Raw genomic sequence first — 144,179 nt, forward strand, 5'->3', positions numbered from 1 at the left:
CATCCTGTGTTGGGTGTAGAAATTACTTAAAAATAAAATCTTAGGAAAAAAAAAAGAAAACATACAGAATTGTTGTTTTTGTAGGTGAAAGTAGTCAATGGGCAATTTTATATATTCAATAACACCCAACTCTTAGCCTTGAGCTCTGCTAAAAGCCTGATGATCATTGTTCACATCAAATGAGGAGTTTTGGCTTTGCACAATTAATACCCATAATGACCATGAGGAGTAGCAAAGACCCTCAGGGAGCTGAGAGCTACACCACCTGAAGGGATGCAACAGGTGGTGTGACCTATAGAGTTGGAGTAAATTTCCTGAATCATTCAGAGCTGAGGTCAGCACAGTTTTTCCTGGAAAGAGCCAGATAGGCCATAGTTTTGGCTTTGCAGGCCCTACGGCCTCTGTGGCATTCCCCAGCCCTGCAGCGATGGGGTGAAAGCAGCCATAACCCACAATGAATGAGGCTCTGTTCCAATTAAACCTCCCTTACAAATACAAGCTGCATAGTTTGCCAACCCATGATCTAGAAGAACGATTTCCCAAGTTTTCTTAAGGGATTTGAGTAGGAGAAACATCCCTTGAGCTAAGAGAGAAACCTGAGTGGATTTGGAGAGCTTTAGTAGACCAAGATCAAGACAGCACAGCCACTGATAGTCCTGACTCTGGTCAGACTGCCAATCTTTGACTGTCAGCTCAGACACTGGTTCGCCATGTAACTTTGAGTGAGAACTTTCACTAAGCCTCAATGCTCTCATCTGCACAACAGAATCATAGTAGTACCTACTTAATAAGCCTTGGGAAGTAAATGAATGAACCTAGGTAGTATCTTAGAGAAATGCCTGGCTTATTGTAAGCATTTGATAAGTGTTAGTTGGGTGTTCAAGGATACTTACCCAGGCATCTTGGCATTTTTTTGCTAAATCCTTGCAGCTAAGGACACTAGTGATAAGTTCCTCTGTTCCTGGAGGAGATCCACTCTTTACAACTTCCATGTGGGTTATTCAAAGAGCGCAAACCCGGTACTGAGACTATCACCCTATCTCAGCTTTATTAGAACAAACTCAGCCTTCAAATGGAGGGCTGCAGAAACGGGAATTCATGGAGGGAAAGTGAGAGTCCTCATCTCTCTGCCTAAGCCGTTTAAGGGAAGAATTCTAGGATGGTTATTAGAGGAAAAGAAGGGCCCCTCACTGCTAGTCACCAAACTATAGAAATACAAGTGTGGAGCTTCTATGAGAATAGAGAAAACATCCCAACATAGTTGATGGGGAGTGTGGGGGTGACATAAATCCCCTTGAATTTAAGGATTACAAGATTACAAGGCCTGTTTTCCACATGGCAAATGTTGAAAGGCAGAAGAAATGCTGGTGTCTTAGAGGAGAGGAGACCTGGTGTTTTAAAGGGTCAGCCATTGGGCAAGTTACATTCTCACCATTTAGTGATGTAGGGTGCATGAATTTCCCATGGGTCAAATGATGACACAGAAAACAGTCAAGCGTGAGCTGCTGTAACATGTACCCATTTCAAATTCCCAATAGTGGAACGTGTGAGGCATACTAGGGGGCCAGAGGCTTAAACTGGGGGTCACCATAGTCATCTGGGCATCCATTGCCTGCATAAGGGAGCCACAGAAAATACCAACAATCCTATCTCTGCAACTACAGGCAGATATGACTTTGTTCATCTTGTAACTTCCCCTTCCTCTGTGCTAACCCTGAAGAAGATGGAAGCAGGAAATTGTATAGGAAATAAAGAATGAGAAAACAGACCATGTCCCCCTTCCCACAGAAATCCCAGAACCAAAGGTCAATACTTAATTACTAGGGGGAGGGAGGATGTTCTTAATTGCTTATGAGGTTGAAATTGTGATTGTACTGCATTTTTCAAGGCCCAAAGTCAGAGTTCCTCAAAATGGCCGTTTCTCAAGAATTGAAACCATGTGAAAATATGTGAGAGTTCCTAAAATATCATCTAAGTATGGAAGGGAGGTCAGAAATCAGAATGTTTGAGGGAAGCAGTGGGAGAAAACTAAAGCCATTGTCTGTGGGCCCAGTGACTCCAGCCGGCCTCATAAACTGATTGCAAATGCTATTATGATTCAGCTTGGACATGTGCATGTACATGAAAGCAGAGAATAAAATTTGTAGAAAAAGTAATGGGATATTTTAGCCAAAGGGTGTCCAGGGTGTGGGACAGATATGAGGTGAAGAGGAAGAGTGGGACCTTGGGCAAGGGACATATTTACTCATTTAAGAGCTGAGAAGACAGAAGCACCTGGGTGGCTCTGATGGCTAAGCATCTGCCGTCTGCCTTAGGCTCAGGTCGTGATCTCCAGGTCTTGGGTTTGAGCCCCATGTCAGGCTCCCTACTAAGCAGGGAGTCTGCTTCTCCCTCTCCCTCTGCCCCCCCCCACACTCATGCACACCCACACGCACACACACATACACTCTCTCTCAAATGAATAAATAAAATGTTAAAAAAAAGAGAGAGAGAGAGAGTGGAGAAGATGGAGTGAATCTGCAGAGAGGCATGGGAAGCACCAGGCACACCGGGAGAGACTATTTTCTCCATTATCCTCAGGCAAATGTCTATCATCTCAGAAAGAGGAGGATGGGCAGACCACAGAGGTCTACCACAAGGAACAAACTCTTTGGCTGTGGTTTTACCCATGTTAAATTAACCAAGAGGGCTACTGAATGTTTAAGCGGTGGTGGAGGCAAGAGGATGCCAGGCTTGGCTAACAAGGCCTGTGAGTGTTTAACCTGTAAAGCCAGATCAGGGGCATGAAATTTGTATCACCAGGACCAAGCTAAAAAAGACGTGTAGACTCCAGGAAGGGCATCTTTCCTGTGTTAATGGAAGATAACGAATAATGAGAATCCTCACTGGGGAAGAGCTAAAGGCTGCCAGTTCAGCTCATTAAGAAATATAGTCCCTTCTTGGTCAGGCAGTCTTTGCAATTATTCACCAGTAAGATTTGGTATTTTCTATGAACCAGAGATGGACCTTCATTTGCCGCTGTCCTATCTTTCTATATGAAAGTTCTTTTTCCATCATGGTAATTGTGTATGTTAAAGATGGATAATGTATCATTTCAGTTATGAGCCCCTAGAGCATGACCTACATTCAGGCCTGAGGGAGAGGACAGCATATCACACAAGGGTCCTGAACTTTAGGCCGGATGTGGTAATTGGACGAGACTCTGCGGTGCTCTCCTCGGGGAGAGGGTGTTCACTGATGAGGAAGGAGGCCCTTTGTGGATGTTAGTTAGCCAAAGAAAAGGGAAAATATTTTGGATTACCTAGCTGAAGACTTTTCACCATGCCCTTCCTCTTGACCTCCTGTACCACTGAGGCTGGAAAGCTGGCATACCCACTTTCTCAGACATGCTTGCAGCTTGGGGTAACCAAGCAACCCAGAGCTGGTCAGTAAGGTGTAAGTGGAAGTTACTTGTGAGACACCTATGACATGTGATTAGGTTTTTTTTGTTTGTTTTGTTTTTTCAAGGAATAGACGTGGCTGCCAGTTTCTTTAGCCCTTCTTTCTTTTTGCTGATGCCTTCTTTTTTCTTCTTGCTTAGACTACATGTACAATGCCTGGAGCTGTAGCAGCCCTTTTACAACATGAAGATGAAATGCAAGAAGGATGAAATGGGGAGAAAGAGGAAGCCCCTATGATATTAAGCTGCTGCTCCAAATAAATTCTTCTCATTATATGAGAAAAATAAACTCTTATTTGGTGAAACTAATTTGATTGAATTTTCTGCCATTTGGATCCAAGTTAATTCGTAACTGGTATAATGTATTGAAATGCTCTACAGCCATAAAGCACATGTTGTAGAAAGGTTATTTATCAAAGTATGTTAATATATTTTAATTTTTAAAAAGTCCTATGGTCAAAGGGTTTAGGAAACAAGTTAAATCAGATTAAACTGCTTTGTTTATAAACATATGGCTTATACTAAATTTAACCACAAGAGTACATTTCACTGTCCATCTCAATGCACTAGGTTTACTAGCATAAACTTTGGGAAATTCAGTTGTATAAAATATCAATAATCCAAGGAATAGTTAATAACATTACTAAGTGGAAAAAAAACAGGTTATAGACAGAATGCATTTCCGTTCATAAGTTTATGTTTAGTGAATAATTTCATCTATCTATCTACTTATTTTTCTTTTCCAAACCCTCTAAATAAGTTTCAACTACTAGACATTATTTACCTAATGAGAAAAACACAACTAATACTTTTTTTCCAAGTGAGATTGTTTACTTGGGTGGAGTGGGTGGGAATGTGTTATGCTCCTGTGCATCGTACTAAGTGACAGAGCTGCATTCCGCCAGTTTACCCACCTGGATAGCCTGACTACTCTTAAGATTGCCTCACAGTTCAGTGAAATACTGTTTGCTTAAAACACTGCTGGCAGGGCATGTGACCGGCTGGGGAGATGGGCAGGTGAGGGCATAAGGGGTGGGGCCTGGAGTCCTCTGCTCTCAAGTGAGAAGCCCCAGATGGGATTAGTCTGCAGCATTAGCAGAAGTGTTCTTTTTATTTTTTTTCCTTTTTTAAAGATTTTATTTCTTTATTTGAGAAAGAGTGCACGTAAACAGAGCAGAAAGGCAGAAGGAGAAGTAGACTCCTCACTGAGACGGGAGCCTGATGCAGGGCTGAATCCCAGGACCCTGAGATCATGACCCGAGCCAAAGGCAGATGCTTAACTGACTGAGCCACCCAGGTGCCCCAGCAGAAGTGTTCTGAAGAGAAGAAAGAAACTTCAGTTTAAAGATAATCTGAAGAAGGTTCTCACATGAGTTCCAAACGGATAAGCTCCTAGTGAGTATGGACTCTCAGTTTGTGAAAACAGTAAAAATATAATAAGGAATTAATTAAAGAATAGTAAAAGGACTAGATATGACTCCATGTATTTAAGGAACTATATAAAGTGGCAAAGAGGTCAAAATTAATTTTCTATGGAAACAGTGATTATTTGTAACTTAATTGGACAATGGTTGCTTTTCTAGGACATTTGACAAATGCAAAAAGAAATACAAATATAGATTATCAAATCATTTTGCTCTGGGGGACATTACAAAGTGGAATGGGATCTGAGAATTAGATGGAAACAATGTATGGATATCAGTGCCTCATTTCAATAGTCGTGGTTATATGGGAAATATCCTTGTTTGTTGGAACAACACACTAACATATTTGGGGATGCTGGGAAATCAGTTTGGAAACTCCCTCTAAATGGTTCAAGGGGAAAAGTTCTCTTTTTTCCCTACAAGCATTTTCCTACAAGCATTTTTCTTGCAACTTTTCTATAGGTTTGTGATGATTTCAAAATACTATATATATATATTTTTTTTCAAATGATTATCAGGGAAATAAATACCCTAAATTTCATTCTTTACTCTTGTGCTTTTCTCTAAGTTGCATTGCTGAGGAAAGACATTCTGTCAATATAATTCTTTCTAATGAGCACCTTGACAGCATCTGAATTCTACTCAGAGGCTGAAAACACTTTGTTATTTAATACCTATTCCCACCATTGAAAATAAAGTATACTCAAAAAATTATGAATATTACTACCTCATAATCCTCTGTATTTTACAAGGCAATTTCATGTACCTTACACCACTGGGTTCTCATCAGATTGGGAGGCCATTTGGAGGAACTGAAAGAGAACAGGTCCCTGGCTAAGGATGATGAGGCTGTGACTCCAGCTCCACAAATCCTCCACAAATCTTATGTGACTTTGAGAATATTAACTAAACTCTCTGAGCCTCTGCTTAATTACCAGAACCACCTGAGGAGTAGATTTACTATTTATGAAAATTATGCTTTCTATTTTGAAGATGTAATGAGGTCTAAATCAAAGTATAAATCATAATCAAAGATCATTCATTTATTCAGCTGACAGTTACAGTATACCTAATAAGTGCCAGGCACTGTTCCAGGCACAGGAGGTATAGATGTGACCTATAGATTTGGTCTTGTTATTCAGAGTTCATGGTCTAGTGAGAACAGAGAGAGGGGCCACAATTAAATGTGATGACAGAGAGTAATTGAGTGTAACCTGGAGTGACTTTCCATAAAAGTAACCTCAGGGGGTTTCAAGAAGAGTTAAAACTTCAGTAATGTGAAGCATCCATCCTAAGATTTGGACAAGCAGATCTTCCATTGTTGTCTATCAAAGGTTGCCCTCAGAGGGGAAAGATTGCTTTGTGGAAATACAGGAGTGCTTCCAAGGGGAACAGCTTCCTATCGGCACCCCATGATCTCAGTGATAGACTTCAGAGTTTGTGAACCATAATCTGCTTGTATTGATCAGGGTTCTCAAGAGTAGCAGGATAGATAGATGATAGATAGATAGATAGATAGATGGATGATAGAGACTTGTTAGATGGATGATAAGAAACTTGTTATAAGGAAATGGATCACACAGTTACGGAGGTAAAGGATACCCACAATCTGCCATCTACAAACTAAAGACCCAGGAAAGCCAGGAGCTATTTCAGTCTGAATCCAAAGGTCTGAAAACCAAGGGAACTGATGATCCAAATCCCAGCCCAAGCACAAGGAAGATGAGATGAGATGTCCCAGATCAAGTAGCCAGTCAGGAAAAAATGAGGAAAATTCTTCTTTCCTCCTTGTCTTGTGTTCAAGCCCTTAGCTGGGTAGACAATGCCCACCTACAGACAGTAGAGAAGACAAGCTACTTGACTGAATCCACCAGTTCAAACGTTAAATCTCATCTGAAAACACCCTCACAGACACACTCAGAAACAATGCTGAATGTAGGCACCTCATGGCCCACTCAAGTTAGCACATAAGTAGCCGTCCTATACCTTGATGCCGTACTTGAAGCACATTCATGGAGGAACCGTATCAGAGTGAGCGAAAGTACTCCGGTTTAAGTACCCCACACTCTAACTCAAACAGAAGAGATTCTGTGGAAGCATGCCCCTAGGCTTCTTGGGAGTATTTTTTAAAGTTGGTTTATAGTGCTATGGTGGGTGGATGGGTGGGGGATGTATTACCGGGTTTTTTCTTAATAGGGTAACATTTTATGAGAACGTTACTTCTGAAATCAGTTCTTTCCTAGTCTCTTAACTCAATAATTACACTTCCACATGAAGATTATATTAGATCAATTATTTCCAAGTGTGATTAAGAAGCTAAGAGAAGGGGCACCTGGGTGGCTCAGTGGGTTAAGCCTCTGCCTTCGGCTCAGGTCATAATCCCAGGGTCCTGGGATCGAGCTCCTCATCAGGCTCTCTGCTCAGCAGGGAGCTTGCTTCCCCCTTTCTCTGCCTGATTCTCTGCCTACTTGTGATCTCTCTGTCAAATAATAAAATCTTAAAGAAAAAGAAAAAGAAGCTAAGAGAAAATAAAGTTCTCATGGCAACATCTAGGTAGGCTGAATTACATTTGAATTGTCATGACCCACATAAGAAACATGAAAGAAAAGAAAAGAGCAGTTATTGCAACCCTAAAACCTCCAACTGTCTATCCTAACTGTCATGGATTGTCTACAAATGTAGACTATTGGTTATTGCCATTGATTTTGACCATTCACACCAGGAAAAGTTTCATCACTTGATTAATGCTTCAATATCGTTTAATTGAAAAGTTTTTGTGACTCAAAAATGGAAAACTCCCAATTTAGAAACCCTCGTTTGCTTTTATGTGTCTGTCTATTGGTGCTGTAAATGATTTCTCAAGTTGACATTCACATTCCAAGCTAGGATTGCTCTCAAAGAATCTTGAAATGTTTTCTATATTTGGTAGAACCGTATCAGAAACTAAAATATTCAATTGCAATATTCAATATTCAATTGCACATTCAATTTTAAAAGAACATACCATGCTTTACATGTAAGCATAGCTCCCAATTCCCTTTACATTTTCTCCCCGGGGGGCGGGGAAATGCCTTCCAACTATAGTTGACACAGGCTACTTGGCCTCAGACCAAAAAACTCCCAAAGTCCTGTGATTTCCTAGGAAAATGAGGTGTCAGTCACAGATGGCCTAGTTCAGTGGGCTAAGTGTGCCAAGCACCCCCATGACAAAAGGAGTTGGAGGGGAGATTCTTATCCTCTCCCTCCCCATCTAAATCCCCATTCCTAAGAAGCACTCAAGCACACAGAGCAGGTGTTGAGTAAATATTCTAGAACTAACAAAACATCCAGAGCCTACTAATTGTCTCCCAATATCATTTCCTTCTTCCTTTTCATTCTTATTAGCTGAGCAAATGACTGTCCATCTACAGACTGCTTCTCCCATCTAGGTAGGGTCATGCATCCAAGGGTTGGCAAATGGAGTAGGAATAGAAGTTGTTCCTCAAAGGAAGCTGCATACCCTCTACTACTCTTTTCTTCTTCCTTTGGATTAGACAACTTTGACCATGCAGGTGAAGACAAATTCTGAGGGGGTTGTAAAGCTGCAAGATAAGGGATTTTGGTGACTTGAATGATATCATGGAGCAAAGCCACCCGCTTCTGTGGTGTTATAGGAGACAAAAATAAGCCTCACTTTATTTGAGCCACTGTATTTTAGAGTTTCTTCATGACATAAGTTCAATTTGTGCCCCTACTTATAATCCAAAGCAATAAATTTGACCTATATTCAATCATCTGTGTTCTTTGTGCCACTGTGTTATGCTCAGTGGGGGAATTAAAAAGATTAAAAAAAGTTTAATTCTTGCCCCCAAATAGCATAAAAACTGTAGAAAAAGATATATACAGGAGGAACTAGAAAGCAAGGGAGGACACAGTAGTGCTTCAAGAAGGAAAGAAGCACAGTGTCCTGCCAACCTCTCAAAGTGTCACCAAACTCTTTGGTTTGGGTACAACCCTTAAGCACTGAAAACGTGGAATGGTAAGCCATCCTTCCCCAAAATAGGAACAGTGAAGCTTATTCTCACCTCTCTTTCCTGCCTGTTGCATATTTTTTCTTCCCTCACTGAGAACCCAGAAGCCTCATGCTAATATAAGCCTCACCTGAGGAGTCCTTCAGTTTTGGATGGTACCCTATGTCCATAGTTCCAACTAAACATGTATGTCCAGTGTCCTTGTTCCTTAGAGTCTTACTACCCGGATGACTTTTAAGTAGGCTCCCCACCCAGCATGGAGCCCAATGTGGGACTTGAACACACAACCAAGAGATGGAGATCTGAGCTGAGATGAAGAGTCAGATGCTTAACTGACTAAGCCACCCAGGGACCCCATAGATGATTTCTTTATGGGCCTGGGTATTAAAGGTAAAGAGGGTTGCTTCTTCTCTAATAATAATAGCTAACATTTTTTGAAATGTATTCCTGTATTTCAGTTACTACTCGAAATTCTTTATATGTAACTCACTTAAGATGCATTGCTACCCCCCGAAGAAAATTCTTTTAGTAAGGAAACCAGGGCTCTGAGAGTTTCAGCCACTTACCTAAACTTACACAGCAAATAAGTGGTAAGTATTTGAGCCCAGGTAGTGTGTTTCCTGAGCTTCTAGACTCTGTGTTCTTAACCACCACATTATACAACTTTTAGTATTTCATCTGTCGTCTTTGGAAAATAAGCATCTTTGAATGCTAAGTGGTGTGATAATAAAAATGAAAGTTGCCTTGGAAGGACCATCAGGAAGGAGAATTTGATGTAATAATGTCCCCATAGCTGCCCTTGTACATAAGAACTTACCAATTATCTGTCAACCAAGCCCACTGTCCTCTTCATAAGGTTAAAGGAAGCCTCTAAAGGAGACAAAAGACTATTTACCTCATTTCAAGGACTTACTATGTGAAAGACACCTGCAGCATGTCTATTCTACGATGGTCTGATGATTCTTTAAAGAAAGAATGGGCTCCTATAAATAAGAAGATAATACATTTAGATACCATTCTATAGGGTGATAATACTTCCCAGAGTGAAGGGTGTTTTGGTCAGCTCTTTACTCCACTGGTGAGAAAAGAAGTTCCTCTCAGGGATTATCAGGATAGTCAAACACAAGACACCTGACACTGGATTGATGAGCGCCCAGCAGTTTTCAGGCCTATACCCACAACCTGGGGGAGGAGGACACTGCATGCCATTCTGGTGGGTTTCACTCTGGAACAAAATGAACAAGTGGAGATTGTGAAAGGCAGGCTTTGCAGTAGCAAGAGTGTGCAGTGACCCTGGGTTCCTATGGAAGGATGCAATTGGCTGGTTATATCTTATAGACAGTCAAGGATCTAGAATCTGAGATTGAGGGATGAGCAGACACTGTGCCTGATCACCGTGATAAGGAGGGTTGTTTGGTCAGGGGACTTTGTCCACAAGGTAGAGCAAAGGAGGGAAGCTTGTGGGTAGGCTATTCAAGGTCCTCCAGTTTCAGATGTCAAAGCAGCAGGTAACATAAAACCTCAGTTTCAGGCCTGAGACCACAAGAAGGGAGCAGAGACCTGCGGGTAGTAAGATGTGTTCAGGCAGCTCACATACATGCCCATAATCACACTGAATCTCCTGGAGGTGAGAGTTACTTCCTTCTCAGGTCTCATTCGGTCCTCCAGTTTTGTCAAGGAGGATGTCTGAGATTAAGGCCAGTGTGACTTACCAGCTCTCTAACCCTTTCTAATCTTCCTTTTTTTTTCCTTTTCTTTTTAAAAAATTTTTTTTTCACCATGATTTTTTTCACCTTCATCTCATCACCTATTTCCCCCATCCCCCCAGCCACCTCCTTCTCTATAGTTAAGAGTCTGTTCCTTGGTTTGTCTCACTCTCTTTTTCTTTTGTTCATTTGTTTTGTTTCTTAAATTTAACACACAATACTACATAATGTAGTATTTTCTAATCTTCCCTTCTGACAATAACACAGCAAGCCAGGTACCTGCTTCTTAGGCGACTCTATAACTAAAATTCAGAAATAGTTTCCTTCCCATTGTGTTCATATTTCTAGTGGGTGATACTGATTTTCCAATTATGTGATAGAGTTGCCTTTTAAAGTAAATAGAAATTGAAGTTGCAAGTATTAAAGGAATACTGCATATATGATGCCAATTGACAATAATTTAGACACAGAAGTAGAACTATTGAACGGAGCCACAACATGTGGGAAAGATTCTGTGAGGGACATGAATTTCCTGGTTCCATCTGCTCTGGGCGCCGTGCTAATGACTCTTAATATTAACTGACTCCATCATTTTGGATATTAACACTATCTGAGGAAGTTTGGGGATTTTTTTGTTTTGTTTTATTTAATTCAAGACACTTAAGCACAAAAGAACACACAAAAAAGTTTATTTGCAAAGACTAGAACCCATGCAATGGGATCAGTTATATACAGTTTACCAAATGGCAAATACACACACACACACACACACACACACACACACTGCTAGTATAAGTAATAATGTCAACCATCCAGGAGAGAAACAAAGACTGATTTGGAGTGACAGAGGTTGAGTCTATGTCCTAGCTCTAGTCCCATTGTCCTTTGGGCTACATTTTTTTTTTACTTTTTTTGTCATAGATTTTAGGTATTCTCTTTCTAGTTTCAGAAACACTGTTGCACAATACACAGAAAAGAAATGGAACTCTGTAGCTACAAAGACCAGGGTTCATAGTCTCACTCTGCTACCTACTTCCTCGATAACTTTTGGCAAATGACTTAGCCTCTCTACATCTGATTTTCCTCTTCTGTAAAGCAAGGCATACATCTCATTTGAAGAGGTGCTGTAAATCCTAGAACTAATTCTGGAAAAGGGCATCAGGGTACCTAAGCACACGTAAGTTCTCGAGAGTTAACAAATGCAGCCAGTTGTTCCAAATTTGGGATTTAAAGGATAGTGCTTCTCTGCCTGGATTTTAGCTGACATCAGGTGCTTTACTACTCTCTGTATTTCTCTTATTTGCTGCTTCAGAAATGTGACACCCAAGGACCCTGTAGAATGTTGTCTCTTCTTTTGCCATTGCTTCCTAACAAAATGTCTCTTAGAAAAATATGTGCTCTGGTTACAGTGACTAAGAGAGGATTTCTATCAACCGATTTGGCTGTAGACAGGGAGAAAGTCTCTCTCCTGGACTTTTATCCAGTATGAGCAAGGTGCCCAAGGCTAGAAGCCTCTGGAGGGACCCCAAAAAGGCTTGAGACTAGAAAATTTACAATGATACCAACACACAAACATAAATATCTTACTAAATTAAAATTGCTAAAATGCTTAGCTAAAGAGCTACAAAATACAATATTATGTTGGAGTGGAGTGAATGGTGGCCACAAAGACTTCAGAATCTCTGGAAGCCTTTAAATGTTACCTTATCTAGAGAAAGGATCTTGGCAGGTAGAATTCAGTTAAGGATTTGGAGATGAGGTAGTCCTGGCTTATCTAGGCAGGACTTAACTGCCATCACTAGTGTCCTTATTAGAGAGAGACAGAAGGAAATTACACACCCAAGAAGAGAGTGAAAATGGTGACGTGGCCACAAGCCAAAGAGTGCTGGAAGCCTACAGTTGCAGAAAGAGGCAAAGAAAGGATTCTTCTCTAGAGTCTCCAAAGGGAGCTTGACCCTGCCAACACCTAGATCTTAAACCAGTGAAACAGATTTTGGACATCAGTCCTCAACAATTATGAAAGAATGCATTTCTGTTGTTTCACGCTGGCCGGTGTGTCATGGCAGCTGTAGGAAATGAATGCTTATGCCAACTTATCGTCTGCAGCTCAACTCATATAAATAATGGCAAAGCTTACATCTAGAGACCATGCATCCTTAACAGCACTCAACTTTATAAAAGACCTTTTATGAATGTTACAGCCCCAAATAATTTATAATATGCACAGTGAGTGTTTTTTAATATATATGATATAGTGAAGAATGGAGCCTTTGGAATAAAAAAAAACATTACTGGATTTGTGGGTCCCTAATTCCTCAGGACCTCTCTGTGGCATCTCCCTGAGTAATGGGGATCAAAAGCTATTTTATTATTTAACTGCAGATCCATCACCCTCCCTCAAGAATACCAAATTCGAGAGATCAAGTACACAGCTGGAGAAAAAATACCTGTACTTTGTAGGTGAATAACTGGGTTTTTTTGTTTGTTTGTTTGTTTGTTTGTTTTTGTCCAGCTTCACAATTAACTTTTTTATAAAGACTCTGTCAAAACTATAAAATGCATTTAGGTAATCCCGGTTAGACAGCTCAGGCTTTGACCATAACTCCGAATAGAAGTTTGCTTTCTGCTAAGCTACTGTTTTCTCGAGGATTGGAAGTTTTAATGGATGGGAAATCTTGAGGATTGCAAGATTTAATGTTCTCCCTGAAACACTTAGAAGATAAAATAATTGAACATGAGAGGCAGCGTGGTGCTGGGGAGAACATCCTGGATGAGCAGTCCGTGAGTGTGGGTGCACTTGGCTGAGTGAGCTTAGCCCTGGCTAACCCCCTTGAATACGGTCCTCATCTATAAACCCAGGGGCTGGCAACCCGACTTTTAAAGATACATTTCCCTTCTAAAAGTCTGTCTCTGGTGCATCCGGAAAATGTCCAGATCAGCTTGACATCACCTCTGGCTGGTGATAATGGATGATGTTTCCCTTATACGTTTTTGTACATCTTGGGATTTTCAACAATAAGAGATAGTCCCCTTAAAAATTAGAAAATAATAGGAATAAAGGGATGCCTTGAGTTGCATTCAATTTGTGTCTCTACTCTAAAACAGAAGACTGAGCTCTGGTTTCCTTGCCTTGGTGTTTACTTGCCATCGAAGTATGGCGTGGTCTGAGTCCCGGACCTGGTCCAACGGTCATTTGAAGATGAACCTGGCCACATGAGATGACTCTGCATGTCTCCTCTAGAGATTCACTGGGGCCGCGAAGCGCACCTTACAGGATGGCTTATGGAGGTCTCCATCATGGTGAAATGGAGTTAGCCAGCACTGAAACACACTTTCTAATAAAACCTGCCATTTATACAGCAACGTCTTTTTACCTGAGACCAATTCTCACTCTCCATTTGACTGGTGAGATGGCCCCAGGAAACTTGTTTATACTCCAGATGAATTCTAAATAACTACAAACCCTTCTTACTCTTATCGAGTCCTTGCATGTGGTTCAGGCAGAGACGAGTCCACGAGGTTTGGCAGCTTACCTATGGAAGAGGTAATTTACCTTTCTAAAGACTTTCAGTTTTACCATTATGAGGACCTTTTAAGTTCACCTCCGAATAGAATGAAGTTAAGACTCCCCCAGCTCATAATTCAAAATCCACATGTTCAGCTTCTCCTGCTTTCTATTCCTTTTCCTCTCACCAAGGTAGTCATGAAAAACAAACCTCAAACGTCTTCAAAAGCTGTCACAGATCACTGTTGTAGCATAAACTACTCCTAAAAGCCCTGTTGCCATGGGGATAGATTCCTATCATGTCTTTCTTTTCAACTAAAGCCTGACTAGAATATTTTTAGCAGTGAGCAGTAAAGTCTGTTTATTAAAAGTTGGTATTAATTTGTGCAAACAAATGTCTGTAGGTTTAAAGCAACTGTGAATCACACATACCCAAGTTGGCTAGAAATTTTTTTTTTTTAATCTGAGTTTCTAGATCATTTTCATCATGTGAGTGATTTCTTTCCAAAACTAATTGCTAAAGGAAGTAGGGCAGGGTGAGAAGGGAAACCGCCAAGCAGAGTGAGGAAAAAAAGAAAAAAAAAAAGGTTAAGCATTTTTCTGGGGATCAGAGAAATCCCGATCATATAACAATGTTTTTTCACCCCGCTCTGAGAAAAACCAATTCCCTGACTCAGATGCTTGAGGAAAGAACTGGGTTTGTGAGCCAGTAAATCATTACTGCCTCCGGCACTCGGTTCCCACAGCTGTGAATGTGGCCTCGGAGCAGCTCTGTGTTTTCTAGGCTGTACTTGGAGGAGTCTGGAGGGCTCTGAGCATGTGCTTCAGGGCAGCCTGGAGTCTCCATCCTACAAAATTTATCTAGTGGGTACACCAACCCAGATAAAACTTTGCTAGAAAGAAGTAAGATCTGGGGTGGTATTATCTGCTGAAGAATTGAAAAATGGGACTGGTTGATCGCAGATCTAATGGTAGCTATAACAATAAAATGTGTTGTTTTTATATTTTACGATGCCTGGGCCTATCAATTCTTTACATCAACATCCATCACTTCTAGTCCTCATGACAACATTTCAGGACAAACAGTATTATTTCCTTTATACAGATGAAATCAATGACCTCACATGCGTGCCGTTCCTTCCCTCTTTTTTTCCTATTCAGAATATACAAGCTATAAGAGGTGAATTACAAGAAACAGGTTCCCATGATCAACACCTCTATTTTCCCACATAATTTAATATTTTTTTCTCAATTCCAAACCCCTTACATATTTTACTACTTTCTCCTTCTCAAGTAACCTAGGACACATTCTCCCAGGACTTATTCAGGAAACCATTCCCTAGTTTAATGCCCTTCACTAAATAGGAATCAGTGACCTAAACCAGACCCTACATACACAAATTCTCCTGTTGGTTCAATGCCCATTCATTCCAAAAAGATGTCTGTTGAGCCTTCTCTGTGGCAGGCACAGAGACAGGCCCCACCCCCACGGGTTTCTCATCTGTGCCCCTGGAAGTACTACCAGTCTTCTGGTCATCATGTCAGGAGCCTTAATGCTGACTTCCAGGAGCCAAACAATCAAGTCCAAAGCTGCCCTTTATACCTCCCCAGCAGGCCCTTGTGTTCTCCTCACAGAGTTAAACTAGTGGGATGCCTATTGAGCCATTGATCTTGTAAGTCAGTCACCAAGCAGCATTGCCGTCCAAAACAGCATCCAGAAGCAAAAAGGAATTTTGAAGTAATTGGATTTCACAAATCATGGGGAGGGAATACTGAACCATGTTTCTTTCTTCCTTTGTTTCTTTCTTTTTAAAAGATTTATTTATTTATTTGACAGACAGAGATCACAAGTAGGCGGGCGGGGGGGGGGGGGAAGCAGGCTCCCTGCTCAGGGGCTCAATCCCAGGACCCCAGAATCATGATCTGAGCCAAAGGCAGAGGCTTAACCCTCTGAGCCACCCAGGCGCCCCGACCATGTTTCTTAGTGCACCTTTTCTTGGAGCCGCATCTGTCCTCTGTTCTCTCTGCTGTGCCTCTCTTACCCAAGCTCCCTGGAAAATTCCTTCCATGGCTTAATCCCATCCCACCCTCCTTCTCCTACCTCACATTCTCTCTGTTCTTCACCACAAAGACCAAACAACCCAGAGATGCCAGGAGGGAGAGAAGACCCAGGTGAAGAGGAGAACAAAGGCAAAAGAAATGTAGACAAAATTACATTCCTAACAGCTCACAGCCCATAGACAAATATTAGAGACAGGCAGAGTAGGACATTCCTTAAAGAACTCACAGCTGCCTTAACATTAACGCTTTGCTAGCAAATTTCTTTGACAATAGCCAGACCTCCAGGATCCTATTGGTCTTCTTTAACATACAAAAATCCTTTTGGAAACTTCCTTTATCTATAGCCTCCCCAACCCCAACCAGCTTAGAAGTTTATAACCAATGCTCTTCACAGTCCCAGTGCATGCAGGTTTCCTGCCCAGGGGTCCTGTCCCTGTGCTTTAATAAAAACACTTTTTGCATGGAAAACGTCTCAAGAATTCTTTTTTTTTTTTTTTTTGGCTATTTAAAAATTGTTTATTCTACCTCTTTCCCATCCAATCTGATTTCTCATTATGTATACAGGTACAAGCATTTTCTTTTCTTTTTTTTCTTTTTATTCACATATTTTTTAAATTTTTTATTTCTTTTCAGCATAACAGTATTCATTGTTTTTGCACCACACCCAGTGCTCCATGCAATCCATGCCCTCCCTAATACCCACCACCTGGTTCCCCCAACCTCCCGCCCCCTGCCCCTTCTTGACCATTGGCCGCTGGCCCACCTCTCATTGTAGAAAACAGCAATGAGTTAATCACATCACCACATCATGAAAATACAGATTTTTGCCCACCTTCTTGTATGGCACATTCTGAAGAGGGACATTCCCATCTGTTTGATTTATATTTTTCTCTTCCTGGGATATAGCTATCTAGCTAGATAGATGATAGAGGGATAGATAGATCTACTGATATGGATCGATCCCAGGAGGAGAAATATATGTTGATATTTAATATACTTACTATTAAATAGATTAATGGTAATATAATTATTATCTATAAACATGTGTATAATTATATTTAAACATACAAAATAAATATTTCTGTACCTATTCCTTATATCTTTATATAGACCTCTCTGTAGAGATGGAAATATATAGAATAGATAGAAATAGATATGTAGGGGCTCCTGGGTGGCTCAGGGGGTTAAGCCTCTGCTTTCAGCTAGGGTCATGGTCTCAGGGTTCTGGGATCGAGCCCCACATCGGGCTCTCTGCTCAGCAGGGAGCCTGCTTCTCCCTCTCTCTCTCTCTCTCTCTGCCTGCCTCTCTGCCTACTTGGGATCTCGCTCTTTCTGTCAAAAAAAAAAAAAAAAGAAAAGAAAAAAAGAAATAGATATGTATACATACATAGAAGTATAAATATAGATACAGAGAGGATCTGCTTCCAAATTCTATTTAACAACCTCTTCTCTCTCTCTCTCTCATACACACATACACACACACAGCCCTCTGGTATGTGGTCATGACAGGAAATAACACCTCTTGAGACGCCATCTCTTTTCCAGCTTACAGGAACAAGCCAGCTCTGAGGTCCTGAGCACTCCATTTATGAAATGGCCTTCGGTAGATCATCAAATAAGTCACAAATGTGAATAGAGAATGACCTGAAACTCCTTCCTAGTTCAAATAACTAAGTATTCTGTGGGACGTCTGGGTGGCTCAGTCTGTTAAGCTTCTTCCTTTCGTGTCAGGTGGTGATTCCAGGGTCCTGGGATCAAGCCACACATCTGGCTCCCTGCTCAGTTCTGAAGTCTACTTCTTCCTCTCCCCCTGCCTCTTCCCTGGTTTGTGCTCTCTCTTTCTTTTATTCACTCCTTCTCTCAAATAAATAAATAAAATCTTAAAAAAACAAAAATTAAAAAAAAAAAACCTAAGTATTCTGAAATCTATACACCTTTTATCACAAACAGTGGGTATATATGTCCAAATAGTATGACAAGCCACCAGGAAAAAAAAAAGCATATATCAGAATAGCTATCTGCCCTCAGGCTCACTGCTTTTCAAAGCAAAGCCCTCAAAGAACTCCATTATTATTTCCTGGGGGTACCTGTTAACACACAGAATCCTAACCTACACCTTCCTTTACCTAGAACAATCAAACTGTTGGCTGGCCATTTAACAAGCTCTCCAGTTTATTCTTTTCCACACTAACATTTGAGAACCACTGGCTAGCTAGGCTCCAAGGAGAATTAATTTACCTTCAAATAGCAAAATTTGAGATCATATATTCTTTCCTGTTTTCAGATCATAATGAATAAAGAAATAAAAAAGAGAAGGGAGAGGAAAAGAGAGGGAGGGAGGCAAAGATAGGGATAGGGACAGAAACACAAAATTTGTCTTCCAAAAACTTAAGAACAGACGAAGACCCCACAATGATGGAAATATGTTAAAGGGACACAAGCGTCAACTGAAAGAGCTCCCATGGCCAGAGTGGAGACAATATAAGCAATAAATAATTAGCATTGGACTAGAACACAAAGCATAAAATATATATTCATGAATCCATATTAACATAAATAAATGGTAAAAGGAAGGAAGGAAGGAAGGAAGGAAGGAAGGAAGGAAGGAAGGAAGGAAAAGAAAGAAAGGAGAAAAAAATCTCCCATGCAGAAGAATTTCAAACAATTTGACATTCTACCTCCAGTTGATGGAGCATAATTTCCCAGCCTTTATGTGTGGAATACACATAGTAACTTCCTTCTACAAAATACATTATGAAAAAGGTAGGAAAAAAAAAAGAGTCCCTTTACTGTGGAGAAAGGTGACAAACACTACCTTGGCCAGATGATCAAGGTCAACATCAAGACTGATAATTCAGGTTGACAGTATGTATCCTTAACACGATATAATAAAAATGTCAGTATACTTCCATGGTTGTCCTCCTAATAACCCACAATCACAGTCTTATCAAGAGAAAAACAATGGACATATCCCAACAGAGGGACATTTCACAAAATACTCCTTGAAGTATTCCAGGTCAACAACAAGGAAAGGCTGAAAAACTGTCCCAAACAAGAGGAGCCTAAGAAACTGTGAGGACAAAATATAGTGTGGTATCCTGGATGGGAACTTGGCAAAAACTAAGGAAATCTGAATAAAGTATGGTCTTCGGTTAATAAGAACATTTTAATATTGGTTCATTAATTTTAACAACTGTACCATGCTAACATAAGACATTAATAATAAAAGAAACTGAGTGTGAGTGCATGAGAATTCTCTGGACGATCTTTGCAATTTCCCTATGAATCTGTTCTGTTCTAAGAAATAAAGTTTATTTAAAAAAGTGCTTTAAATGAATCAGACTCTAAATGTGAAGACATTTTAAGAATAGTTTAATTAATTAATTTTTGCCTTATTCTTAAAGAGCTCCTTCAGTAGGAACAAAGTAAGAATTTTATATTAGAAGGCAAGAAAGAAGCTTCTGAACAACAATAATGCCTCCTCAACCTAAAAAGCAGGAAAGGATAATAAATTGAAAAAAATCAGATAAAAGTACGTCCTTTATATTAGACACCATATTGCAAGTGCATTTAAAATTAGCAATGCATAACATTTATTCCCTTGACATTTGTCTTCCAAAGAGTTCACAGTGTTTGAGTGTCAATTAAAAAATGATTCATGTGAAATTTTTATTAAACCAAATTTACTGTGAAATTACTGCCCAGATAATACTTTATTCCGATTTTATTGAGTTCCTTCTTAATCACTGAGCCTTTTAGTTAGAGCTCTCAAGTAGAGCAAATGCCTTAGAAAGCCGAGTTTTAAGTTGCGATTACAATACCCTAATGGAATCACAGATCATTTTCCTTCGCTCAGATATGGCACACAGTAGGCACCTGGTGAAAGACTGAATGGACGAAATTGCTTTCATCATTTCATTTGGCAATTTCATTCTTCTCTTTGTCCATTTCATGCACTGATGTTTATCAACATCGACCCAAGGAAGTTAGGGATGGATTAATTTATTAAATATTTGATGCACTCCAAGTGTGTACAAGGTGTTAGGAATGCCATTCCAGCCAGACATAGAGGCAGCCCCTGTCCTTTCTGGTGGGAGAGACAGAAACTTTGTGTCAAATAGCCACATAAAGACACCTGAACAAGATTATGGTCACCACCACAAAGGGTAACACACAGCTTATTACAAGTCCATATACAAGAAAGCTCAGCCTACGGGGGGCCTCAGGGAAGACGACCAGAAGAAGCAAGACTGATGTTGAGGCTTAGAGAAAGGAGAAGGTAAGTGGTGGAAGGAGAGTGTTATGAGGGGAAGGAACGTTTCTCCCTGGGAATGGTAGGGCTTTGGGCAAGTCCATTGGGCTTAAGCTCTGTATCTACTTCCTTCTCTGCCCAATGGGGATAGTAGTAGTGCCTGTGTCATAGACGTCGAATGAGCAATGAGCACTTTATTTATGAAGTGCTTAGCCCAGTATCTAGGACATTAGTAAGTACTTAATAAATATTTTCTAGTGACCGTAACAGCCCAGAGCCACACTTCCCAAGTTTGAATCCTGGCTTGGCCACTTACCTAGCTGTGTGACCTTGGACAAGACCTTCCCTTCCTGTCCTTCCGTTTGCTTATCATGATACTACTACATACCTGCCTGTAGGGTTGTTGGAGGATCCCATGAGTTCTTATGTGAAGCATGACACAATTCTTGGTACATAATATGGTACATGTACTAAGCTACATGAATGTTAGCTTCTATTAGGAATAAAGAAATCTCACAACAGTCCAATGAGGCATTTAAGAAATTATTTTATGGCTTTTAGAGAGATTGAGACTCTAAAAAAGGTAAGTACAGGCCGAGGTTTACTTAGCTAACCAATTCCACAAACTCATGCACACAATTTCTGATTTTAACCCCATGAGGGTTTAACTCCATGAGGCCTCCCCAAGCCTGAGCAAAAATTGCCTTCTTGGAATCTCAAGGAAGAACACTTGACATAATAATATGACTATTGGTAATTATGTCCCTTGGTTCTTTCCAAATCCATAAAGATGCATTTCCTGACAAGTGTCTGAGCTGTGAAGAAATTGATGGGATTTCTTGTCCCTCTGAATGACTTGTGTCGGAATATTTTAACTATAGCACTAATGAAAGTATCCTTATTAACAGAAAATACAGTCTCAGATTTGAATCCGAGCAGTAAGATGCACTAAGGAAAACACTTTGACTCCCTCTTCACCTCTTAAAGACAGACGAGAGCTTTTCTAGTCACAAAATAAGCTGTCACGATCGCCCTATGGAATATGAGTCTCCAGGGTTGAAATGCTGCTGGGGAAACACCAGTGCCCAGAGGGAACGCGCACACCCGGTCTGTCTGATTCCAAATCCCCTGGCCTGTCAGTCACGCCACTCCCGCCAAAACGTGCGGCCACCAGAGGTCATTTGCCATTGCTCTTTGATGAGAAAGGGGGCAAAGAGGTATAGGAGTGACTGGTGGAAGACGCTAAAATCTCAGGAACTTATTGGGGACGCCTTTAGTATTCATTTAGTCTATCTCAGACAGGGACCTGTGTGGTTTATGTTTTTCATAGATCGAACAATTTCAGATCTGGGGGAGAAAAAGTCACTGAGGCCAAACAAATCCTTAATACTCAGCCTCATCTTTCTATTCTCTTTTGGCTCGGTTTCCATGACAACTTATATTTATTGGGCAATTCTGTGTGTATTTGCTGAAGGCAGGTGATTGCTTTTGCTCAGCCCAGGGGTTGGGGAAGGCAATCTGGAGAGAGGTCTTTTAGGAGAATGTATCTTGTTTTATTTTGTGGGAACTCTCAGGCTAAATTCTTTAACAATGACTTGAATTAATTTCTTAAAACTTTGTGGTAGATTATCTGAAAGATGAATTAAACTAAAATCAAATCAGTTATAAGAGGAGGAGGAGGAGGAAAAGGAGGGAGAGAGATGAGAGGGGTGGGGAAGGGAAGGAGGAAGGGAATAAACGCAAGCATGGTGTGTAGACTTCCTCTAATAACACCAGCTCAATTCTTTTTTATTGTTTTTATTTTATTTATTGAGAGAGAGAGAGAGAGAGAAAGCACGAGCAGGGGGAGAAATGGGAAGTGGCAAGGGGAGAGGCAGGCTCCCTGCTGAGCAGAAAGTCCCATGTGGGACTTGATCCCAGGATCCTGGGATCATGACCTGAGCCGAAGGCAAATGCTTAACCTGACTGAGCCACCGAGGTGCCCCAACCCCAGGTCCATTCTGGCCAGTTTCATGCTTGCCTTCATACTCCCTGGGCATTTTGCCAACATCCATACCTCTCTCATCTTTCTGCATTCGGATTTCTGCTCTTGTCGCAGCAGCAAAGCAGAAGAGAGAGGCTGGATGACTTAACAGGGAAGCCAGAGCTGACATGGCCACGGCCACTGGACAGCAGGGCCACAGATTTAGAAACACTACCTTCCCCTTTCTTGGGGCTTCCAAATCTCTGCTTCTTGGCCTGAGGGCTTTCTCTATCCTAAGGGAGGATTTCTCTACCTGTGAGCAGGACAGCCCAAAAGTACAGAGGATGTAACGCCGTTTCCAGAGGGGACCCTCTGTCAGTGGAGGACCACTGACTGTGGATAAGAGATTCCATCTTGACCCAAATCCTGGTGGAACCCTTCCGAGGGGCATTCTATGGCATTCCTCAAATGGACACAAGGAGGGTTAAGCTCAGCTGTCTACAGCAATAATTCCCTCACTGACATGCCCTTCTGGAGCTTCTCTCAATTCCTGCCTCAGCTGCCTCACTTCTGCACTTGTGTATCCTGAAGCTAGTTCCCAAGTAGACAGGTGCTGCCAAGCACTCCTGTCAAAGTCTGCTTTTAGGTGAATTGGACCTAAGGTGCTCAGGTATCCCCTTCTTGGCATCAATGTATCTGGGAAGTAATAGTAATAATTTAAATTATTATTAGTATTCATAATTAAAGCCAAAGGAAGTTGAAGCTGTCTTTCTCTGGTTCCATCAGAGAAATAGAACCTCCCCCGGGGTTTCCACACAGAGAGTTTCACTGTAGGGAATTAGAGGCCTACACAGCCATCGGAAGAGTCTGGGGAGTCAGAGGTCAGGAAAGCTATGACTAGAAGCATGTGATTCTCAAGAATACACCTGAAAAACTCTGCAAAGCTTATATCTGTCATCTAGCCAGACATTGGCTTACAACTGCCACCAGAGAAAGGCAGCTTTTCTTTTCTTTCACCTTGCAAATCTTGTGCGGGTCGGAAGAGTCTCATCTGGAACTGTAAGAGGAGAGAGCTCCTGGAAAACAGGATCCCGGGTCTCTGGCCTGCAATGTAGAGGGGAGTGTAGAAAAGGAGGTGGGAAAGCTGAGATTACAGCAGAAAATCCAGCACACACAGGTAGAATACCCCGCAAGCCCCACCTCGGGTAGGGCCAGATAAACGCTGACCAATTTTTGCTCTTCATTTTTCCTTTCCCAGACTCCATGAGCTCACCACATCTCATATCATTTGATAACATCTAATCATGCAGAGAGGTGCCATGTCAACCAGTTACATCAGAGGCTTCTGTAACAAGAAGCCTGTACTAAACTTACATACCCCATTGCCTTGACTTATCTGATGCCCCAAGCTGGGCTTTCAGCCAAGTATTGATAAAGCATCTTAGCCTTTACAAAGCCTCTTCTGGAATCAGCAATCATGTTACCACCTTACGCCACAATGGCCTCCACGACCACTAATACCTGAACCCAGCTCATATTCCCAGATTCTTTATTTGAGTCCAATCGTTGTGTTGAGTACGCAGTTGGACGAAGACCTTCAGTCATCTACTAAGAGCTGACTCTTACAAACGTTACTCTGAATGGGTTCCCTGCATGTGGGTTGGAAAGGCAACTTCCTATATCCTGTAGAGTAGAGATCATTGCTCTGACTGCTTGAAACCTGACTTTTTCTTAGCTTTATCCCAGTGGCAAATGCTGCCACCGGTCACCCACTCCTGATTATTCCCTTTCTCTTTCCCCTTGGGTTTCTTTACAATGCACTTTCTTTGTTCTCCCCCAATCTCTGGTCACCTGCCTCAGAGTTCAGACTCTGAGACCAGCAGAACACAGAGGACAGGAGGATTCCCCCCAGACAACATGGGCCACCTTCCAGAACAATCCAAGGACCCACATGAGACTGAAATCCTGTTCCTCACCACCTGCCCATCACCTAAGTGAGAGAAACAGGAGGAGATAGAGGGTCTCTGAGAGCCTGAGCTTTGTATTCCGAGGGGCTCAGGAAATTTCTGGATGGAGCTCCTTACCTTATTCATCTGGACTAAATTTAAACCAGACTGGACATTTAATTAGTTTGTTTTCTCACTTACTAGCATATAAGCATTCAGGAGAGAAAAACTAATTAGTAATGAACCAAATTAATTTATTGGATTTTTTTTTTCCCTGCACAACCAATCTGGAACATGAGTAGCATTTTTTTCTACTAAAACACTCAAATTTGCATTTCTTTTCAAGGATTTCACAGCACCTTGGAGAGCTAAGACTGCCACTCCACATTCATACCTTCAGAAATACCAATCACTTGTGATTTTACATCTTGGCAAAATCTGTAAGTTCAACCCTTGTGTATAATTTATGTATTGCACCCACTAGCAAGACACCTTAGCTGAGATGTCCGGTAAGCAATCTGAAACTCAGTGAATGCATGGCAGAGTCTGTCTTCTCTCCCTAACCTCAGCACCAGTCTCACTTTGCCCTTGCTATCATGAGAAGGGCATTTCCACAACCCAATCTCCCTTGCTCACAGAATCAAAGGCACCTCTGTCTCCTCTCTCACTCATCAGTCCCCAACTGCTTCTAAGGCCAGATCTAATGCCAAGTAGATCTCTCCATTCCCTTGTTTACATTATTACTGCACCCCAAGCTACTGTACATCAACATGCAGGATTCTCTTCATGACCCCAGTATCTGTCCTCTTTGGTCCATCTCCAGCACTCTTGGACGATATTTCCTGAACCTATTATTTCATGATGGTTTTCTCCTGCTTCAGGCTCGTCTTTTTCTTGACCTGGACTTGCTTTGAATTTCGGGTCTACTTTATTTGCTAGCTCCTCTACAAAGATGCTCCCAGAGTCCTCAAACTATTTTTTTTTAAATGGAAGCTGCCATCTCAACTGCTTTCCCCCAAGCCTCCACCCATGCCCACTCCTCCTCCTCGATCCAGATTTCAACTAATCACATCAAGAGCCACCCCATCATTGTTGTGGAGCTCTCAGTCCTCTCTGCCTCTTCCTACTCTCACATCCCCCAATTCAACAGATCACGAGAACATGTTGATTCTCTTACCAAAGTGCCCTCAGTGTATCACAGCCTTAATATTTATACCTCCGCAATCCAGCTCCTGTCATATCTCCTGTCCTTCAGTTCTCAACTTTCCAGTGTACCTTTCACAATGCCTGCAGAATCATCTTCCCAAATGATATATCTTACCTTGTCACTTGCTTGCCCAGAATGCGTTGTCCTTCCTGTCCAGTAAAGTCCACGAATTCTTAGCATGTCATGGAAGTTGCAGTATTATCTTGTACTGTCGCTACCCGACAGCCTCCTCTTAGGTGTACTCCCCTCAACACTCCATGCTTCACTTTCCCATGCTAGGGTTGTCAGACTTAGCAAGTAAATACAAAATGCCCACATTGATAGCATGTTCGGACATCCTTACACAAAAATGTTATTTTTTTGGTTACCTGAAATTCAAATTTGACGGGGTGTCTTTCACTTAAATCTCAACATTGTCCCATACAGCCTTCTCCAAATGTGCCCCCACTCACAAACCCATGGGATCTTGTCAATAATGGTTGTTCTCCTCAAGTGGAATTATTTGCTCAACTCTCTCACTTACTGAACTCCCATCCAATCTATAGCTCTCTTACCCATAGAGGACATCCAGCTCCTCTCCTTCCTGGGGCATAGACCTCATCTGCAGTGAGTTAAACCCAAGACCTCCCTCTCATTTCCCCTAAGGTGCTTATTTTTTAAAAGATTTATTTATTTATTTGAGAGAAAGAGAGAGTGTGTGTGCATATGCATGCAGAGTAGAGGGGGATGGGCAGAGGGAGAGAGAATCTTAAGCAGAACCCTTGCTGAGCACAGATTCTGACTCTGGGCTCGATCTCACCACCCTGAGATCACCATAAAGTGCTCTCTTTATTAAAGCAAGAAAGCTTTGTGATGTAACTCGAGCAATACATGTGGAAGACAGAAGGTCTTGTCTAGCATAATAATGCCAAGTTGTTCATTTTCAAAAATAGCGTAAAAATTTCATATTAAAAGGAACTCATTTCTTTGGGAGGGGCATGATAGAGAACAAATTCTTCTAGTGGCAAGGTTTGTTTATTTAGATACTTAATAAGGAAATATTGGAAATCCTCCCTCTTTCTCCACCTTGCCTAAGGAGAGGGTAGGAAAGAAGCCAGCCAACCCTGAGACAAAGTCTATCCTTTCTTATGAAAAAACGCAGACATTTTATGGCTAAGCTTCTAAGCTTGTGAGACCCCAGAAGGACCCAAGGAGACTGAGATCTGATCAAGGAGGAACAGAATCCAGGGGAAGTAGAAAAGAAGCCCTTAAGTACTGGAAAACATCTGTAGTCCTGGGATGGCCCTGAATGAGGCCAACTTCCTCCCTACCAGTTCTTAGCTTGAACAGTCTGAGGACAATTGCCGAAACATCTTCAGCGATGGAATGGGTCTGCAATATAGTACACATTTGCTTTCAGGCAAAATAGGCAAGTGTCCCACTCTCCTGGTCACAGGCTGGCCAGCCACCTCTTCAAGGTGGGCTGCTGAACTTACTCAGAGCATCTCCACACAGACAGTGACCCAGCCAGAAAACGGTTAGTTTGGTCTCAGCTTGAACCTCCCTTTAGAAATGTCTTCTTGCCTACACTTGCTACCACATCCCACTCATCCTTGCAGGCCGAGATAAAGGTCACCTTTCCTGAGTCTTCCCTAACCACTATAATCCCTAGTACAAACTACAAAGATATTCTTTGTACATGTAAAATTCTCATCCTCTCTATTAGAGAACAAAATTCATGGGGACATGGACTAAGTCTAGTCCATTCACCCTTTACCCTGAGCACTTGTCACTATGCTATGCATAGAGTCAATGCTGACTATTCCAAATGAATGAATTTATTCTGATTTTTCTTATAGCTACTTGTGTGTATGTCTTTTGTCCCACTTGAAAAATATGCTGTCTTTTGTTTTCCTCTCCACCCTCCCTGCACTTAGGACACTTCTGTGTGTGTGCCCATCATCAGCTTTTGGTAATATTTAATTAATTGAATTAGGATCTGAAGGTTAGTTTACAAAAATGATGAGTTTGATTTAAAACACATAACTGATGTCACAGGAGGTGATAATATTACCATGAAAAAAAATACAAGATGCTGCTGTACAAGTATAATGTTCAATGTACTGGAAAAGCTTATAACACTGAAACCTCCTCTATGGTTTCTACAAAATGCTATTTCTTAGTTCTCATGAAGGTAAACATCTGCCTAGCCTATGCCTGAATGGTCCCAAATTTTGGATTGGTGAGGTTTAAACTGATGAAGTCCCATTGAATTCAAGAGACTTAGGCAATGTGGAATTAATTTTAGTTATCAAAAAAATTCTTAAATTTACATCAGTTTATACAAACTTTACTAATTATAAAAGCTTTAGAAACAGCCAAATACTTCCCAGGCTGTTTACCTCTTCATATTTTTTGTGGTTTGAAAGATTATTTTGGCCCCACCAAATTAAATACTCTCCACTAAGATGACGATATGCCTATGTTAAGTTTGTGTGCATGCCATATCGCTCAATCTACATGTGTTTTACTCAAAGTCCTTTTCTCCATTTTCAGATATTTTAACTTAAGGAAAAATAACTAAGGCTGGTAAACTTGGCTGAAAGTCTGAATTTTAAAAACAAACAAACAAAAAACAAATCAGCTAGTTGTTACAGAATCTTCCGGTTCAGTTGTTTACTTTTTAAAATTTTTCAAAGATTTGTCAACCATAGTCTTAGTAATCATTTATTTAGCCAATGGGTAGAGTCTAGAACAACATGTTTCTGTCTCTTTCCATTTGAAATAGATAATTTCATTGTACATTTCTTTCAAGATCTGAGATACCAAGGTTAAGAGGCAGGTGACAAGGATTTACCAGTAGTATGATTTGGCAGGAAACTCTAGCTTCCTGAGCCTTAGGTTTATCATCAAGGAAATGGGTATAATAATTATTACTGTGCAAACACACTGTGAACAGCAGTCCTGAGAGGCTACACCCAGTCCCCGACCCAAGTTATTTTTATAACTTCCAGTGATGGCAGTGTGTGAGGAATGAAGTCCAACTCCATCTCCAAAAATAACAGACTTATCTCAGCACCATTTAAAAGTATTAGACCTTGAAGTATTTTCACCAGCATTGTAATAATTCTTCTTTAATTTTTCTCATTGGGTACTTTCAAGGAGGGAGAGAGAAAGAATCTAGGGAAAGAAACAAGGCAGTTTCATAGGGCCATTCCCTGAGTTGGAATTCTTCACCCTAACGACTCATGGCTCATTCAGACAAGAGTAGAAAGATACACCTTTCCAGAGGGATTGTGAATCCTGAAAAATATAGAAGACTTCAGTGTATCAAGGCAGTGACTTAACTTCAGAAAAAGTCTTCCTTGCCTTCCATAACAGTATTTTGAGAACATCATCACCATAGTCACTACTATTATTGATCATACTAATAATAACTAACATTAAGTGGGCCCAGGCCCAGAGAGTGTTTAAAATATTCTAGGTGCTGAGCTAAGTATTTTGCATGTGTTGTCTCATCGAATCCTTACAGTCCACTCTATTTATTGTTTATTTTCTTCGTACTGATGAGAACATTCGTAGGGTGAAGCAACTGGCAAGGGCCTCACTATAAGTGAGATACCGAAGAGTGAGGCCCAGATTTGTCTGAAAACTGTCTTTTAACAGTTTGGAAGCAAGTTTCCCCCATCCCTGTGCTGTTGAGAGAATGATCAGGAGTATTGGTTTGGTTAAGAGTTCAGACATTTTGAAGTTCAGAGTTAGGAAGCACAGGGGTAGAGATCCAATACCCAAGACTAGATTCTCTTTAAGAGTAAAATAAACAAAACATGGGTGCCTGGGTGGCTCAGTGGGTTAAAGCCTCTGCCTTCCGCTCAGGTCATGATCTCAGGGTCCTGGGATCGAGCCCCGTATTGGGCTCTCTGTTCAGCAGGGAGCCTTCTTCTCCCTGCCCCTGCCTGCCTCTCTGCCAACTTGTAATCTCCGTCTGTCAAATAAATAAAATCTTAAAAAAAAAAAGTAAAATAAACAAAACCAACCAACAAACAAAAAAACACTGTGTACATGATTTTTTTTAAAGAATTGATAGTTCTGGTTCATTAAGTAAACAAATGTTTTTAGGTGTTAAAAAAGAATAATGCTAGAAACAGGTTTATCAAAATTAGTTTACACATTGCAGTATTTCAAAAATCATTTTACAGGGTAAGTCAAAGAAAGGTTCTTTCTCACTTATTACTAAAACCCAGCACATTAAAAATCGTCAGCCCCAGCTTGGCTCATAGAGTTTTGGAATATTTTATTATTCTGCACACATCTTACAAAAAATAATTACACTTGCCGCAGTGAGTGATATTAAGGAGATCTGTGTTTGTGAAGAATTTTGTTTGTATGACTTCTTTTAAATAGACCAAAGGAGAAGAAAAAAGAAGACTGCTCTTGAGGTACCTCTGTTGCACATTTACTTTTGTGTAACTTAAGCTTGAGAAAGTGAAGTAAAACACGGAGAAAGTCTTTAAAAAATGTCTGGTTACCATTGTTTTTATAATACAAGTTCTGACTGGAACTGTTGACTAAACATACCTGGAGATCCACGCTGAAATTTCCAATAGCAGAAACATTCCTCCTAATTTAGCTCCCCAAAATAATTGCTGACATAGTTTTTGAAGTTATACAGTTTATTTAGTTTCCTAATACAGAATTTCAGACGACCTCAAACACCAATAGCTAAAAGGCCCTGGGGGAGAATTGGTTTACAGAAGTGCCAACTAGATGTTATTATAAGATACACATTCCCAGGACTTAGTAACGTTAGCAAACAGGCAAGAATAAAGTACTTTCACGTTATGTTCGGCATTAACGCTCAGCTTGCCAAAGATGATCACATGGGAACAGGTTCTTTTTCAGGAAGATTATTTGAAGCATAGATGATTCTTTGAAGAAGAACAGATGCCCAGATGTAGCACCCTATTCATTAACCATGACCAAAAAAAAAAAAAAAAAAAAAGCATAAAGCAAGATTCTTATACCAAAGAAACAGGGTTATACTTTTTTTGCTCTTAATAGTCACTACTAAAATAGGTAAATTATTTGGAGATCAAGGGAAATCTGCTAATCCTTCCAAAGAATGACTTCTTCTGTGAGTCCTCCTCTTGAGTTTCATGCTCCAAGCCTGTGGCATAGATTAAAATTCTAATTAATGGTAACATCCTCTGGATATCATAACTTCTTGGGTATGCCTTGTTTTAAACTCCATGCTGTGAAAGATTATACTCACTGGAATATAAGCTCCATGAGGTCACAGATTGTTTTAACCATATTCTTCACTGATGTAAGCCCAGCACTAAGGCACTTAGTAGGCACTTACTAAATTTTTTTGAATGAATGACAGCAATGCCCCCATGTGTTTAGGCTCTCATAACAAAATATATGCAGAATATACTCAAATGAAGGTCTCATTGAGGCATCAGCTTGGTTTTAAATCCATGACACTGAAATGTGTCCTGGACTTCCTTCACAAAATTTTGCACTAACCAGAGCCTTGTCCAAATAGCAGGATATATGTGACCCAGAGCATTTTACCCCATTCTCTGTGTAACTCGCCTACTCCATAGGCAATGATATGAAGTGGGAAATGTGAGAGACCCACATAATCCACTTCAGGAAGGAAATCCCATTCACTTAATAATATAATATCATTGGAACCAGGAACATTTCACCTGTCAGCTCATATGTTCATGTACTTCATCATATCGTCCCCTGAGCATTCTGGAATGAAGCAGATTTGTTGATTTGTTCGTTGATTTGTTCTTTTCTCTCAGTCCTTGTTCCTCCACTGCTAGAGCTTCCCAAGAAGTCCTATAGAATTTAACAAGGATCCAAGAACTATCCAGCCTGCCCCAGGGGCAGAGACCTTTATTTCTCAGGAACAGTCATCAGTTCAGATGTAATAAATATCCTTCAGGAGCCTTCTGCAATGCCTTCTAAGCTGAGTCATCCTCTTCTCATATCTCATTTACCTGCAACCTCTCCCAGAGCATCAAATTGAACTGAAATGATCAGTGAGTAGCTGCTTTTCCCACTAAACTGCAAGCTTCCTTGGGGCCATGTCTCATTCCTGCCTAGCATTTGTCATGGTGGGTGGCACAACCTAGAACAGTAGGTATGCAGACAATGCTTGCTGAATTCCATGTTCCCTGCAACCATCCTTTAGAATGGCCGTATGGTGAAGATGGAATACAGTTGGTAGAAGTGTTCCTCTCCTACAATGGTAGACACTATTTGAAAAACATAACTTGACATTCTGTTTCATAGAGGATGTCATTCCTGATTTTAAAAACTCCAAGGATACCTGGGTGGCTCAGTCTGTTGAGCATCTGCCTTCAGCTCAGCTCATGAGTCCAGGGTCCTGGGATCGAACCCCACATCAGGATCCCTCCTTAGTGGGGAACCTGCCTCTGCCTATCCCTCTGCCCCTCCCCCTTCCTGCTCCCTGCTTATGCTCTCTCTCTCTCTCTCTCTCTCTCAAATAAATAAATAAAATCTTTTAAAAAAAGAGAGAGAGAGAAGAAACTTCTCCACAATCTCATGATGCACCAGAGTTGATCAGGACCTTTGTTCCAGGTTCCAGAAAATCAGAATAGAACTAGCTTAAGCCAGATAAAGTATTTAATGTAATGATAATATGTCTCATAGAGCCCAAAGACAGGAATAGAATGAGGCTAGTTTTAGAATTACACATAACGGGGACTCAGACTGTCAGAAAACTTGAGTCTTGTCTCTGTTCTCCTCTGACCAGCTTCTTTTGTTTCTCTGGGACATGTGAAGCAAAACATGGCCACAATAGCTTCAAAATCCACATTTTTATGTCCTAAGAACCCAGAAAGATTAACTTCTGTTCAGGTTCACAGTCCCCTTGGGAATGATTCCAATTCACCTAACTTCATGAAGTATTCACCTTAGACCAACCAAATGCAGCTATAGGTGGGGGTTCAAAAATATGGCCATACTCTTGGACAATCTTTTTTTTTTAATTTTTTATTAACATAAAATGTATTATTTGCTGCAGGGGTTTGCTGTGAGTTGTCAGGCTTACACACTTCACAGCACTCACAATAGCACATACCCTCCCCAGCTGGACAGACAATCTTACAGGTGTCCACCACACTTCCAAATTCATTAGTTTCTAAGAAAAACCTATAACCAAAATAAATTATTTCAAATGCATGAATTGTAATCTCTATAAAATATAAAAATTTTTAAAACAATAATCTGCAAATTTCTTTCTCTTAATAATTCATGGTACTGATAAAAAAAAACTTCCAAATAAATATGCTCACTTTGTTTTAAAAATAAATTCACTTTATTATATGATAATGTTGACAGTTTACATAAACAACATCATTTAGACTATACAAAACAATTATAAAATACATTTTTAAAAGATATGAAAATCTTTGAAGTTCTTTCTTCATATCAGACCTACCAAATTTTAAGAGACGCCATTTACATTTTAGGATCAAAACAAAATTCCCAAGCCTGACTTGGTTTGAGAGTTTCCACTGGTCAACCAACATCCGTTCAGGGAAGAAGAACCATTTTCAGCATTCTGTTTTGTTTTTAAATGCTGTAACAACCGTTTGTTTCAAGCACTTTGGTAGCAAAGTACACCGAGAAAAAGCAAGGGCATAGATTAGCCCAGAAGACTTTTGAAAACAAAGCATGTGCAGCAGGAATCCAACGGATATAGTCCTGTTTCAAGGATGGTTATTAAGTCAGAAGGAAAAACAGATTCAGAAGATAACTAGTTGTTTGGCTTAGCTCTTCATATATTTGAGCTATTTCTGTGAAGACAACCTCATTCTCACTCAAAACACGATATGTGCTAGAAAGTGACATCCAACTTCATCTTCAGTCTGAATTCTCCTCTTCATTTTGTGTATGAAGTCTATACTGCAGAGTAAAATCTGCTAGGATTCTGGAATAAAACCTGCTTAGCTAGCTTCATAACAGCAGAAGTACAGCAAGTGGGGGACACCTTCCATCAGTTTTCATAAATCACCCACCCAGTCAGTGTAGATATTTTCATATTCTGTGGAATACTGGCTAAATATAGATTTAGCTTTTTCAGTTTTAAGAGTCTTTATTAAATATACTATGGAGTTGAAGGAACATTTGGCAAGACGGTCCCAAGTAACAGATGCTCACGGTCATGATTTCATTGCATCAACAGCCACTTGAGAGCAATCACAGGTACTGATTTTTGGAAGAACAAAAATGAGGCTATGGTCACAGACAGTGTGTACCTGGGCTCTGCTGTGGTGTCACTGACCATTGCCCAGGAATAAACAGCCTCTTCTTCCAGTGCTATAATTTATCCCTTAGTTAGCGTGAACACTTACCTGGGCTTAAAGATGCTCAAGCATTTACTTTCCATTTTTATTAATTACCCTAGCTATGGGGGCAAATCTGTTTGCTTTACTAATGCAAGAATTTATTCATGCCGCAGAAAATTTATAAAGGAGCAAAGGAATATAAAAGAAGTCAGTGCTGCAGAAAACATGATGGTAATATTAACATATACAGCCAGGACTCTCCAACCTGAGTTTCTCCAGGAAAATATCCCTAGCATCTCAGAGTCATGGCAAAACATAATGTAGTATGAAGTCTTGGGTTATATTAGTGAGTTGGGTTGTACCCACTCTGATCAACAAAAATCATAGTTAAGAACCCAAACTGAAGTTGGGTATATCTTGGTTCCAATTTCAGCTCCACCAATTCCTACCTCTGTAAATCCGGGTTGTGATATTTAACTTCTTTGTGTCTGTTCCCATATATGGGAAATGAGGTTCATAGGAGATATTCATAGGTTCTTAAAAGGATTAAAGGAAATGATATACTTTAAACTCTTGGTCCACAGTATGTGCTGGATAAATGGCAGCTTTATTTTTAATGCAGTTCCTAAAATCTAAACTCCTTCTCACTCTCTTTTTTTGTTTGACTGGTAATACTGGTAACAAAACTTTAAGTGGACGTTTATTAAAATTTCTTAACTGAGTGCTTTTTCCCAATTACTGAACAATAATAAAATTACTTATTATTATAAAAATAGTAAAAAACACAGACTAACATTACAGACAAAAAGTAAATACATCATTTAAAATTCATTTCTCCTGGCTCTTTTCCTGAGACACATTCTGTCCATTTCCTAATGAGCAAGGCATCTTGAAGCTTGCCACCGGCCTGGAGGTAACTTCATAGCCTGCAGGAATGAGGGAAAAGACAGCAAGCTGGTTAAGAGAAATGTACTATGGAAATTAAAAAAGAAAAATCTAGAGCCAGCATTTTTGTCTTCAGTTCATTAACAATTACTGTCATCCTGTAATAAGCTAGGAGAACATTATGATTTCTCGACAAGCAGTTGCTGTAACCCATGCATCTGCTGGGTGTTTCTGGAAAAAGAGATTCTTTCTACTGCTACCTGAGCTATGGAGAGTCACTGCTCTCTCTTGCTGGAGGTGACCAAGGAAGCACGTGGCTCACTGCTACCACTATGACTTAAGAGGAACTAGCCAAGGATGAAGCCAACTCTTTGATATGTGAGAATAAAAAGAGAAATAATGTTTCCTGGTGTGAGAGCCTCTTGTTCACCCACGTGTGCAGACTATCTTCCCTCTGGACTGCCAGTTCATGTGAGCCAAAACATGTCCTTCATTTTATTTTTTTTTTTTTTTATTTTTTCAGCATAACAATATTCATTATTTTTGCACCACACCCAGTGCTCCATGCAATCCGTGCCCTCTACAATACCCACCACCTGGTGCCCCCAACCTCCCACCCCCCACCCCTTCAAAATTCTCAGATCGTTTTTCAGAGTCCATAGTCTCTCATGGTTCACCTCCCCTTCCAATTTCCCTCAACTCCCTTCTCCTCTCCATCTCCCCTTGTCCTCCATGCTATTTGTTATGCTCCACAAATAAGTGAAACCATATGATAATTATGTCCTTCATTTTAAATCAGTCAGATTGAATTTGCCTCTATCACAGCCAAACTATCCCAGGTCACCAATGGTATTAGCCCTCCTCCTTTTGTACCCTAGGAACCTTTCTCTGCCCACCTCCCTCCCCAACTCTGCACTCCAAGGGGAGGGGCCTGACACATCACAAGGGCTTCCTTGCCTCCTGGGTGCTGCTTGGGTTTGGCTAATGGGAAGCACTTTAGGGAGACCTAAAGGCAGGAGATGAGAAAGTTGGGGGTGTTTTTTTCTGCCTTTCCTCCTCTTCCTTGTTTTGGTTCCAGCAGTGGCTATTTCCATCCTCAGATATAGCTCCTACAGAGTATAGGCCCTCTGGTGGCCAGCCTCTGAGTGCCAAGTAACCTTCCCCAGCCCTTCCAGGCATGGGAGGGAGCAGCCTCCTGCCAGTGTTAAAATTCCAGGAGCCTTGAATTTCCTGTGGTTTTCCCAACCCTGCCCTCCCAGTCCCTCATCAAAATCTCCTTCTTGGATCCAGGTGGGATCCTAATTGATGTAACATTTAAAGAGCTTAGAACAGTGTCCGGCATAGCATAAATGCTCAGTAAATGTGGTTATTATTAAAACATGGTTATTAGTTTTTAATGTGAGATTATTAAACTAAAATACCTCTTCCTCGCACCCAAAAATGAGGAAGAAAAAGTGTAAACTAACTGCTACAACCATGCAGAATTAGAAAAGAGGATGATCTCAGAACACCAGAAAAAGTGTAGGAAAGTCCTCATTCCACATGTCTCTCAATGCGGTAACATGCAAAAGAGAGAAATGAGAAAGTCTTTTATTCGGCTTCAGATTCTATGAAAAAAATCAATTTACTTTTAGCTGTTTCTAAGCACAATCAAATTCCAATCATTGATTTATTAGACAAATTAAGCCCCATTTCACCAGGTAACAGTTACCTGAAAAGCATCCCATCTACCAAATTCATCACACTTACCATTAAGCAATACTAGTCTCTTGAATATCTTCATTTATTGGAGTTATATCTTTACCCAGAGTTTCCATTTCTTCTTCCTTCTTCCTTCTTTTACGACGCTTCTGAAGAGGACTTGGAAAACAAAGTGTCAGACATTAGCACAAGCCTGTTAATTCATGGGAACATATAATCAACCATCAAGGTTCCTTTTTTTCTTAAATATGTTAGGTTCTCTCTCAACCTATCTCTCTCCAGGCCCAAATGATAGCCACAGATGGCCAACATCTGAATAGAGTAGAGTTACCTAAATACAAATACTATGGTACCTAGTTGTTGATGAAGCTTGGTTAGCACAAGCAAAATTTCCAGGACCAGTTATTTTACTAATAAGCACTATTTAGTGCATGAGTAAGAAATAGTACAAATTGGAAAGAGACATAAGAAAACCAAGAGAGTGAGAGTGGCCTCTGGATATGTTAATTACACTTACCGATACATTAAAAAAAAAGTGTTAGATACTCTGGACTGCAGTCCAGTTTCTTAAAGCATAATTCCAAATCGATGTGCTAAAATAGGCCATTTCTCAGCTCTGCCCCAAAACTGGTGTTATAAAAACTCCTTTTTGCCATTAGGCAAATAAAAGAAATTTTTAAATAACTTTCCATTTTATAGCTAAAATGAGTCATACAGATTATCTGGTTTAATCATCCTGTTTTACAGAAAATAAAATGCCAGATTAAATATGTTAAGAAGGGGTTCCTGGGTAGCTCAGTCTGTTGAATGTCTGCCTTACATTCACAATGGAGTATTGTTAACTACAGTTGCTATACCATACTGACATCCCAGGGACTTACTTATCTTACAACCAGAAGTGTATACCTTTGATCACCTTCACACTTTTGGTCCACTTTTTTTTTTTTTTCAATCAAGAGATTTAAACACACTTTATTTTTAATTATAATACTCATGCTCAGTAAAATGACAAAAACTATGCATTGTGTGTTTTATCATAAGTAGATACTTCAACAAAAATTATGGTAAACCTCAAAATGTGATTTATTTAAATCATAGCAAAATGGAAAGAAGAAGGAGGAAGGAAAGAAGAAGACACAGCAACATACAATTTCTCAGATTTACTTAAAAGTAAAGTTAAAAAATACTTACTGACAGCATGCGCAGACACCGACCACCAAAATGATAAAAATGACCATAACTGCTATCAAACAAATCACCAAAATCTGCCCTCTATCTCCTCTGAGGTAAAACAAGTCAACTCTCTCACATCTTGCCCCAGTGTAGCCTTCATCACAGCTGGAAAAACAAAACAACAAGGTAAATAGTGCAAGACTTTGAAGAATCTCTACCATTTCTTGTTTGAAGAAACTAACACTGTTGTCATTAACTGGAATTAATAAAGGGTGCAGTTCCTTTAATTTTTTTTTTTTTAAATTAAGCTGTATCTCGCTGTGTTCACAAGTAATTTCACTTTCTTTGCTTGGTTGAAAACCTGTCAGCACTTGAACATTAACAATATGGCTAATATAAATAAACAGAGATGACAGCAATTACTAAAACTTAGTTTAAAGTTTTAGATTCCGAGCTTGAAAGAGAGGGGATGGTAAAATTCCCTTCGCAGCCTTCCCAAGCACTTAAATAATACTATGACAAGGAATTCAAAATCCCCAGGACTTCCCATCCCATTGTAGGGCCCTCAAAATGCCCCAATCCTCTTGCAAATTATTTAAAAATTACACTATTTAATATGATCCAACATGGTAATGGGTGTGAAAGTTCATAGACCAATGCCTAACACGTAGAAGGCTAGATAAATGTGATTCAACAGGATTCCTCTCTCTCTCTCTCTAACTTCCACCCACCAGTTCTGATTCTGCTACTCAACGTGGCCACAGATGAGTTGAGGCTCCTTTATTCATCACCTCTCCAACCACATCCTTCCAAAACACAGTGAGTCTTATCCTTTCTGGCTCCTTTATCTGATGCTCGAGGGACGCCATGTCCTCCACTGTCCTGTAAGTGGCCCCTTTCTCTGTGGTTGTCATAAAGTGCAGTGACCAGACAGCAACAAATCTCCTAGGGGGATGTTCACTTTCCTCAGTCTGTCAACTCTTTATCAACATAGACTTAGGATATACCCCTATAGAGCAGGTTCCCTTTGACCAACCCAAGACTTGTCTGAGCAACGCTCAAGAAGATAAAGGCTCGGTGACTTAGGGACTATCCAAAGTATTCTCTGAATCACGTTAGATGCTTCAAATGTGCATAAGAAGTTTGTTGGAGGACACTTCCAAACTGAAAATATATGTTGTGAAATTTAGTCCCTTAGCATTAATAATGCAAATTCAACCCTTCAGACTCATTTAAAACAAAAGAGATGGTGGTGGCATATATAATCATATAAATCTCAAAAAGATGAAATTCTGCTTCTTAAACAGATTTCTCTGTAACCTTGGTTGGTTTTCTTGGCTTTGTTTATTTTGTTCTGTTTTTATCTTTAAACAAAGGATCTATTTGCCAGGCCATTCTATAGGTTATGTTTGACAGGAGCAAGGTAGTTAATTCCCACAAAGCCTATATTGCACAAGTAAGGAGATCCTTTAATGCCAACATTATAACTGATATAATGCTTGAAACAACTACAACAAAAACTAGCTCAGCCACAGCCATCAATTGACAGGTAAGGCTCAAGGCAAGCAAAAGAGAAAAGATATCTAATGGCATCTATTGCAAAAGGACCCCAAGGATGTATGAGGGAAAATTGCTTCCTGCAAGATAGCCAGGCATCTTTGTCACAAGGTCAAAATCACAGGAAGAGACCTTAGAAAGATCTTGAAATATCAAAAGTCTCTTACACATAGGAAAGGAACTGGAGGGGGAAGTCGCATTTAATTGCATGAGTGAGAGGGATATTTTTTAAAGAGTTTTTTTTTAAGGTCATAATTAAGATCTTACAAATATAGTCTCTTCCAATTAGCTTGTTTCTCTAACAAATTTACTGAATATGGCATTTTTAAACAATAACTTGCCCATAAAATACACAGCAATTACTTGCTGCTCTTTCAGAATGTTTTTCTAATGATAAGTTCTGGGTTCAGTGGCTTAACCAAGCTTTAATTGAATTTCTCAGTAAGCAGTACTTCCTGCAAGCTACAACCTGATAAGGTCATGCAAGAAGGTCAAACATGTCCATAGCCAAGTTATATAGTGGCTCTTATGCTAGTTCCCTTCTCAGCAAACCAGTAACATATTAGCTAATGGTCATTTTAGTGGAAGAGAAAGAGATCAAGAGGGCCAGATCCTAGTAGACGTTTATTAAATGCTGAATAACTGAATACATGAGTTTTTATTTAATAAGCATCTTACATAATGTAAAATAATTTTTAAAGATGCCCATGGCCCTTCAGGATTCTGGCAAACCAGATTTAGGATCACTGTTCTGAAATAATCAGCAGACACTATTGTAAGAGACTTGTAACTATTATATCAGTTGATCCTTATAACATCTTTTGAGATAGCTGCCATTTATTAATAACAGAGATATAGAGAAATTACGTGAGTGGGGCTGGGATTCAAACTCAAGAAGTTTGACTCTCGAGGTTCTGCCCCAAGCACATGCAACCCTGCTTAAATGAACTGTGCTGCATAAATAAATAAAAAGTATGTGTCTGGAAACAAATCATCCCCATTCTAAGAAAATACTGAGAAGACTCAAGGGATTTGAGTTATTGGAAACATACCATTTTTTTAAAATGTAAAAACAGGAGTCCACGATTCCTGTAATTCCAAGCACAAGGGGGTACCTCTGGTTTTTCAGGATAGCAGAGTCCCCCATGGCAAGAGGGTTTTGTCTAAATCTATGCTATGCCAAGTCACTCAAAAGGTCAAGTCACGTCAAATATGTCCCACTCATCTCAGTGGTACAATTTATGGAACGTCTACTCTGTGCTGGGTACTATAATAAGGATTTTTTTTTTTAACAGATTGCTTTATTTTCAACACTTGAGAAGGGAATATTACTACCTCCTTTTTTTTTAAAGATTTTTATTTATTTATTTGACAGAGAGAGATCACAAGTAGACGGAGAGGAAGGCAGAGAGAGAGAGAGGGAAGCAGGCTTCCCGCTGAGCAGAGACCCGATGTGGGACTTGATCCCAGGACCCCGAGATCATGACCCGAGCCGAAGGCAGCGGCTCAACCCACTGAGCCACCCAGGCGCCCCTACTACCTCCTTTTGTAGTAGATAAACTGAGACCCAGGAAAGGTAACAGAACCACTATTAACAGTGCTTATAATTGGTGCAGACAAAATCTTAATTTAGGTCTACCTGACTCCAAAAATCCGTGTTCTGACTCCTATGTTCTTCAGCTTCCCATTGATTCTATAGCTTTTACCACTAAGAAGCTGTTCTTGGACCAGAGGAAGTTGTTCTTAGTTTTGACAGCATAACTTTAGATGGACCATGCTAAAGGAACTTATTTATTTATTCACTGGTCATTTCCTGAACACCTATTAAATTCTGGCCCTGCGCTTGGCCCTGGAACACAAAAAATGAATAAGCCACAAGACCCACCTTTAGGTGCTCACAGACTCAGAAGAGACCCTCAAGGAAACCAACAGCCATGCTCCAGAGGAAAAGAGTTTTCATAGGAGGGTGATTGGATCTCAGAGAAAGGACAACTAACACACCTGAGTATGTGTCTGAGAAAGGAAAGTCAATGCCAAAGCTGGGGTCCAGGAGGAGCTGATGTCCGAGTTATACCTAAAACATCAGTAATGATAAGCTCTCCAGACTGTGGGAGCTTGTGTGAAAAAGCATGAAAAGGAATGTAGGATTTCAGAGGAACATCTGGGCATACAGTGAGAGATATGGCTAGGAAGGTAAGCCAGGATCAGAGGAGCTTGCAGAGGCCATGGAAATGAGTTTTAACCTCACACTGAAGGATATGAGCTGCGTTTTGATCTTGGGCAGGTAGATTACACATTGTGGTTTTCATTTTAGAACGTAGGAATATTAAAGAACAATAAGTCTGCAGACCTAGGGATAAGTTGGAAAAATGTACTGGGTTAAAGAGCATTAATATATTTTTTAAATTTTTTATTTATTTTCAGCGTAACAGTATTCATTGTTTTTTGCACCACACCCAGTGCTCCATGCAGTCCGTGCCCTCTCCAATACCCACCACCTGGTTCCCCCAACCTCCCACCCCCCTCCCCTTCAAAACCTTCAGATTGTTTTTCAGAGTCCATAGTCTCTCATGGTTCACCTCCCCTTCCAATTTCCCTCAACTCCCTTCTCCTCTCCATCTCCCCTTGTCCTCCATGCTATTTGTTCATTAATATTTTTAAAACTTGGAACACCTGTGTGGCTCGGTCATTTAAGTGTCCAACTCTTGATTACCGCTTAGGTCGCGATCTCAGGATTTTGAGATCAAGCCCCAGGTAGGGTTCTGCACTGGGTGTGGAGCCTGCTTAAGATTCTCAACTCTACCCTCCCCCCCACCAAGAGCCATGCTTGTGTGAGCATGCATACCCTCTCTCTCTAAAAGAAATAAAATAAAAAATAAAAATAAGTATTTTTTAAAACTCAATATAGTCTCTTAAGCCAGTGAGCAATTAGAGGAAAATTAGAAAGAAATTAGAAAGAAATTAGAAAGCAATTAGAAAGAAAGCAGCTCTCTTCTTTCCCAACACACACACAAACACACACATTTTTTTTAATTTCCTTACATTAGCAGTTCTTATCCCCCTGTCAGTATCAACCAGTGTATTTATTTTTTAATTAAATTTAATTTTAATTAAATTTTGTTGGAGTCCATGACCTTTAAATGTTTCACTAAATTAGGGTTTGGAATCTCTGTTCTGAGACACTTATGAAAAAAAAAACATATACTGTAGGAAATCCACATAAAAACATAAACATTCAATGAACTTACATCAATATTATACTTAAAAAATCACCTTGCTCATCCATCAGGAGAGGTCTCAAAAAACACTTAGAGGGACATCTCTTTACAATAAAATAATTTTTTTTTCAAAAAAGCTGTTTGTGCCTGAATAAAATTAAACTTGGCCTCAATCTCCTAAGAGGTGGAGAGAGCACTTTCCTTCCAGTCCCCTTCCTAAGGATCAGGCTTTGCAAATCTCTGCTTACAAACAGGCTCATTTCCTGGCACTGAATGGACACCTACAAAAGTAGCTTTTCAGCTGGCGGAAAATCCTTCATATTTACGTTAACTACGAACTATCTCAGACACGCCAGAAGAATTCGCATCCATCCCGACCACCTGGGAGAGTAATGGAGGCTAAAAGCACGTTCACACTGGGCAGAGGGTTCCGCTTGGACACGGACTGGGAGCCGATCCGGGCTCTGTTTCAGGAGGAAAGTGCCCGCCAGGTCCTCCCTGAGAAGCCGCCCAAAGGGGCCCAAAGCACGTGGCGGGGGTTGGGGTGACGGCCAGGACCGGGGAAAGGGGTCCCGACCGAGGGCTTGGGGGCTCAGCCTTCCCTGTCCCCGCACGCCCCGGGCCCGCACGGTGGCGCAGCCTCTGCCTGCCGGCAGGTGCGCTCCACTTACACGCACGACGGCGTCTGCTCGGCCACCACGAAGCGACATCGCCCTTTGATGCAGTAGTGCTTGTACTGCTTGGGGCACCGCGCGAAGTGGCCTCTCCGCTTCGACTGCGTGGTGGTAGCTGCCAAGTGAGAAAAAGCCGCGTCAGTCAACTCGCTTCCCAGGCACGTCTGCGTCGAGAATCCCATTCCCCTCTTTGCGGAGGTTTTTCTCTTGAATGGACTCCAACTTCTTGGTTCTCCTTCTCCCCACATTGGGATACAAGCCAGACTTTTGTGGTCCCCAAATAGCTCTAGAGATAGGGTCTTGGGGATCTTGGTGGGAATGTTGCATATTTTAATTAAGATTTATGTCCAGCCTACCTCTCAGAAACCTTGGCGTTGCTTAAAGGGTAAAGCATAGTTGCCATGAGAGAAGGCTACTCTTTCTGTGAAGGCTATCAGAGACATTTTTTTTTTCATTTAAAAAAAAAATGACCTTTTTTTTTTTTAATCTCCTCTCTCCTCCTCTCCTCTCCCCTCTTCACCCTTCCCTTTCCTTCCCTTCCCTTCCCTTTCCTTTCCTTTTTTTCCTTAAACATGCACATAGCACTTACCAAGCTGGTTATATATATAACCAGTATCCAGCTTGGTAAGTATAATATAATAATAATAATTTTATATATATATATATATATATATATATATATATATATATATATATATACACATATATATATGTATGTGTGTGTTAACAATGCATATAACAATATAAATTATATAATTATATATATATATGTTAACTTAATGCTTATAACAGCCTTGTGAGGTGTCATTCTAATCTCGCGTTAACAAATGAACAAAGAACAACACATGAAGGCTAAGTCACCTTCTAAGATAACACACAAGTTAAGTGGCAGAAGCGAGACCCAGATGCAGTGGGTCTTGCCCCAGAGTCCATGACCGCCCGACTGGCGCTCAGCCAAGCCAGCTGTTCAGCAGGTAGCTGTCATGTGCTCTCAGCCTGATGCACCCAGAAGTCACGCTTGTCTAAATGAGAGATTCTCCCTCATTTAACCCCTGAATGATTTCTCTTGCTCTGAAGAAAGAGGAAAACACTAGAAGCTTCATTTGCAGGATTTGATCCTGCTCCAAATTCCTTGTCTTACCTTTTAGAGTTTTCCTTGCCTAATTTTTTAAACAGGGACAGTAATATGTAATAGTTTCTCCCTTGCTTACATGTAGAAGGTTTTAATAGATAAGGATTGACGAGAGAAATAGTACAGAGATAGTGACTTGTGGCCCATGAGCTGATCCACACCAGACATGTGCCCACACCCAGAGACTACAGCCAACAAGCCAGCTCTGACCCAGGGTTGGACTGGTCATGGTGTGACCAGCAGCATACAGGACTCAGACACCTGTGGAGCCAGAAAGACCACGATGTTCACTTCAGAAGGTCATTTCACACAAGGTTTGGTATGGCACCTGGCATCCCGATGACATTCATAGTAACGACTCCTAAAACTTCTTAATTAATATGATAAAATGAGTACATAAAATTGCCCAGGGCCACCAGGAAGAGGAATTGCCAAGAACTTAGAATGATCTATAACCAGCAAATTCCTGTGATGCCAGGTCACAAAGTTTCAGGGGGTGGCAGAATGTTCCTGAGGAACTGGCTGACCTGGTTTTGGTTGGTGACTTGGTTACCAGCTATGCTGACAGCTTGTGCATGCCAGACATTTGCTCCCACGCATGCCAGTCAATGGGACTCTTACTGAAATTTCTTCCAGAAATAACTGCAAAGTGTCTCAAAAACAAAGATCTGTATGTTTTGGCAAATAAACATATCAGTCAACTTCCATTCGTACTTTCTATTTCCAGAGCCCTGTAGTAAGACCTGGAAAACATCAAAAGAGTAAAGCCTATCTCGTCTCTGGGTAAGCTTATGAAGCTGTCTGAGCCTCAGTTTCCCCACCTGGACACTGAAGATGATAACATCTACCGTGGAGGACTGTTGTGGATCTCGAAAAAGAACTCATGCAGAACTTCCTAGTAGAGGACCCCAGACGATCAAGTCCTCTGTAACTGAGTTGATTCTAGAATCTTGAAAATCTTGGCAATTCTAAGAGAACTTGTATCATTACAAAGAGTGTTTATCTAATAAAAGAAAAAATTCTGGAAAATATGGATTGCTTTTTTAGGAGGAGGTAAGCAAGCTGTGCACTTGTGGAGAATGTTGGAAACAAAAGCTCAGAGTCAGGAATACGTAAGCCTGATAAGGCATCAGGGAGGAGGCAGATTTAATGGAGATGTAGGGGACCTGGTGGGGAACAGCTGAGGACAGCTGTGAATGGAAGTTAGAGACCTCAAACGTCAGTAGGCTGAGGTGTTTACACTTTAAATACAAGACAGGGGAGAGCTGAAGAAAGTTCTTATGGATTAAATTAAATGGTATATGTAAGATCTACGCTTTTTGAGTTTAGCATTGTATCAGTGTATTAGTAGGAAGCTGAAGATTGGATTAGAGTAGGAACAGGCTGGGAGCAAGGAGAAAACCACTGCCTGAGCCATGCAAACATGTGACGTGGGCCTGCAGCAGGGGCATGGGGGTCTAGGAGATGAATTTAAGAAGCAGTAAGACTTAGTGATAGATCTGCTGTGGTCCAGAAACGTCCTTCCTTCTTTGCAACGCAAACCTGACATTAAGCTTAAGCTATGTGGCTCTGTATCCTGAGCTTTACTTCTTACTCTAGTTGTTATGCTCCTTTAAATGCAGCCAGCCTTTTAATAAACCCCATACACAGCAAGATACCAAAAAGTGCCTTGACCAGCAGCTGCTGGGTGCAGTGACCTGACTGGCCTCAGCCCATCCAAGCAGCACAGACCCAGGCCAGGGAAATGGTTGCCAGGCCCTGTCTGAATTATTCACAGAGCTCTCTCCTTTGCCAAATAAACACGATCTTAAATATCCCAGCATTATTCGGATTTAAAAACCCTTCCATGCCACCAAGCAGAAAATGTCCAGTAATTTCTCTATGGAACTTTAAAAACTGGAGAAAACTACATCGCACATACGGCATGGCCCTCCCCCCACCTCCCCAAACAGATGGGATCATCGTTTCTCTCTGATGGAAATGAGAAGTCTTATCAGCATACCCCTTTCAAAGGGCCCCCTCAATTCCAGGTGCCTTCATCTGTTACTCATCAAGGTCACATTATCTGAAAATTGAACAACTGTGAAATCTAACATTTTCTGCCAAGCGTGAGACCTGATGACATTGAGCAAGGGATGGCAAGGCCTACCCTTCCATTGCAGAGATGTTTATCAAGAAGTTAATCCTATGACAAAAGAATGATTCCTCCCATGTATTGTGTTTCTTTGTTGAGAAGCAAATGACCTGGTCTTGAAAACCTAATGTGAAAACTCCCCTCATACTGGAGGTGGTAGAAACCAATTGATCTTTCTTCCCTCCCACCTTATTCTTTTCCAACCCACGTTTCCAAAACCAAAACATTCTATGGGAGTAAGTCGGTCCCACATACTGAAAAATGTCAGCACAAACTCTCAAGCGGCGGGGCGCCGCAGGTAACATACCTCGGTCTCTTCTTGGGATGCCAAATTCCAAAGACTCTAAAGCCAATTAGGTAAGAAACTCTGAGGGTTCCTGCAGGTAGGTGTATGACAATACCTAATTCTACGTAAGAACATCTTTTTTTCCATCATATGGGCAGATAGACAAGAAGTGGTTGCCTTCCTTGGGTCATATGAACACTTAGATGAGATGTGATAGATTCGTCTTGGGTCAAACTTCAGTGGAGGAATAGCGCACACAATCAAATGACGTAGTTTAGGGATGGAATCTTTCTCATTTTGATGGATACTTTGATTAAACCACACAGTTCCCTGATCTTCCTTGGAGACGATTCTTATTCTCAAACCCAATCAGGCCTTGTGATGCTTTATGTTTGAAACTCCTCAGAATTGATACATTAGCTTTACTTTTCATAAAACGTTCACTTAGTTCTTCCAGGTGTGCTCATTATAAATCTATTTAATGATTTTATAAATTATATCAATATCATCAGCTTTTCTAAAATCAGCTTCAAGGGTAATATATTTTATGTAATTCTCATTACAGTGTGATAACCGCATAGTATCTCTAATCCCCTAGGTAAATATGCAGTTAAATCTCTGTGCAAGAGCTTTAAAAGGAGGGCCTAAATTTTGAGATAAAATTCCCATCAGTGTTAACAATGAGAAAAAGGGGGTAAAAAAATACCTATAAATTTTTCTTCCCCCCACCCCAGTAGATATTCGACCTTAAAAAAGGAGCAGCTAGTGGACAGAAAAGTTTAAGTTCGCAGAGACATATCTTCCTAGTCTATGAAGTAGAGGCTAAGCTTTTAATCTTCTAGTCCTTGACTTCCTGGCAACTTCCCAATAGGGGTTTCCTCCCTTTACAACCTTCTTAAGCCGGGAGGTGAGGAAGAAAATTTTATATTTTCTAAGTCAATTTTCCTTCTTATCTTGACAACTATCTCCTGGAGACAGGGGAATATAAATCATTCTGCTCTTGAAGAAGTGCAAAATTTGAAAATCTCTCTTATCTGAGGACTCCTATTTGTGTTACATCCAATGCCGTTTTCCACAGAAATGCAAGAGTTGGTGACTCCAGGTAAAGAAAAAAAAGTCTCACAGATGTATTTGTTAACCTTCCAGATACTAGAATATGCTTAGAAGGGGGTTAATCAGAACAGATCGGCATGTCTTTTAACCAGGAGGGCTGGGCCAAGGATTTCTCAGCTTCCAGGGGAGGGCCTTCGCTTAGAGCTGCCCTTTCTCATTCTATCCCTTTAAAGGAAGAAAAAAAATAACTTAGTGTTGGTGTGTGAGTGTATTTGCACATTTAAAATTATTCAGCTAGGGGGCACATAAAGAAAACTGGACAGGAAGAAAACTTGCATTTCTTTTGTTTTTTTTGAGAGTGCGTGTTATGGGATTCTGGTGTATATAACGCCTCCTTTGCTTGGTCTCCTTTGCTGGTTCTCCCATATCCCCCAGAATCTAAATTTTACAATGCTTTGGGACTCAGTGCTTTCTCATCTCTTCTCTTTACACTCCCTTTCTGAGCATTTCCTGGCTTTGAATGCCTTTATGGTAACAATCTCAAATTTATGTTTCCATCCCAGATGTCTTCCTTCAGTGTCCAACAGCACAACGAATATCTCCACCTGGTTGTCTAACTGACATTTGAAATTGACACTACCCAAATGGAACACCTGATTTCCCCCCTCATATCTGGTCTTTCCTCATCTTAATAAATGAAACCTACTTTCTTTCTATGATTCAGGCCACATATCTTAGAGTCACTTCGATGTCTTTCTCTTTTACTCTACATCCAATTCGTCAGAAAATTCCATTGGTTGTACTTAAAATATATTCACTTTTCCTTCCATCTCTACTCCCTTGGTCTAAGCGTGACATTTATCTCTAGACCAGAAGTAGTCTCCATGGCAACAATTTCGAACTAGTCTCCCTGCTTCGGTCTGTCCCCGCTTAACTGTCTCATCTGCTCACAGATACTGAGTAATGTTATTAAAACTCAGAGCTGAAGGTTTTATAATCCCCAGCAAGGCTCTCCATGACATTACCCTTTACCTCTCTTTCCCCATTACCTCTACGACCTCATCCTTGACCATGTTGTTCCTTATTGCATCTAGGGTACCTAGAAAAGTGTCTGCTGCTTTGCTGGTACACAAAAGCTTTGGTAGGAATGAATACTTTCCTTCCTCAAGACAGAAAAGGACAAAATAAAAATGAAATGCTTAGAGATTGGGGCTATTTGTAAATAAAATTATAAAATCATTTAGAAACGAGAACAACTCCTAAAGATCATCTGATTCATTTCTTAATTTTCCAGGTTGCAAACAGATGTCTCAAAGCTTAAGTGACTTGCCCAAGGTCACACAGACAATAAAGACACTATGCTCCTGCTCCACATTAATTCCTTTTCAAGAACGGTTTTTCCCTTTCGGACTTTACTTTCAGGGATTATTTTCCAGAATTTTCTTTACATATTCAGCATTGTGATCTTCCCACATGATTCCAGCAGTTTAGCATGGTGATTAACAATTATACATTCTAGACCCGATCTCTCCAAATTTGTGGTAGGCTACCCCACTTGCTGTGTGACTTTAAACAAGCCAACAATCTTCTGCATGGCAAAGAAACAATTAATAGACCGAAAAGGCAACCTATAGCTGCTATGGGAAATACTACAGAGCTTTTCTGAGAGAAAAAAAAATACTGATAAACAGAACTACCATATGATCCAGCATTCCAACCTCTGGGTTTTTAACCAAAAATTTTGAAATTAGAATCTCAAAGAGATACTCATACTCCCATATTTATTGCAGCACTATACACAACAGTCAAGATGTGGAAACAACCTAAATATCCATCAAAATATGAATGAATGTGGTTTATGCAAACAGTGGAATATTATTCAGCCTTAAAAAAGCAGAAATTCTTGACATCTGCAACAACACAGATGGACTTTGGGAGCATTATGCTAAGGTAAGTAAGCCAGTTATAGAAAAACAAACACATGATTCTACTTATAAAAGGTATTTAAATAGCCAAATCCACAGAAGCTGAGAGCAGAATGGTGGTTTCCAGGGGCTGGGGGGTGGAGGGTGGAGGTGTGAGGGGAATGAGGAGTTGCTGTTTAATGGGTACAAAGTTTGGGTTATGCAAGATGAATAATTTCAAGAGATATACTGTACAACATCCTGCCTATAGTTAACAATCTTATACTGTACACTTCAAATTTTGTTAAAAATGTAGATCTCATATTTAAATATTCTTACTAAAATTTAAAAAAAAATAGGCAGCACATGTAAGATAATGATGAGGCAGGTTTTTTAATACTCTCAATCACTGGATGACAGAATAATCTCCCAAAAGAAATGTGAAAATGCCATCATTGAAGCTATTTAAAACTCAACTAAAGATAAAATTGGCCTTGTTCTTCTCTCTACATGAGTGACAAGACCCACACAAGCATGACCTAAGATGCCAATGGATTCCACAGCATGTGGGCACTTTCCAGACCACCTACTAGTATGAGGAAAGAAAGAGGAAGATTGGGCTGGAACTGATGACTCACAACAGGACAACTTGCTCAGTATGTTCCTGGCTCAGTTATGACTTCTCCAGGGTGCTAGGAAAGGAGCACTTAACACCAAGTCACTACCCTCCCAGCTCCAAAAAGTTTCCAGGCAATACAGGAGGCTCTCTCCAACCTACTTTTAGAATTGGCCTACGTTTTATTTTAAAACAGAAACAACCCCAGAAGACCAGACCATTCAGTCTATAAAAAGGACGGACTAAGGGTCATCAAACTACGGTCCAATGGCCAAATTTGGCCCACAGCCTATTTCTCTAAATAAAGTTTTATTAAAATAGACCTAAAGTTGTTCATTTGCAGTGTGTCCACGGCTGCTTTCACAATACAATGGCCAAGCTGAGTAGCTGTAAAAAGGCTGCATGGCCCACAAGACCTAAAATACTTATTATTTGATCTCTTACCAAGGCTCATTCTTTCTTTGGACTAATAGCTTTGAGAATACTGAATCAAGCATCTCTAAGGTAAAAAATGTGTAAAAGTCATTGCCTTTTCCCCTTCTTTTAAGTTGTGGAATAGGAAAAAAAATAATTAGAATAGAATATGCCAACTTTTTATGAATCTATTCCAAGATATTCCATGTAGAGTCTGGAGGACACACCTGCAACACCTAAAATAGTGTAATTATTAAAAATGGAAGCTCTGGAATCAGAAAGACCTGAGTGTGAATCCCAGATTTGCAATTTACCTGCTCTGTGACTTATGGCAAGTTACTTAATCTTTCTGGGCTTCACTTTGAAATAAGGTCAAAAATACTGTCTAGCTCAGAGGACCCCCATGAGGAATGAAGGCATTACTATACATACAGCACTTGGCAGAGAGCCTGAGACATTCGTATGTGCTCAAAAAACTACCTAGTTTTATGATTACATGAGTATTAAAAATTAAAATTAGGGAAATCAGCTTTCCAAGATTGAACATGAGGCTGATAAAATACAAATGCATCACTTGTTAAGCGTTACCTGCGCAGTTTTCCCCAGGATCTCGACAGAGAAGGCCATCCTTTTCAGGACTCCTGGTTGAATTCCCATCTGCCACAACACAGTGGAGGATCACTAGACCTTCAAGTTCAAAACAGAACCAAAACAAGCATGAAAACTTGAAAATTTCCTTAATGCAAAGTACTCTACCAAAGTCATGACCCATTTATGAAAATAACAAGCCTGTGACTTTAATTTCCAAGGGATTCTCCCACAGCAAGGGGCCCGGGGTGGGAGTGGGTACACAGACCAGCAAGTCTAATTTTTTTACCCTCACGGACAAGGACAGAATTTTCAAGCCAACATCACTTACATGTAACTATGCATCTCGAGTGAAGAAACTTGGCCTTAGTTTATGATGGAGACATCATAGAAGCAGAGGAATAAAAGAGTTCTCAGCTGCTGCACAGATATACGGAGAATGGAGGACATGTACCCTCTCCATTCCATACAGATTCGATGTTTCTCAGGTATTAACTATTGTTTGTACTTCCTTCTTGAGATATGTGAACTAGATATTCAATTTGTGGAAACTGTTTGAAAATTGCACCTTCCCTCAGCTGGGTACTCCTGTTGCTGAGAAGGACAGACCTCATGGAAAGGATGGTGGAGAGAGGAATACTGTATGGTGGTTAGAACAGTTTAAAATACAATGAGTAGTTCTTGTGTGGACCTGATTCAAGAAAATCAACTGTAAAAAGTCACTAATGAGCTAATCTGAGAAATTTGGCCCTGACTAGACATTGGATAATATTAAGGAATTACTACAGATAGTTTTAAGGGTGATAATCATATTGTGGTTCAGGATAAAAAACAAAGTCCATATGTCTTAAAGATATAAATTTAAATATTTATTAATGAAATTAATGTATCCAAGATTTACTTTAAAATAATCCAACAAGGGGCGATGGGTACAAGATGCTGAGAGACACTTACAGATGTGACAAGACTGGCCACATAATAAGAAGTTGGAGAGGGCAGGAGAAGGTAAGGAAGGGCAGATGGGGAGAGATGAGATGGCTTGGGAGTTAGCTAGACCTGAGTTCATGACCTGTTTTTGCCACTTTACAGTCATGTACCTTGTGCCAATTTCATAACCTCTCAATTTCCTCATTGGCAAAATGGAGATAATTATTATCTCCTCTTCAGAGCATTACTGTGAGGATTCAATCAGGTAAGTATACAAAACAACACGTTGTTGGCATGTAATCAATGCTCACTTAAATTACCCATTATTATGTACCTGGCAGGAATCGGATAACTTGCTCACTGGGTATATTGACATTTATCCTAGCCAATGGTTTCTAAACTATGCATGTTCTCTAATTCAGCTCAGTTCAACAAACATCCATGAGCATCCAGAAAAACACAGGTGGACAGGACAGACCCTACCCTCAAAGCGCTCCGAAGCTAGTAAGACAGGCAATCAGCTAAGCAATTAGCCGTAACACGAGGTGAGACTGTTGCACCAGAAGACAATAGTATCTGGCAAGTTCAAAGGCCAAAAGAGTTTTCAAAAAGAATTTTTCAATATGGAGACTCTTTGCTAGCTATCTAATTAGAAAAGGTTCAAAAAAAATTTTAAAAAGGTGGTAACTAACATTGGAAACAGTGAATAGAAATAGAAACTCAAATCCACTGATGTTGGGTAAATTAGCACTTCTTTACTGGAGGACGAATTAGTACTGTATGTGCTAAAAGCAGAAATATCAAAAAATGCAGTTATTTCATTTCTAGTAATTATTCAGAAGGAAATAATCCAAGATACATAAAAAGATATAACTGAAAAATTCTCTACATGACACGGGTTCTAAAAAATTGGAAATTCCCTAAGTATCTATAAAGATAGAGTTGACTAAATACATTGAACTATTTTCATGCAACAAAATGCTATTCGAGCATAATTCAAACAGTAATAGAACATTTTGATATATTCCTAAGAGAGAGAGACTATAGAATAATAATGTAGTGGGATTTGTGTGTTTGTCTGCATCAGTGTGTGATAATAGTATAAAATAGGCCCATATAGATAGATAATCAAAAAGTTGGATAAGTAAGTAGATAGAGAGTTATTCACATTGGTTAGGAGACTTTTATCTTAATTTTCCTTATTTGCACTTTCTAATTTTCTAGTAGCTTATTTTATTTGTTGCAACAATAAAAAAAGGGAATGTCTTCCCAATTGAAATTTACCCCAAAGATACAGAGGTAGTGAAAAGAAGGGCCATCTGTACCCCAATGTTCATAGCAGCAATGGCCACAGTTGCCAAACTGTGGAAAGAACCAAGATGCTTGGCTCTTGGTTCTTCAACAGAGGAATGAATAAAGAAGATATGGTCCATATACACTATGGAGTATGATGCCTCCATCAGAAAGGATGAATACCCAACTTTTGTATCAACATGGACGGGACTGGAAGAGATTATGCTGAGTGAAATAAGTCAAGCAGAGAGAGTCAATTATCATATGGTTTCACTTATTTGTGGAGCATAAGGAATAACACGGAGGACATGGGGAGACAGAGAGGAGAAGGGAGTTGGGGGAAATTGGAGAGGAAGATGAACCATGAGAGACTATGGACTCTGAAAAACAATCTGAGGGTTTTGGGGGGGTGGTGAGTCTGATGGTGGGTGTTATGGAGGGCACATATTGCATGGAGCATTGGGTGTGGTGCACAAACAATGAGTTCTGGAACACTGGAAAAAAATTTAAAGAATAAATAAAAATTTAAAAAAGAAAACAAATAACAGGGGCACCTGGGTGGTTCAGTGGGTTAAGCCTCTGCTTCAGCTTAGGTCATGATCTCAGGGTCCTGGGATCGAGCCCCACATTGGGATCTCTGTTCAGCAAGGAGCCTGCTTCCCCCTCTCTCTCTCTGCCTGCCTCTCTGCCTATTTGTGATCTCTGTCAAATAAATAAAAAAAATCTTTAAAAAATATATATCAGTATTTTGGTTAAAAAAAATACACACACACAATTTGGCCACCACATTTCTAGATTTTTCATATCTTTTATCCCAACACCTGCCACTCTCCTTTCACACTTATAATAAACCAGAAACATATAATCATTTTGGGCTTTCCAAGCATGCTGATTATATATTCACTCATCTTTGTAATCCTGGTAACTAACACAGAACACAAATGTTGAAAAAATGAACAAATCAGTCTATAAAAGAAAAAAGCAACTTTTAGATTTAAAAAATCTTAGTATCTATTTCTAGTGGAAAATCTTAATCAATTTCTTCATTATTATAAATAGGTTTAATTCATTTTTAAATTCCCATACATGAGCTTTCTCCATTGGCAGAATCAGGAGGACTTAATTCTGGAGTTACTCTGTTCTAACAGTGGGAATTTTACAAAACACTCTAAATCTTACAGAGATTCCATATCCACAAACTGGGGATGACAATATATCATTCAAGAGGATATTGTGAAAATAAAATTAGGTAACACGAAAAGGCATGTGGCTTGACACCTAGTATACAATTTTAAGTCCACTCACACTCCTTTCTATCACTTATCATTTAACCCATCATTCTCCACTTCCACCTAACAGAGGGAGTTCTGATTGCCCTGAACCCCTGCCCAGGGCCTTCAAGCACGCTGGCTGGCTGGTGCCTGTGCCCAGACTCTGTTCCACTATGAATCACTTCACATGCCGGCATTAGCTGGTGAAGGGATGCCCCTGGGGAGCGCCCTGGACGGGAACCCTAGGGAGGAGGCTCTCTCAGGCAAACCAAGGCACTGGGGTAGCATGCGCTATTCTCCCCACCCACAAACTTCAGGTTATAGTCACAACCTGGTGGCCGTGAACCAAATCCAGCCTGAAGAACCATTTTCTCGATCTGCATGGTTTTAAAAAATTGAATCATGACAGCTCATATTAAACCTGGATTTTTCTGCTTCCGCTGAAAGAGCAGAAATTCTGGCAACACGGTGTGAGACAGCTTCCTGACAACAACTGGGCGCAGCAGCTAAGCAGCAGGTGACCCCTTTAATGCCCCAGACCATCAGGTTTGCTGTGCTCATTTACTTGACCTGCCTGGACCCTGACAGGAATTTCAATTTGTGATCTGTATGGAGCAACTCGGGAATCACAGAAACGCTCACAAAACCATTTACTCAATACTGAAGGCTGCTTCAAAGAGGAAAGGCATTCCTGTTCCATCCATAATTCAATAAATATTATTGAGTACCGTGATACAAGACACCGAAGGCTCAAAGATAATAGATACTATCACTGACCTTAAGGAGCTCACATTCTGGTAAGGAGGGTAGACACACAGATCTTTAAGGTGTAGTATAGTAAAGACAACAGCAGAGGTGACTCAGGATGGAGAGTCAACTCTACTTAGCTGCAAAGACTTGAGAGAGAAGATGAGGATTGTGGGGAGTTTTTAATGAGGAAGAAATGATTTTTTAACACATCAGTTAGTGACTTCTAGAAAATAAAAATTGTGTAAGCAAGGTAACATAATCATTGATGTTATTTGTTTCTGCAGTAGACAATATTTATATGATGATAATAATAATGTAAATACTGATAATTGAAATTATTATATCAAAAATGATTTAAAAAAATCAGGGCCAGTAATTAGCCCACATACACCATGTGGGGAAACTGCGGTGATGAATCAGTATCTATGCTGTGCCAGTTCTTAAATGTTTAGACTATCACCCCTATAGCAATATATTGAAATTATGAGGGTAGAGGAACTCAGTAGGTAAAATCTAAACTTGACAAGTCAATAAATAGCATTACAAGCAAGGTATTTAGCAAGATGGAGGTAAATACATAAATACAGAAGAAACATTTAAAATACTCAGAAGTGGTTGCTTCTAAGAGGTGGAGAGGAGGGAAGCCACGGTGCCAAGATCTGCTACTTGTTGTTATAAACCTTTTAGCACTATTGGATTTTTTAAAATCTATGTCTATTTATTACTTTCTCAAAAATAAAATTAATTTTTAAGAAAATGGTAAATAAAGTTGTAATTAGCCAAGGCATTCTAAACAAAAGGGGCAGCTTGTAAAAGGACACAGTGGAAGTAATACAACTTGTCTAGCTTGTCTGGAGGGTGAGTACGGATTGTGATGGAGAGGAGGCTGGGGTAAAAATAAATATGACCATCTTAATTACTTTGGATTCTGTTAGGCACCCAGTTTGGGGTCATTGAAATGCTTTAAGTGAGAAACAACATAATCTTTTCATTTGGTTTGTTGTGTGTGTGTGTTTGTTTGAAAAGGTTACTTGAATACCAGTATAGGTGATTCAGACACATGTAAGCCAAGGTGGAGGCACTGGGTATGGGAAAGAAATGAACACGAGAGATATTCACAAAGTAAAATTTAAAAGAGTTGGTGGCTGGTGGGACAGAGTGGGAAGTGAGAAAAAAGAAGTCTAGAATGACCCCAGAGTTTGGAGCTTGAGTGGCTGAGTGGATTGTGGTTCCAATCACAGACATATGGGACACCAGAAGATAAATATTAGGGAGAAATATTAGTGGCATGAGAAGTATGCAAATGATCTCAGATTACTTTTCAAAGATGTCCAACTGAAAAGGGAGGGGAAAGACTAGTGAACAAGATTTAAAAAAAAAAAAAAAAGGAAGGGACTTGTTTTTGTTTTTAATATGAGAGAAAATTGATAGAAAGAAGCCCAAGGTATAGGAAAGAGGCAAAGGATGGGCCACCAGTAGAGGCAGAAAAGGTTACAAACCATAGTCTGAAAGGCAGGGCCTCTTCTGCAGTTTTTGATCCTTTGTAGTTAAAGTTAGTAACTTTGCAACTATCATTTCATTTTCAGTAAATGAAAGGTCTTTAGAAAATAAGGGCTTAAAGGTATTTTACATTCTGTACATCTCATGTCATTGTTCAAAGGAATCTGGCTTAAACTGAATGCAAAACACCCAAAGGTTTCTCAACTTTTACACTATTGACATTTGGGGCTGGATAATTCCATGTTAAGGACAGCTGTGCATCACAGAATACTGAGTAGCCCTGGCTTTTACCCTCCAGATGCTGTAACATCCTACCCTCCCCTCTCCCCCTATTTCTGAATTGTCACAATCGAAAATACCTCCCACCGTTAATAAATATCCCTGAGAGGAAAACTGACCTGGTTGAGAACCACTGCAATTCTCTCCAACCTGTTTTAATATTTTTTGTCCAAAATATAGCTTTCATTTTGAATGTGATGCTTTATTATAAATCAATTAAACAGCCTCAAAGCCTTAAATTTTGACTTCTTAAAAAATTTCTTTGGGAAAGGTTCATTATCTTGTGGCAAGATCACCGAACTCAGTCATTAATTCACTGTGTGACCTTGAGTTAATTAACAATCTATCCTGAACTTTTTCCTTAAGAAAACTTAGAATCACAAGTCTCCTGCCCATTCCATAATCTGGTTCATGAAAATCAAATGAAATAATGTAGTAAAATAATTTATTCAAAAACATGTTATTAAAATCATTATCTTTATCAGAGAATGTATGGATTATACTTTAGAGAAAATGAAAGAAAATATGGTACCTAGACGTGGAAAACAATAAGATTTTCATTCAAAAGAGTCACAATTTTATTAAATTTCAGAATTAGTAAAAACCTTCGAGGAATTAAAACATGCTACCAACCAATTCTCAACTTCCTGAAATCACCCTCCGAAAAAGTTCTTCAACCCTGCCTTCTAATTTCAGCACAGAGTCTTCTCTCTCCTCTAAGCCATTCCATTTCAGTGAGACCTTCCATCCATTCTTTCAATTGCAGCCATTTCATTCAAAAAGATTATTGAGCTTTTACTTCTAAAGCTCTATAAGTGCTGCTTTACATTAAGCTGGTTTTTTGCCTTCCCATAACTTTACTCTGTTCACTGGAATCTCCTGGAATAAGTCTAATCTCTCTTTCCCATGACAGATTTTCATTATTTGAAGCCAAATATCAAGGTTTTCTGAAAGGATTCCTCTTCTTCAGGTTAAGTATCCTGGTTCCTTCAACCACATTTTACCTGTCATCATCAAGACCCTCATAATCCTTGCCATGGTCCCCTAAATGTAAGGTCAGACCAACGTGTCATTTCACATGGTTCTGGCAAAGACGGAATAGAATGGGGCTCTGGTCCCCCACACTGTAGGCACTGTATTTCTGGTAATGCAGCCCCGTAGCACATCAGCCACTTTTGGCTGTCTGATTAAATACTGAGGTTTCAGTCTGTTTTTAATAAAAGGAAACTCTTATATCTCTTGTGCTACTGGGAAGCAGTGTAATGATGGGATTATTTGTTCTTTTTTATTGTGGCTTTGTTTTGCTTCACTTTTGTTTTTTACTTAAAAAAAAGATTTTAGACTTTTTAGAGTTCCCTTTAAAAATTGTATTAGGTTTCACCTATCAGTAAAATATTTCATAATCTTTTTGTTTTCTTATTCTTTCATTCAACCTATTTCATGTGACCTGCAGAATTTCTGAAAGATGCTTAAAGCAGTAAAAACAAAATAAAACAAAATAATGTTAGATTAATTGTGTCTGCTAAGTGATGAGAAATTAAGTCTATATTTCTGGTGTTAGTTTTTAAATATCTACTGTACTCATAAAACTAAAGACAAAAATGAAAAGAAATCCAATTCTACTTTCATGAGTCAAAGTTCCATTTATGAGATGTTCAAATTAAAAATTACAGAATTTATTAAAAGTATTATCCCTGTCAGTCATCATGGAGAATGAAGTCATTGGGAACAATATGAGCATTGAAAGAGACCCAGTCTGACAAGGAGCATGACCCACTGTCTCATAGTTAACTGCTAAATGCTGAGGTAAGTTGTACACCAGCTGGGTCAACTATTTAAAAAGATCAAATGTGACCAACTTAAACAGTTATGTATGTTGTATTTGCCTCATCTCTGAGCTGAATTTTCCATTTTTACAGCCAAGGGCATTTTTTATTTTAAAAAAAACATTATCAAAAAAAATAGTCATTCATCTGTATTCTGATGACTTAGGAATCTTCGATATCTTAGCTTCTATTTGTATCTACCAAATCCAGGGATTTCTTGTGAAATTGTACCAATCTCATTTTAGGATTTGAACTACACCCCACGCCCCATTAGAAAATCCAACTGTAAATCAAAGAGAATTTATTAATCTACGAATATAAGCAGAAATTGGAAGAATATCTCATAGTCAAATCCCTAAAATTCTGTTTATATAGAAGAAAGCAGTGTAGATTAATGGAAAAAAGATAAACTGGGAGTCAAATGGCACCAGATTTGAATCCTGGTTGTACCTTCTAATCACCAGTTTTGCGATTATGATTAAGTGACTCAACATTGAACTTCAGGGTCCCCATCTGTAAACTGAGGACAATAGTGAGTAAGCAACATGGTAGATCCAGCTATGTGCTTTAAAAAAGAGAAAAAATAAGGTATGAATTATTAACCTTGGTAATGCCTGGCACAGGATAGGTCCTCAACCCAATAGCAGCTGTGAAAGAGCTGAAGTAAAAAAGGATTCTAATTCCTCTGGTAAAACAGTAGATATTGACAAATTTCTACATTTATGCTGTGATTTGATCCATGTGTAAAATATGGCTATGAAACAAAATATGAAAGATAAATATGTATATGTATACATATACATACCACATTCCTACAGTGTGCTTCTATGTATGTACTTAGTGAGGCAAAACAACATGTTGGCCTTTCTCTCCAGAGTTTTTAAAAGACATTGGAAGTGAATGCGCCTCAGCTGATGGAAGAGAAATATGGCATCTTGTATGGTTCTTTGTATTCTCAGGACAGTTCTGCCAATGACTCAGCATACTGAGTATGTCTGCCAGGGCTACTGATTCAGTGGGTTGGTTAAGTGATTCAGTGATACAAACACAGTAGACCAAGTCAGATCTTGGATGGTGCTGTCTGACAACCAAGGGGATTGTAAATTATAGCTCTAATTTTAGAAAAATAAAGTTTTAAAAATTTTAATCAACATTCAGAGTATAAAAACTATAAGGATCTGGGGGATTTTTTTCATTGTATCTCCATTGTCAAGAAGAGAAACAGAACCCTGAGTATACATACTATACAGAGAGCATTTTCTAAGTCTGAAAAGAGATTACATCTAACATGCAGTTGGAGGAGCTCCTGGGTGGTTCGGTCAGTTAAGTATCTGGCTCTTGATTTCAGCTCAGGTTGTCACCTCAGGGTCATGAGATCAAGCCTCCAGTCAGCTCAGAGGTTGCTTAAGATTCTCTTGGGTGCCTTCTGACCCTCCCCCACTGCTCGTGTTCACTCTCTCTCTCCCTCGTACTCTCTCCCCCCCCAAAAAAAAAAGAAAAAGAAAAGAAAAGAAAGAAAGAAAAGAAGAAAAAACATGCAGTTGAAAAAAATATTGGGGATTGGAATGATGTTTATCATTGTGGGCTTGTGATTGACTGAGACAAAAACTAAAAGAGGTGAAGTCTGACATTAGCATTCTCTTCCATCTATTCTTGTTAACTCCTTTTCCATCTTTTTTCATTGCTGCTTTACCTTCCTATAAACCGGTATCTTTGTACTTCCTTGACATTCCCCCAAATAGAAGATAACTTTTAAATATAATTTCCTTTCCAAATGCGTTTGCTTTCAAAGCAGATGTGCAAGGAGAGAAATTGAGTAACTCAAATACTCTAAACTCAAGTGCTTCAACCTGGGTCTTCTAGAAAGCAGAACCTGAGATATATATGAAGGGAGTATCACTGTATTTGGAGGTCCAAGCTCTGGAGTCACAAGAATGAGGGAAAAGAAAAAAAAAAGAAATGAAGCAAAGAAGAAGGCAAAGCAATGCAATGTATGTACCCATCACACAGATGCAACTCCAAAGTATGCCACAAAGAGACACCAAATTTTGCTTGAACCACATGTCCACTCATACAGAAGCTATACAAAGCATTTTGAAAAACAAAAAAAACCTTCATCTTAAAGTAGTTCATGGAAGAAAGAGTGAAGGAGAAATACGTCTGCCGCAATCACTTTCATCACCCATTTCCTAGACAAAATTCCAAGTAAGGTGTGCTAATTGCCTCAGCCTCTGGCCCTTTGCTGAATGAGAGGCCAAAACTCGTGCCCTGGACATGGTGTTTTCCACGTCCAAAACAAGGGACAACTCACTACAGGTAGGGAGCTGGGCAGAGACAAAGGAAATAGTTAAAGGGCTCCTCAGAGGAGTATATTGTTTGTGCCCTGGTCCAAGGAGCATTTGAGGCATCAGGACATTTCATGTTCTAAGAGAAGGAGGGACTCTTCAAAGGTCTCTCAAATCATATCACCTGAAAAACTACCCATACTATCAAACTCAAAGATAGACTTCTGGATTTTCAGGACTAGGAAAAGAAGTAGAGACAGGACGGAAAAAAATGAGGGGGGTCTTCATAGTTTATGTTCATTCAAAATCAGGAAAGTAACATATGAACTCTTTCCTCTCCACATGTAAAATTTTATCCCAAAAGGTAGAAACAGTATCTTGGTGTTTAAGAAAAGCTAAGAATGATGGATAACACTTTTTTAACTTATAAAAGTACTCCAGGGGGGCACCTGGGTGGCTCAGTGGGTTAAAGCCTCTGCCTTCGGCTCAGGTCATGATCCCAGGGTCTGGGATCCTCCCGCATGGGGGGGGGTGGTCCTTGCTCAGTGGGGTGCCTGCTTCTCTCTCTGCCTCTGCCTGCCACTCTGCCTGCTTGTACCCTCTGTCTCTCTTTCCCTGACAAATAAAAAAAATCTTAAATAAAAAAAGTACTCCACAATCTTAAATTTTTAAAGCCCAGAGAGGTAAGTAATTTAACCACCTGTCATACATAAACTACTTCACGTATCTGAAAATTGTCAACACTACAATAATGTCTTTGCCAATAAATCAACCTCTTTTTTTTCTCACCATGACCATTATTAAATCTGTAACAACAATGACTAAATTGAATGGGAATCCCATAATAACCTAGAGCTAGTTTCTTAGAAATCATCAGTTGTCAAAACTTGATTTTCTGATTCCCATTCCTTTATGATAAGACCATTCCAGACAGTCAGACCTTACAATACTTTAAATGAAAAGCTCTGGGCTCACTGAATTTCCATAATAGTTCATAGACAGGAGGAGAAAGGCACCAACCAAAAGAACAATTTGTTATCAGGGAGGATTATCCTATTGCAAAATGAGGAGAGAATGTGGAGTTGGCCTCTGGATTTAGTGATAACACAGTCTCTGACCCATGAGGTAACAGTCACCAAACTTTAATAATGGTAAGGGAAAGAACATAGAATTTAAAAGTAGATGCTTACCCAACCTGAAAAAGCCCCAGAATTTAGGCTCTTAAAATGAGCTAGGGAAAGCCAATCCAAGTTAACATTAATCCATTATTATCTTTATCAACAAAATGATTTGCAGAGAGCAGAAGTAGAAAGAAAGAGAGAGAGAGAGAGAGGAAAGGAGGGAAGGAGGGAAGGAAGGAAGGAAGGAAGGAAGGAAGGAAGGCGGGAAGGAAGGAAGAAAGGAAGGAAGGAAGGAAGGAAGGAAGGAAGGAAGGAAGGAAGGAAAGAAGGAAGGAAGGGGAGAAAGATAGAAAAAGAAAGAAAGATAGACAAGGTAGTATATTTTAAATGTCAGGTATATAGAAAATGGAGACTATTGGAATCCCAAAAAGAAGCAATGTGTTGATCTGGAAAAATCATAGGGAAAAGTTTCACAGAGGTTGGGTCAAAGGCGTTGACACAGAAATGAGCCTAATGTGTTTTGAAGATACTGAGTCAAGCTGCCCAGCTGCAGTGAAGAATTATGCAGGGTATTAAGAACAAGGGCCTTCTTGAAGTGTCTGGTGTGACTGTGAAATGATTCAATTGACTTTCCTGTGTGACCTATGAAAGTAAAACACATGGAGACATGGTCACACCACATATTTCCAGCTGAAGCTCTGAAGTGTCTGTTTGCCACATCCGAAAGACAGATTCCCAGTAGAGAATCTGACTAGTCTAGAAAACCACTTAAGAAGTATTTAACAGCGGCGGATACTGTTGGGTAGAAATCACTAAGAGAGAACAGGATGCATTTCCTTTGTCAGGCTCCTGCAAAGGCAAATGGGAAGTGCAGCTTATTCTTGGGTGTAGTTTCGTCTCGCATCTAAATCATATATTCAGTCACTCTTCTTGCCCTCCATTTCAGGACAATTGTCATGTATCTAAAAGTGATCAGAGAATTTTCTCATAGAAGCTTTCTATCAAAAGATGGCAATGTTGAAAATATGTCTCCTGAAATAACCAAAAATCACATTTGAAGCCTTTGTCAATATCATTTATCAATTATAGTTATGCCAGGGTTTTATCCAATTCATAATTGAATCCTCACTGATAAGTTATTATCCTAATAAATGGTAAAATAAAAGGTCAAACCTGAGCCGGGGGCACGGGATTAGTACTAAATCCCGAGATATCCTCTTATCACATCATGTGAGGAATATGTAATATCCACATGACATCATTGGTGATGTTAACCTTGATATCTCATTCATGAGAAGACAAGGTCACTGAATACAGTTTAAGAAGGAAAAACCTCAAATTACTTTTCAAAATTCTTTACCATTGGTTGACAAGTTCTCAAGTGTCCTGCCTATTTTCTTTCCAGAGAAGTCAGTTGACAGTGGCTTATTTTGAAACCCTGTTCTTCCAAACTCCAAAGCATTCCCAAATGGCAGTAACATCATGCTGTGTTTGTAAAGACTCAAAAACCCTTGATGGTCATTTGGCACACCTCCTATCTAACTTAAGAATCACCTTACACAACTTCCATAAGTGCCACCAGACCATAAACTTGTCCAGGCATGGAAAGCTCACTACATCCCAAGCCGCTGATCCCATTTTTTTCAAAGTTCCACCTGGGAGAAAATTAAGGTGAGAGTGGCCTTCCTGGAATTTTAGTTCATTAATCCAAGTTGTGCCCTCTGAACTACACAGAGGAAACCTATTTTGAGACAAAAAGAGTTTTCAATGATTTGAAGTTGACTCTTATAAACCAAAATTTTCTCTTTTCTACCCACCACTCTAACTTCTGTCCTTTCAGTCATGTGTGTGAGTGTGTGTGTGTGTGTGTGTGTGTGTGTGCGTCTTCTTCAGTTACCACCAATGTCTTATCACTGGCTTTTTAAGAACACCATTGATTTCCATGTAATTCACCCACCAGTGGCCTCTTCCTGAGCCTCAGCCCCCTCCTTCAGCAGTATATGATATGGTTGCCCTTCCCAAATCTTCCATCTAAAATCCACCCCCATTCTCAGCTTCCTGACTTGTCCTTTCCTCTTTACTCAACTCTTCCAGCTCTCTTTCCAACTCCCACACCGCATACTTGGGTGCCGCCAATACTCTACTCTCAGATTTCTTTTTTTTTTTTTCAAATGTTTTTATTGTGATTAAACACTCATGACACAAAATTTCCTTTCTTCACCATCTTTAAATGCTCCGTTCAGTAGTATTAAGCACATTCATACCATTGTACAATCATCACCGCCATCCAGCTCTAGAACTTTTCATCTTGAAAAACTGAAACGCTATACCCACTAAACAGTAACTCCCCATTCCCTCCTCTCCCACCCCCTGGCAACCACCGTTCTACTTTCTATCCCTATGATTTTGCCTTTGTATTCTTTTCCATAATGCCATTCTATGTCACAAAACACCCATGGTCTGAGCATTTAAATAAATATTTACTTAGAATTTATCACTAGGCACTGTGGTAGATTCTGAAATTACAATCAGCTAAATGACTACTTTCTATTTTCAGCACTATTTTCTAACCAGGTGATTGTCCAAACAGACTAGCCATTAGGACCTCCTGTAGGGCTTTTTTTTGTACTAAACTTTTTATTTTGTGATAATTTTAGATTTATAGAACAGCTGCAAAATACAGAGCATTCCTGTACCCTCCTCACCCTCTTTTCTTTCCTCTAATGTCACCATTTTACATTACCGTGGCACAGTTATCAAAACAAAGAACCAATATTGAAATTACTGTTGACTTAAACTCAAGACTTTATTCTAACTCCACAAATTTCCACTGAAGTGCTTTCTCTGGGTCAGGATTTCTAGTCTCCTCTGGTCTGTGATGGGTTCTCAGTCTTTCTGTGTTGGCGTTTTTGTTGTTGTTGTTGTTTGTTTTTTTAATGATATCATTGACAAATTTGAAGTGTACTGGTCAGGTGTCTTATAGAATGTCCTTCAATTTTGGGTTTGTCTGATATTTTTATAATGTTTGGACTGGGTTTATGGGTTTTAGGAGCAAACTCTACAGAAGGGAAGTGTTCCCCTCATCACACTACAGGGGGGATGCATGACATCTACATGACGTCATTGGTGACTTTGACCTTGGCCACTTAGTTAAGGTAGTGTGTGCCAGATTTTTAAACTGTAAAGTTACCATTTTCTTTTTCCTTTGGAAACCAGCCTACACCCAAAAGGACCTCCTATATGGGGGAATATCAACATATATTATTTGTAATTACTCTGAAAGGAAAATTGTTTTTTTCTCTTGGAAGGCCTTTAAAAATTTAGATTGAAGGGGGCATCTCAACCAGACTTTAGTAGGTCTGGGGAGAGGCCTGACAATTTGTACTTTTTACATTTCTTTTTTTTAAATTTTATTTTTTTATAAATATATATATATATATAAAGTAAAATATATATATATATATATATATATATTTTTTTTTTTTTACTTTTTACATTTCTTAGGAGGGCAATCAGATTTGGGGTCCACTGTCCTAGTTGAAGTCAACCTCCATATTTCCAAATGTTCAAAAGACATTTGGATATCTCAAAAGCATTTTATATTCCAGCCAAAAGAAAAGAAAAAGCAGCTTTCTTCTACATATGGCACCATAAATTTCTTTTTCTCTTTCAGGTTAACAGTCTTGGAGACAGCTTTAATTCCTCTTTCCCCTTTCTTACCTACACATGACTTGTTTTTAGATCCCAAAAAAAATCTCACTTAGAAGCATTTATTGGATTTTTTCTTATCTCTTTATGGCCTGGTCCAGACCTTCTAGGCTACTTCCTAGCCTAGAACAGCAGCTTTCTTTTTACTTGCTCTTGTTTGTCTGTCCTCATCTGCACATAAAAACCTATCTTAAAAACCGCTGCTTTCCTTGGGGTACCAGGATGGCTCAGTCAGTTAAGTGTCGGACTCTTGATTTTGGCTCAGGTCATGATCTCAGGGTTGTGAGATGGAGCCCCCTGTCAGGTTCTGTGCTGGGTATGGAGCCTGCTTAAGATTTTCTCTCCTTCCTCTATGCTTCCATTCTCCCACCCCTTGCTCTCTCTAAAGAAAACAAAACAAAACAAAACAAAACAAGCCACTGCGTTCCCTGTATTCATCCCCTATTGAAAATACTACAATAGCTACCCATTATCCATTATTATTACACTCCCAAGAAGGACGCCTTCTGACATGAGTTAGAGATAAAATGACGTCTTCAAGGTTAACTAATGAAGCTGTCATTGGAAGGGGCTGGTGGGGATAAAGGGGGAGTCACTGAGAAGAATAAAGCTCATTAAATTTGTTCCCTTCTGTTTTTCTCTGTGGTCAGGAGTTAATTCTCTTGAATTGGTCCTCTTGGATTAGTCTCTTTCTCCAAATGCAATTGGTACCCTAAACGGGCCTGGAGCTACCTCGTGATTATGAGCCATCCCCAGCCTTGGGAAGCCTAGCAGCATATGGTTAGAAGCCATGAAGCAAACCACTGGGGTCAGCCTTAAGCAAGGTCACCCCCAAGCCAAGGTGAGGCCAGCTCTTCACCACGCTACAGGGCATGCAGTAAAATGGAATCTGGATAGTTCCCCAGTAATTGAACAACTCCACAGGTAGAAGACCATATAACATTTTAAAGTAAAGTCTTTATCTATAACTAAATGCATGGATTTATCTAAATTAGAAAATGTCCTGGCTCTAATTCCTAGGAAATCCTGAGAAGATGGCATTGCATCAAGAATTCAGGATCCTGACTAATGTTCTCATTCTGGAAACCAGGTCCTGACCCAGTAAATATTCCCCTCGATACCACACAAAATTAACTCTTTGTTCTAGGCATGTCGGTCTGCTCACTCTCTGCCACACACACAAAGGAAAGGTCATTATTAACTTGTTCACCTTCTAATCTTTGTCCCATTGTTTTCTCCATTGTTAGTTAGAAAAACTAACTCAAGTCCCTATTTCCCTGATGATTTTTTTTCCCCAATCACTCCAGCCCATAACTTCTCCTTCTGAGGTCATATTTAGTTTTTACTATGTAATTTAAACTGTTAGGTATTCAACTACTATACAATGTTTCATTTCTGATAAACATTATGTCCAATATAATGCAAATTCTTTTTGGAAAGACAATGACATACTTAGACAATTCTCCTTAATGCTAAACACAGTATTAGACACACTTTATAATAGTATTAGATGAACTTTAAAATAGCAAACAATTTTAGATATGTCTTCCTTATTATTACATGTTTTAGAAATAAAGACTACTTACCAACAGCCCACCCCCAACACTATACCTTGGGTGAAGGAGTCCTGTGTTTGGATAAGTTCATGGTTTGCTGGTGGTGGCGGTCAATACCTAAATTTCATGAACAAATCTCAGTCTATCAAGTCAACCTACTCAGTAAAACCAGGTGTAGCTACCATCTAAGTGAAGAACTGCCTAAAATAAGTCATTTTTTTGCAAATTCAGACATTAAAGATGGAATATAAAGAGTTATTGGGAAACACGAGGGTTCTTTGACTTGATTATGGAAGCTAGTGTGTGAGTGTGCCTGTATGCAAAGTCTACATGATAATCCTTGTGACTGACTATGAGAAGCTACTGGTCTAGGAGGACGCCTATGCTACGTGCACTCAGATTCATTTATTGGACAAATATTTAGTGAGCACTTATCATGTAGGAGCACTGTTCTAGGCCCTGGGAATACAGCTGTAAATAAATCAGACAAAAATCTCTGCCATTATGGAACTTATATTCTAACGAAGCAGTTAAAGACATTATTGAAAGCATGGTTATGAGGGAGCAAATTCCTGCCTTTTTCCCTTTGCTTCCAGTGGTGAATATTACAGCAATTTCCTTTGCTCAAAGCACAAAAACACCAACACTCCAACTGGTGTAAGGAATGCAATCATTCTGTTTCTCCATTTTAGTCAATACCTATGAAATAATTTTAATTATCTACATAGTTACAAAGGTGAGAATATTAATAATATATTGAACACTTATTAGCCAATTATTCTGCTAAAATCTTTTCCTGAATTATCTCATTTTATCCTCAGAACAATCCTGTGTCACCAAAGATAGGCATTATTATCATTTATACCATTCTCTAGATGAGACGATGCAGCACGAGGAGATTAAATAACTTTCTTGATGCTACAGAACAATATTATGAAACAACAACCTTTATGCATGGCTCTCTACTCTTTATAATCTGAAAAAAAAACTATTTTGTCATAAGAAACAATTTCTGTTTATTTTTCCATTTTTCTGATTTTTAGAAACAAATTTTGACAGTGTGTCATCATTCATTTTTCCACAGTGACAGATTTATTTCTTTTTAATTAAAATAATTATTTATTTAACTCAAATAAATGAGATAATCCCATTTTGACGAGATTGCCTGAAACATTAAAATTATCTCCTAAATATTTTATTTTTCTCTGCTAGTGCAGAGACTTTTGTGTCTGGTCCAACCTTAAGATGTTGGTCTTGGGTGTCAATGCCAAGCAAATGCTATAGAGCTTTTCACTGCATAAAACTAGGATCAGGGGTGCCTGGGTGGCTCAGTGGTTAAAGCCTCTGCCTTCAGCTCAGGTCATGATCCCAGGGTCCTGGGATCGAGCCTCACATCGGGCTCTCTGCTCGGCGGGGAGCCTGCCTCTTCCTCCTCTCTCTCTCTGCCTGCCTCTCTGCCTACTTGTGCTCTGTCTGTCAAATAAATAAAAATCTTTAAAAAAAAAAAAAACTAGGATCAAAATTGGCAGATGAGGAAGAATCTATAGAGACATTTTTAGAAAGCAGATATGCATTTTGCTTTTGCAGAATTATTTTTTACATTTGTTCCTGTCAAACAAAACCAGTCAAATAGCACTCTTTTGAGAATTTGTATCTATTTCCTCTTTCACAACTAGTGGGAGCAGGAATTTGAGAAATAAAGGCAAGAGAAAGTTTTTCTATCAATTGATAGATCCTGGTTATATTAAGAAAGTACCCAGAATCAAAATATCCACAGTTTTAAAAATATGCTGATTATAATTAGTGATTTCTTCTGTACTTTCCTGCTATCTATTATAATAGCTCATGTTTATCCAGAACTTACCATGTTCCAGGAACATTTTAAGTGCTTTGTGCTGTAACTAATCTAGTCCATACAATAGCCTTGGTTCTATTTCTATGGGCTTTTATAGATGAAGAGACTGAGGCCAAAGGGGTTTAAGAGATTTGCCCATGATCAAGGAGTTAGTAAGTCACAGCACCAAGAGGGTCATGAATAGACATAGCCTAGCTCAGAGTCTACACTCTTGACCACAGCATCATACCGCCTCAGGATATGCTGTTTAGCCATCGTCAGTCAGGAATATCATCCCACCAACTGTTCACTATTGGTTGGGATAGCCTGTGACTAGGATATAAGAAAGCAGGTTTCCTGGCTGGGATGAAAAGCCAGGAATCCAGGAACCTGAGGCATATGCAGAGCTGGGGATGCCACAGATATATAGGTCAGCATCAGGGAAAGCAAAGCTGGTAGGAATAGCTAGGATGAACTTCAGTGCTTTTTCAATAAGTCAGAAGAAGTGGGTCACTCTTCAGTGCCATGATATGTCATTGCACTGCACGTCAGTGACCCGTCTCCTCTTGTCTACCTCATTCAACAACAAGTATTTATCTACTATGTTCCAGGCTTTATGGCCTCATCTTCAGAGCTCATGTTCATAAAGCCAGAACCTTAGACAAGTTATTTAATACCTCTGTGTTTCATATCTTCCTATATAAGTGGGAATGATAATAATGTGTAACCTGTGTGTTCTATAGATAGTGTTATATGGGTACAGTGAGTCTTCAGGTTCTTAGAACAGTGCCTGGCACGCATACGACAGAACTGCTCTCTTATGATTTGGGGTGTAAAGATCAATGAAATGATGGTATGAAGATGCTTTTCTCAACTGTAAAGGTCCCCCAAATGTAAAGGTTATGTTGAGATTCCATAGCAAAGGTCAAGCAGGCATCCGCTTGTGTCGTCAGCTACATCTTGTGTCAGTCACCTCAGGAGATGGGACCAGCCAAGTTTCGGAAACTCAGAATGACATCCCGGGGGCAGGTGGTCATGAGAAAGTCAAGTCTCCATCTCCTAGAAGTGCCTCATTCAGCCCTGATGAATGATGACAATTTCTTGGTAGTCGTACTAGGCTTCCCGGAGTAAGAGGCAGAAGAAAGCTGTCCTCCCCTGTTCTGGAAAGACCTGGACCATGTGACTCACCACAGGGCAGGGGGACATGGGTCTGTGCATCACGTGCTTCAGTCTAACCATCAAGAAACCCAGACCATCGATGACTATGAAATATTTACATATAATGTTAGATTAGTTAGGGATTCCTCAACATTAACATGTGAGACTGCAGTCAGCCTTGACAGACAACCTGTCTCAACTTCTATAGGATCCACCATAGGTTTGATTCCATTTAATACTGAATAGAAACCATGAACAAAGCAACTTGGTTACTCCCAGCTAATGAAACGTGTGTATTAGAAAAAGTTATAATCATCATTAAGGAGAGCATGTGATGTAATGAGCACTGAGTATTATATAAGACTGATGAATCACTGGCATCTATCTCTGAAACTAATAATACATTTACATGTTAATTAATTGCATTTAAATTTTTAAAAAGAAAGAAGAATGGCTAAAAAAACAAAGAGAGAGAAAAACTTATAACCAAACAAGTCAGCAAATTACCTCACACTTTACAGAATTAAAAGGTCATTTTTTAATGACCTGTTGGAGAATGCCCTTCCTGCACCCATTAAACATTTATTTTAAAGCCCCATTTCTGACTGATGAGATGTGCCCTTGAAGCAAACACTGAGAGACAAAGGAGCACTCCGAATCCCCCATACAGAATAAGAAACAGAAGTAAACTTACTACTTGCAAAACAAAAGTCCTTTGATGAAAGGATCTCTAGCATTACTAAAAGCAAGTCCCAAGTGAAAAAAGATGAAGAAGCAGATCTCTCTACATCTCTGAATTGTGTCCATGTTTTGCCAGCAAGAAACAGAACTGTTTTCTTTACCCAATCTGCTGTTTTTTTAATGACTGGATACTGTCAAAAATTTACATTCATTCAGTCAAGTAACTAATAGCTTTTGAGGTCCTACTATGTGCCAGTCACTCTTTGTGCATCCCCAAGCCAAAAAACTAAGTAAGGCTAAATGAATGAATAAATCCAAGGCTTTGCAGTGAGGGAAATATTAAATTAATAACTCATCCTGTTATACTATCAACTCAGGCACTTTTAAACTGAAAAAAGGCTGAACACAAACATTGTTATAGTTTGGTTACACTTTTCATCACCATTTTGGAATCCATGCCTTTACTCTCCCAGTCAAGTAAATAATTTACTACATATCCTCAAAAAAAAGTAAAGAATGAAGAAAAGTACTCCGTGGCTATTGGAATTTACCTCACTGATAATTAAAGTAGGTTATTGCCTAAGTGATCTGAATTAAGATTAAATACACCCTCTCCAACCATTAAAAAAAAAGACCCTCTCATTTCTTTAAATTTAACAATTAGAGATTCATTTAAGCTACCAAATTTCCTTCCTTAAGATAAAAATATGTCTGGGAAGACTAGCTAATAATAGCATTACAAAGCATACCCATTTTAATCAGATTGCTTTCTTCTTACATTTTACTTTGGTGCCCTCCTGACCCTGACTGCTCCCCCCACCCACCCACAGATTCTTTGTGGATCCAGGGATCGTCATGGTAATTTTGGAAGGGTTTCAAGATCATGGCTTAGGCTTAACTGCATGCAACCTGGACCCTTCCTCCTGGAAGTTGCTAATCCTAATGGAGAGTTTACAAGTATGGTCCATTGTTCATAGAGCTGATTAAAAGTAGAGCATGTTGCCTGTCCCTCTGACTGTCCCCCCGACTGTCCTCCTCATGACACTCATGTCTGTGTCCCAGCATGAGCCAACTACAATAAAAGGGTGGAAAAAAACAAGATGAGGTTCTTGCACTGGGCTCTCTGAGGACTCACGGGCACCCAGGCACTAGGGTGAGCAGTGTCTGCAGAGACCCAGGGACAGACATGGGGACTGTCTGTCCTCAGGGCCTTTGACTTCAGCACAGACATGGGCAGACCAAAGCATCCGCAGGGACACCTTCAGCTGGGTGTAACAAGGCATGCTTGCAAGCGGCGGGATCTTCCAGGATTATTTGGGAATTTCCACACAACAACTGAGAATGGAGAAAAAGCAAAAATCAATTTGTAGCAGCTGCTTAAGTGCAAAACCTGGGATTTTGAAGAGGGAAAAAACACTCCTAATGTTCTTCTAAGCCAGAAGTATAACTGGAGAGGCAAAGCCTAAAATCGTTCAGCTTTTGGGGTTTCAGTTACTTCATTTGTACAATGGGAATTTTACTTGCTGTCACCCACCTGCTTGGTGACTTGAAGCTAGATCCGTAGTATGATTACACTCATATTCTCAGGCAGAACTTAAACCGACCCGCAAATATTAATGTTTTCAATTTTAATGAGGAGGGGAATATATTTTTAGTCTTAAAACTCACTCATTTTTTAAAAGGTAGCACTTTTTTACCTTTTTCACTGGTTATGATTTCCATTTTAGTTTTCTACTGCCACTGGGTGAGAGGGAGAAATTTAATACAGAATCAAAAAAGATAATCTGATTTCTTTGAGATAGGAAAAAAAGATACTTTAAGCAAAGTTATTGCCTTTTTTAGAGATTTATTTGCTTATTTGTTTAAGATTTTATTGATTCATTAGAGAGAGCAGGAGCAGAGGGTAGAGGCAGAAGCAGAGGGAGAAGCAGACTCCCTGCTGAGCAGAGAACCTGATGCTGGGCTGGATCCAGGACCCCAGGATCACGACCTGAGCTGAAGGCAGATGCTTAGCTGACTGAGCCACCCAGGCACCCCTAAAGAGAGAGAGAGAGAGAACAGGCAAGTGTGCAGGAACTGGGAGAGGGGCAGAGGGTGAGGGAGAGAAAATCTCAAGCAGATTCCCGGCTGAGCCTGGAACAGGAAGCTGGGCTAGATCTCACAACAGTCAGATCATGACCTGAACTCAAATCAGAGTTGGATGCCTAACCAGTTGAGCCACCCAGGGGCCCCAAAGTTATTGCGTCATTATCCTATTTCTCAAAGAAATAAGCATCCATGGTTCTCTCTATTATGATAAATTCTGCATGAAACAAAGATCCCATTACAAAGTAAATGAAAGTTACATAGTGCTCAAAAATTTCTGTTGAACTTCCCAATGAAAATGTTAGTTAAAGATGAGTACAATGTCAAGTTGCTGAGGGCCTTGGGCTCATCTGAAGCAGCTCCTTCATTTTACAAATGAGAAAAACAATGTTCAGAAATTGGACATCTCGGTCACAGAATGGCAGAGCTGGAACCAGGTCTCATGTCTGCTCCATGCCTGATCTCCAGGCACTCCCCTCTCCCACTGAACCCCTCCCCCGTCACACACACAAACACACACACACGCACACATTGGTGCATCACACAGTACATTGCTCACATTTTCTTCAAAAAGTAACTTACAGGGGAGGAGTCAAGATGGCGGAGAAGTAGCAGGCTGAGACTACTTCAGGTAGCGGGAGATCAGCTAAATAGCTTATCTAAAGATTGCAAACATCTACAAATCCAATGGGAGATTGAAGAGAAGAACAGCAATTCTAGAAACAGAAAATCAACCACTATCTGAAAGGTAGGACTGGCGGAGAAGTGAATCCAAAGCCACTGGAAGATAGACCGCGGGGGGAGGGGCCGGCTCCCAGCAAGCGGCGGAGCAACAGAGCACAAAATCGGGACTTCTAAAAGTCTGTTCCGCTGAGGGACATCGCTCCAGAGGCTTAACCGGGGTGAAGCCCAGGCGGGATCAGCGCAGCCTGAGGTCCCGCAGGGTCACAGAAGGATCGGGGGTGTCTGAGTGTCGCAGAGCTTACCGGTATTAGAACGGGGAAGCCGGCTACAGAGACAGAGCCGAGGAGTGACTCTCAGCTCGGGGTTACCTTGAACCGGTCACAGGCTCGGTCAGCTCGGAGTGCGGCTGGAGGCCAGGGTGGCGGGAGTCATTGGGCGCTGTTCTCTGGGGGCGCACTGAGGAGTGGGGCCCCGGGCTCTCGGCTCCTCCGGGCCGGAGACTGGGAGGCCGCCATCTTCATTCCCGTCTTCCAGAACTCTACGGAAAGCGCTCAGGGAACAAAAGCTCCCGAAAGCAAACCCAGCAAACCCGAGCGGATTAATCAGCCCGGCCCCAGGTAAGGGCGGTGCAACTCCGCCTGGAGCAAAGACGCTTGAGAATCACTACAACAGGCCCCTCCCCCAGAAGATCAACGAGAAACCCAGCCAGGACCAAGTTCACCTACCAAGGAGTGCAGTTTCAATACCAAGGAGAGCGGCGGAATTCCAGAGGAGGAGAAAGCAAAGCATGGAACTCATGGCTTTTTCCCCATGATTCTTTAGCCTTGCAGTTAATTTAATTTTTTTTTCAATTTTTTTTTCTCTTCTTCTGCTAAATTTTTTTAACTTTTACCGTTTTCTTTTTTAACTATTTTAAATAGTTTATCTAATATATATATATATATTTTTTCCTTTTTATATTTTTTATCGGCTTTCTTTTTTTAATAGTTCCTTTTTTCTTTTTTTTTTTTCTTTCTGAACCCCTTTTTATCCCCTTTCTCCCCCCTCACGATTTGGGATCTCTTCTGATTTGGCTAAAGCATATTTTCCTGGGATTGTTGCCACCCTTTTAGTATTTTACTTGCTCCTTCATATACTCTTATCTGGACAAAATGACAAGGTGGAAAAATTCACCACAAAAAAAAAGAACAAGAAGCAGTACCAAAGGCTAGGGACCTCATCAATACAGACATTGGTAATATGTCAGATATAGAGTTCAGAATGACGATTCTCAAGGTTCTAGCCAGGCTTGAAAAAGGCATGGAAGATATTAAAGCAACCCTCTCGGGAGATATAAAAGCCCTTTCTGGAGAAATAAAAAAACTAAAATCTAACCAAGTTGAAATCAAAAAAGCTATTAATGAGGTGCAATAAAAAATGGAGGCTCTCACTGCTGAGATAAATGAGGCAGAAGAAAGAATTAGCGATATAGAAGACCAAATGACAGAGAATAAAGAAGCTGAGCAAAAGAGGGACAAACAGCTACTGGACCACGAGGGGAGAATTCAAGAGATAAGTGACACCATAAGACGAAACAACATTAGAATACTTGGGATTCCAGAAGAAGAGGAAACAGAGAGGGGAGCAGAAGGTATATTGGAGAGAATTATTGGAGAGAATTTCCCCAATATGGCAAAGGGAACAAGCATCAAAATCCAGGAGGTTCAGAGAACCCCCCCTGAAAATCAATAAGAATAGGTCCACACCCCATCACCTAATAGTAAAATTTACAAGTCTCAGTGACAAAGAAAAGATCCTGAAAGCAGCCCGGGAAAAGAAGTCTGTAACGTACAATGGTAAAAATATTAGATTGGCAGCAGACTTATCCACAGAGACCTGGCAGGCCAGAAAGAGCTGGCGTGATATATTCAGAGTACTAAATGAGAAAAACATGCAGCCAAGAATACTATATCCAGCTAAGCTATCATTGAAAATAGGAGGAGAGATTAAAAGCTTCCAGGACAAACAAAAACTGAAAGAATTTGCAAATACCAAACCAGCTCTACAGGAAATATTGAAAGGGGTCCTCTAAGCAAAGAGAGACCCTAAAAGTAATAGATCAGAAAGAAACAGAGACAATATACAATAACAGTCACCTTACAGGCAATACAATGGCACTAAATTCATATCTCTCAATACTTACCCTGAATGTTAATGGGCTAAATGCCCCAATCAAAAGACACAGGGTATCAGAATGGATGAAAAAACAAAACCCATCTATATGTTGCCTACAAGAAACTCATCTTAAACCCGAAGACACCTCCAGGTTTAAAGTGAGGGGGTGGAAAAGAATTTACCATGCTAATGGACATCAGAAGAAAGCAGGAGTGGCAATCCTTATACCAGATCAATTAGATTTTAAGCCAAAGACTATAATAAGAGATGAGGAAGGACACTATATCATACTCAAAGGAACTGTCCAACAAGAAGATCTAACAATTTTAAATATCTATGCCCCTAACGTGGGAGCAGCCAACTATATAAACCAATTAATAACAAAATCAAAGAAACACATCGACAAGAATACAATAATAGTAGGGGATTTTAACACTCCCCTCACTGAAATGGACAGATCATCCAAGCAAAAGATCAACAAGGAAATCAAGGCCTTAAATGACACACTGGACCAGATGGACATCACAGATATATTCAGAACATTTCATCCCAAAGCAACAGAATACACATTCTTCTCTAGTGCACATGGAACATTCTCCAGAATAGATCACATTCTTGGTCCTAAATCAAGTCTCAACTGGTATCAAAAGATTAGGATCATTCCCTGCATATTTTCAGACCACAATGCTCTGAAGCTAGAACTCAATCACAAGAGGAAATTTGGAAAGAACCCAAATACATGGAGACTAAACAGCATCCTACTAAAGAATGAATGGGTCAACCAGGAAATTAAAGAAGAATTGAAAAAATTTATGGAAACAAATGATAATGAAAACACAACGGTTCAGAATCTGTGGGACACAACAAAGGCAGTCCTGAGAGGAAAATATATAGCGGTACAAGCCTTTCTCAAGAAACAAGAAAGGTCTCAGGTACACAACCTAACCCTACACCTAAAGGAGCTGGAGAAAGAACAAGAAAGAAACCCTAAACCCAGCAGGAGAAGAGAAATCATAAAGATCAGAGCAGAAATCAATGAAATAGAAACCAAAAAAACAATAGAACAAATCAACGAAACTAGGAGCTGGTTCTTTGAAAGAATTAATAAGATCGATAAACCCCTGGCCAGACTTATCAAAAAGAAAAGAGAAAGGACCCAAATAAATAAAATCATGAATGAAAGAGGAGAGATCACAACGAACACCAAAGAAATACAGACAATTATAAGAACGTACTATGAGCAACTCTACGCCAACAAATTTGACAATCTGGAAGAAATGGATGCATTCCTAGAGACATATAAACTACCACAACTCAACCAGGAAGAAATGGAAAGCCTGAACAGACCCATAACCAGTAAGGAGATTGAAACAGTCATCAAAAATCTCCAAACAAACAAAAGCCCAGGGCCAGATGGCTTCCCGGGGGAATTCTACCAAACATTTAAAGAAGAACTAATTCCTATTCTCCTGAAACTGCTCCAAAAAATAGAAATGGAAGGAAAACTTCCAAACTCATTTTATGAGGCCAGCATCACCTTGATCCCAAAACCAGACAAGGATCCCATCAAAAAAGAGAACTACAGACCAATATCCTTGATGAACACAGATACAAAAATTCTCGCCAAAATACTAGCCAATAGGATTCAACAGTACATTAAAAGGATTATTCACCACGACCAAGTGGGATTTATTCCAGGGCTGCAAGGCTGGTTCAACATCCGCAAATCAATCAATGTGATACAACACATTAATAAAAGAAAGAACAAGAACCGTATGATACTCTCCATAGATGCTGAAAAAGCATTTGACAAAGTACAGCATCCCTTCCTGATCAAAACTCTTCAAAGTGTAGGGATAGACAGCACATACCTCAATATTATCAAAGCCATCTATGAAAAACCCACCGCAAATATCATTCCCAATGGAGAAAAACTGAAAGCTTTTCTGCTAAGGTCAGGAACACGGCAGGGATGTCCGTTATCAGCACTGCTATTCAACATAGTACTAGAAGTCCTAGCCTCAGCAATCAGACAACAAAAGGAAATTAAAGGTATCCAAATCGGCAAAGAAGAAGTCTAACTATCACTCTTTGCAGATGATATGATACTATATGTGGAAAACCCAAAAGACTCCACTCCAAAACTGCTAGAACTTGTACAGGAATTCAGTAAAGTGTCAGGATATAAAATCAATGCACAGAAATCAGTTGCATTTCTCTACACCAACAACAAGACAGAAGAAAGAGAAATTAGGGAGTCCATCCCATTTACCATTGCACCCAAAACTATAAGATACCTAGGAATAAACCTAACAAAAGAGACTAAGAATCTATACACAGAAAACTATAAAGTACTCATGAAAGAAATTGAGGAAGACACAAAGAAATGGAAAAATGTTCCATGCTCCTGGATTGGAAGAATAAATATTGTGAAAATGTCTATGCTACCTAAAGCAATCTACACATTTAATGCCATTCCTATCAAAGTACCATCCATTTTTTTCAAAGAAATGGAACAAATAATCCTAAAATTTATATGGAACCAGAAAAGACCTCGAATAGCCAAAGGAATATTGAAAAAGATAGCCAAAGTCGGTGGCATCACAATTCCGGACTTCAAGCTCTATTACAAAGCTGTCATCATCAAGACAGCATGGTACTGGCACAAAAACAGACACATAGATCAATGGAACAGAATAGAGAGCCCAGAAATAGACCCTCAACTCTATGGTCAACTCATCTTGGACAAAGCAGGAAAGAATGTCCAATGGAACAAAGACAGCCTCTTCAATAAATGGTGTTGGGAAAATTGGACAGCCACATGCAGAAAAATGAAATTGGATCATTTCCTTACACCACACACGAAAATAGACTCAAAATGGATGAAGGATCTCAATGTGAGAAAGGAATCCATCAAAATCCTTGAGGAGAACACAGGCAGCAACCTCTTCGACCTCAGCCGCAGCAACATCTTCCTAGGAACATCACCAAAGGCAAGGGAAGCAAGGGCAAAAATGAACTTTTGGGATTTTATCAAGATCAAAAGCTTTTGCACAGCAAAGGAAACAGTGAACAAAACCAAAAGACAACTGACAGAATGGGAGAAGATATTTGCAAATGACATATCAGATAAAGGGCTAGTGTCCAAAATCTATAAAGAACTTAGCAAACTCAACACCCAAAGAACAAATAATCCAATCAAGAAATGGGCAGAGGACATGAACAGACATTTCTGCAAAGAAGACATCCAGATGGCCAACAGACACATGAAAAAGTGCTCCATATCACTCGGCATCAGGGAAATACAAATCAAAACCACAATGAGATATCACCTCACACCAGTCAGAATGGCTAAAATTAACAAGTCAGGAGATGACAGATGCTGGCGAGGATGCGGAGAAAGGGGAACCCTCCTACACTGTTGGTGGGAATGCAAGCTGGTGCAACCACTCTGGAAAACAGCATGGAGGTTCCTCAAAATGTTGAAAATAGAACTACCCTATGACCCTGCAATTGCACTGCTGGGTATTTACCCTAAAGATACAAACGTAGTGATCCGAAGGGGCACGTGCACCCGAATGTTTATAGCAGCAATGTCCACAATAGCCAAACTATGGAAAGAACCTAGATGTCCATCAACAGACGAATGGATAAAGAAGATGTGGTATATATACACAATGGAATACTATGCAGCCATCAAAAGAAATGAAATCTTGCCATTTGCGACGACGTGGATGGAACTAGAGGGTATCATGCTTAGCGAAATAAGTCAATCGGAGAAAGACAACTATCATATGATCTCCCTGATATGAGGGAGAGGAGATGCAACATGGGGGGTTAAGGGGGTAGGAGAAGAATAAATGTAACAAGATGGGATTGGGAGGGAGACAAACCATAAGTGACTCTTAATCTCACAAAACAAACTGAGGGTTGATGGGGGGAGGGGTGTGGGGGGGGTGGGGTTATGGATATTGGGGAGGGTATGTGCTATGGTGAGTGCTGTGAAGTGTGTAAATCTGGCGATTCGCAGACCTGTTCCCCTGGGGATAAAAATATATGTTTATAAAAAATAAAATTTAAAAAAAAAGTAACTAACATTTAACATGTGATTTAACTTAGGAATGAGACTGAAAAGTCAAGTGCATGTGAGAGAAATAGAACCACTTTATGGGACCACTGATGCCAGCAGATTACATCCTTCGGGATTTTGCCCTCAGTGGGGCTCTTAGGAGATCTGGAGACTGAATTCAGTTCCCTAAGCCAAACATTCAACAGGGCAGTTGCTCAATCACGTTACCCTGAGTGTGCCACGGAACTGGGTTGGAGTTTTGTTTTGTCTTTTCCTTTCTGCCTTGTGACAAGGTTTGAGAAAAACATAAAGCATTACGTGATAGTAAAGGGGAAAGGATATCTATCAACCTGGAATCATCACTTCTACCACACCATTTCTGCTGCCACAGTGCCCTTATCTAGTCCTTAATTATTCTTAGTCCATGGATTATATCTGAGACAATCAGGTCCTCTGGCCCCCAACTCCATCCCCTCGCCCCACACTGCACCCTGTATCTTTGGCCTCTCCTGCCTATTTCAAATCCTACCCAAGCGTCAAGGCACCCACTCATGTCCTTCATGCAACTTTTCCCGCTGCTCCATTCTCCCTCCAGACAGCCCTTCTCTGTATGGTTTTATGAATGTTGCTCTTACTGTTTCATATTCTTGCATTCCTAAATTTAGAATAACATCTTTTTTTTTTTTAAGATTTTATTCATTTGGGAGAGAGAGAGCAGGATTGGAGGGCAGAGGCAGAAGCAGACTTCCCGCTGAGCAGGGATCCTGACACAGGGCTCCACCTCAGGACCCCCGAGAATATGACCTGAGCCAAAGGCAAAGGCTTAACCAACTGAGCCACCCAGGGGGACCTCAGCATAACATCCTTCAGGCAGGCCTCATGTCTAGGAATCTCTTGAGTCCTCTTCCCAGCCCTATTCTCATATGCGCTAACATCTTGCTGACTAGAGCAGATTTTCAATCGATACTTTGTTGGAAAATCCAGACGAGGTGGAGGAAGAAAACGGCTGCTTCCTCCCAGCAATGTAGCCCAGAGAATCAGCACTGTCTCTGGACCTAATGCTCTCTACCTATGGCTCTTTTTCAGACTCCACGTGATGCCCCTACTAGTTGTCACTCACTTCTTTCTCTGCTGGGTTCCTTCAATCAGTTCATTCTTTGTAACCATGGCCCTAAGTCAGATCTGCTTCCAACCAAGGTCATGACACATTTTAGCCACCTCTCCTACTGCAAGGCCCAAAGCCAGATGAAAGTGTCCACAAAGTTTTCACCTCTTTCCCCACTACGGGATAAATCCAGTCGTTCCCAGGCTTGAAGGTAGAGGTGATATCATGGAGACACTTAAAGCTGTGGAGACCCCCCCTGCTCCCACATCAACCCCTCAAGCCCAGGTGCCCCTATCCTCAGCCCAGCTAAAACTACAAAATATTGCTTCTCCCTTCCCCTCCCTGCCTCAAAATGATCATGATGTAGAAGCGATGTCTTGATGTCGTAGGATGTGCCCACCTGCATGCCTTCCTTGGTCCCTTCCCACATCCAGCTGCAAGTACTGTCCCCGGCACTTGCGGTCCCGCGCTCTGCCAACACTGCCTCCTGCGGAAGCGAGGCCAGCCTCTAGCGGGTCCAGGGGTCCTGCTCCTCCAGCCCCCCACTCCGCCCTCGGGCCGGACCGCACCCAGAGCTCCCAAACCGAACAGCCCAAGTGTACTTTTTCTCAGTGAAGGAAAGTTTTCTCTCTCCCACGTCATCCTAAAATAGGAAAGAAGAAGTTCCAAGTAAAACATCTCCGCATTGCTTAGATAGTGCGCTCCGTGAAACAGGCCATTTCCCCTTCCCTCTCAGCAGCCCGGGGCTAAGGTCGCAGGAGTTGTCTTCCACTCTCCTCCGGCTCCTCCCCCCTGTCCTCACAAGGGCCGGGGGTCTTAATCCATTCCTGCCCCTCTAAGAGTCGCCCCCCTATCTCTCGAACACCCAAGGCCCACACACGCCCGCCAGTTGCTCTCCACCATCCTCGGCACTCCCGGGGCCCATCTTCAGCCACCGGTTTCCTCCCTTCTGCCTCCCCCCAGCTGTCCTTCTCGGTCCAGGCTCCCCTGCCCCCTCCTCCGTCGGTGGACTCCCCTGCCACCCCCTCACTCGCGGGCACCTGCGCCAGCCGCGGGGCCGCGGGATCCCGCCTGCCCGCCCTCGGGCAGCCCCAACAGGTGCAGCCCTAGGTGCCAAGAGCCGAAACCTGCACCTCGCGCTCGCTCGCCCAGGGGTCAGAGAGCTCCGCCTCGGCCCCGACAGCCCCCAGCGCGCCCTGGGGGCCCAGACGTGCGCGCGGAGCAGGTTCGCGCTCCCTGCCACTCCGCCGCCGACTTGCCTGCGGGGGCTCCGGCGTCCGGCGCGCCACTTACCCAGGGCGAGGGCCAGGAGCAGTGGCAGGGAGCCGGCGCCGCTGCCCGGGGCGGCCCGGTCCATCAACCCCACGCTGCGGGGCCGGGCAGCCCCTGGACGAGTCCCCCTCCTCCTGCGCCCCTTCCCTGGCCGCGGGCGCCCGAGGGCGGGCCTGGAAACTACTCTCTCCCGCCAGCCGGAAACGAAACTACTTCTCAGCCGGGCACCCGGGCCTGGGCAGGCAACACCCGGGGCGCGGGCGGCTCCGGGAGTGCAGCCCGGGCGGAGGGAGCCTCCTATTTATCCTCGCTCTTCCTGCACACACCCCAGCCTCGAGGCGCGGGACTCCGTCGGGGTAGCCTCCACGCTGCTCCCACCCAAGCTGCCCCACACCCACACCCACACTCAAGGACGTGCCGAGCTGCCCTCGGGCCAGCTCACCCGCTCCCCCTGCTGGGTCGCACCTGACTCTCCGCTTCCCTCCCCTTTGGGGACCGAGCCAGGTACTTAGGTAGCGGAGCGAATACCCCCGAGGGCGGTTAGGGGCCGGGCCTGCGGGCGGTGCTTCGGGATCTAAGCTCCTCTAAGCTCCTGCAAAGCGCTGGGGGAGCCTCAAGCCCCACGCGTGCCCTGAACTCTAGCTTCCCTTATTTCAACCAACTGTTGGTGTCTCCGAGGGACCGGAGCCAACATTCAGTGTGATTAACCTTAGGGCTTTGACAACTTACAAGCCTTTCCTTTACCTACGTCATTTGTTGCATATCTGGGAGTTCAGCTCCCCAAGAGCTACGTTAGCAATTTCATTTGTTTTCTTATGTATCCATTTACTCCTTGATTCATTGCATTCTCCTTTATTTCAAAAACTCATGTACTGCATTGGTTCTATAAAAATAAGGAGAATGCGTTTTGCCTGTGGCTTGCCAAGCACTCTCTCTCCTTCATCGCACCTCCTCTTCATGGAGAGGTGGGATGCAAGGGCTCTGCACCAAGCATTTTCTGGAACACAAGGGCACCCTCACAGCTTTCAAAGATGAGAAGCAACATCCAATGTTACCTTGTGTGGTTAATATATCTGCCTCTAAAATAACTAAAGGGTACAGCTGTTTTCATACTGTTCCATATTCCTCTTGCAAGATCACTATGTGATCACATCCCCCCACCCCACCCCAGTCCAGACTTGTATTTATATAGTATCCAAAAGTCCAATAAACATTCATTAGCATATGAAATGCAGTTCAAATGTCTGTCCCTTCCTCCCCATTGTTTAAATTAAACAAATTATGATGCACTTTTCTTCCACAAGTGACATTTCATTTCAAAACCAATTCATATTCTTTTAGTGCCCCAGGCAACTGATCCATCCAGGAGAATAAAAAATCAGCTGTTAATTTCGCAAATCCCGTTCTAGCCCTCACATGACAGCTCATAAAACATTGAAATGGTAGGCATGGGGTTTAGAGAAATCTAAGGTTGTGGGATAGAAGGTTACTACATTCCAAATAAAAAGGGCAGGTGCAGAGAAGGCAAGAGATTTGACATCATCTCCCCTCCTCTCCCTTTTCTTTTCTGATATTCTCTCCTCCTTCCAGTGCCCCATGCTAAAGCATCTTTCTCTCTGAGATGGTACCCTATCAAGGTGCTGTCCTGCTCTCTGCAGCAGAACATCACTGTCTTCTTTTTCCATAGATACTAATAAAAAATAAAGCACACCTAGACAATAAATAAATAAATAAATAAATAAATAAATAAGTCTAAATGTTTGTTGGGTATTGTAAAGTGCCCGGACTTGATGTAAGTGTTCATCGTTCATGCCATTCAAATGGTAAATTAACTTTTTCAGGCCACTAGAGTATGAACGAGTGTAATTTAATATAGAGATAAATTAATAGCCTCTCCTAAGGGCTTTATTTAATGCCAGAAATAAAATATGTATTCTGGAGAATATGGCTTCCCAATTTCCTGGCACTGAAATCTCAAGGTCAAGCCACTTCCTTTATCCTTCCTTCCTTTCTACCTATCCCCTCTCCCTTTTTTTCCTTTCTTCTTCCTCCTCCTCTTCCTCATCTCTCTCTCTCTCTCTCTCTCTCTCTCTTTCAATTCATTCACTCATGGAGGAAGGTAAATCTCTGATCCAACTACAAACTTTGGGAGAGTCTGACCTTTCTGTGGCCTCATTTGGGGAACTGGGGTGTGTCTCAAGGCTTTAGATTTTAAGCTGAGCTGTTACTAAGGAAAGAGTGGGTCAAAACTGCACCAAAGTCACCAGGGAGGACTGGTATCCCCACTCTCCCCAGACAAGGGATTTCTTGATGGCGTGTTTCATGTGCCAGCTTTAGGCAGGTAAAACCAGCCCTCCCAAATCTGGTATGATGCTTGAGTGGATTCCTTCCGAAGGTCTTTGCAATGCATCTCCTCCCACACAGAGCGGCCTCCAGCTGGAACACACCTCCCTGCCTCTGGACAGGACAATATAAGCTTGGGGTTATTTCTGGGACACAACACATAAGCAGACACACATGTGGTAGAAGGGAAAATTTCAGAATGTATTCATTCTAGGTCAGCCTGCATTCTCCAACCTGTTGCTTTAAGGCACTCAGTAGCACAGGAAAACTTCCTAGTGGTCATTAACATTCTTTAATTCCCTAAGAGTGAGTGAATGAAAAGAGACAGGAAGGTTGAAAAGCTCTATAAAACATAATATTTTGGGGAACCTGAGTGGCTCAGTGGGTTAAAGCTTCTGCCTTCCTTGGAGGTCATGATCCCAGGGTCCTGGGATCAAGGCCCGCATGCATCGGGCTTTCTGCTCCACGGAGAGTCTGCTTCCTCCTCTCTCGCTCTCTGCCTGCCTCCCTGCCTACTTGTGATCTCTCTCTGTCAAATAAATAAATAAAATCTTTTTTAAAAGTTTTAAAAATAATATTTTGGAATAATGATAATATTTTGCACTGTAGATTGTTAAAAATTAAAAGCACAATGTATGTAGAGAACTTTCAAATATTCCACTTGAAATCCCTGAACTGTTCTCTAAGGAAAACCAGAGAAAAACCACTTCCTGAAAGCTATATTTGGGTCATTTCGTTTTATAATCTAGTTTTTCTGGGAGGAGGGGATTATTGTTTTTGTTTTTGGTTCCCCCCCCCCTTGTCTGTTTTATTATACCTTCTTCTTCAGTCTCTCAGGGATCCTTTTTTAAATTAAGTTTGTTATTTTTATTGCAGTGTAGATAACATACAGGCTTCTATTAGTTTCAGGTGTACGGTAGAGTGATTCGACACTTCCATACACCGCCCTGTGCCCATCATGACGAGAGTACTCTTAAACCCTATCACTTATTTCATCCATCCCCCACCCACCTTTCTGAAGGATCCTTTTTTTGTTTAATATATATGCCTCAATCTGTTTGACTTGCCATATTTTTTTCAGTGGCAGCTTAATACAAATCCAATGAACCTAAGCTATAATCTTCTCTATGATATTCTACCTATAGTTTTAGCTCATCATAGTGATCGTCTCCTTTACCCATATTCATATCTACGCCAAAAAGATAACTTCTGATTTTTTAAAAAATCTGGGCTTTTGTGTTGGCCTAATGTAAGGCTAAGCAGGCAAACACCTAAGTGGCATAATTTTAATGCTCTAATATGGCAAGGCCCTAGATATCCCAACCCAATGAACCTGCCATCATGGCTTCACCCCTTCCTCCGTGGTCCCAGACACTCCTCCGGGTAAGACAACAGAGGTGGAATATTATGTACAATTGGTTTGGGAGTCTGTTCATTCTGTTCAGATTGGGGCTGGGTCACCAATCGCATGGATCACAAAGGACTCATCTGTCTGAGCCCAGTGTCCTCATCGATAAAATGTGATGGTAATGATTTGCAGTGTTTATGGTTCTCAAAGATATATCTCTCTAAGGCAAAAATCTTGCATATTAGAAATTATTCAGTGCAAACAGCTGTCATATTACTATTAAAACCTAATTATAGGTACATAGAAAGTAGGAACTGGTTTCCTTCACTATCCCTCTCGTACTAAGAGTTGTAGTGAATGGAAGGAAACAGCGCCCAGAAAAGCCCTGATGGGAAAGAAACACTGAGCCTAAAGTTGAGGGGATTTGGGCACTATCTGCCTGTCCATTCTCCCTTAGACTCTTCTGACCTTCTTCTCCCTCCTTTTCATCCCTCCTCTCTCTTTCAACTCTATTTAGAGACCAAGATGACATATAACCCAGGGTGTGATATTTATTAAACAGTAAACAGAGAGTACTGTTTTGAAGGTTTAAGTAAATGAACTCTCCAGTTTTCCAAAGTCCAGAAAAATAAATTAATCTTTTAAGTTAAACAAATTAATCTTCAATGAGCTTATAAAAAAGTAAGTAGAATATGAATCTTCCAAGCTTTAGATGCTCATTCCCTCTCCTTCCTCCAACCCCTTAGGAAAGTAAAAGGAGAGAGTAAGAAGTCAGAAGCAGCGAAACTGGGAAGGAGAGGAGACTTAAGTCTGAAATAATTCTTTAAAAAGATCTTTCATGGAAACAGAATGGTATTTTCAAGGGGTGGAATAGTACAGAAGGTGATATCTATCCTTATACCATGAACGTTTCTCACTTTTCCTTCATTTTAAGGTAAAACATCAGGATATTTGTTATTAATCTCAATATAATTTAGTGGCTCTTCTGATTCCCACAAACAATTCAGTTATGTCCTAACCTCATAATCCTTGGAGTTCGAGTTTTTTCAGAGATAACCGTGTGTGTTCTTTTAATGATGGCTTTGAATTGCTTTTATATTTCTCATAGTCCCAGGATGGAGCCCCATGTTATGTCTAGCTCCGTGCTCAGTGGGGAGCCAGCTTCTCTCTCTCCCTCTACCCTTTCCCCCACCCATGGTCTCCCTCTCTCTCTTTCCCAAATAAATAAAAAAAGTCTTTAAAAGAATAAACTGTTAAAGCTCATATAAAATATTCACAAGTGACTTAGCAGGAAATATTTCATGCCTGCAGAATATTCTGCCATTTTTGTCTTCTGTTCCTGGTATATTGAAAGTTTTTATTGTCTCTTCTAATGAAAGAATACATGTGTGAATCCATATCACATTGATTTGTTGTTTTGTAAGACATTATTTACCATCAGAGAAAATGATACTCTTGTTAACCTTGGTTCTAGGCTGAAATTTTAATCAGATGACATGTATGAAAATGCTTTGACAATATATTTTTTTAAGATTTTATTTATTTATTTGGTAGACAGAGATCACAAGTAGGCAGAGAGGCAGGCAGAGAGAGGGGGAAGCAGGCTCCCTGCTGAGCAGAGAGCCTGATGTGGGGCTCGATCCCAGGACCCTGGGATCAAAGGCAGAGGCTTTAACCCACTGAGCCACCCAGGCGTCCCTGCTTTGACAATATAAAGTTAGACACAAGCATGAAATACTGTGATTATTTCTCATTTAACTTCATGCACTGAAAAAATGCATATTTAAAATGGAAACATTTACCCCTAAAAATCATAATGAATTTAGAATTTATCAGTCCTAAGCTGCATAGTTTTTTAATGTCTTCCCATCATTGACATCGGGCTAGATCTGTGCTGTTGTCAGGCCACAGCTATGGGGAAGTTGCTATGGCTTGTGCATAGTCTCAAAGTCTCGGAAGAAAATCCTGTAGACCAAAGGGAACATCCTTTTAAGTAATACGACATCACCAACCCTTTTAAAGGCAGAAAGGAAAATAATGTGTGGAAAGACAAAAATACCAATGATTTTAAAGTTGAGAGTGATTAAGAACAGTAGGACTTAGAATTGAGAAAGTCTCAGGGGGCGCCTGGGTGGCTCAGTGGGTTAAAGCCTCTGCCTTCAGCTCGGGTCATGATCTCAGGGTTCTGGGATGGAGCCCCGCATCGGGCTCTCTGCTCAGCAGGGAGCTTGATTCCTCCTCTCTCTTCTGTCTCAGCCTGCCTCTCTGCCTACTTGTGATCTCTGTCAAATAAATAAATATAATCTTCAAAAAAAAGTCTCAGAAATATATTAATCAATTTATTTCACTTATTACTTGTTCCTTTTTATGTATACATAATCTAATATATATATAGTAACAATTATGTATATATATAACACGTATACTAAGAATCCATATCTAAATAAAACTAATACATCTCTTTAAACTAGGGTAAAATTAAAATTCTAAGTAATAGGCGAAAGATTTATACGATCTGAAGAGAAACCAGAGCATTAAGAAAGCATTGGTCATAGTTTAAATTTTTTTAGTTAAACGAATTCTCCTTAATTGTCCTAAAATGATGGTGCATCTTATCAATGACAATATATTTTAGATAAAACATGGCATTTTGGACTAAAAATTATTTTTAAGAAGGATTTTATTTTATTTTATTTTACTTAAAGATTTATTTATGTACTTGAGAGAGCGAGAGCAGAGGGAGAGAGAGAATCTGAAGCAGACTCCCCGCTGAGCATAGAGCCTGATGCAGGGCTTGATCTCTGTACCCTGAGATCACAGGAAACCAAGAGTTGGACGGAGGGTGCCACCCAGGCACCCCGGACTCAAAATCATGAACTCCTCAGTACCCTCTCGTCTGGGCAGCACTCCTCCAAGAGATACTCTGGTGACTCAGGCTTTGTGATTTCAGGGCTCCCCAATTGAGCACTCAAATGGTTTGCTAAAATTCTCTTTCACTAAAATTATGTTCTCCAGTGAATAAAATTGCTGGAGAGGCTGATAAAAGGTTCAAAGTTGTTCCCTAAGAAAGCTAACGCATTGAGGCATTAATACCATTTATCACCACCTTAGTTTCAATGAACTAATTTCGTACAAAGGTGAGATGGGACAAGTAATTTCTGATTGCTACATTAAAGAGTACTGTTGGGATGTTAGTCTCAAAAATTAGGTCAGCTTGCTGTGACAAAGGAATGCGAGAAGGGAGAAAGATCCCAGTAAAAGCTCAAGGGAGGGAGGGCCAAGACAATCTTTACTTACCCTTATTCATTTTGCTTATGGTCCACTTTGGCCTGCAGGGTACAGTTTCTTCAAGTCCTCCATTAGCAGAAAGATCTACAGGATTTCACTGAAAATGCAAACCCACATTCTAGCTGGGGTAGAGATGAACCTGGGGAAAACAGGCCTTTCACCTCTGCCCGCTATTCACTCAGGTAAAACCTGATTAAGATGAGCCTTGTAATGGTGTGAGTATCTGCGACTGATGTTATAAAGCCTCCTCTGTGTGGATAATATGCAAAGAATCTATTGCTATATTTTCTCATTTAATTTTCATCATAAACCTACAAGGTGTTACTTCTCCCACCTTAAAGGTTAAAAAAAAAAAACCACTAAAAAAAGAAACCAAAAAAACAAAACAAAACAAAACACTAAGGCTAAAGTAAGTTAAATGACTTGCTTATGGACATGGAGATGGCTTGTGACATAAATAGGCCTCTCAGGGGCTGTGGTTTAGAACTCCAGACTTTTTTTAACATAAGATCAGGCCTCCCTTTTCGTTTGCAAGCTGTGGAGGTAAAATAAAGTCATAGGGGACATAATACGGGTAACTACATACTTGCATTCTATGGATAGTGCCCTACATCCCAACAATGGAATCTTGTAGGCCCTTGATCAACTTTCCTTCCTGAGCCTGGATGTGGGAGGTCTGCATCGAAGGTATGACATCCTACCACTACAGCCCCAGTACAAAAGTATTTAACCTTCTTAGTAATCTTAGACCAACTTAATAGACTACAGCAAAAAAACGTAGGGCTCTATAAAGCTTGATGAATCTGTGTTTGAGATCTTCCAAATCCAGATAACTAAAATTCAGAGGACCTTCCAGGAATAATCTCAATGACTAATTCTTCCTTCGTGGGAAAGCAAAGTTTCTGAAAAACCTGTAAAAAAAAGTCTAGAAAATTTATTACGCCTTCCAACTTCTAGATTAGTGCTCAAGAAAAAGACAGGTACTATAAAAATTTAAATGTGGAAACAAAGGAAAATATATCAAATGTCAGCAAATTCCTGGTCAACTGAAATGGTACAATAATTGATTCATCATTTCGTTACTCTGTTAGCAGATTGTCCTGGGGAGCTTACTAAGAACCGAGCATAGTGAAATTAAAGGATGATAGACGTAATTGTCTCTTTTGTACCTTTTCTTTAGGTCACATCCTGATACTGTCCTTTGAACTTTATCAGAGAGTTTTTAAGAGGAAGTAAGGAGACCAGGCCATTTCCCCCAAGAAAGAAAGCCATTTCCCCCAGATATAGGGCAAAGTTGGCCTTACCTGTCCACCTCCTTTACTCTGTACCGTATCTTGGTCTTATGATAAGTCCAAGTCTTCTCCAAACTAGTACATAGTACCACAAAGGAAACAACACCACTGAGCCCTTGCTCCTCTGTCTCAAATCTTCACCTCTTAGCATGACGGCTCACTTGTGAAGGTTGGGGGAACCCATATCTTTGACTCACCTCAATGTAGTATAGACGGAGTACAGAGCAGCCCCTAGAGATGAATGTAAGTGACCAACACTTAATCCACCACTATAAATTCCGTGAGGAAAATAATTTAGAAGAGTTTTTAGACCACAATGTGTTATATGTGCTAATATTATTAGCAAAAAGAAAAAAAGTAGATTAAAAAGTTAAAGTGAGGAATACTGCAGTCTTGACATTTAAATCTTAAGAAAGGATACGATACAACTTTAATTCAAATCTTAGCACAATGCCTTATCAACCATGTGACTTTGAGCTAATAATTTAACTTTTCCAAACCCAAAGTTTTCCATCTTTAATTTGAAAATTATAGCAGAACCTATTCATAAGGTTCCTATGAGGCTTAGATGAGAGATTTCCTATAAGGCATTCGGCATTGTGGCTGTCACATAGTTAAATACTTAATATTAACTAAGATGACGATACTCCAGATTGCTTCTACATTATCCCAAGATTTGGTGCAATTATAGCAATCACTGGTATGGGATATTAAAAGAAAGTAGTTTTCTTAGAAGAAGAGATCAAGATTTATGCCTCTGTGGGAATCTCAGGTCCTAAAAGCTGAGCTTCTGAAACATGGTGGAAAGCATTAACGGTAAGGAAAGGGGAGATAGAGAAATAGAAGTTAGCATTACTGTGAGAATATCTTGCAAACAATTGGACAGATAGAGAAAATTTTCCTAATCCATGTAATGGCAAAATTGTCCCCAAAAAACTTTTCACTCCTCTCATCCCTATATTCCAGTTCGTCAAATAGATACTGAAAGCTTACCTTGTACCAGGCATGATGTGAGGAAGTGCTGGGATTACCCAGATAGACACATCTGATATGAGGGTGTTCTGCTTCATGGAGCATCTATTTCACCCAGCTATGGGAACACTCATTCTGGACAAGACAAATGTTCCTGTCCTCCCTGGTTATTCCATAGGTCCCCTTCACAGGTAGGGGAGAAAAAAAATTTTTTTTTTCAGTTAAAGGTACAGAAGAGCCTCATCCCTCAGCTGGAAGAATAGTAACAGTGAACACTCAGCGATGCTGATAGTGCAGCAGGCACTATTCTAAACATTTTAGGGACATTAACTTTCTAAGCGTTCACCAAATATACTGTGTATTATGCATGATTTTCATTCTCATTTCTGATAAGGAAATGAAAACACAGAAGTAAGTTGCCTCAAGTCACATAGTTGATGTGTGGCGGAGCAATGCTATGATAGGTTCAGATTTTGAACCCTGAGCACACTCTTCAGCTCCAGTGACCCAGAATAGTAAATCACTGACTATGACCTTAACAGCTCAAATAGTAGTGGTGGGTGAAGTCGGTCCTCCAGCCACCTGCCAGAGGTCTCATGTGGAAACAACAGCGTATCTAATGAGTTCTTCACTTGACTTCCCGAAAAAATTGTATCTCTTCAAAATATAGAGGAAGATACAGGGGGGATTGCTGCTTTGTATGTAATTCTAACTCACAAGGTGAAATTGGTTGTAAAGTTAAAACAAAATAAAACATAGGAGAAAAACAACTATGCAACCCTAACATTAGCTATGGCCACACGGAGGAAGACTAGCATCATCTATGCAGCCCCAGTTGAAAGGAGACAGGCTTTCAAAGGCATATCATGGACAAACAGGCATATTTATAAGGCTTGAGAAGCTAAAAGAGTGAATGCTTTAAAAGAGTTAAAAGCTCTCAAAAAACATGACACCAATTATGTCATTATTAACAATTTCAGTTAAGAAGTCTGTAAAAACTGGAAGGGAAGTCACATAGTCAAGTCCAGTTAAGACCTGTGACAACAGAATCTGAAGAGGCTGAAATATATGAAAATGACTTGGGGGGGGGCACCTGGGTTGCTCAGTTGGTTAAGCATCCCAGTGTCCTGGGATCGAGTTCCGCATTGGGATCCCTGCTCAGCAGGGAGTCTGCTGCTCCCTCTCCCTCTGTCTGCCTGCTTGTGCTCTCTCGCTCTCTGTCAAATAGATTTTTAAAAATCTTTAAAAAAAAAGACAAAAGACTCGGGACCAACCACAGAAAATTTCCCCTAATTATGTTAATAATGAAAATAACAAATGGGAGCATGACTGGTTGCTCTGTGCCAATAGTGCACTACACATTACACACACACACACATGTGCGTGTGGGCACACACACATTTTTTAAAGCTTTTTAAAAATTGTGTATCAATGCTACATTAGTTCAGATGTACAAAGTAATGATTCAGCACGTCTACACGTTATACTATGCTCACCATAAACACATGCATACTTTTAAAAGTTTGTATTTTCTTTGTGATTGAATTTTTCTAGAGAACAAAAGAGGCAGACAGGGTATTTGAAGAAGTATCAAAATCTGAGATGAGTGCAGAATTTTCTTCTTTTTAAAGGTATGTGTATATACCACATTTTCTTTGCCCATTCTTCAGTTGATGGACATCTAGGTTCTTTCCACATCCTGGCTATTGTGAATAGAAATTCAGTGAAAATAGATACGAGCACTACATCTCTTCAAGGTCCTGATTTCAATTTTTTTTGGATCAATACTTGGAACTGGAATTGCAGGATCATATAGTAGTTTTATTTTTAGTTTTCTGAGGAACTCCCATATCATTTTCCATACTTGCTACATTTTACATTCCATCGACTGTGTGCAAGGGTTTCAATGTTTCCACATCCTCAGTAACAATAATTGTCTTTTGTTTTTCAGGTAATACCTATCCTGACAGGTGTGAGTTTCTGTACTAGGTAACAACATGTATACACCTTGAGGACATAATGCTAAGGGAACTAAGCCAGTCACAGAAAGACAAATACTGCATGATTCCATTTATAGGAAGTATCTAAAATAGCCAAGTTCACAGAACTGAGTTGCGGGGAGTGGTGATTTCCAGGGGCCAGGCTGAGGGGAAAATGAGGAGTTACTAATCAACCGGCATAAAGCTTCAGTTATTGTGATAAATAAGCTCTAGACACCGGTTGTACTACATTGTACCTACAGCCAACGATAACAAACTGTACGCTTGACATTTTGTTAAGAGGGTAAATCTCATGTTGTGTTCTTACCACAAGAAAATAAAATGCAAAAAGAAACAAACTCCATAGCCAATATAGAGATTTTAAAAGAGTTCCCCAATCCTTTGATGAATTCAAGAGTTTTGATTCATAAGAATTATATCCCAAGACACAGGAGTTGGGGAGAGGAGAGGACAAGCTATTAGCCATCTATGTGAAATCAGTTCCACCAGGCCGAAGATAAGGAAATATATTTTAGTGATCCCAAAAGGGAAGAATGTATATTACCTTGATGATAAGTTGCTAAACATAACCAGACTCATGAGGGTTCTTGCCCCTATTTCATAAATAATAGATTTTTCCAGTTGTTTAGCCTTAAGCAGAGAGGACAGAGGCAAGGAGGGAGATGGGGAAGGTAGCTTGCATGATAGATATTTGAAGAGTTGTCACATAGAAAATAAATTATATTTATACTGCTCAGTTCCAGTGGTTGCAACAAGGACCCAAGGGTTACAGTCAGATGAATTTGGATTCAATGGAAAGAAGATCTGTAGAAAGTTCTAATGAGAGAATAGATTCCTCTGGGAAATAATGAGTTTCTTGGCACTGGAAATGCTCATGCTGTGCATTGAAAAGGAAATTCAAATAATCTCATCCCCCTCCTAACCTGGAGGTGCTGAGATTCCAAAACGAGATGACCTTAAACAGTCTTTTTTAGCCATAAAACGCAAATACAACATGTCATTTTAAACACAGCTTAAAATGACCAGATGGTCACTGAGAAACCATTTTTACTTATATCTGCCATGAAACTAGACATTTAAAAAAATAATTTAAAAAGCGAATTAGCATATAAATGGCTAAGACTTCCCCATATTCTAGACTATCTTCAAATTGTGATTTAATTTAAAACGAGTACTTTGGGTTTATGACCCGTAATATTTATATGCTCACTTGCTCCCATAGAAATACCAAAATAAATACTGAGATGTATTTCTTACAAATCATGGTCTATTTGGTCTCAGCAGTGATAACAACCAAACAATTTCTGCTTTCTTAGCCTATTGACAAGTGCAATGTAATGTCAATTACCGAAGCATTTCAATGTGAGTTACATAGCTTAAATTTTGACACAGCCCAAATCACCATCTTTAAGCTATCAGGAGTATATTTTTAAGTAGGGAGATTTAATGCAGCAGTAGGAACGTGGATTGCACTAAAACACAGTCCACATTCGCATGAGCAAAGAAATCTAAAGGAAGGAGGCTTTGTTACTATAGCCAGTGCCCAGAGAAGACGAAGGGCAAGGCTTGAAATGCAGTCTAGACTGAAGAGCTGTTACTGAGTCTCCAGCTGTGATGACAAATGACGTTTGTAAATCTTAATAACTTCTAACTGCCATATCCCTTTCTTTGGGCAAACTGTCAAGATGGTAAATGCAGCAGAAAAAATCCCCTCGAGTGAGTAAATAACTTTAACTCTTTCCCTTCAAAAGTTCCTAGTAGGAGATTTTTGTTTTTCATTATGTACCTTTCATTTATTTAGCATCTTTTTCACCCTAAAAAAGCCTTGGAAGCATCCATTCCAACTGCCGTCCCTTGTGGTCTTTGTTTTATAAATAAGGCATAAAGAAGTTTTATAAAGCAAACCTCAGCATTAGAGCTAGAATCAAGGTCTTTTTCTACTGAATCCAAAACATAATCTGGCATGCTATCTCCTTCTGCCACCTTCATGCTGACAGCTTCATTAATAAGACCCATTTTAAGTCAATCCAGACTTGCAAATTGTCATTGCCTATCATCCCAGGCACAAGAAAGAAATTAGACCCCTTCTTTAGAAATTCGCTTAGCAGAAAACATCATGGGAAAGAAATTAAAATACTACAAAAACCTTCCCTCAACCTTCTCAATTTTTACATTTCTATCATCTCTCCCAGTGTAAAGATATATTTATACTGCAGTTACTTTCCACTGTCTGCTTTATTATCATCGAATATACTTTTCCCATGAATCAATGTGATAGTTCTGCAAACAATAAGCGTCTCTCACGGCTTTATAGAGAAAATGTTTCCAAAAGTCTTTTGTCCAGAGAAGAGATTCAAGCTGTCTGTACCATCTTTTTTTTTTTTAAAGATTTTATTTATTTATTTGACAGAGAGAGATCACAAGTAGATGGAGAGGCAGGCAGAGAGAGAGAGGGAAGCAGGATCTCCGCCGAGCAGAGAACCCGATGCGGGACTCCATCCCAGGACCCCGAGACCATGACCCCAGCCGAAGGCAGCGGCCTAACCCACTGAGCCACCCAGGCGCCCTGTCTGTACCATCTTAATGGTCACTTACGCGATGTCCTGCTCAGGAAGAAAGAAATAAAATAAAAAGGTGGAAAATAGTATCTTCTCTCCCCCACCACTTCATAGCCTGATTTCCTGCTTCATTTCCAACTCTATAGCATTAACTCTGACCCTTATCATCTTGTGCCCGAAATAATCTGATTTTCTCAACCCCACTATTATTTCTCGACTTTGGTTCCCTCATATGGAAAGTGGGGAATAATCATGACTCCTCTTTCATTGGGTGGCTGTGGAAAATAAATGAGTCAATACATGGGAAGTGTTCAGACTTGTATCTGGCACATAATAAGCATTCAAAAGTTGTTAAGCCCATGTAAAATTTTATCCTCTACACTATAAAACTGATAATTCTGTGATAAAAATCTGGATCTATCCAGAATCCAGCACTTGTCATCTCTTTCACTGTTGCCCTTCTGGTCCAGCCCACTGCCGTTGCTTGTCTAGATTGTTCCAACAACCTCTTTACTGTTCTTCCTGCTTCTCTATGGACCCTACACCACAGTCTGTGCTTAGCTCAGGAGCTGAATGATCCCTTTGAATTTTAAGTTGGATCATGTCACCCTCTGCTCACTCTTGCTCATGCTTGTGTGAGCTCACTCTCCTTCCCTCTCTCTCTCTCCTCCAACCCTCTCTCTCATTCTCTCCCTAATGGCTGCTCATCTCACTACAACATAAACCTAAGTCCTTAGAGTGGTCGATAAGATCCTGCAGAACCCATGACCTTCTCTCCACCTATTCTACTCCTAGTTTACTTAACTCCAGCCCCTCGGCCCTCCCAGATTCTTCACACATGCCTGGCCTGCTCCCAACTTGAGTGGGGCTGGTGAACTAGAGTTCCTTCTGCCCTTGACACCTTCTCCCCACCTCCCCCAACCCCCGCCTCCAATCCACATCATTTCCTCCAGTTCCTGCAAATCTTGGACCACTCAGTTTATTGATGTGCCACAAATGCCTGGAAAAGTGCCTGGCATGTGACACACTCAAAACACATGCATCTTATGAAACTGTGACTAAAGAACGAGGCATGTTACAACACTGCTGAATACCCTTCAGGATTTCCCTGTTGCCAGAAATCAGTCCAGACTTCTTAGCCAACACAAAAGGCTCTGACCATCCAGCCCATCCCCATTCCTCCAGCCCCGCTCTCTGACAGATTGCAGCACTTGCACTATCTACAGTGTCCCGGTCATATGGCTGAACACCTGCGGCTGCCCGGCTGAACACCTGCGGCTGCCTGGCTGAACACCTGCAGCTGCCCAGCTGAACACCTGGGGCTGCCCGGCTGAACACCTGTGGCTACCCGACTGAACACCTGCGGCTGCCCGGCTGAACACCTGTGGCTGCCCCGAATGCCTGTGCTCCCTTATCTCCCAGAAAATATCTCCCACCTTTCATGATGACACCTCTACTGTGAAGCTTCTCTTGACTTTCTAATTCCTGGCCAAACGTATCCCTGCCTCCCCTTTGCGCCTCTAGTCTATCCTGAGAGTTTTATCTCAGCAACAATCACTGTATTGGCTTCATTTATTTCCATAGCTCTCCACCTTCACCACATTACAGGCCACATGAGGGCAGGGAACCTACTCATTTACCCAACGTTTTGCACAGTGCAAACCAAGTCAATGGGTCACAGATACTCAACATAGATGGTTGTATATTCATAGGAAGGAGGGGAAAATGTCCATTGGATTCTGCTTGTTCTAATCCATCTAATAGTGGAGGGTGGGTTAGAAAGTAAAGCACCTCCAGGTCAGCTTGTTCTGGCTCTGTGCTTCAAATTCCAGAAGAGAGCTGATGCTTCCAAGGAAAATAAGGGAGGTGAGGCAAAGAGTACTGAGCATGGACGGAAGGCGGGGGTCCAACCAGGAGCACACAGAGACCTAGGCTGCAGCCTTCATAGTTGCTGATGGAGGCATGAAGATAAAGAAGTGTTTTATAGGACCCTGGATCTCTAGAGCTTTACTGAATTGCATCAACTCCAGGCTGTTTCTCTTACAGTGTGGGGGCCAGAGATGGGCAATCACAGAGGAGGGGATGACTCCAAGAGGCTTCCAATAGTGGAAGCTAAAGAAAATGCTAATGCAGGAACTGATGAGAAGCCAGAGAGAGAGAGTAAAGGAGAAAGAAAGAAGAAAAGAAAAAAAAAAAAGTGCCACTTTTCCTCCATCAAAATCACCCTTGCAATGCCCCATATACCATTAGCCTAAATTTCAACCCACAACCTTTCAGTGGGGGCAATCCCTGAGCCCTAACCCCATAAAATTTTTCTGCTGCTGCCCTTTCACTATGGCTTTCAAATATCCTTCCCTTTTCCCACTGACCATAAACCATCTTTCGGCTCAGGCATTTTCCCCTGTTTTGTTATCTGTTCCCAGGGCCAGGGTCACATAACATGCTGACTAAGGTTAATTACTTCATTAATTCCCCTACTTTCCCGATGTGCAGTATTACTTTTGTCACCTTCTGTTCAAAGATGAGTTGAATTCATTACTAGGATTTTTTGTGTGAAGGTCAGTTAAACTTCAAATTGCAGGCCAAGAGACAGGGAATAAGGAAAGCCCACAGGGCTGCCACCAAAAGTTCTCTCCAAAATGTGGTCCATGCTCTCAATTTATCTTGCTGAGCATATTATAACCCACTCTAGGCACGGCTCTGCTTCCTCTAGCCCATGCTTTCTAGCAAAACACACATTTGCAGCATAAACAGACGAGGAGAATCCTCTGCCCTCTTCCCCAGTACTTCCTTCATGTTCACATCGATTTAATTAATTCATTCAACAGTCAAGAGGAAAGTACCCGCCATGTGCCTGGTACATTACAAGGCTTTGGGAATAGCATATTAAATAAGACTCTGTTCTCCGAATGTAGACTGTGATTAAAGAACAGAAAAATAAGTCAATGTTTTTTTGTCAAGTTCGATGAATAGAATAAAAGTGACAATAACAGGAATAACCATGGTGGCTAAAATCAATTAAATTTGTACTATCTTCCAGCCACACATTACTTTTCACATATTATTAACTCATTCATGTATGAAGTCACACAGCACTATAAAGGCAGATACCATGATTCTTCTCTAGTTTGCAGGTGAGGAAAGTGAAGCACAGAGAGTTGAGTAATTCGTCTAATCCATTGATAAAGGCCCAAGCCCTGATTCAAACCCAGACACATATCCTGAGGCACATAAAGCAGATAGAGTGGCTAGGACATCATTCCTTATTTCTACCCTGGCTACACATCTACACCTGTAATCTCTGGTCCTGACTTGTTGACCAGCACTTCTGTGGCATACACTGAGTACTTGCTATGTGCCATACACTGTGTGATATCTAGAAACACTGCAAAACCCTCACAGTTTAAATGGTGTACAGAGCCATATAAGGGTGCAATAGCAAAATGGTGCACTTAGCAGTATACAAAAAAGCTATAAATAAGTTACAAAAGAAGTGGTGGGCAGGGAGTGGGCCTATTAGCCATGGTAAGGATTAGGGAAGGTTTCCCATGGAAGGAATTCACACAACCAGGAGTAGGAAACAATTAAAAAACATTAAAGATAGAGAGAATCCTCCCATCACTTTTCTTTGGGAAAGTCTCTCCTCTTTCAAAACCCCTTTCAAAATTTTCCTCAAGAAGTTTCCACCTCAATTTTTTGTGATGGTGAATTTCATGTGTCAACTTTACTGGGCCACAGGGTGCTCAGAAACTTGGTCAAATGTTTTTCTGGGTGTGGCTGTGTGGGTGTTTCTGGATGGGATTAACATTGGAATTGGTAGACTGAGTAAAGCAGATTGCCCTCCCTACTGTGGGTGGACCTCATCCAACACACTGGAGGCCTAAATTGAACAAAAGGAGGGCTAGGGGAGAATTTGCTCTCTGCTTGACTGTTTTTGAGCCGGGACATCGGTCTTCTCCTGCACTCAGACTGGAACCACACCACTGGATCTCCTGGTTCTCCAGCTTGCAGACATCAGACGATGAGATTTCTTGGCTTCCACAATTTCATGTGCCAGCCAAGTCCTTAAAATAAATACCACTGGTTCTATTTCTCTGAAGAACCCAGGCTGGTACAATCTTATTCTGGTCCCCTTTTTCATGTATTTCCTTGGCATGCATAGGTCTTTGGCTAGCTCATCAAGAATGTAGATGCTGTGATATGGGAGTGTCTCCATGTGAATACAGTGAATCTTCACAGGGAAAAATCACAGAATTCAACATTCTTCCCCTTTGCTCCACCCAGAAGTCACTCAATAAATGTAGCTCCCTTGCTGACTGCACTAGGATGTCTCAGACCCTAATAGCAGCAGGAAGGAGGCTCATCCTTCTGTGGTCACATGATCTTTCTAGCAACATTGTGCATGACCAGTTGTCATAAGGCAGGTTCAGGAAGATGTAGACAAAGCAGACTTCTATTTAGGGCATCCTTTAGATCTGGAGGAAAAATAAGTTATACTCTGGCCAAAGGCACCAGACAAATTCTAGCAGACTGGTAGGTCTGGTCTCTATCATGAGCCTGAGAAGGCTCCAGAGGACTTGGACTTTTTGGAAGAAGAATCTATACCCATTTAGAATATAACCTCTGTTTAAAAAGGGGGGGAGGCTGAGTTTCACTCATTTTTGAATCTTTGTGGATGGAACCCTAAGTTCCATTCCCTCTCTACATTAACCTCTTGATGCCTCTAATTTAAGAGGGAAGAATTAGAGGATGTTCTTGTTGCAGTGGAATTTCCCCAGAACATATATCTGGAAAAGAGGTCTTCTGCATTCACAGAAAATCTCCATCTCAGAATATATTTAATACTTGTATTCATTAATTTCCCATATATGTCTGAGCATTCTCTATGGGCAGAAACATAATTCTAGTCAAGTGTAGATACAGCATTAAGTGAGATGAAGTATTTGCCTCATAGGGGAGTAGGAGATTCACAATGATCCTGAAGCAATTAATACACTCATGAATGATGTTGTGTGCTGTGAAGAAATTAAAGCAGCATTAAGAAGTAGAGATTGAAATTAGATTGTAATGTGTACATGTAGTGTGTGCATGCATATGTGTGTGGGTGTGTGTTTGGGCTTTTTTAGATAAGGTGCTCAGGGTAGACATCTCTAAGGAGGTAAAATCTGAAATACAAACTAGAAGACAAAATAAGAGGACATTTCAGGCAGAGGGAACAGCAAATGCAAAGGCCCTGGAGTGGGAATGGCTTGGTGTGATGAGGAATAAGAATGCCACTATGCACAAAAAACACCGAAGAAATACAAACAATTATAAGAACATATTGTGAGCAAATATACACCAGCAAATTTGACAATCTGGAAGAAATTGATGCATTCCTAAAGACATATAAACTACCAAAACCGAACCAGGAAGAAATAGAAAACATGAATAGACCAGTAAGGAGAGTAAGTAAGGAGATTGAAGCACTCATCAAAAATCTCTCAACAAACAAGAGCCCAGGACCAGATCGCTTCTCAGGGGAATTTGACCAAACAGTTAAAGAAGAAATAATACTTATTCTCCTCAAACTGTTCCCAAAAACAGAAATGGAAGGAAGACTTCCAAACTCATTTTCTGAGGCCAACATTACCTTGATCCCAAAACCAGACAAAGACCCCACCAAAAAGGAGAATTACAGACCAATATCCTTGATGAACACATGTGAAAATTCTCACCAAAATACCAGCCAATGGGATTCAACAGTACATTAAAAAGATTATTCACCATGACCAAATGGGATTTATTCCTGGGCTACAAGCTTGATTCAACATCCACAAGTCAATCAATGTGATACAATACATTAATAAAAGAAAGAACAAGAACCATATGATACTCTCAATAGATGCAGAAAAAAGCATTTGACAAAGTATAGCAGCCTTTCTTGATCAAAACTCTTCAAACTGTAGGGAAAGAGGGTATGTACCTCAATATCATCAAAGCCATCTATGAAAAACCCACTGCAAATATCATTCTTACTGGAGAAAAACTGATAATTTTCCCCTAAGGTCAGGAACATGGCAGGGATGTCCACTATCATCACTGTTATTCAACATAATACTAGAAGTCTTAGCATCAACAATCAGACAACAAAAGGAAATTAAAGGCAGTCAAATCAGCAAAGAAGTCAAACTCTCACGCTTTGCAGATGATATGATACTTTATGTGGAAAACCCAAAAGACTCCACTCCAAAATGGCTAGAACTCATACAGGAATTCAGTAAAGTGTCAGGATATAATATCAATGGCATTTCTATACACCAACAGCAAGACAGAAGAAAGAGAAATTAAGGAGTCTATCCCATTTACAAATGCACCCAAAACCATAACATATCTAGGAATAAAACTAACCAAAGAGGCAATGAACCTGTACTCAGAAAACTATAAAGTATTCATGAAAGAAATTGAGGAAGACACAAAGAAATAGAAAAATGTTCCATGCTCATGGATTGGAAGAACAAATATTGTGAAAATGTCTGTGCTACCTAAAGCAATCTACACATTTAATGCAATCCCTATCAAAATACAATCAAGTTATGGGGCGCCTGGGTGGCTCAGTGGGTTGAGCTGCTGCCTTCGGCTCAGGTCATGATCCCAGGTCCTGGGTTCAAGCCCCACATCGGGCTTTCCGCTCGGCGGGGAGCCTGCTTCCTCCTCTCTCTCTGCTTGCCTCTCTGCCTACTTGTGATTTCTCTCTGTCAAATAAATAAATAAAATCTTTAAAAAAAATACAATCAAGTTTTTTAAAAGAAATGGAACAAATAATCATAAAATTTATATGGAACCAGAAAAGACCCTGGTTATCCAGACCAATGTTGAAAAAGAAAACCAAAGTTTGTGGCATCACAATTCCAGACTCCAGGCTCTATTACAAAGCTGTCATCATCAAGACAGTATGGTACTGGTACAAAAACAAACACATAGATCAGTGGAACAGAATAGGGAGCCCAGAAATGAACCCTCAACTCTATGGTCAACTAATCTTTGACAAAACAGGAAAGAATGTCCAATGGAAAAAAGACAGTCTCTTCAACAAATGGTGTTGGGAAAATTGGACAGCCATATGAAGAATGAAACTGGACCATTTCCTTAAACCACACATAAAAATAGACTCAAAATGGACGAAAGACCTCAATGATGAAACAGGAATCTATCAAAATCCTTGAGGAGAACACAGGCAGCGATGTCTTTGACGTCAGCCACAGCAACTTCTTCCTAGAAACATCACCAAAGGCAAGGGAAGCAGGGCAAAAATGAACAATTGGGACTTCATCAAGATCAAAAGTTTTTGGACAACAAGGAAAACAATTAACGAAACCAAAAGACAACTGACAGCATAGTAGAAGATATTTGCAAATGACCTATCAGACTAGTATCCAAAATCTATAAAGAACCTATCAAACTCAACACCCAAAGTACAAATAATCCAATCAAGAAATGGGCAGAGTACATGAACAGATATTCTGCAAAGGAGACATCCAGATGTCCAACAGACACATGAAAAAGTGCTCAACATCACTTGGCATCAGGGAAATACAAATCAAAACCACGATGGATACCACCTCACACCAATCAGAATGGCTAAAATCAACAAGTCAGGAAACGATAGATGTTGGAGGGGATGCAGAGAAAAGGGAACCTTCCTACACTGTTGGTGGGAATGCAAGCTGGTGCACCCACTCTGGAGAACAGCATGGAGGTTCCTCAGAAAGTTGAAAAAAGAGCTACCCTATGACCCAGCAATCGCACTACTGGGTATTTACCCTAAAGATGCAAATATAGTGATCTGAAGGGGCACATGCACCAGAATGTTCACAGCAGCAATGTCCACAATAGCTAAGCTATGGAAAGAACCTAGATGTCCATCAACAGATGAATGGATGAAGAAGATGTGGTATATATATACAATGGAATACTATGCAACCATCAAAAGAAATGAAATCTTGACGTTTGCAATGACATGGATTGAACTAGAAGATATTATGCTGAGCGAAATAAGTCAATCAGAGAAAGACAATTATCACGTGATCTCCCTGATATGAGGAATTTGAGAGTCGGGTGGGGGGGCGTTGGGGGGTAGGGAAGGAAAAAATGAAACAAGATGGGATCCAGAGGGAGACAAACCATAAGAGACTCTTAATTTCACAAAACAGACTGAGAGTTGCGGGGAGGGGGCGTATGGAGAGGGTGGTTGAGATATGGACATTCGGGAGGGTGTATGATATGGTGAGTGCTGTGAAGTGTGTAAGTCTGACGATTCACAAACCTGTACCCCTGGGGCAAATAATACATTATTGTTAATAAAAATAATTTAAAAAAAAAGAATGCCACTATGGCAGATGGCACATGGGTGGCTCAGTCAGTTGAGCGTCTGACTCTCAATCTCAGCTCAGATCTTAATCTCAGAGCCATGAGTTCAAGCCTTGCCATAAGCTGACAATTAAGGCATGCCACTATGGCAGGAACAACATAAGGAATCAAGAGAATGATAGAAGATGAAGTCAGAAAACAGTCATGGGCCAGATCACCGAGTGTCACATAAGACATGGGAACCATATGGGACTTAGGGTTTCCTTCAAATTTTGTTAGGATTCCATTGCAGAAGAGAAATGATATGAAAATCTAATCTATCTTTTCACAAGTTCACTTGGACTATTGAATGTGTAAGGGACTCCCAAAGACAAGTTAGAAGTGGAAAGCTGGTCCAGGTAAGAAATGATGGTATGGGGTCCTAGGGTTAGAGACATATTGTGATAGAACGGGATTTGGGATATATTTTAAAAGTAGAGCTGACAGGACTTGTTAATAATTTGGATGATGGGATAGGAGAGAGAAAAGCTGACTTTTAGGGAGAGGTTAATACCCCATGAAGCCAAAGATGTTCAAGCTTCCAGGCCACTCACCTGAAAGGACATTTTCCAGGCATTTGACAGGCCCTGGAAATTTCATCCTTGTAATTTTATAGTCCTTGCCTTCAACAGGACACCTAGGACTTCAGGGTCCATAGAGCCTGAGTCTTCTTTAGTTCCAGGTTTTTAGCCTGAGTAACCAAGCAAAAAGTACACCATTAAAAAAATGAAAAAAAGTTCAAATTACACCCAAGGCATGTGACTTCTAGAGCTACACTCACCAAGTGTAACTGGTACATTGATGAAGAATACCTCATGGGATACAATTATAAAGCAACTTGATTTTTTTGTCTCTTCCAGTCCTTATATATTTTTGCTGTTTTATTATTATTATTTTCCCTTGTTCCTGGATGAAAACTCAGAAGATTCTTTTATATATATATAAATATGTGTGTGTGTGTGTGTGTGTGTGTGTGTGTGTGTACCTTCAAACACCTTTAAAGATTTTAAAATGGGATTACTTGAAGTTGAAAGTTCTCAACTCAGAATCAGGATGTCTAATCCTCATTCAAAGGTGAGACTTTGCCCTTCCTCCCCAGCCAGGTCCTGCTGCCAGGAACAAGGCTGAAGGTGGGAAGGAGCATGTGGCTGGCTTCTTCTTCCTTTCTCTTGTATTCTCCCTAGTCAGACAGCTGCTGTCTCTGATGCCTCTGAGGTTGGCAACAGGGGTGTGGGAGAGTGGGAGGGGAGACAGGGAAGGGAAGCAGGGCAGTTCTTATTGGACTGACATTATCCTAAGCTAACCTAGAACTTTCAGAGCCCAGCAGATGATTAGAGCTGGCCTCTTCTTTGACGAGCACATTCACATGTTGTTCAGGAACATTACCAGGTGGTCTTTCTGAAGTTCCTTTGATTCTTTTGAGTATGTTCCTATTCTACCTTGTTGCCTAGATCCTACGGTTTTTGACTATATCCTTAGATTCTCTGTGCTGAGCCTGTTTCTCCATGCAAGGGTTTTTCTCGAACTGAGACAACTATAGTCCAACAATTCCAGTGTAGAATACACTGTCTGCTGTCCACAGCTGACAAAAAGGAAACATACAGGTGTCCTTGCACTGCAACCCCGAGGGGGCAGGCCAGTGCCACGACACTGATCCATCAGCCTATTCATCAGCAGCTACAATTTTGCCCTTTGTGTCTTCAGGCAGGATTCCCACATAGTCACAGTGAACCCTTCAAACTGCCAGCAACTCACAATGATCTCAAGGAGCTCTCAATGACCTCCTCAGGGTACCTACTTTTCAGCTATGATGGGGAATCCCCACCCATACTTTCCCTTTAGAGGGTAGGACACAGCACATCAAAAGCTTTCTCCAAAACGTCCTCTTCTTCCCCAAATCCTCTTTTCTCTTGTTAAAAGTCAACCAATTCTTGGACACCTATACTTTTCAATTTCAAATCAGTGTTCTCTCTCACAAGTCACATAGTTAGCTGATGCTTCTATTTTAATATGCTGTTATGTAACCATTGCTCAGCCTGGTCCAGCTTCAACGAATTGTTCATGTTGACAGCATGAACTTACCTTATCCAAACATTATAGATTCAGAGCATGTTATGTCATTTTAACTAACTACTTCATCATATTCTATTTACATGCACTCCTCTTCCACACTTCTGAGCACAACAGAGTTCTGTGATTTGTAATTCTTCAAATTCCCTACTAGGTAAGGTCATGTGGTCATGTCAGTGAGGACTTTCAACCTTTCTGCCACACTAGCAGTTGGCTCATTTAGTGACACACTAAGAAAGTAAAGTTTTGTTTTATAGAGATTCTCTGAGTTCTCCCTGGAAACTTTCAATGTTACTTCATTTCTCACCTGTCAAAACACAAGCTGGGGCAATGGATAAAAGAAAATCTGTATTCTTTATTATCTTCTCAGCCAGTAATTCTCAAACTTCATTGTGCATATGAACCTGCAGTGGAGTTTGTTTCAACTTCATTCCCCCAGGCCCTGATCTCAGAGCTTCTGCTCCAGTATGTCTCCTGTAAGGCCCAGGAATCAACCATCTTACAATTGCCCAGATGATTCTGATGCAGGTGTTCAGTTCTGGTTCTCAGAGTACACTAGGAGAGATCTTGATTCACTCTCACAACATCTCCTTCCTCGGCAGGAATCGAAAATGATGAATTAATTATGGTTTGCAGCAAAATCATCCTATTGCTTTTTCTCAGGATCCAGAAGGGTGTCCCCTGGTATTCTAATTGGCCCTTCATGGAGTCACAACCATTAGAGTGACAACATATGAAGCTTCCCCAACCCCTTTCTTTGTATCTTGCCTCTTGATTCAGTTGTTCCCCGGAACTCTTTTCTTATCTTATTTCTCCCTATCTTTGTTTGTGAAGTAGGCTGCTGGTTCTGGGACTACTATTATTTTTTTGAAGATCTATTTATTTATTTTAGAAAAAGAGAGAGAGAGAGAGAGAGCACACATGCATGTACATGGGGGTGGGGGTAGAGGGAGAGAATCTTCAAGCAGACTCCCTGTGGAGCCCAGTATGGGGCTGGATCTCACGACCCATGAGATCATGACCTGAGCCAAAATCAAGAGTCAGAGTCTTAACCAACTGAGTCACCCAGGTGCACCCCTAGGACTACAATTATTAAGGAGAGGGTGTTGGAATTTCCTTTCATCTTTAATGCCTTTATTCCCACTGATACCTTTCTGAAGACTTGAACCAGTGCTGGAACTCCCGGTTATCTTTTTATTATCAAAGAACATTTGGACACATGAGGCCATAATTTGCTTGGCCAATTGATCAAGAGTGTTTCACTCATTAAGAAGCTTAAACTGAGGTAAACAGAGGAGAGCCAAGAGGGGTCAAGGTTTCAGAAAGCCATATTATATCCTCTGAATTTATCTATTTAAGCTTTGGCTAAAAAAAAAAAAAATCTTATTTATTCATTAAAGCTAATTCTTTTACATAAGTTAAAAAAAATCGGATTCTGACTATCTATAGTTTTCAAAGTGAGCTTCCCATGACTACAAATGAAGAGATGCTTGTCACAATCACCTTTATGATTAGCCTCAGAACCTTGGGTTCATCACCGGTTTTCTTTTTGAAAGTTTATTACAAATACCCATAATTATCATTTTGTACACTTGTACATCTTATTTCCACTTTTCCTCTTCATTGTCCTTTCTTTATTCACACCTTTATCCCATGCCCATCCCCATCCCCACACACATGCATGCACAGGAACACACACACACACACACACACACGGCCCCAACATGATTCTCTTTGGCTTGGCCCTGCAAAATGAAACCTCACAACTCTGCAGTAGGCAGGAGTGGTCAGAGAGCTAGCATTGCCTGACTGAAGAGTGTGGAAGCTTCCAGAGGTGGTAGGAGTAAATCCAGTGCAAGCCTTGTTAGAATGGCTTCGGCTGGCTGAAAACCAGGGGTGCTAATAAGAATAGATGGCGATGGAAGGAGAAGAACTGTCATGTAATTCGAAAAAATTAAGGATTGGAGCTAGGAGTTCTCTAGAGACAGAAACAAGGTCCCACTAGTCTGCCCCAAACAATAGTTATGCCCAGGGCAAGAATAAAAGTAGAGGCCCCCATACCATATATCTAAATATTGTAAAATTACAACTCGAGCTAAAAGACTGTTCAAAAAATACGTTCTATTCTCCCATCTTAACAAATACACATTCATTAACAACGGGATGAGCAGTCACGTGAAGCTCTGCCCTGGATCCGACTGAGGATGACTAAGTTTAATTGCTACTTATACAAGTCCGGGTGTTCTGTTAAGAGTGGCCCAGTACAGGTGGCCTAGTGGTGCATGGTTGAGTAATCAAATAGACATACCTGATTTATAAATAATTAATATGTTATGTATTTTTATATATTTAGTAATTTATATGAACATGAGTTCTATACTTAATCACTGTAAATAATGTCCATTTTTTAAGATTATTTTTCTTTGTTTACCTTTATTTCAGCAAAATCACTAATTATCTTTACTATAATCAAGATTAGCCACATGATTTAATGGTAAACAACATGGAGTTTCCTCAAAAAATTAAAAATTGATCTACCAGCAATTCCACTTCTGAGGAATTGGAATTTGGAATCATTCCAAAGGAAATGAAAACAGGATCTCAAGGAGAGCCATCCTTTCCCAGGTCTATTACAGCATTATTCACAATAGTCAACATATGGAAACAATCTAAGTGTTCATCAACAGATGAACGGTTATAGAGGACGTGGTATATACATACAATGGAATATTATTCAGTCATGAGAAAGGACATCCTGCCATTTGCAACAACATGGATAAACCTTGAAAACATTAGGCTAAGTGAAATCAGTCAGACAGAGAAAGACAAGTCCTGTATGATATAACTTATATGTGGAATCTAAAAAAACAAAAGTTGTAAAAAGAGAGCAGAATGGTGCTGGGTACTTTAATTTTTTTAATTTCAAAAATTAAAAAAACAAAAACAAAAACAAAGAAAATCCAAACTAAGTTTGAAACTTTTGACTCAGAGTTAAAGAGTTTAAAGAGAATGTGTTTTGGCCAGAATAACCATTTTATTTCTAGGAGGTATTTGAGAGGCTCCATTTTCTCCTGCCTTTTCTTCACCTTTTGCCTTCTATCTAGCTGGTAAAGCCTGCCCTGATTCCATGAATAAAGCAGGAATCGAGTTAGACAGTAATGCTATTACCTCCGGCCCTACGGTCTTATCACCATCCACGACAGCATGACGGCTTATGAAATATTCACAGAAGGCCCACACTAAAGCTGGCACAGCCTCAGAGTCTGTGAAGCTATGCTTTGCTTTGGATTTAAGAATAAGAAACAAGAAAGCTCAAAGTGCATTCACGTCTGCAGACTTGTTAAAACACCCTCCATGCTGCACTCTGCCTGGGTAAAACAGAGTCTACAATTTCAGATGTTTCATCAGAGGTGGGACTCTGCATTATGGATTGAATGTTTGTGTCCCCCGCAAATTCCTATGTTGAAGCCCTAACCCCCAGTGTGGTGTTATTTGGAGATGCAGCCTTTGGGAGATAATTAGGGTCAGATGAGGTCATGAGGGTGGACCCGCATGATGGGATTAACGCTCTTCTGAGAAGAGACCCGAGAGCTCATGCTCTGTCATGTGTGTGCTCTCTCTCCCCCCATTCTCTGCCTCTCTCCCTCTTGTTCTCTGCCACGTGAGGACATACCCACAAAGAGGGCCCTTACTAGAAATCCGGTCAGCTCGGTCTGGCTCTTGGACTTCCCAGCCGCCAGAACTGGGAGAAAATAAATGCCTGTCGTTTAAGCCACCCAGGCTGCGGTGTTCCGTTATGCCAGCCTGAGCTGACTAATATGTTATGAAATCATTATCATTAACCACACAGAGAGAGGATGTGTGGCAGCAGCAAGTTGTATACAAGACTTCATAATCCTGAACACACATAAGTCCTCTCCTAATTAAAAAAAAAGAGAGAGAGATAGTTTCAGGGCAGCATTTTTGTTATATTCTACATGTGCTCAATCTTATTTGAGTGAAATGAGGCAGTTATGTGCACAGCACGTTTTCTGGGAGCTCAACCTCTCTATCATCCCTGCCATGGTGCCTGAAATTCCCGCCCCTAGGGTCACTCTTTAAGGGACTTCTGGGAAACAGGCATTTTTAATTGGGTCATTCTAAAGGAATAACAAAAAGCCTTGTAATGGCTTCAGAGGGATGACCTGGACTCCGACGAAGCTGTTGCAGGTTTCTAATCCGATTCTCGCAGCAGCTCCTCAAGGGAAGCAGGGCAAATACTATTGCCCTGGATGTAGGAACGAGTGTCCCAGAGAGGGGATGAGTGACTGAATCTACACAGGATGTCAGATCCAACATACTAGAAATGCATAGCCATCCCTTAGCTTCCTTAGAATCAGAGAACAAGTTGGGAGGTCACTTACCGAGCTGGGATCAGTGCAAGGCGACAGGTCAGTCCTAAGGGATCTTTGGATCCAAGCCATGAGAGAACAACGGGAGGATGAGCTGTCCCCTTTTCAAGCATAGTATGAAGCTCACCCGGGAGAAGTGTCTCTACCCGAGGGATGCCAGAATTAACATCGATACCTTCGTTTCTTGTCCTGATCTCCTTGTTGGCCAAGTCCCTTCTCTTTGCTCTTATTATACCTCTTCCTGTATTCAACAGATTTTCATAGTCTGGTGTGCTTTAAGAATGTAGCATGTTGTTGACGAGGCTCAAAGTGATTACGTTCTAACTCAGAGCATCTCTGCATGCCATTGCACTCGTCGTTCCCTCCATCCGCACGCCCTTCCTTCCTGTCCGTCCACCACTCTCACAACCACCTCGGTAGCTGGCCTGGCCACTGCTCTGTCTTCAGAGTTAGGCTGATAAGACACAAGCATATATATTGATCAGAGCTATACATAATAATTATGCATATAAAAAAGACCACAAGTTAATTTACAAAGGGAATAACAGGTTTTGTGTTAGGACCTATAAGTGACCTTCCTATGAGATCATGATAATGACTTTATCATTTTAAAATACAATTAAACACCATTCCAGATATTTTGTTCTGGGAATCCCTCTCTCAAACTAATAGTTACTAACTGGTAACTTTATTCTCCTTGCACCAGGCAAACCCTCTCTTTCTGTAGTCTGTTAGAAAGAAAGAGACCATGGACTTTAGAGCTATGCAAATCCTGCTTCTGCCTCCTTCTAGTAGTGTTTACTTAACCTCTCTAAGCCTGAGTGTTCTCATCCATAGGACTGAAATGGCTCTTACCTCAGAGGGCCACGGGGAAGGATCAGGGGTCTATGTGCAGCAGCTGGTGCAGTGGCTGACATATTGCTGGTATGTCGTACACGGTAGTTCTCACCTTGCTGAGACAGAGTTCACAACCAGCAGCACGTTATCCATCCCAAATTCTTCAACGTCCAGGAGAAGCCCCAGCACGAAGTAGGTACTTTAAAAATGTTCATAGAAGGAATACAAATGAATGGATGCAAGGGACACAGTAATCCCATTGGTAAGTTACCCCCTAGAGCACTGGGATCGATGTCCTCCAGCTGAAGACCAGCAAGAACACATCTGTGGTGGAACAAGTTAGGTTTATTATCTCCACAGCCAGGAAGGCTGGACCCCACAGACATCTCACTAAGTGTAGAGAAGGACTTATTATAGGAGTCAGACTTTATATGGAGGTACTTTTGGGGAGGCCTTAAGGAAAGATGGCTCTGCTTCAGATTGAGTGCTGTCAGGAAGTGGGTATGAGCCAGGGATTGGATCTTTTAATAAATCTTATCTAGAGAGAGGGAGAGTAGAGCGAAGCTGATACCATGTTTGGTAAAGATCCAGCAGCTGCTTGTCTTAGGCAGGATGGGGGGATGTTGGGTTGTTTTTGTGGTTTGGACAATATTTATGATTTTGTAGTGTTCAGCTGTGATTAGGAAGTTGTCTTGTTATCTGGATCCATAGACAGTCACAGTGGCCTTGTCTGAGGCTAGTGTTCTATGAAATTATTCACGGGAGAGCAGCCAAACCTAGTGCTGGGTGCCAGGCCTGCTCTCAATCCTGGGGTGGTGTTTCTTTCTCTCACTCTGGAAGATTTGTTATTATTTTTTCTTATAGAAGTTTAGCTGACACACAGTGTAACAGTGGTTTCAGGGGTACAACATAGTGATTCAGCAAGTCTAACAAGATTTAACTCTTAAAAATTTGTCTCTATCAGTCTATCCCTCTGTGGGACATTTAACTATTATTCATTGACCATTAACCAAATCCCTATGTTTAGTCAGACAAATGTTTAACTTTTGCCAAGAAATCTCTATTTGATGACTCTACTTGTTCAGGTTAAAGTTGCAAAAATAAATGAGAATGATAATATCACACAAAAAACATATCAGGACTTTTTCATTTTCTTGTCTTAATGAAGTTCTTTGGTTATAGATCCAAAATGAGAGAGGCCCCAAGATTTAGAGGAGGAAATATAATAGGAAAAATTTGAAAAATTTCTAGTACAAGTTAAACTATAACAAAGGCCATAATTGAATGTTATCAAAAACAGCTCATCCCAGATGACATCAGCACGGTACTGAAACCCTCCCAGAGTCATTGCACTAGTAGTATGACCATCACTGTGTATAGCTCTTAGATCTCGCCAACAACATTATAAATTATATTACCCTTCTTTTACAGAAGATAGAATCTGAGCCTCAAAGATGTCCAGTAACTCTTTCAAGGCCTCACACACAGTGGGTGATAAAGCTGTATAAGACTGGGGGCACCTGGGTGGCTCAGTTGGTTAAATGTCTGACTCTTGACCTCTGTTCAGGTCTTGATCTCAGAGTCATGAGTTCAAGCTCCGCATTGGGCTCCACGCAGTGCGGAGCTGACTTAAAAACAAACAAACAAAAAAAATTCCTCAAGACTGCAAAACCGCCTGGACCACAGCCCCTCTTCTATCTGCTCCTTCCCAGAGCCACCATCTTTAATGATGCTAGCATGATACTGAAACCAACCAGGAACAGTCAATAATTATAAGTAAAAAACTTCTAGTTTGGGGAATTGTCACTTGTAATGAGAATATATTAAAACAAAGATGGGTATTATCAAGACAGCTGCAAACATAAGGTGATGAACAAGATAGAACCTGATGGGAAAAGCATTTTATTTGGGGTTTTGTTTGTTTGTGTGTGTGTGTGTGTGTGTGTGTGTGTGTGTGTGTTTGGTGATGACACAGATCCCCATGGAGAAAAACATGAAATCTAGTAGACATACTGTTTAGTCACTAGAAAGGAATGTGAATTTAGGTTCTCCAGACAGTAGACACTAAGACAAATTAAAAAATGCAAGAGGCTTCTCCAATGAAGACATACAAATGGCTATCAGACACATGAAAAAATGTTTATCATCACTAGCCATCAGGGAGATTCAAATTAAAACCACATTGAGATATCACCTTACACCAGTTAGAATGGCCAAAATTAGCAAGACAGGAAACAACATGTGTTGGAGGGGATGTGGAGAAAGGGGAACCCTCTTACACCGTTGGTGGGAATGCAAATTGGTGCAGCCACTTTGGAGAACAGTGTGGAGATTCCTCAAGAAATTAAAAACAGAGCTTCCCTATGACCCTGCCATTGCACTACTGGGTATTTACCCCAAAGATACAGATGTAGTGAAAAGAAGGGCCATCTGTACCCCAATGTTTATAGCAGCAATGGCCACGGTCGCCAAACTGTGGAAAGAACCAAGATGCCCTTCAACAGACGAATGGATAAGGAAGATGTGGTTCATATACACTATGGAGTATTATGCCTCCATCAGAAAGGATGAATCCCCAACTTTTGTAGCAACATGGACGGGACTGGAAGAGATTATGCTGAGTGAAATAAGTCAAGCAGAGAGAGTCAATTATCATATGGTTTCACCTATTTGTGGAGCATAACAAATAGCATGGAGGACAAGGGGAGATGAAGAGGAGAAGGGAGTTGAGGGAAATTGGAAGGGGAGGTGAACCAGGAGAGACTATGGACACTGAAAAATAATCTGAGGGTTTTGAAGGCGCGAGGGGTGGGAGGTTGGGGGAACCAGGTGGTGGGTATTAGAGAGGGCACGGATTGCATGGAGCACTGGATGTGGTGCAAAAACAATGAATACTGTTACGCTGAAAAGAAATAAAAAATTTAAAAAAAAAGAAATGTGGAAAAAAATGCAAGAGGCTTATTAGAAAGGTGAGAGAGGCGAGAATGCCCTCGAAAAGGTGTTTCAGTGTGTTCGGACTGCAGTAACAAAATGCCATCAACCACCTCGCTTAGAAACAATGGCAATTTATTTCTCACAGCTGAGGTGAAAGCAAGGTTATTCTCCCTGGATCGCTCCCTCCCCACCCCTTCCCAACTACCTATCACAAAATACAAACGAGGGAGGAAGAAGCAGGGATGGGCAGGAAAAGCCTTTCACCCACAGGCTGACCTGTCCCCTGGAAAAAGAAATGTAGGAAGAAGCATATTGGAACAGGGAGAGCCTCAGACCACAATGCAGGTCTCCACCAATCCAACGAGTCATTCTGATCCCACTGGGCAGAGATGGCAAGGTCCAAGGAACCCCACTCTGGTTACTCACTGACCGGGGGCTGCCCGGAAAGAGCGTGATCTCAGCTCCAAGGATTTGGCAGATTCTGAAGGGGCTGCAGCTGGAGGCTGTCCGCTACCTGCCCTCCCTTCTGCTGGAAGGCAAACTCCTTCCTGAAGAGAGAGATCTGGGGGGCCCTTCTCCGTGGCTCTATCAGGGGGTGCATTCTATTAAGGAGTAGGATGTCTTTCTCAAGTTCTGCTGCGGGCAAGATGAAATACCTCCAAGGACAGTCCTTTCTTTGTCCCGGGTTCACGTTCATCAGGCAGCATTCACATGGCTCATTCAATTTCGCAGCTACCCACCCCTGGAAAAGAAGTAATTGAAGAAGCCAACTCAAAGTATAATAGCCACTAGGGAAAGAGGGTGCCTGTTGAAATGAGCAGACCATCCAAGCAGCATACCTCCACCCCCAAGGCGAGGAGACCTTAATGCACTTCCCTACACGCTCAGAATGACAGAACTAAGTAGAAGCCATGTCCATTCAACCCACTCACTCTCCTTACAAAGCTTCAGTACACATTAAACTGATCACTCCTTCAAAACTAGATAGAAATTCGGTTTCTAAACAGGAAAAGCTAAGTACCTGTTTTCAATGCTGTTAATTGTATCAGTGCTTAACAACCCATGAGATCTCTCCAGAAACAGTCCGTTAAGTATTACTCATACATATCACACTTTGTGTAATACCAGTCATTCATAATGGCTTTGGATTTTCAGTCCATTAATGTTGCAGCTAAAACAGACCCATCGATGCTGAGATAAAATTCTTCCAAGGGCTCTATTTTAATGAAGTCTCTATATTTTTAGAAGTTAGTTAAAAAAAAAAAATCTGTGTTCCTAGGTGAACTGTGGTTGTCTAGCCTGTCTTCATGTCTGGCTCAATTTTGAGATCATAGCCACAGGCCATGTATATTTTATAGCACAAGTCCATAAGGCATACATAGAGGAGATAAAAAAATATTTAACTTTGAAATCAGTCCTTATGTCTAGTATTTCCTGGAAACTTCTAAGTCTTTCAGCTGCTTTTAGAAGACTAGTAATCTGTATCATATTGCATAGCTTGAAAATAGAAAATACTGCTAATTTCTTATGATTTGTCCCTTCAACAATATTTAAATAGATTTCTCTGTTTATTAGACTCAGCAGTCAAACAAGGGAGAGATCATCTCCATTTAAATGAGATGGCATTTCTACTCTCACTCTCTCCTAACTCGCTCCCACTCTCAAATACAAATCAGGTAATTTTTCCCTATTGGTAAACACAACAGGCAGACATCTAAATATTGTATGAAATAAGGGACATGGAAATCCCATTTGTGGAAGGATGTCTCAAGCTTTGGTATCCTGTGATCATATAACTTGCCCTGCTGTGTCTGTAACACTCTCGGGAGTTAGGAGAGAATAGGAGTAGAAATGCCATTTATTTATTTATTTATTTATTTATTTATTTATTTATTTATTTTCAGCATAACAGTTTTCATTGTTTTTGTACCACACCCAGTGCTCTATGCAATCCATGCCCTCTCCAATACCCACCACCTGGTTCCTACAACCTCCTAACCCCCACCCCTTCAAAACCTTCAGATTGTTTTTTAGAGTCCATAGTCTCTCATGGTTCACCTCCCCTTCCAATTTCTCTCAACTCCCTTCTCCTCTCTAATTCCCCTTGTCCTCCATGCTATTTGTTATGCTCCACAAATAAGTGAAACCGTATGATAATTGACTCTCTCTGCTTGACTTATTTCACTCAGCATCATCTCTTCCAGTCCCGTCCATGTTGCTACAAAAGTTGGGTATTCATCCTTTCTGATGGAGGCATCATATTCCATAGTGTATATGGACCACATCTTCCTTATCCATTCGTCCGTTGAAGGGCATCTTGGTTCTTTCCACAGTTTGGCGACCGTGGCCATTGCTGCTATAAACATTGGGGTACAGGTGGCCCTTCTTTTCACTACATCTGTATCTTTGGGGTAAATACCCAGTAGTGCAATGGTAGGGTCATAGGGAAGCTCTATTTTTAATTTCTTGAGGAATCTCCACATGGTTCTCCAAAGTGGCTGCACCAACTTGCATTCCCACCAACAGTGTAAGAGGGTTCCCCTTTCTCCACATCCTCTCCAACACATGTTGTTTCCTGTCTTGCTAATTTTGGCCATTCTAACTGGTGTAAGGTAATATCTCAATGTGGTTTTAATTTGAATCTCCCTGATGGCCAGTGATGATGAACATTTTTTCATGTTTCTGATAGCCATTTGTATGTCTTCATTGGAGAAGTGTCTGTTCATATCTTCTGCCCATTTTTTGATATGATTATCTGTTTTGTGTGTGTTGAGTTTGAGGAGTTTTTTATAGATCCTGGATAGCAATCTTTTGTCTGTACTGTCATTTGCAAATATCTTCTCCCATTCCGTGGGTTGCCTCTTTGTTTTTTTGACTGTTTCCTTTGCTGTGCAGAAGCTTTTGATTTGGATGAAATCCCAAAAGTTTATTTTCGCTTTTGTTTCCTTTGCCTTTGGAGACATATCTTGAAAGAAGTTGCTGTGGCTGATATCGAAGAGATTACTGCCTATGTTCTCCTCTAGGATTCTGATGGATTGCTGTCTCATGTTGAGGTCTTTTATCCATTTTGAGTTTATCTTTGTGTACGGTGTAAGAGAATGGTCGACTTTCATTCTTCTACATATAGCTGCCCAGTTTTCCCAGCACCATTTATTGAAGAGGCTGTCTTTTTTTCCACTGTATATTTTTTCCTGTTTTGTCGAAGATTAACTGACCATAGAGTTGAGGTTCCATATCTGGGCTCTCTACTCTGTTCCACTGGTCTATGTGTCTGTTTTTATGCCAGTACCATGCTGTCTTGGTGATCACAGCTTTGTAGTAAAGCTTGAAATCAGGTAACGTGATGCCCCCAGTTTTATTTTTGTTTTTCAACATTTCCTTAGCGATTCGGGGTCTCTTCTGGTTCCATACAAATTCCAAAACCTATGGGATACAGCAAAGGCGGTCCTAAGGGGGAAATACATAGATATCCAAGCCTCCCTCAAAAAAATTGAAAAATCCAGAACACAGCAGCTGTCTATACACCTTAAAGAACTGGATAATCAACAGCAAATCAAACCAACTCCACACGTAAGAAAGGAAATAATCAAGATTAGAGCTGAGATCAATGAGGTAGAAACCAGAGATACAGTAGAACGTATCAATGAAACTAGAAGCTGGTTTTTTGAAAGAATCAATAAGATCAATAAACCATTGGCCACACTAATCCAAAAGAAAAGAGAGAAAGCCCAAATTAATAAAATTATGAATGAAAAGGGAGAGATTACAACTAACACCAAGGAAGTAGAAACAATCATCAGAAGTTATTATCAACAGTTATATGCCAATAAGCTAAGCAACCTAGATGAAATGGATGCATTCCTGGAAAACTATAAACTCCCAAAATTGAACCAGGAAGAAATCGACAACCTAAATAGACTGATATCTAGTAACGAGACTGAAGCAGTGATCAAAAACCTCCCAAAAAACAAGAGCCCAGGACCTGACGGATTCCCTGGGGAATTCTACCAAACTTTCAAAGAAGAAATAACACCTATTCTCCTGAAGCTGTTTCAAAAAATTGAAGCAGAAGGAAAACACCCAGACTCTTTCTATGAAGCCAGCATTACTCTGATCCCCAAACCAGGCAAAGACCCTACCAAAAAGGAGAATTTCAGACCAATATCACTGATGAATAGAAATGCCATGTCATTTAAATGGAGATGATCTTGTTCTTGTTTGACTACTGGGAACAGGATTCCTAACTCACTCCCACTCTCACATACAAATCAGGTACTTTTGCCACATTAATAAGGGACAGCCTGGCCTCATTTCCCAGTCATCTTATTCTCCCATTCTGTAGACTTAGCTCCTTCATGTCTACTGAAGAAGGGAGCCCTGTTTTATAGTTTCTCTCCTCCCCAATTCTTTCTTTCTTTTTTTCCATAGCATTTACCAGAATTTTAAGTCATTATTAGTTAGACATTTGTTAAATGCCTGTCTCCTGACAAGATTCTGGGATCTTTGAGGGCAGGAGGGGTCTGTTTTTCTTGTTTTCTGCTGTGTTCTGGGGCCTGAGACTAGGAGGTTTACCCCTACTTCCATTTCTCTCACCACCTATGAGATGTTAACATTAGTTTATTTTGTATATAATATAATTTCAACTCATTATTTTATTTATTTTATTTTATCTTATTTTATTTCTTTTCAGTGTTCCAGAATTCATTGTTTATGCACCACACCCAGTGCTCCAGGCAATACGCGCCCTCCTTAATACCCACCACCAGGCTCACCCAACCCCCGACCCCCTTCCCCTCCAAAACCCTCAGTTTGTCAGCTCAGTATTTTTAAATGAATTTTAAATGAATTATTTACACAATGGTTACGTAGACTGATATGTATACTTGAAAATTATATAATGTTGCTTTGCTCAAGAATTTATTTTCTAATACAAATTTTATTCATGTGCAGCATCCTTATTGACAAGTACACACATCATAGACTGACATCTCATGAATTCTCCAAACTGAGCACACCCACATCCAGCATCCACATCAAGAAATGGGACTTTCTCAGCACCCCCGAAGCCCCACCTCCTTCCAGGCACTGCTCTCCACAAGCAAGAGTAACCACTATCCTGATTTTTAACACCATAGGTTAATTTTGTCTGTTTTGGGATCTTTTCAAATCAAACCACATTGTACATACTCTTATGATTCTTCCTTCTTTTCCTCAACATGTTGTTTAAGGATGAGGTCACCCTTGTTGTTGTAGTTTATTCTCATTGTTATACGGTATTCTGTTGTATGACTGTATCATGATTTATCTTACTGTAGTATTTATCCATACTGTCAGCAAGCATATTTATTATTTTGGTTATTATGTATACTGTCTATACAAATATTTTTTTTTAATTTTTAAAAAATTTTAGAAGATTTTATTTATTTATTTGAAAGAAAGAAAGAGTACAAGTGAGGGTATTGGAGATGGCACTGATTGCATGGAGCACTGTGTGTAGTGCAAAAATAATGAATACTGTTATGCTGAAAAATTAAAAAAATTAAAAAAAGAAAAGAAAAGGATCATGACCTGAGCTGAAGGCAGATGCTTAACCAACTGAGCCACCCAGGCATCCCAATACAAACATTCTTGTGTAAATCTTTTGGTGAAACATGTACACGTTTTGGTTTTCTATATAACTAGGAGTGGAACTGTGGATCTGTGGGAGTGATTTCTTTCAGGTGTATGCCCAGATGTGAGATTGCCAGGTTAGAGAGTATTTTCACATTAAGTTTTACAAAGCACAGCTAGATTGCTCTCCACAAACTGTCAACTCCCACCACAGTGCATGAGGGTTGTACTTTCTCCACATCTTTGCCAGCACTTCATATTATCTAACTTTCTAATTCTTGACGAAATTATGAGGTGGAAAGTGTTATTTCTTTGCTATTCAATTAGCATTTTCCTTACTAATAGTGAGAAGGAGCACTTCTTGATGTATTTATCAGCTGAATGGGTCACCTGTTCATAACTTGTGCCATTTTTCTTTTTAAAGCTTCTTCCTTTTGGTTGATTTGCAAATCAAAATCGTAATGAGATATCATCTTACGCCTGCATAAGCTTCTTATACATACTAAATATGTATCAATATTGGAAATATTCCCTTCCAATCTGTTGCCCAGATGTTGTCTATGGAGTTCCACGTTGCACAAAAATATTTAAAATTGCTTTACGTAGTAAAATCCACTGGCTTTTTTTTTTTTTCATTGCTTTTGGGGGTCTGGGGGGGGAGTTGTTTATTTTGCTTTGCTTTGCTTTGTTTTGACTAGTGTAGTGTTTGAACTTCTAAGATCTTACTTAAGGACACTTAACTTGGAATGAGAGCAACAAGAATTTTGTAGCTTTCTCTCTTTTTTTTTTACGTTATTATACTCAATGCAGAGTTATAACTCCCAACCCCAATATCAACAGTCACATGCTTTATGGACTAAGCTAGCCAGGTGTCCCTGTAGCTTTCTCTTTCATAATTAAATCTTGAATCAATTTCTTTAATGCTGTGTGAGGAAGCCAGGTTTATTTCTCTCCATATAGGTAGCCATATGTCCTGATTTGTGATTCCATCCCCGATACATAATAAATATCCACATAAAGATGGATCTGTTTTTGGACTCTATTCCTGCATAAGCATCACACTAGTTATAAAATACAACTAGAAAGAGAAATCTGTGCTCTTTAATTTTTCTTAGTTATTTGTAAACCTTTATTCAGCCACATGAATTTTAGAATTACTCAAGTTCCTTTAAAATCTGCTACTAGTATTATGATTGGAATTACACTGAATTTATAGATTCATTTTGGGAAAATTGATATATTTACAATATAGATTGACTAATCTGTGAGCACAGTCTTTCTCTACCTTGTATAGCCTAAGTTTTCTAAGGACACTCTAAAATAGTCATGTTGAACTGTTATAGTACCTACTGCTACCCTATAGAGAAATTTGTAAATGTAAATAAAATGTTTTATGTAAGAGGTATAAACATAAATTGGTCTTATAAATTATAAATGGGATTGTGCTTATTTGTGACTTAGAGAGCACAGAGGTGGTTAAAAAAAAAAGATATAATGTAGACTAGAAAGTTATGAAGTCAGGGGCACCTGGGTGGCTCAGTGGGTTAAAGCTTCTGCCTTCGGTTCAGGTCATGATCTCAGGGTCCTGGGATCGAGCCCCGCATCGAACTCTCTGCTCAGCAGGGAGCCTGCTTCCTCCTTTCTCTCTGCCTGCCTCTCTGCCTACTTGTGATCTCTGTCTGTCAAATAAATAAATAAAATCTCTTTAAAAAAAAAAAAAGAAAGTTATGAAGTCAGGCAGGCCAAGAGTTGGATTCCAGATTCTTTACTCACTGGCTGTAAGAATTTGAGTAAATTATTTAATCAACCATGCCTCGGGTCCTAATCTCCCAAATAGAAACAATACCCGTGCATAAATGACTTAACGTGAAAAGTGCCTGGTATATGATGGGTATTTGATAAATGTCAAGTTCTCCATCAGAAAAGATGAATACCCAACTTTTGTATCAACATGGATGGGACTGGAAGAGATTATGCTGAGTCAAGGAGAGAGTCAATTTTCATATGGTTTCACTTACTTGTGGAGCACAAGGAATAACACGGAGGACATTGGGAGATGGAGAGGAGAAGTGAATTGGGGGAAATCAGAGGGGGAAACGAACCATGAGAGACCGTGGACTCCAAGAAACACACTGAGGGTTTTGGAGGGGAGAAGGGTGGGGGATGGGTGAGCCTAGTGGTGGGTATTAAGGAGGGCATGGATTGCATGGAGCACTGGGTGTGGTACATAAACAATGAATCTCGGAACACTGAAAAAAATAAAATTAAATTTAAATAATAAAAAATAAAAAGTGAAAACAATTTTAAAATAATTAATTAATTAATTAATTAAAAACTTAAAAAAAAATCAACTTCTCTTTTTTTGTTTTGACCTAGGAATCCGTCCTGCAAAAACACAAACTCCGTGACTCTCCAGTATCTTTGATAAAGCTAGACTCATTTTCAACACCAGCCCCACCATCCCCATGGTTTTCTCTCACTTCCAGGATGAGAAAATAAAATTCATTTTGGTCTTAGAAGAAACCACAGATTGATTTCTCTCCTCATTTATCTTCTTCATGTGTCATTCAAATACTGAGTCCTCAGGCCCTGAATACAGATGAACATCATCTTAGCCAGCACTAATAACAAATATAACATTTCCCCTTTTCTCCACCCCAGAGAGAAGTCTCTGTGTGTACTAGATTCTTAATCATACATGCGACTGTGTTTGATACCGCGTGTACATTTCAGTAACATTCCAGCTCTTCTTTATCACATTGTCCTCTTTAACTCTTGCATGTATTTTTCAAGTTGCAAGTATATATTCACGTTACTTTATGCATTCGTTGTCTCCCTCCTATACTAGACCTTCAGCGCATGAAAACAGGGTCTCCCAATTGTTTCATTTATCATTGTATGCCCAGGAACCAACTTGCCCAGACTGCATATTCAATAAATATGTGTTGAATGAGTGAATGAGTTTTTTAATTAATTGATGACCTGGGTCTGAGGACCAATTTATTATCGACTGGAAAAAGAATTTTCTCCATTTACACACTTTATCAACTGACTTACATCGTTTCTGCATATCTGCGTTACTAAGCCAGGCCCTCTGATTTTTCAAGATAGAGATTTTAAGTGATGAAACTGCACAAGAAACACTAAATATTATAGCTTCAATTGAAATTAATTCTCTTTCCATATCATTTTTTCATAAATGAGGTCTAATCATAAAGCATAATTCTACACAGAGTGGGTATTTAATAATTCTTGTTAAATCAATTAAATTATGATTAAAATTTAGACACTAAAGTCAAGATTAGTATTACAAAGAAGTAATAGAACATAAAGAGAAAAACTTTTTCTGAGCTTTTGGAAATGAATTGAATACCACAGAAACTGGTAAAATCCTAGGAAATGTCAATAAGATAGAACACATGGGTTTTGTTATGACTTGTGAGACATTAACACAAACACTGTAAAATTCCCATCCATTTTCATAACAAGTACACATATGTGCACTCGTGCACAAAAGTTCCTCCACTAAAGTTCACATAGTCGTGGTGTGTGAATACAAGAGAACCAGATTTTTAGAAATCTTAATTGGTACAGCTTATATTTGAAAGTCTGTGAGTGCCAGGTTACAGGGGCCTTATAAGAAAAACTGCAGTGTTCTCCTGGGAATCCCTAAATTCCCACACCCTCTGAGTTATGGAGGTCGCCATGGTGACATCTGTGTACACCACTGCTTCGATGTGGATGGGCCACAGCTGCTAAGCCCTACTGGGGATCCATCACGCCCTGTCTGGCTGCATATTAAGTCACAGTCTTAGTCCACAATTTCTGAGAATCTCTGAACCCTTGAGCTCATCCCAGGAGAAATAATTAAAGTCACACTGACTTGAATAGCATATGGGGTAGTATATGTTATTAACTATTTTATGGTTCCAGGGTGACAGTCATTTCAGAAGCAACTGACTACACCTGAGAGGCGCAGCCCCTGCGAGTGGCCCAGAGGGAAATACACTGAGCAATTATGTCCAAGACTGAGTGATCTCATCCAAGGAGGCTGGGCAAAGTGCCGTGGTTTCAGGGTATCAGCCATACTTTTTGTTAGGGGTGAAAGGCCCTTTCTGATTGCTGTGACTTAAAGTCAGAAGTGTGAGCTATTCCTGGGTAAATGCCTCTGGGATTATCCAGTTCTGAAAATGTTTAAACACAACTGGGAAAACACACACCACAAAGATATACAATTAGGGGGAAAGAGCCCTATGTTCTTTTTATAGGCTGCCAGATCTAATCTACCACATGATCTGCCATCACTAAGGAGACATATTAGGTAAGTTTTCATTTCTAAGGTATGATCTTCTAAGTATCAAACTTAGCATACCCCAAAACTTATTTGTTAAGACTCTTACCTAGATATGTTGACAAACCAGCCATCTCTTCCAGGACATATGTTCAGGTTGTGCACTGCACAAGTATGACACTTCTAAGGAGGTAGCATTCATATTATGTACAGGTACTAATATTTGAGAGCATGTGGACCAATGTAGAGATTCAGCCTGTAAGCCAAGTCCTGGATCAGCAGGCAAGACTGACCTCTACGTTAACCCACACTGACACAGATGGTCATGCACACACTTGGAAGAGAATGCATGTACATACTCTTTAGCACACACACACACATGTGCACAACATGCCCCATCATGAGGATATGCTGGGTGTTCCCTGAAATCACATCTTTTGCCCATATTTCTCACTACACTCAGAGTTTTCATTTCCTACCCCACACTATCCCACCCTGGTCTAGTCTTCTGGCCAGTGGTGAAGAAGAAATATGCAAACTGCTGGTGTCTAGGGAGTCATTTAGAGAGTGAGTCCATGTACGTGCGTCCAGGATTGCAGCTTGCTGAGACTCTCAAAAATACATATCAACAAGTTCAAAAAACTTAAAGAACAGAGACTAGATATTCTACAGGGAAACATTAAAAAAAAAAAACCTCTAAAATATGAAGTCCTAAGGATTTAATTACAGAGGATCGTTATGGGGAAAGAAAAGGAAGGCTTGGTTAGAAAGGTATGTGACTCTGACAGCATGTCAGTGAGCCTGGAGAACAGGTGTGAGGGGTGTTCAGGACCTCGAGGAAACATGAAATAACAGCAAGAACTTGCACCAATAGAGCAGAAAGGCAGGCTGAAGCTGGTAGAGATCAAGACAGTGAATAAGAAAGGGTGATCTACTGAGTTATATAAAGGTTCAGCTACTTGCCCAAGGCCACATAGACACAGGTAGTAAGTGGCAAAGCCTGGGTTGAAGCCAGGTCTACATGGCCCTACCACCACACCACTACTTATGGCCACTCACTCAGCAAGTTCACCCGATGGTATGACCTCTCCTGGTTCAGGCTTCCATCTAGATAATTGCAGTTTCTCCCAATCCATCCTGGCTCCTCATCTTGCCCAGTTGAAATCCACTCCCCAGGATTTGCATAGACTAGAGCCATCTTCTTAAAATGTGACCATGTCATTCTTCTGAAAACCCTTCCAGGGCTTTTCCATTCACTCCCAAAATGGCATGACTGCCTCCCTTGATTTTACCTGCACAGCCTCTGGAGTCTCATCTCATGTCCCATTCTTCCCCTTCTCCTTCCCTCCACCCATACACGCTAGCCAAGACACCAATATTGAACATGTAATAGGTCTTCAAACTCCTTTGTGTTTCTGGCACTGGGTTCACGTTGCTCCCTCAGCCAGGAATTCTCTGTATCCCAACCTTCCACTGCAATAGCAGTCAGAGCCAAGCACAGGCTTTATCTCTCTGGCCAGGATGCCCTCTCTGACCTCCTAGCTTTGGGTAGGCCCTGCTCTGAGTCCCCCTGGCACCTCTCACCACACATATTACCCAGAATCTTCTTCAGCTGTTTGGGCCTTTTTCCCTCATGAGAATTGAGCCTAGGGCAGGGAACATGCCTGACTCAATTTTTTCTCTCCAACATCCACTCAGGAACATTGGCTGTTCAAGAAGTGTTCATCGAATGCTAAATTGCAGCAGTATAAATTCTTTGGGGGCCCATTGGGCTTGCAGTGGAGTTTCTTCCAGATACCAATCCTTCATACTTCCAGCTGCAGGCGTGCCTCTGGATGCATCTTTTGGGAAAAGGGGAAAGGGGTTGTGGGAGTAGTATGGAAACATTTAGTCAATTTCCAGTTTTCACTCTGGCCTTCTCATGTACTCTTGTCCCTGGTGTCTCAGTTTTTCTGAAGAGTAAACCCATACTTTCCTTTGGGAGTGAAGAAAGGAGTGCCAGGACCCATCTGTTCCATATGGAGTCCTTCAGTCAATGCTCCCTCTTTGCCACCTCCTCGGTGCCATAATTTTCTTTGATAACTATCTCCCCCAACTCGTGAGTCCCTCTGGAGTACTCTGGAAGGAACAGGCTTCCTGGTCTCCAGCCTCCTCAGCAAGAAGAAAAGTTGCAAGATCCGAACTACATTTACTTTTTTAAAAAATCTACTTTCCACCCTTTCTCAAAATGTAAGTTGATGAAAGCAGAAGTACTGTTTCATTCACCGCAAAGAAGAGTGCCTGATAACTCTGCTCCATCTGCGTTATAGATAGATGACTAGATAGATAGAGATCGTGGCTGCTGGGGAAGTTTCTCTCTCTGTCTCTCACTCTCTCACTCTCTTCCCTTACAAGTGTATAATTCCTTTCTTATGTGCTTGCATTTGGTGATATTTCAGGAGAGATCCAAGACAAATGCACATACTCAGCCTACTGTGTTTAAGGAGAAGTCTGGTCTTTTTTCTTTAATTCTTTATATTCCGTTGCAGTTTATTTCCCGCCAGAATCCAGTGTGACTCTGTGAAAACTTAAGTCAGAGTATTTTCTTTCTATGCTCAGATCCCCCCACCCCCGTGGCTTCCCAATTCATCTTGAGTAATATCCAAAATCCTTAAAACTCTTGCGCAGCCCTGCCGTCTGGCTTCCTCCTCCCTTCCCACTATGCCTTCATTCTCGTCTCTGTTTCTCTCCAACCAACTCTGCTCCAGCCACCTGGCCTCCTTGCTCCTCCCAGAACACACAAAGAACATTCATACTACAGGGCTTCTGTTCTTTCTGTTCTCTCTGCCCGGAATAGCTATATTCCTGACTCACTCCGCCCTTTTAAGCATTTCATAAAACATCTCATTGAGTCCTGCACTGACCTCTCTATTTAAAATAGCAACTACCACCAGCCCCCGTCTCTTCCTCCAGCACTTGCTTTATTATCCTCCCTAGCATATATAACATTCTATGTATTCAATTTTTATTTATTTTCCACTTTTCCTCAAAATATGTCAATGAAGAGAGACTTTATTTGGTTCATTGATAAGAACAGTGCCTGGCAGGGACAAATAAGTATGTGATAAATATTTGTTCCATGGGTAAGTGATAGATGGAGGAATTAACAACCACACTCCCTAAGAATCTGAGTTGGGACAATCTGTCAGATAGCACAAGGTGTCTCCAACCAAGGTCCAGTGGCAGGTGGAGACCCCAAGGAGAGGTGAGGACAACTCACCAAGAAGGAGAGGTGAGTCCATCTCGGTTGAATGAACATAGGCCATAGGCTTTATAGGAGAAGCTGATTCAATCACAGTACACAGTTGGGTCAAGAAACCTCTACAAATCAGCTATCTAGCCATCTTGACATGGTACAGTAACATGAGGAACACTGGCCAACTATGAAAGTGTGAGCAGAGCTCTCTAGACCAAGAAAACACAGGCTCTACACGCATCTGGGTCAACAAGAGCTTGACCACAGGATGGATGTCTGCACATGGGACCAGTCAGGACCAAAGCTGAACAATGTCAGCACCATGGGTTTGGAACAGAAACATTGGTCCTTGTGCATCGACAAGGCTTAGCAATTTTCTCCCTCTGCCTGGCCTATGAATATTGGACTGACCTTTCAACCAGATAAGGATAATGGGAAAGGGGAGCAGGGCCAAATGATCAAAAGTGACTTTGGGTGTTACAGTGATACTTGGGTGTTACAGTGATTACTTTGGAAAACAAGAGATTTGACCAATTATTTCTATGAAGCTGATGGAATGGAACATACTGACTCAAGGGGTAAGCACTTAATGCAGCAGTGATGAGTTATTACTTACCTTTCAGACTTACTCTGGTAGCTTGTTATGAAGTACCTCCCAGTGTCTGGCACAGGGAGTCCTCAAAAACAGACAGTAGTATTATTATTAGACAAAGAGTAAAGCATCCCCCAAAACATGAGTTGAATGTCAATGTCCATAGTGGAAAAAAAAATTAGGTCAGTGTAATTTTCTCAGTTACTCTTCATTGGCAAACTAAAAAGTTGGACATCTTCCATCTAGGCCCTGAAGCTGCGTCACTGGCATTATTATATGGGGGGTAGGTTACGTCAACCTCAAGGAAATTAGTGTTCGTCACTTAATTGCTTTGCCTTACAAAATAATATAGGCTTTTATTCCAGTGAATTTTTAACTATATTTCTCCCATTTTGAATTCAATTCCCTCCTCTGCAAAAAGGAAGTAATACCTACCTCACATGCATTTTATGAGGATCAAATGAGCTCACGTTTGTCAGCAGCAGGTAAATGGAAAGCTTTGTTGTCGTTGTCACTGCTGTCCATTCCCTTCAGAGAACACACCTTATGCTTTGAATACCCACTACAGGGCCCATGAAGCATGTGCCTGAAACCCTCTGAAGCCTAGATTAAGCCAGACACCCATGCTCCCCTCTGACTCCTTGGGCTTCTGCCATGCACAAAATGGGAACAATATACTTGAATGATCCATTTCCATGGTTCTGGAAGGATTTGATAAGAAAGACCCTGTGTGGTGGCATAAGACCATTTTTACTTATTTACTTATCTTATTTTACTTATTCTAGGGGAAACTTTGAATTCCCAGGAGGCATTACTAAATCCTAATTGACTACATAAGGCAAAAGACCACGCCGACAATGCCACCATCAGCATTTCCACAGAGTGTTACTCAGATGTCCATTAACAAAAACTTGTCATGTGTATTATTCAGTGGGATAAATATTAAGGCCATGATGGATAATTCTGAAATCAAATAATCATGGTCCCTTGAGGTGAGAATTTTATGATAGATTTGTATATTTTTTCTATGTCTGTCCATTTGCTTTTTATTCTGTTTTTTAAAAACTTTTTTCCTAAGATTTTACTTATTTATTTGACAGAGAGAGAGTGAGACCACAAGCAGGGGGAGTGGCAGAGAGAAAGGAAGAAGCAGGCTTCCCACTGAGCAGGGAGTCTGATGCTGGGCTTGATCCCAGGACCCAGAGATCATGACCTGAGCTGAAGGCAGATGCTTATCTGACTGAGCCACCCAGGTGTCCCTAAAGCATTCTTTTTTGTTTTGTTTTGTTTTTTTCTTTCCATTGTGATTTCTTTTTGCAGGATGTTAAGGCAAGTTAGATGCCTCTTTAGCCCCCTCTGAGAATGGTGGGTGACACATCTCATTGAAAAGGACTCCACAGAGAACTTCAGAAAGCCGAACTTGGAGTCCTAGTGGATGATGGACACTTTTTTTTTTTTTTTAATCCTTAAAGAATTCTTGAAGGATATCTTGCTCTTGCCTTCAAGGTAGAGTTGCCAGATTTGACAGCTAAAAATACAGGCCATGCAATTAAATTTGAATATCAGATAGACACCAAATAATTCTTAAAGCCTTTTGTGAAGAGTTGAACACTGATTTTGTTTTAGTCTAAAACAAATAATTCTCTAGTTTGTTTGTTTGTTTGTTTTTGAGGTGGAGAGAAGAATGACATGTATTAAGCTAGCAGCAAACCTGTATTCTCTACATAGGTTTTTTTTTTCTTCTTAATATGGTCTGCAACTAGAAGGAACTGAGTGTTTTTAAATAAAGAGTCATATAACCAAAACTTCCCCTTAGGATGAGAGTTCTAGCACATAACATATACAACAGATAGAAATAAGCAAAATCGGTTGAGATATTGCTGTTTGGAGTAGGAGAGAAGTCTGAAACTTAGAGACAGACATACAAATAGAAAAGAAAGGAACAGTGTGTGAGAGATGTTGAAACGTTGAGTCTACATGCCCAGGAATTCATTAAATGAGGAGGAAAAGAGAAAATTAAATGTCAAGTGTAATTCTCAAGCTCTGTCTAGAAGAATGTAAGTCTCACTTGAGGAAAATGAGGAGATCAGAAGAAAAGGCTGATTAGGAGAACAAATACTGTGAAATATCTTTAAGACTTACAGAATTGCAAATTTTCTATTAATTAGGCATATCTAAAACTAGGACATCTAAGTCTGTATGGAAATTTAAACCCATTATAGTAAACTTCCAATAAAAGCAGAAAATAAACACAAATATGCATGCACACATATACACGCTTTAAACTAAAGGAAAAAATTATATAATCTTCCTGGCATGATAAGTTCTGATTGTAATTTTACTCATTCAATTAATCTTGCTTCAAGAAAAGAAAAGCAATCATTAGTATTGTTTAATTTGCTTAATTTCACCAATACTTATTATGAACTATTGCACTGCTGGGGGTACCAGCAGGACCAGCTAGGCTCCTGCCCTCATGGAGAATGGCAGGTGCACCAAAGAGAAGTGTAGATGTAGAAATACAGGATAGCATTTCAGGGCGAGATGAGTGCCAAGGAGAAAAAATAAAGCAGGATAAGTATTAGAGAATGACTGGGTTTCTGAGACTCTATCTCAGGGGAGGTCAAGGAAGGTTTCTCGGATGAGGTCATATTTGAACAAAGACCTAGATAAAGTGAAGATATGAAATCCGGTCAAAAAGCAGCCCAGACAGGAGTAGTAGCAGCATCAAAGTTCCTGAGGCCGATAGCTAGAGAGTAGTACTTGTTGCCATTTTTCTTCCTTCCCCACACACTCTGGGCCCTTTACTCCCCTCAACCAACCATAGGCTTGGATATGCATTTTACTTTTTGCCCAAGGGTATGGGAGTGGTTGTCATAAAATCACATCTGTCCAGAAGTTTTGCACATTCTTGTATGGTTTGGCTGGGTCTTTAGTGTCCCTGCCATCTGTCATCAGAAGGTGGCAGCTCTGGGTGGGTACCGCTCTCAGAATGAGAGACTCATGGAACATACCTGAATCTGACCCAAAGCCTGAAGGAGGGCCATCCAACCAACCCAGGAGACCAAAGACAAGAAAAAAGTTTTCCTTTTAAGCCACCAAGATTTTGGGATTTGGAGGAATGACACAGCATTCCTGCAGCAGAAACGTGACTGACACAACAGAAACAAGCTTGAATGTTTATGGGGTTAAAAAAGGTTAAATGAAATAACTAGAGCAGAATACACAGCAGGAAGGATACTTAGACACAAGGTCAGAGAGAAATTACATTAGACCCTGTGGGGAGTTCAAGTTTGAAATGTCTTTTAAGTGGGATAGGGAGGATTGTAAGGCTCGTGCTTTAAAAGATCCTGCTCACAAATAATGAATACTGTTATGCTGAAAAAATAAAAAAATTAAAAAAAAAAAAAAAGATCCTGCTCACAACTAAAGAATCATTGAACACTACATCAAAAATTAATGTGGTACTCTATGTTGGCTAATTGAACATAATAATAGAATAAAATAAATTTTAAGGGGTGCCTGGGTGGCTCAATGGGTTAAGCCTCTGACTTCGGCTCAGGTCATGATCTCAGGGTCCTGGGATGGAGTCCGCCATCGGGCTCTATGCTCTGCAGGGAACCTGCTTCCTCCTCTCTCTCTCTGCCTGCCTCTCTGCCTACTTGTGATCTCTCTCTGTCAAATAAATAAATAAAATATTTTTAAAAAGTAAATTTTAAAAAATTAAAAACTCACAAAAAGGAGTCTGTTGGATGCTGTGTGAAGAATAGAATTAGAGACATGGGTGGGGAGGGCTACCATTAACAGGTGTTTCCAGTAGTCTAGGCAAGGCATGACAGTGATGGGACCATAGGGGAGCAGTGGGGAGGAAAATTGTGACTCCATGTGACATATTTGTCGGCTGAACGGGCAAGACTTGCTGGTGTGTTGGAGGTGAAGGTGAAGAGACATGGAGGGGCATTCCCTAGAGTTTTGGTCCTAGAATAACTGAATAATCCTCTAGAATATTCCCAGCACTACTATTTACTTTAGGGGAGGCAAGAGAAACATAAGACATGGTTCTCATATATTGACACCTTGTAAAATAATACATGAATTTTAAATTAAAATAGTCTTTGCCTTAAAACAAAAAAAAAATAAAAATCGAAGTCTTATAATAAATATTGAGGTTTCCAGGAACATATTACATAGGAAATAGCGCTATTCATATAGATAGAATGTTCACAGGTTTGTACCTGTATTCAACCCCCCCCACACACACACACACATTTTAACCATGATTTATAGCTGCCTTAAGGAGTATAGATACTCGGAGTCCTGTGTGAGTTGCTGGTGACTCTCTACGTTGAATTAGGATGTTGACAAACTAGCAGGAGAGGACGAGTGGAAAGACTTTACACAGAATTTGCTGGTGTATTCACATGACAAGAAGTTAAGCACGGCTTTAAAGTTTTAAGCAAGGCTGGCTGGGAAGAGAACCACTCTAAGGTAAAGAGTGAGCAAGACCAGTCTGCGGAGGAAGGTAATGTAGGCTTTTAGAAGTGTCATGTTCAAGGTGACAGCCGTGCTTTCTGCAGAAACGAACACTGGTGCCTAGAGAGAAAGGCCTGGAATAATAACAGTAATCACCAGCTAACAGTTTCTTTTGAGCACTTGGTGCTTGGCACTGTCTAAGCACTTTACACATATTATCTCATTTAACCTACATAAGACCCCATAAAACTAGGTCCACTTGAGGAAACTGGCTGAGAGAGTCAAACACCTTCACGAGTGGCAGAGTGGGGCTGATGGAGGCAGCCAGTCTGATTCCAGAGTGGACACTGAGCTGTCAGGTCCAGAGGAAGGAGAAGACATAGAGAGCTTTATGAATTGAATACATCCTTGGCCACTCCTCTTGTCACCCTTAGAGTGGTTTTCATGAATTCTGCTACAGAATATCTGCTTCCAGTTTGCCTTTCCTCTCTATCCTGGCTTTTCAACTGCCAGAGAAGTCTCGTATTCATACGTCTCTCCCTTGATGCTTAACACAGTGACAGCCATCTTCATTGGTTCCTTCATTAACTTAGGCAACACATTTCTATTGGCCAGCAGTGATGGACCAGGCTCTGTGCTAGCAGAGCAGGAAGAGCCAAAGAACAACACAAGCTCTCCATTGTTGGGAAGACACAATCTGGCAGAAAAGGGAGAGATGCGAGCTTGTCATTGCAGGATAGCTCAATGGCTGCTGTAACACAGAAGAAGGGCCGTACCCTGCATCACATACTAAGGAAAGCAAGAGATGTTTTGTTCTCTCTGACCAGATACTGGAAGACTGCATTCATTTCCAAGGAGGGCCAATGTAAAATGACTAAAAACTGGGGGGCCTGGAGCAACAGAAATTTATTCTCATAGTTGAGGAAGCCAGAAATCTGAAATCAGGGTGTTAGCAAGCCTCCAGGAACTCTAACAGCAGATCCCTCCTTTCTCCCAGCTTCGGGTGGCTTCCAGAGTCCGTTGGCTTGTGACAGCATCAGTCTAATCTTAGCCTCCATCTTCACATGGTCTCCTTCTCTCCTGCATCTGTCTATCCTCTAAGAAGAGGACTTCTCATAAGGACATCAGTCATTGGATTTAGGGCCCACCCTAAATCCAGGTTAATTTCTTCTGGAGATCCTTGATAATCACATTTGCAAAGACCCTATTTCCAAACAAGGTCACATTCTGAGACTTTAAAGTTCACATTCTGAGAAAAAGGAATGGTCTTCCCAGACAAGAACAACTCTAGCCACAAGTGACAGACTCATGTTGAGCCAAGCTGGATGAAAGGGCAAATTGGGACTCATATACCTGGAAAGGACAGTAGTATGAAGCAAGGACCCAGTACTGCCAGCTTGTCTCTCCTGCTTTGTTGGTCATTCATCCTGGTTTTTTCCTGTATCCTTGTCATCCTCTACACCTTTAGGGTGACCTCGCCCCGCCAGGCTGGAGACAGGGCCATGGACACCACACACTCACCTTCACCTTCACCTTTGTCTGAATAGAAAGTAGCATGGTGCCCATCTCCAGCCTAAAAGATCCCAGGGCAGAGCAGATTGCGTTGGCTTTCTCCAGAAAAAGACAGTGTGTCATGTAAATCATGAAAACAGAAAAATATATGTCCTCCTTAGATGACCAAAAAAGAAATGAAAAGGTTGAGATCATGACCAATCTAGAGAGTCAAACAGAAAGCATGTGACTTAGAATTGTTGGTATCTACATATAAAAATGATTGCCTTTCTCTAATAAAATAATATAATATATTTTAAAGCACTAATAAAAAAGCAAAGAGAACAATTGATTTAATTCATCAAAGGATACAAGATAGTCATCCATCCTGAAGAGAAGGATGGAGTGGAACCTCTCTTTGGACCTAATGATCACTACAAGGATTTCTATTTTGACTTCTTATGTAGGGTGTGAATAATGCAGGAGTTAGAAAAATGTACTGGGCCAAATACTAATATTTTAGGCCTTGCAACCAAGAGGCAAAAATTGAGGATATAATGTAGGTACTTACATAAACCATGTAAGATATAATCATTTAAAGCAATAAGAAAATAACAAAACAAAATAAATATTAAACTTTCTTAGCTCTCGGTTCCTACAAAAACAGGTGGCAATCTGAATTTGTACTTCAAGCCACAGCTTGGCAACCCCTGGGGTAGACCTTCGGGTAGCAAACCCTCAAATCCTCCCATTTAGGTTCAGTCTTGGCTTTCTTTGAGCTCATAATTGAATAGTTTTAGAGATAGGATAATAGCAGTCATCTAGTTGATTTTTCCATTTACCATAGGAAATGGCCTGGGGCCCTAAAGCCGCCTGCTCATGCCTTCAGCTCTAGTTTGCAGCAGAACCCATCAAGAACATTTTTACTCTTGATCCTGGACCTTTTCCTCTATACTGAGGTGCCTCTTCCAGATCCATTCTTCTCAAATCACCAACACCAAACTCAAGTTTAAATACACAGGCATCCCTGCCTAATCGAGGCCTGACCATGCAGCTGGTCCCAATTTGAAAATCGATGGAGATGCCATGGCAAACTGGAGCCAAGAAACACGACAGCTGTGGGGGGGTTGTCATCCCACTTGAGAAATGTACTTTGAAAAAAAAAAAAAGAGAGAGAGAGAAATGTACTTTTTCATATCTCCAAGACATCAAGTGCTACAGCCCAGGCCACCGACCTCCCCAACACCTCTATTAATGGCAACAGCAATACCAGGAACAATGACAACAATGAACACGTTTGAACATTTACCCTGAGCCAAGCACTTTTGTTCACTTTGATAAGCATTCATTCACTGTTTGAAGATTCCAAGAAAGGAGGTACCATCTTTGCAGGTCTTCTTTTTTTTTTTTTTCTTGCACACCATCAGAAGATATATATAGTTTGACTGTGTTCCTAGTGTACATTACATAACCCAATTCATTTGTCATGATTGAGGCTGGTTTTTAAAGCTTATGATTTATGGCTCTGACATGCCACAATGAATTAAAACAGGGTGGGTGTCCAATATAGCTCACAGGAATGACATTCCACCCATGGAGCACAGAGTCGCAAAGGTGGAAAGCAGCCAGCATGCCGTGGAGAACCTTATGTGTGATAGCTTCTTGTGTTCCTTGGCACAAGGCACACTTATATCACAACACAGACACCTCCCCCACCCTCTCCAGGCCATAATTCCCCCTCATCTGTAGGGAATTCTCCCAGCATTTCATCATGATCCCGCACCTGGTAATGGTGACGCTTGCAGTGAGACCACCATGGAAGCAGAAAGCATTGCTACAGGAACTCTGAAAATGGGACTCCGTTTCCTGCCAGAATTCTACCAAATGAATGAAAAGATATGAAGAGTGAATATGGCAAAGGCCAGTTTAAGGTATCTAAGTATACTAACGACCATATAATAAGCATACAAAGTCCTAATATTGAAGACCTAAATCTTCCTCCAGCTTTATTCTTCAGTCAATCCAAACTACTTTCTAGTCTGTCCTTTCTGTTTTCCTGTCCTTGCCCCTTTCCCCAAACCAGTCTCAGTATCTAGAACTTCCCTTCCCCTATTTTGATATCTCAATCAGATATTCAGGCAGATATTACTAAGTTATTAGTTGTATCCAGACAGATACAACTAAGGGGTTCAGCACACTCCATGGAAGACAATGGTTCATGTTAGCAGTGTGAAGACGCAGAGGCATATCTCCAAAGAACTATATGCCATTTGAAAATTACCTCAGATTAAGGGAAGGGGTGTGCAAGCTCCCATCTGAGCATTACTAGTCTATCGTTAGTTCTCAACTCTGGCTACACAACAGAATAACCTGGAAAGTTTACAAAAGATATCATGCCCAGACCCAACCCCAGATCAGTTGTCTCAGACTCTCTGGAGGTAGGACCAGGGCACTGCTAGGTTTTAAAGCTGGACAGGGGCACGTGGGTGGCTCAGTGGGTTAAGCCTCTGTCTTCAGCTTGGGTCATGATCTCAGGGTCCTGGAATCACGCCCCGAATCAGGCTTTCTGCTCAGTGGGGAGCCTGCTTCCCCCCTCTCTCTCTACCTGCCTCTCTGCCTACTTGTGATCTCTCTCTGTCAAATAAATAAATAAAATCTTTAAAAAAAAATTTAAAAAAAGCTGGACAGGTGAGCCTATCAGTTCTGATAATCACTGGCCTAAATTTTAAATTTTACCCTATCTCCCAAGATCTCAATCCCCAGACAGAACATCAATAAATACTGCTCTGCAATATCTTCTCTGAAACCCTGGGATCAGATGTATTTCAGAATTCAGAATTTTTCTGGAGACCCAGTGTGTGTATGTGTGTGTGTGTGTGTGTGTGTGTGTGTGTGTGTATTAAAATATGTAACATGCCCCCCAGAAAAGTCTGGGGCAGCAGCCCATAATCAAACACATTAATACCTTATAGTGAGACAAACAAATATCCATACAAAATGAGATAAATAGTCCATAACTTAGTTGAGATCAGATTTTGTTTATAAATGAGCTAAGAAACATTTTTCCATTTTCAGAGCTTTGAGATTTTGGAATCATGGGTAATAGATGGTCGACCTGAGTTAATCAAGTAGCTCCCTTTTCCCTAATTACAGACATTAATCACAAAGATAAACAAGACTGGGATCCTCCCTTGACAACGTTACATTCTAATTGCAGAAATAAGGTAAGATGTATGTAAACAGCCAATTACAGTCAGGTCCACCTTTCTCAGTGGATGCTTAGGACACTGGTTCTCAATCCTGCCTGCACATAAAAGTCACCTAGGAACTATAAAAATATTGTCATGCCCACCATCCAGAAATAATTAAATCAAAATGTATATATACATATTTTGCATAAAATACATATTTTATACATATACTTATTTTTGGCATAAGTAGTAAGCTCAAAAATAATCTTAAAGAAGGAAACACAATGAGAAGAAAGCAAGCAGATTGATAGCCTATTGCTGAGTATAAGTAAAAGTGATTTTAAAACTTGTGATTTTGGGGGTTTCAACAATGGAGAAAAGACCCAGGAGACAGGAAGAGGCTATGGAAGGATACAGAGCAGTGGTGAGATATAATTCAAAAGGAGAAATTTGATTTGCTAAACAGTAATAATAATAATAGGAAAAGGGAAAAATATTTGATGTACTTCTCTTTCAACCAGTGCCTCTTGGTTAGTCTGGGGAAGAGGAACAGTCACTGAAGAGACTGAAAGAACCATCTCACCTAATTCTGTGTCGCCCTCCCTTTGCCAGCCCCCAGCCCAAAGCCGATTGAAAACAACTTCTCCAAATCTTCTGCTCTAGTGTGGCAATTTGTTATATACTATCTTGTGGCATCTCACCAATTTTTTGAACTGCAACTTAAGTTCCTGTTATGAGTTAGGTCTTTACTTATGTGTACCTATCTTCCTAACTAGATCATAAACTGGAAAAGAGTTCCCCCACAATACTACCATGCTTTACGTAATTTAGATTTTCACTAATTTTATTTTGCCCACAAACCATGGCCTTCCACTGAGGCTAACCGAATTGGAAGCAATATAAATCCAAGAAAGTGAGAAAAATAAGAGAGACTGCTTTTTCCTGGTCTAAAATTAGGAATGTTTACCCTGGACCTCACAAAGTGGACTGGGAAATGCAAGACTCGAAGGTGAACAGTAGTACTATACATCACTAAGTGAGAGGAGCAGGAGGACGGATGCGCGAGAGTTTTGAAGGCTCATTTATGAACCCAGGTGACCTCCGGTGTTCTGTGGTTGCAAAAGTCACTGAATAAAAAATGGAAGAGAAATTTTAACTAAGTTACTAACAGAAAACCTTCGTTCGACTACCTGCTAACCCAAAGAGAGTCATCACTGTCAGTTTGGCAAACAAAACTGAGAAATTGTAAGCATAGCTTGATGTCAATAAAAGAACATTTGAAGAGAGGAGGTTGAGCCGCCATTGTTTTTTCTAAACTATATGGAAGCACCTGGCACAGTGAGATACATGTTATGTGTATGCTCTGTGATGTTTGGTTATGCACACAGAAAAAACTCTAGCATGGCACATTAGTAAGGGTGAATGTCTCTGGAGAAGGGCCCGGGGTGGGTCAAGGAGGACTGCCTCAGTGAGGCTTCAGAGTAACAGATTTACTAGAAAAAATATATATATAAAATATATATTCACCATATAAATATAAATGCTACACACAACACACACACACACACACACACACACACGCAACACAGATTTGTTATGAGACTTTAACTTGGCAGTCGGAATGGAAGATGGATGTCAGTTGGGAAAGAGCAGGAGCAGGCTGGAATCCTGGACTGACCCCACCCCTTTGCACCTGATCTCTGTGCAAAGGTGTCCTATGGAAACCAGAGCCCTTTGCCACAAGTTTAAATACACACACTAGCCCAGGAGCCTGGGAAGCCATCTGAGCATGTGGAGGACCATGGGACAATTCAGGTCCACCTATTGTCCACACTAATGGGTTCTAGGATCAACCTCAGCATTGTGAGCTACAAGACAGCTGATGTTTTCTTCAGTCCTCCATGTCCATGCAAGACTCTGCCTTGTGCCCCCTGAACAGAGACATAAAGGAAAGCAAATTCTGGGAAATGTAGTGCCTCTAGACAGGTTGACACATTACAAAACCCTCAAAAGGACTTTAATTTACATTGTTCATGAAGTTTTTTTGGAAAAAGATATATTTTATTAAAACTGATTTTTTTAAATCCTTAAAGAAATGAATTCTGAACCATTAAACTATGGCACATAGACAAGAAATTGATCATTTATTTCTAAGGCTGTCACAACACTGACAATATTCAATCCAATGATTAGAGAAACAATCAAAAACAGAAAAGATACGTAAGCTGAATATTTCAAAACATTCAAAGGATCAACAGAATTTCCTCAACCAAAGGTTGGTATGATAATGGCACACCCTTTATAATTTTCTATTTTCTTATATACAGGAAGGTAGAGTTCTGTGCACCTTCCACAGAGGCAAAAGTTCTAAAATTTAATGTCTGACATAACATCTCTTTTCCCTTAATTCACCACAAAAACTTTTGTCTCCAGCAAACTGTTTATCACTTTTGCATATGATGTCTTTCCAACTAATTCAGTCCTTTTAAGTCATGAACTCCCAAAAATAAATAGAAACAAAAAATAGCACTCATCAAAAGGAGGAGACCATATGTCTCCACCAGTCATTTTTAAATAAAAATCAGCCTTTTTGTGGAACTTGAAATAAACTCTCCACACTTCTGGAAGGCCTCCCTAAGTGTGACCTTGATAATATGGTATTATTGTTATTTTTATGCCATCCAAATGAGTGTGAAGACTGCATTGAGGTGGGGCAGTAGGACTACAGCTCCAATAATCAGAGGCTGTAGTATCTTTAGCAATCTGAAGTATCTGATACATTTGTATGGCACTGGCTTATTGTCAGGAAGCACTTTGACAATCAAGTTTTCCAAGCCACAGTATTCTAACACAACACTTGCGTTGACAAGTGTTGATCTGTGCCATTGTTGTGAAACATCGACTTAATCCTTTATATTTAAGCCCACCCACACTGTAGCCAACAGCCAATGAAATCAGACCAGAGGCCCTCATTTAGGGATGCTCTCAGCAGCAGTGTGCTAAATCTTTCCAGGCATTAGTGACCTTCACTTACTTACACAGCAAACCAAGGAGGGAATTATTCTCTCTGTTTTAGTAAGGAAGAGAAGGGTTGAGTAACTTGTCTGAAACCTGATTCCAAAACACATGGCTACTACTGTAGTATCCTACCTTCTTCCAACTCTGATCATGGTCACAACCCACCACCTCCCTTATTTAAGTAATAACAGCCCATATTTATGAAGAAACACCTATACAGATGTGTGTCTAAATGATTTGTGTCTTTTTAAAAATTTTTAAAGGACTTTATTTATTTATTTATTTTTGACATAGAAAGAGAGAGCACAAAGAAGGAAAGTGGAAGGCAGAGGGAGAGGGAGAAACAGGCTCCCCGCTGAGCAAGGAGCCTGATGCAGACCTTGATCCCAGGAGCCTGGGATCATGACCTGAGCCAAAGGCATACAGTTAACTGACTGAGCCACACAAGTGCCCCAGATTTATGGCTTTATAATCATTTAATCCTCACTGTTGTCCTACAAGATAGAGACTACTATTATCAGCATTAAATACAAAAAGAAAATAAGCCTCAATGAGGTTCCTTTAGTGGGAAAAAGAGAAAGAATTTGAACCTTACAGGGAGAAGAAGAGAAAGAATTAAGTCCTGGGGTTGGTTCAAATTCCAATATTGCCATCTTCCACATCTTTATTTCAAGTTAAAATATTATGCCCCAAGCCTGTGCGCTTATCCAACTAGCTTCAAACTATTTTATTTCTAACCTTGCTCTCATTACATTGAATTGCCTTACACTTTTGACTCTCTCCAATTTGGGGAACTTACATTTGACCTTTTTTAAAAGATTTTGTTTATTTATTTGTGACAGAGAGAGCAAGCAGGGAGAGGAGCAGAAGGGGGAGGAGAAGGAAAAGGAGAGAATCTCAAACAGATGCCTCCCTGAGTGCAGTGCCCAACATGGGGCTCCATTCCAGGCCCCTGAAATCATGACTTGAGCCAAAAAGCCAAAACCAAGAGTTGGACATTTAACCGACTGAGCCACCTGGGCACCCCAACCTTTGACCTTATTGAATTTGGTTTTTCTTACTTCACCCATCACACTCTGAAAATTTTGACTGATGGCCCCCAGCTGTAAAGACACTGCTGAGGACCTTGTGCAATATATTCTATTCTAGCACCCCAAAACCCCAAGCCTGGATATGATCCTTGCTACTTCACAAGGGGTTAAGGACAGAAGCCAGATCCAGACTTCTCTCTGTACCCCTCCCTCAGGCGTCCACATGTGCTCATTTAGCATCTTAGGCACCCCTGGGAAATGCCACCAAGGCCAGTTTCCCATAATCAGTGCTTGCTAGTTAATTTCCTCCCATTCTCGGTCAGACAGACTCATGCTGGTTTACAGAGTCATGCTTCCCAATAAGAGAAAGCAGCAATACTAAGGTGAACCACTGAATTACTGGACACTATAGCGCCAAAGTAAAGTTTCCTATCAAACACTTAAAACTGTTAATGTACTGACCGAACACCAAAAGGAGTTTGTAAAATAGAATGTAGACTAGGATTAAAAGGATGGCAAAAATGGTCAAAGATATGCTTTATTTTGAAACCTTAAGAAATGAGTAAAATTAGTTCATATGCATTTCTTTATAACAGAACAAAAGCCCAATAAAATATATCAAATTATCTATATTTATATTAAACTTATATCAACAATTTAACATGTTAAATATAATAAATATGTTAAGTAATATTGATGTTCTTAACAAAAAAGATATATATAAAACTAAAACATTAGTTTAATAGCTTTGTTATTTTTTTAAAACAAATGGGATTTTGTGACAGTTACATGTTATTTAATTTTAGAAGTGCTATTACCCTGTCTGAGCATGTATCAGACCTAGCCTTAACCCTATTTTGTTTTCACAAGAACATCCTATGGAAATCAAAATATTGTAGCAAAGATAAGTTCATCAAACTGAGGCTTCTTGATGTTCAGTTCGTCTTGCATTTGACCATTGGAAAAAAATCTTCATTTCCTCTTGTAAAGCACATTTCTCATTTTTTTTAAGAAAGCAGAGGTATATATACAATGGAATATTACTCAGCCATAAAAAAGAATGAAATCTTGCCATTTGCAACAGCATGGATGGAGCTAGAGAGTATAATGATGAGTAAAATAAGCCAGACAAAGACAAATACCATATGATTTCACACATATGTAGAACCTAAGAATCAAACAAAGAAAAAAAACAGACTTTAAATTTTTAAAGATTTTATTTACTTATTTATTTGAGAGAGAAAGAGAGAGATAGTGAGAGAGAACATAAGCAGGGAGGAGAGGGTGAAGCAGGTTCCCCACGAGCAGGGAGCCCAATGCAGGGCTCAATCCCAGGACCCTGAGAACATGACCTGAGCTGAAGGCAGACACTTAACTGACTGAGCCACACAGATGTCCCCAAAACAGACTCTTAAATACAGAGAACAAACTGGTAGTTGCCAGAGGGGAGGTGTGTGGGTGGATGAGTGAAACAGGGAAAGGTGATTGAGACACCTCCAGTTATAAAATAAATAAGTCATGGAGATGAAATGCACAGCATAAAGAATGTGGTCAATGACATTTTAATTATGTATCATGACAGATAGAGACTACACTTAAGGTGGTGAGCACTGAGTAATGTGTAGAATTTTTGAATCACTATGTTGCACAACTAAAACTAATGTAACATTGTATGTCAACTATATTTCAATAATAAATATATTTATAAAATATCTTTTAAAAGAAAGCAGAGGCTCTAATTGTTTACTTTCTCTTTGAAAGATTTAGCTTGTGTGTTTATATCAGTTTGAATGTTCTTTGTTTAAAGCTTCTCTCACAGATATACACAAAAAATTACATTTGTATAGTATGAGTATTTAACAAAATTAAACATGATAATATTACAAATGTGTTGTAAGTTTATCGCATCAGACAACACAGGCAAGCAATCATAAATTGATGGTCTGTGGTACCATGAAGATTTATTTGTAAGCTCTTAGCTTGTATCAGTGTGCAGGCCAACCTCAGGGGTTCCTACCTGTAGCTTCTTAGGACTTTGACCCATTTTTTTTCCTAAGCATATTATCTCAAAATAATGAGAATGGCCAGATATATATTTTATTTATATCTAA

General features: G+C 40.5%; 1 protein-coding gene across 1 annotated transcript; it reads right to left on the reverse strand.

Annotated features, from left to right (window-relative positions):
- Positions 1 to 32,830: 32,830 nt before the first annotated feature.
- BTC (betacellulin) lies at positions 32,831 to 83,146 on the reverse strand. The gene is made up of 6 exons (XM_047719535.1): positions 82,737 to 83,146; positions 51,158 to 51,256; positions 43,028 to 43,145; positions 37,600 to 37,746; positions 36,457 to 36,567; positions 32,831 to 34,748 (listed from the first exon to the last, which is right to left on the reverse strand). Exons 1-5 carry the CDS (start codon positions 82,798 to 82,800, stop codon positions 36,459 to 36,461), a joined length of 537 nt encoding a protein of 178 aa, XP_047575491.1. The 5' UTR covers positions 82,801 to 83,146; the 3' UTR covers positions 32,831 to 34,748; positions 36,457 to 36,458.
- Between the last annotated feature and the right edge of the window lie 61,033 nt (positions 83,147 to 144,179).

This window comes from Lutra lutra, chromosome 2, assembly GCF_902655055.1.
Source record: "Lutra lutra chromosome 2, mLutLut1.2, whole genome shotgun sequence".
NCBI classification, from domain to species: Eukaryota; Metazoa; Chordata; class Mammalia; order Carnivora; family Mustelidae; genus Lutra; species Lutra lutra.

What these genes read in the sequence shown, in the direction of transcription:
- BTC (XM_047719535.1), bottom strand. Translation starts at nt 82,800, where the DNA reads ATGGACCGGGCCGCCCCGGGCAGCGGCGCCGGCTCCCTGCCACTGCTC. An exon ending in GCTCCTGGCCCTCGCCCTGG is followed by an intron (nt 51,257 to 82,736) that starts GTAAGTGGCGCG and finishes TTGAACTTGAAG; the next exon opens with GTCTAGTGATCCTCCACTGT. An exon ending in GGTGTCTGCGCATGCTGTCA is followed by an intron (nt 36,568 to 37,599) that starts GTAAGTATTTTT and finishes TTGTTTTCCAAG; the next exon opens with TCCTCTTCAGAAGCGTCGTA.